Source organism: Silurus meridionalis, chromosome 24 (assembly GCF_014805685.1).
Source record: "Silurus meridionalis isolate SWU-2019-XX chromosome 24, ASM1480568v1, whole genome shotgun sequence".
Lineage (NCBI taxonomy): Eukaryota > Metazoa > Chordata > Actinopteri > Siluriformes > Siluridae > Silurus > Silurus meridionalis.
In genome coordinates, this window is record NC_060907.1 from 18,615,163 (window position 1) to 18,753,351 (window position 138,189).

The 138,189-nt window shown below is 38.9% G+C and overlaps 4 protein-coding genes, 3 long non-coding RNA genes and 2 other non-coding genes across 13 annotated transcripts; all 9 read left to right on the plus strand.

The window, feature by feature from the left end:
* Window positions 1-14,130: 14,130 nt before the first annotated feature.
* LOC124378550 lies at window positions 14,131-20,421 on the plus strand. 3 transcript variants are annotated; one of them, XR_006924272.1, is made up of 6 exons: window positions 14,131-14,166; window positions 15,488-15,624; window positions 15,848-15,924; window positions 17,293-17,403; window positions 17,754-19,462; window positions 19,941-20,421. It is a non-coding gene; the product is annotated as an uncharacterized LOC124378550 (long non-coding RNA). The 3 variants fall into 3 exon arrangements; XR_006924273.1 differs by having other exon boundaries at window positions 14,138-14,166; window positions 15,525-15,624; XR_006924271.1 differs by lacking the exon at window positions 14,131-14,166 and having other exon boundaries at window positions 14,173-15,624.
* Window positions 20,422-25,640: 5,219 nt separating this feature from the next.
* Window positions 25,641-28,581, plus strand: LOC124378102. The gene is made up of 4 exons (XR_006924159.1): window positions 25,641-25,748; window positions 26,604-26,700; window positions 26,783-26,890; window positions 26,983-28,581. It is a non-coding gene; the product is annotated as an uncharacterized LOC124378102 (long non-coding RNA).
* A 535-nt stretch (window positions 28,582-29,116) lies between these two features.
* LOC124377763 (tripartite motif-containing protein 16-like) lies at window positions 29,117-34,434 on the plus strand. Its single transcript, XM_046837016.1, is given in 8 exon segments — window positions 29,117-29,260; window positions 30,558-30,662; window positions 30,665-31,164; window positions 31,258-31,353; window positions 31,466-31,699; window positions 31,811-31,976; window positions 32,306-32,365; window positions 32,447-34,434. Coding segments are annotated over 8 exon segments (1,791 nt in total). The 5' UTR covers window positions 29,117-29,148; the 3' UTR covers window positions 32,965-34,434.
* Window positions 34,435-36,170: 1,736 nt separating this feature from the next.
* LOC124378164 (macrophage mannose receptor 1-like) lies at window positions 36,171-39,717 on the plus strand. Its single transcript, XM_046837698.1, has 6 exons — window positions 36,171-36,249; window positions 36,327-36,365; window positions 37,660-38,043; window positions 38,574-38,909; window positions 39,029-39,391; window positions 39,508-39,717. Exons 2-6 carry the CDS (start codon window positions 36,329-36,331, stop codon window positions 39,513-39,515), a joined length of 1,128 nt encoding a protein of 375 aa, XP_046693654.1. The 5' UTR covers window positions 36,171-36,249; window positions 36,327-36,328; the 3' UTR covers window positions 39,516-39,717.
* A 992-nt stretch (window positions 39,718-40,709) lies between these two features.
* Window positions 40,710-42,069, plus strand: LOC124378138. The gene is made up of 5 exons (XR_006924160.1): window positions 40,710-40,844; window positions 41,057-41,203; window positions 41,397-41,471; window positions 41,703-41,739; window positions 41,949-42,069. It is a non-coding gene; the product is annotated as an uncharacterized LOC124378138 (long non-coding RNA).
* On the plus strand, window positions 41,242-41,330 carry LOC124378695. Its single transcript, XR_006924284.1, has one exon. It is a non-coding gene; the product is annotated as a small nucleolar RNA SNORD60 (small nucleolar RNA).
* On the plus strand, window positions 41,780-41,865 carry LOC124378694. The gene has a single exon (XR_006924283.1). It is a non-coding gene; the product is annotated as a small nucleolar RNA SNORD60 (small nucleolar RNA).
* A 914-nt stretch (window positions 42,070-42,983) lies between the features above and the next one.
* LOC124378100 (monocyte to macrophage differentiation factor 2-like) lies at window positions 42,984-50,018 on the plus strand. Its single transcript, XM_046837615.1, has 7 exons — window positions 42,984-43,163; window positions 47,714-47,795; window positions 48,614-48,774; window positions 48,926-49,000; window positions 49,186-49,287; window positions 49,463-49,532; window positions 49,619-50,018. The coding sequence occupies exons 1-7, from the start codon at window positions 43,150-43,152 to the stop codon at window positions 49,820-49,822; spliced, it is 708 nt and encodes a 235-aa protein (XP_046693571.1). The 5' UTR covers window positions 42,984-43,149; the 3' UTR covers window positions 49,823-50,018.
* An 8,695-nt stretch (window positions 50,019-58,713) lies between these two features.
* On the plus strand, window positions 58,714-87,931 carry radil (Ras association and DIL domains). Of its 3 annotated transcripts, none has more exons than XM_046837809.1 (16): window positions 58,714-58,965; window positions 64,439-65,006; window positions 68,564-68,683; window positions 70,958-71,217; window positions 71,487-72,161; window positions 74,126-74,163; window positions 74,546-74,703; window positions 75,046-75,161; window positions 76,412-76,682; window positions 80,201-80,373; window positions 82,188-82,338; window positions 82,622-82,803; window positions 85,994-86,294; window positions 86,454-86,596; window positions 86,827-86,966; window positions 87,245-87,931. In XM_046837809.1, exons 2-16 carry the CDS (start codon window positions 64,472-64,474, stop codon window positions 87,342-87,344), a joined length of 3,363 nt encoding a protein of 1,120 aa, XP_046693765.1. In that variant the 5' UTR covers window positions 58,714-58,965; window positions 64,439-64,471; the 3' UTR covers window positions 87,345-87,931. The 3 variants fall into 3 exon arrangements, with proteins under 3 accessions (XP_046693765.1, XP_046693766.1, XP_046693767.1); XM_046837810.1 differs by having other exon boundaries at window positions 58,715-58,965; window positions 86,544-86,596; XM_046837811.1 differs by lacking the exon at window positions 68,564-68,683 and having other exon boundaries at window positions 58,716-58,965.
* The last annotated feature ends 50,258 nt before the right edge of the window (window positions 87,932-138,189 follow it).

A 138,189-nucleotide genomic window follows, 5' to 3' on the forward strand; every position in this document is an offset into this window, starting at 1 on the left:
GTGTGTGTGTGTGTGTGTGTGTGTGTGTGTGTGTGTGTGTGTGTGTGTGTGTGTGTGTAGAGCTGCAACGTGTCAGGCCTGACCCGGGTGTCAAAGCGAATGATTTTACATTATCATTTTTTTTTTTTAGAATAATATTTGTGCTGTAATGATGTTTTGTCACATCCCGAAAAAGTCTGGGAAAAATGCCAGCGATTCCCTGGTAACAAACACACACACACACACACACACACACACACACACACACACACACAGCCAAAAAAAAAGGATTTCTACAAACGATTTCGACAAATGCCTATTTAACGACACACACACCTCTCACAATGAACACATCTGTCCTGTGTCAATAGCATTAAAGTAGCACACTCATCTCATGACACATTCTGTAGACATACACTATAATAAAGCTTGTTGTACTGTAATTAAGTTGTTATAATCTCTGCTATTAAACTGTTATACAGTGTAATAAGCGGTTATGATGGACCAAAGTGCTGGGAAAATAAAATCAGTTGTTATACCGCATGTCATCATTATAATCATGATGGACAAATGTTTGTGGGCATTTGATCATATGATTTTTATGTGCTTTTTAAATATACAATTTCACAATTACTGTTCCATCACTCTTCATTGTTCTAGGAAGATGTTCCACTTAATTTTCGAGAGATTTGTGCTCATTTATTAGTAAAGCCCAGTACTGATGTAGGTGAGGTGATGTAGGTGATCTATCTATCTATCTATCTATCTATCTATCTATCTATCTATCTATCTATCTATCTATCTATCTATCTATCTATCTATCTATCTATCTATCTAATTCAGAGTCTTGAACATTAATCCGTCTCTAGATCTAGACAAAATCAACCCGTGCAGTGCTGCATCAGATTCAGTTTCGCATCTAATGCAGTTCCTAAACGCCGAAAGTGTGGACACGAGACATAATAATTAGTAGAATAAGAAATATATAAATAAAGATTTTTATGTGTGTAATTAGGCGCAGTTTCGGTATTAAAGACGACGTGCTGTGTCACTGACCTGATGGCTCAGGAGGTACGGGTCACGATCCTGTCTGAGTGTTTTAGGCTGGACGTGTGAGCACCTGCTGTGTGTGTGTGTGTGTGTATCTGTGTGTGAGAGAAAGCTGATAAACAGAATCAGTAGGATGGGATAAGCAGGATGGAGAAAGGCTAAAGGTGAGAAAAATACAATAAAAAAACCTGACAGTAGGTCATAAGTGCAAACAAATCAAAAATGTGTGTGTGTGTGTGTGTGTGTTGTGTGTGTGTGTGTGTGTGTGTGTGTGTGTGTGTGTGTGTGTGTGTGTGTGTGTGTAACACTTGGGAGTCCCTGTGGTTTTGATATAGAGTTGCACCGAAGAAGTGTATGGACCCCCATATGAAACTGATGAGGTGCAAAAGAACTGTGTGTGTGGGGGGCTGAGGGGGGCTTTCCAACAGACATATTGCACAGACTAGGACACAAAAGTCAACATGCCCCTTACACCAAGGATGCAGCAATGAGAAGCAAGAAATTATAAAATATACATATTGTGTATATGTGTGACCTGTTTGTTAATATCCAACAAACACATATACACACAATTACATACACAAAAAAAGGATGAAATTGGACAAGAGAGAATGAATGTTGGAGGAGGATGAAAAGGTTCTGGGAAGGTTTATGTTTCTGGAAATTTGGATTAAGAGGAGAAAGAAAAAGAGACTGCCTGGTCTTGGATATTCCACCAGATGGTCTTCTGCCAAGTAACTCACCTCACCCAGGTCCCACTCGGGTCCCATTTTGTTGTTCCTGCCAGGAATCGAAGCGAACTGCATAGTTTATGATGCTGTTGATGTCGTGCCCTGAAGCAAGCAGCCACCTGTGACACTCATCCTGGAGTCGCTTGTAAACACAAAGGGGCTGCCACTCTGGTTTTGTTCAGCTGCCTTTTTTACAATCCACATTTTATGGCATTTGGCAGATGCCTGAGCAGAACTGATTAGGGTTAAGGGCTTTGCTCAAGGGCCCTGAAGCAGCTTGGTGGTTCTGGTATTTCATCTCACAACCTTATATTTATGGTATTTGGCAGACACCTTCATCCAGATTGACTTACAACTGAGCAGGTAATAGATACAGCCCTTGCTCAAGGACCCAGCAAGTGTCAGCTTGGTGGTGCAGGGATTTGAACTTATGACCGTCCGATCCAAAGTCCATTGCCTTAAAGAACTGAACTACCACCACCACCTACTTCTGATCAGATTTCCAATATCTATAAGCGGCCAATAGAGGCAGGGAGTCAAACTTGAGTCCTCAGACCCATGAACCATCCTGAGGAATAGTTGAATGTGTCCCTTGAGCATATTGGGCAGCCGCACCTCTGGTAGACTGAGTCCCCCTCAGTCTTTGGCCTGCATTGCCCCAAGTTCTTGAAGTATTGCTCTTTCTTGGCTTGCGGAAGGGCATATAGATTTTATCTTCTTTTCTATAGTTGGCCCTCAAATCACCCAAGTTTCGGCACCACTGTACCACCTCGCTTGGTGTGAGGACAAACAAGGACGCGGCGGGGGCAGATGTTTGAAAGAACCATGCTGTGTTTATTTTGGGTTTTCTTCTCTTTCGGGTTTCTCCTTACCATTTTCAGCACAGTGGTTGTCTCAACAAAAGTAACTTCAATAAAAAAAAATACACTTCCCACACAAAAGCTCAGCAGGTTGCTGTCATATTGGGTTGTATGTTGTTATCTCGGCAACGTTGGCCGGCTCGCTCGTCTTCAAACGGCGCAGTGTACACGATGCATAGTGACACGTCACAAACACGGCACATTAGTTCACCACCCCTCGCATTTGCCCTCCTGGACTCCTCCCACTATTCGCTTCCTGCCATCCGTAAATGACTAATTAATCCCTACATGCCATCACTTGTTGTTCGCGACACCTCATAACATATTAAATGCGTCGTCAAGTGCAGATTAAACATGCGATTCGTATTCATTATTCACATCCACGTGAAGTGCACGTCACTTTTTTGTAAGGTCTACAAGCCATGGTTATGATGAATTCCCTGCTGTTCGGCTCATATCCCCAGTGCTAGTGAGAAGGATCAAGTGACTCAACAGGATGAAAAACAATTCCCACTGTGCTCTGCGTTGGAGACGAGAACCCCCGGCTTGTATCAGGGAGACTGAGGAAGGAGAATCTGACAGTTAAGGTGAAGTCTGACAATGACAACAACAACCAAAGCAAGTCAATGCTCAGGAACTAAAAGAAGACAAAAGTTGGTGATGAGCTTTCTTGTTAGAATGCAAATGAGCTTATTAGCTTCAACGTATTATTGTGATGTAATATCAAGGGTTTTATATCAGTTTCTTGTTCTATACTACAGGAATATTTGGACACCTGGCTTTTCCAGCCATAATTGGTTCTTCCTCAAACTGTTACCACAGCGTTGTATAGGACATGAAATTTCCACTTCAGTTGAAATCGGAGACCTAAAGCTGATCCAGCATGACAATGTCCCTGTGCACAAAGCCAGTCATGAGTTGCAAATGTATGGAAGATCTGATGTAAAGCTTCAAACCTATTGAACACTTTCAGGACAAATTGAAACGCCATCCCAGGCCTTCTCACCTTACCTTACACATCTGAATACCAGAACACTTGACTCTGAATGAATCTCACACAAATCTCCAAGAAATCTAGTGGAACAGCTTCCCAGAAGAATAGAGGCAACAGCAATTGGGGACTCAATGTGGAATGAGATGTTCAAAAAAAGCACAGACCAAACCTATAGCGTACAAAATAGGTTTACAGTGTGAGTGTGTGTGTGTGTGTGTGTGTGTGTGTGTGTGTGTGTGTGTGTGAGTGTGTTGTTTCTTGTGTTTTAATCTGAATTTTACAACTGTTTACTTGCTTTGTGTTGTTTCCTTGTCAGTTTTCGCAGCTCACACAGCTTTTCAACACCCTGCTTATGTGACTCACATGAGAGAGAATGTTTTTGACAAACCATATTCGAACATTTCTACATGCACACATGCGCTACTTCTTTCTCTGTACATTTCGAGACGTGTTGACTTTAAATGTCGTCTGCATTTCGTGCAATAACCGTTTATGTCTCGAGGTGTTCCCATCCGCAGCGGTGTGCTTTTCAAATGTCTACAAATGCCTCATTGCTCCCCGCCTTTAATTTATTACACCTCTGTTTGTGTTTTTCACACGCCGTTAATTTTACAGCGTTAATTTTAGTCCCAGAGTCGTTCCGGAGCGGCCTTCAGTGTTCAAGGACGAACAACTCTGCTGTGTGTGTATGCGCATGAGTGTGTTTGTGTGGAAACGTGTATGTGCATGCTTCATGTGCGGAGGCTTTGATTTATATTTTTTACGATCACAATTACAAAATAAGGACGCAGTAAAGAACTGTTTAAAAATACACACATACACACACATACACACACACATACACACACACATACAGATATATATATATATATATATATATATATATATATATATAGTCTGTGTGATTGTGGTAAAGACTATACTAATGAACGATTATGAGTGTAAAATCTGGCTAATTAACATCACACTCTTTTAGTCATCTTGCACTTAATAGCACAGCTCTCATCTGTTATACAGTTCACGTCTTTCCTCTATGGTAAACTTAACACCCTCTTTGGCCCTCAGTTATCACATTAACCTCTACTTGACACCCACTCTACTACACTCTCACCTAACACATAACACTCTCACCTGCACCCCTTAAACAACACTTAAATCTCCCCTTGACACTTAAGGCCATGTCCACGCTCCTATGTTTTCTTTTGAAAACAAATTTTTTTTTTTTTGCATTTTAGCCTTCTGTCCACATTGAGATGCCATTTTCATTATACAAAAACACCTTTTTAAAGAAGCTCTCCAAAATGGATAAATTTGAAAGCACCGTGTTCACAGTGTGGGGCGTGAAAATGAAGGCTTTCGGAAAAAATAAAGATAAAGAAATGGTGCAGGTCAAATCGTCGTATGATATGGTCATGCGCGGTACACGCTTTTAGACGTTTCCGTCTGGATGATGGGAAACGATTGAGACTGAAGTGTAGACGGTGCGTTTTTTGACAAAAACGGTGTTTGTGAATTTATCCAGATTGGTGTAGACGTAGCCTAACACTCACACCTAACAACCTCAATCAACACCTAATCATATAACTTAATGCCTAACCCTCTCACCTGCACCCTTAATCAATACCCAACCCTCTTACCTGCACCCTCAACTTACACCTAAACCCTTCACTTACCCTACCTTCTCATCTCAGTGAACATATAACACCCTCAATCAATACCCCATCTTCTCATATGCCCCCTTAATCAACATCTAACATTCACAATCAACAGCTAACCCTCTCATTTGCACTCCCACTTAACACCCAACACTTTCACCTGCCCCACACTCAACTCTTTTCCGTCCCCCACACTCTCTAAATAATGTCTCATACTTGACACCGCCTCCTCCTCCCCCACCACCACCAACACTGCAGCACTATTGGTTAAAAATGATTGCCACGTCTGCTTGTATAAAGTTTGCAGTACGGCCGCTCACATCCGAATTCTCGCCAGTCTAAGAACGAGTGACATTTAAATCGAAAAGCGAGAACATAAATCTGTGCCAGAGGTTCTGCGTATCCCATCATGCACTTCGTGTTTGATAAGTGGAACTGGGGAACCCCCTCGAGGCTTCACATTCTCTTTACTTAATGAAAACTAAAAACGATATTTTAATGAAAATGAAAATAGCTGGCGGCTTGTATGGCGTAAAAAAAAAAAAAAAAAAACCTTTCTCTCTCTCATTGACACACACACACACACACACGGAAGCAGCAGTTCATCGTGTAATCATCGTAAATCAGTTCATTGTTGTGACATCACCACGACGTGCAGACGTTTTGCGTTCAACCGGTTGTAGTGTGATCACACACCTCTGCCCACCTCTCAGCGCTCCTGTTTTCTCGCTTCACTCTCGCTCTCATGCTCTTTCGTCTCTGACTGAGTGAATGATGATCGATGTGACAGGTGAGTCTGACAAATCGAGTCGGCGTATGTCTGATATCTCGGGCAAACTTTGACGTCTGACCTTCGGAATATCGGGCCGTCTCTAATCGGCTGCGGAAACAAAAAAAGAGCCGTCTACGAGGACTTATGTGAGGACAAGCATTAGGACGAGCACTTCCCGAGAATCCATGGATCCATGAAACGTCTCTCACTGAAGAAGAACAAAGAACGAGTGAGGGGCAGGGAAAAAATAGCGAGGATACAATGAGCGAGGATATGAAGAAGGGAGGAGAAGGGCAAAAAAAATTCTAATAGCAGAAACAGCAAAAGAAAAACGGCAGACGAAAGAGTAGAGTGAAAGGAGAAGTGCAAGAAAGACCAGAGAGGAGGAGTGAAGAGATTAAGCGAATAGTGAAGAGCAAGAAGTGAGAGGAGGCCGAGTTGAAAAAGTGAAGGATGACAGGCAGATAGTGTGAAAAGCAAAGAGAATGAGAGGAGGCAATTAGAGTCAGGAGAAAAAGAAAGAGGGAGAACCTGAAGAACATGATGAGCAGGGAAACAATGAATAAAGTAGGACTAGAGGAAAGGTGTGATGTTGAGAGAAATGAGGAGAGCTGAGAAAATGATAGTGAAGGAGGAATGTGGAAATAATAACGGTAAGACATTTTCTGATTTAAAGTGTTCTGAAGAGTTCCTTATCTGAGATGTACAGACTCCTGATCTGAGATGTTCAGACTCCTTATCTGAGATGTTCAGATTCCTGCTTTGAAAATACAGTGTTTGGAATCCTTCTCCTATCCTTCAAATGGTCAGACTCCTGATCTAAAATGTTTAGACTTCTAAAACACAATGTTTACATTCTTGATTTGAGATGTTCATGGGTCTCCTGATTTGAGCTGTTTAGACTTTCTTTCTGAGTTGGAGTGCTCAGATTACCTTATCTGACCTAAAGTGTTCAGATTTTCAAGATGCAATGTTTGGACTCATGATTTAAAATACTCAGACACATGATCTCTGAATTTCCAGACTATTTCTGATCTGACATGTTCAGATCTCAGTTCATGAGATGAATTCAGACTCATGGTCTGATCTGAAGAGTTCCTAAGTTTCAGTATTTCAACTTAGTCTGAGTTCTAGTTGTCGGATTCAAAGTCATTTTGCTCCACGATCTGGAGAAGTTCTGACTCCTGACTATGTTTCTCTCTATCTCAGTCTGTCTTTGTGGCAGAGGGAGCTGTCTATGGTGCTGAACTGGGAACAGCATTTTTTCTTGCATCGGTGTGTTTAACCGATAATTAACATCTTTTTTTTTTCTTTCAAAATAAAATCTAAATTATTTCAGCAAAGCTGATAATGTAGAACGACAATCTTGCTGTAGGGGGGATTTATTTTTACACAGTCGAATGTGTTTCATTTGGAGAACAGAGGCGCCCTACTGTGTAGTGTAAGCTAGAAAGGGGATGATGGAGAGTCCTGCTGTTTTCAGTCACAACCCACAGCCTCTCGCTAAACAGGATGTGTGTGTCTGTTTGCCCTTGTTATGTGCGCTATTCACACTTTAAGCTTTTTTCCGTTTTTTTTTAACCACTCCACACAGAAATCTTGTCTTGCAGTGATCCTTCCATCAGTTCCGTGATGCCGTTGTTGTTACTAAGTGGATGACGCTTTGTTTTCTTTAATGCCATCTATCGGGCTGATTGTTGAAAATTGCTGATAGTTCGCTCCCTTTCTCTGCTGACTTTCTTGTTGGAGAGCAATTTGTTTGCACACATAGATGCCTGTCTTTTAAAAAACTCCAAAATATATACAATAGATAGATAGATAGATAGATAGATAGATAGATAGATAGATAGATAGATAGATAGATAGATAGATAGATAGATAGATAGATAGATAGATAGATAGATTATAATATCCTTCACTAGATTTTGTGGACATTTGTGCTCAAGTCAGGTCCTGATGGAGGTGTCATGAGGAAAAGCATATCTTCAAGGTGGAACAGGTTTGGGTCTCCATTTTCAAGTGAAAGAGCCCTTAATTCCTGCAAAATTATTTAAAGACTCAAAAAACAATTGTGTCCATCCAACACTGTGCTAACAATTTGGGGAAGAACCTCGTATGTCTGGAAAAGTCAGGTGTCCCAATACATTTGCTCTTTATTTCCTTTCTCAAATGTAACCACAGTTCCAGTGAGACTATTGGAGAAAATCATCCAAGACTAAATGGCTAAAATATATGAACGGTTATGTGTGTGTGATGATTGTGTGCAGGATTGTAGCTACAAAAACACCTGAAGATATAAATATATACAGTATAAACACACACACACACACACACACACACACACACACACACACACACACAACAATCTGTCTGTTATTAGCCATAGAGGAGTTTGTGCCTTGTAAGCCGCAGTGTATGAGCTGTTCCTTGTGTTGAAGTACTTGAGACGGGGGTGATCTTCAGCCTGATCTTGAGGTGACAAATCAGTGCTCTCTTGTTATGAACTCAGGTGAAGCTTCATTTGAAGTAGAAAGCTTTTTCTGATGCCAACTGAGACCATATTTAGCATGATTATATATTTGTTTTACAGGGAAAAAAAATGGTGTGGATTTAAACATTTTAAATAACTATATATATTGACAAAAGTATTGGGACACCTGGTTTCTCTAGCCATATGATAGAGTTCCAACCCTATTGAACACCTCTAAGATGATTTTTTTTCTGCCAAATGCACCCCAGGCTTTCTCCATTATCTCTGAATGAGCATAAACCTCTGTAGAATCTAGTGGAACATCTTCCCAGAAGAGTGATGGTTATTTATAACAGGAAATAGGCACTCAATGTGAAATGAGATGTTCACAAGCATATTAAAGCAAATATCTCGAATAACTGCATTACCTGAAATACACAATGGGGAAAGACTATCATACAGAAAATCATATCAGATCTGTCGGATCTTGTTGTCTGTCAGTGTGTGACGCACAAACGTACCTTGAACCCTGGATGGCTTAACAACAGCTTGTGTGTTTCTGTGTGTGTGTGATCAAGAAACAGCTGTGTGTGACTGTAATTAATTCTTTCTTTGAAGTGAATCTGCGCTGCTGATCTAATTTAGTCCTTTCCACTGCTGCTTATGGTGTGTGTGTGTGTGTTTGTGTGTATGTGTGTGTGTAAGGCAGGTACAAAAACACCAGACGAAACGGTTCAGTGTTCCAGAAACTTCTGTATGATTCGCTGCTCTAAATAAAGAATAAAGCTAATTACATCAGCGATGCCCTTTACTGCCTCTATTTTAGGTGCGCCAAAGCGACACATCGGCCCTTTTTTAGAATTTTTTTCACTGTAAGGTTATCTTACTTTCTTTCTCACTCTTTTTCTCTCTATTTCTCTTTCTCCCACTCGTTGGCATACACCCGATGTCGGATTTTCATTAATGAGAAACGTACATTCAATAAATTTTCATCAGATTTTCACGTTCGCCAAGTTATTCAAACAAGCGAAATTAAAAACCAACAATTTCTCCTCACCTTCCAGATACTTCATACTAGGTCTATAAATTTCAGTGCCCCAAGTGAAAAAGTGAACGTCTTTTCAGTGACCTTTTAATTCGTTCCAGCCTTAAAACATAAAAATAACAATTATTCTTTTTTTTGTTTGTTTTGTGTTTTTTTTTTTTCAATTTAACATTAAAAATGTATTTGGTTTTAAAAAGGTTTCTCAGACTGCAAATTATTAAAATTATCTTAAACAAATACCAGCTTTTTTTTGTTGCTATACAGGTTTATATTTTTTAACAATGCTTAAAAAATCTAACAATTATACGAAAAAAAAAATTATAATAATTTATTTGGTTAAAAAACATTTAAAATATTAAAATAAAATTTTTTATTTTTGCCCAGACTGCAGATCTATATTTGTCTATAATCTATTCTTTTTTTATAAATAAATAAATTAATTAATTAATGACAAAAAAATGTATTCCTAACTGAAAATTAATCTACAATTATGAAAAATCTAATGAATTATTATTATTTTTTTAACATTAAAATTATTCCCAATCTTGTAAATGTTTGTGCCAGAGTGAAAAATATATATTTACAATTATTATTATTATCTAAAGAAAAGAAATTATTTGTTTAAAATATTTAAAAAATGTAAAATACTACAAAAAAAAGGCATGCATCAGTAATTAACTATAATAAAAAATAATTGTATGTGCCCGTGTAAGATGAGTTCATTAGTTTTTGTAAATGTGAAAAAAAAAAACCCATTATTTAAACTACAAAAAAACAATGTGGAAAAAAAAATCTTTTTAATTTAATACTGAAAGTTGAACTGTTAACTGTTCCTCGGCACACACCAAAAATAGAAAACGACTTATTTATTCATTTTTCTCTCGTTATTTATTCACACAAAATGTAGTAATCATTAAAATCTCACAAGAACAAATATGATCACAGCCCTAAAGTGCATAGTATTTCCAATCTAACATCCAATTTAATATCCAATCCTAACCTGGAAGATAAATGAAATTTAATTGGTGCTCTTTTCTTTTTTATTTCAACTAATTCTACCATTTTTTCTCTGTGGACATGTCATCCTTCCTTATTGTCTCTCTCGTGTTGCTTCTGCCATATGAACTTCTCAGAGTGAAGCCAGAATGTCAGATGAAGCCACTGATGGATTCTGGACTGATGGTTGATCAGATAATTTACATTCTGGTTCTTGAAGAATCTCGCAAACACAAATAACAGACCAATAAAACAATACGATAAGGAAAATAAAGCGTAATTTATATATGTAACATTTTGAGCAAGGAATTGTTTTTAAATATAATAATTTCACCTTTTTTTTACTTCCAAAACAAAGAATTAATGAACACAAAGTACACATAACTATTTGGTTTTCAAATGGGGGAAAATATATATAGATTTTGCTCCTGGTAGAATATGCATCTCGAATAAAATAGAATAGATTAGATTAAGCATATGCAATATAAATATGACCAAAACAACACCTCTATTAGGATAATCCTGGTCCGACCCCATTTATATTTATTTGCACACTAATTCCAGAACACCGATGAAAACCAAGCGCCATTTGAATGAACAGACGAAATGAAATGGCAGCCATCTGGATGGATTTTACGATTAATGATGGCAGTCAAAGCAAAGAAAATACCAACTGAGATCCCACCCTAAGAAATGAGCCTGAGGCGCAGTACAGTGAATGACAAGAGCTGAGAAGTGAAGTGACCTATGACAACTTTATAATGAATAATAATGAGAAGATTTCGGTTACTTTTTATATCAGTATCCATAATAATAAGGAAACGTTACGAAACGTTATGACATCCAAATTAACTATTCAGATAAAGTGTATTTGAACACCTGGCTTTCCAATTCATATGTGCTTTTTCCCCAAACTGTTCCCACCAAGCTGGAGGGACATAACTAGATAATATCTGTATACAAAGCCAGATCATTGAAGATATGCTTCACATGGTTTGGAGTGGAAGAGCATCTATTAAACACCTATTGAACACCTTCAGGATGAATCTTATGGTTTCTTAGATTATATACGGCAAAAAAAAGGTCACACACTCAAAAATCTGCAGGACTAAAAGACTTCATGGGTTTTTTTACCCCGAGGAGTTAAAAGGTCTTACACACACACACACACACACACACACACACACACACACACACACACACACACACGGTGTTAAACAGTCTAAAATCCGTAAGGCTTCGTGGTTTTTTTTTTGCAAAAATGGATGTCGTTTGTTCATTTCAGGAAGAGAACACACCTGACCTTTCGGATACAAAATCAACACCATTAAATTGGCTTGATCTCGTCTTCACTGAATGATCAGTGTCCTTTAAAAGCCTGTTTCCACTGAACATTTGCATTTCCACCATATTACTAATTAAACTTATTCTCAGTCGAGTTTCAGTATTACCTTTCTCATATTTGATTTGCCCATCTTCAATTCAATTCAATTCATTTCTATTTGTATAGCCCTTTTAACAATGGACATTGTTCAGGAGCAGCTTGCCAGATGTATAAATTAGTCCCTATATGTTTAACCCTAATAAGCGAGCCAGTGGTGACATTGCAAAGGACAAACTTCATGAGAAAGCATGTGGGAGGAACCTTAAGAGGAACCAGGGTCAAAAAGGAATTTAGATCTATGGTACTCCTTTACCTAAGAAAGAGCTGTTCCAGGTCAAATATGGCTCCTTTATAAACCAATAATCTCCATTCTGAATGATTATAAACAAGAAATTTGCAGTTTCTTTCATTTGTTTGTCTTTTATAGATTTTACATGATGCTCCAGCAAATGTGAGAGGACATTACTTAGAGAAGCACCACTCAACACTATACTACCACCACCATGTTTCACAGAGTGAGGTGTAGAGTGTAGTTTATGGTTTTATCTGAGATGAGAGGATGAAGGGTCAGATGAGTTGATATGTGGACAAAAGAGTGAATAAATGGGCAGATATGTGGATGGAGGGGCAGATGAATGGATGAAGAGTCAGATAAGGAGATTGTGGGGCAGATGAATGAATAGATAGCTGGTGAGTGGATATATGGGCAGACGAGTGGATAAATAGGGAGATAAGTGGATGGAGAAGCAAATGAGTGGATATATGGGCAGATGTGTAGATAAATTGGCAGAAAAGTAGTAGAGGGAGGGGTAGATATATGTGTAGATGAAGAGATGGTGGGACAGATGAAGAGCCAGATGAATGGAGAGAAAGGCAGATAATTGGAAGGAAAGACAGATGAGTGGATATATGTGCAGATGAGTGGATAGAGGAGTAGATGAGAGAATGGAGGAGCATATGACTGGATAGAGGAGTAAATAAATGGAAGGATGGGGGAGTAAAAATGTATAGATAGATTGGTGGATATTTTAAAATATGGGTGGGTTGCTTAAAACAATAATAGACTGATGGATGATTATAGCATGGATTAATGAATAATACATGGATAGGATATATAGATGGATGGATATCTAGGATTTTGTTAAGATGTGTGCAAATCCACAGGTAGTATTATAGTGCTGCTGACTTCATTTTCTCCTCCTTTCTGTCGTGTAAAAGGTGTTTTTCCGGCTCTGCACTGCCCGGCCTTTTCCCTGCATGTATTAATTTCATGCTCTGAAATCAACACGCTCGTATTATTTTCAATTTTAATTTAATTTGCGAGCCTATACAAGTCCACTGTTGTTCGGATTCCTGTTAATAATGATGTCATCAGCATAAATCGACCGTCTAATTCCCGCAGTGCTGCCGAGGCCCCGTATTTATTGCTTTCACTTAGGGAAAGTCACATTTTAATTAATAACTGGGTTTTATGAGTGAGCAGTCAGTTTCATTTCTCTTCTCTCTCTCTTTTCACACACACACACACACACACACACACACACACACACACACACACACACACACACACAATCACACACACGGTTACTGTACAAATTAGTATTTGCTCATATAACTGCTATATTGCAGGCTTTAGCAGCCTCTAGTGGTTAGAAGAAGAATTACATCCTGAAGGTAATCTATGCAATGTACTCATCTATATCTGTTTGGATATTCATAAAAATTCAGGAAAATCTCCCAGCATTACAAATCAAATGTGTGTGTACCGACTAATCAGATACTGAGCTTAATTATAGTTTCAATTAATCACTTTCTTAAATTATTATTATTATTTTTTTTTTATACGTCAATCAATCCGATGATCACTAGATTGATCCCTGTCATGTAGAGTGAGAAAACTCTGAGCTGGATCAGGCTCTTAGTTCATGCATGAAAATGTCATGCTATCGCATCCAAAGACTTCCTTTAACATTGCATGCCTCCAAATTTGTGCCAATAGTTTGAAGAAAACGTGCATATGGCTGAATAATTCTAGGTGTCCCAATACTTTTGTTCTTATAGAGAATATCTGGGTATTGAAAGACTTTTTTCAATGATGAATTCTCGATGTATGTCTTTAAAGTGAAATAAACCTTTTCAGATTCACAGGGGATTTCCGAGGATCTGGCAGTGTTTACGTGTAAAAGAAGCGAAAGTGAAATCAATAAAATAAGAAAACAAGCAACATCTGGTAAGTGACGCACTGTAAATTGCGTTATCAAGCAATATCTCTTTACATGAGGCAAATATCTCAAGTGGAAATATTTAAGTGCATTTTCGACTTGATTTTATTTAAATCAATTTTTAAGGACTGTTTGTTCAGAACAATGAATAATGCTAGTGTTTATTAGGTCTAGGTTGTAATTACATTGTAAAAAAAAAAAAGGGAGGCTATGTTATGGAATATACTTCTCATTACTTTAACAGAGGTTCATTGTTGCCTTTAAAGGTGAAAGGAAATGTAATGATGAAGCAAAGATAAAAAAGTGCAGACGAGCAAGAGGCAGTAGGATTCGTAGTTTACAAAAAAAACCTGATAGAAATACTGACTGATGTAATAGAACCTCAGGTACACTATATAGATAAAAGTATTGGGACACCAGTGTTTTCAAGCCATATCAAGTTCACAGTTGTTCCAGCATCACAATGTCACTGTGCACAAAACCAGCTCTATGAAGATATGCTTTACATAGGCTGGAGCACAAGATAATGATTGTCCTTCTATAAACCTTGTCCTTCTATTTACCTTTGAGATGAACTGAAACACATGGATGGACTGCACCCCAGGCCTCCTCAGTTCACCTTTACCTGACTTCCTGACTTTCATAACGCTATTGTAACCGCAAATAAAGTCAGAAAGTAAATTTCATGCTCTAGTGTCCACAAACATTTGCAAAGTATATAAATAAAAGTGTAGAATACTCGTTATTCATCACATATACATTACAGCACAGTGTAATTTTTACTCCACATATCCCAGCTTCTTTGGAAGCTGAGGTCAGAGCACGGGGTCTGCCATGATACGGCGCCCCTGGACCACAGATGGTTAAGGACCTTGCTCAAGGGCCCAAGAATGACAGCTTGGTGATACGTGGGCTTGAACCCCTGACCATCTGAACAGCAACCCAACACCTTTACCACTGACCTTTTTTTCCCATGCATGCATTAATTAAGCATGCATGACTAATATTTGAACCATATTAAAGCTGAAATTAAACTTCTGGCACTTCTGCTGTCATTAAATGTACAAAATTCTGCAAGCACAAAGGTCAATGAGTCAAACAATATCTGGAACTCAACTTTTCAACTGACAGTCATCAACTGACAGATCTAAACATGAGTAACAAGTAATAATAATCCCAGATTTTGGATTTGGGTGAACATAATTGCCAAAAATTTGCATATCCAGAATCTATGATTTAGCTGAGGGGGCAAAAAGTTTTGCATAAAACTGTACCTTATGCTCATGTTTTTGTTGCTTTTTTTTCCTGCAATTAACTTTACACTTATAGTCACAAGTTTTGACCTGATACTAAGACCTAAATATAGGATTTTGTGGAACTTCCGTTGTATCAGCATCAATATTGCTGCTAATCCAGGGACTTCTTGAAAATATTCTAATAAGAGGAGCAGAGTCGAGTGGCATATGGTGAGTATTATATCCTTAAGCATCACACTTAATGAGTCCAGACGCCATCATCTGTTCATCATCTGTGCATTATTTATTTACTGGTTAATTGAGGTCCTGCAGTAATTCAGGATGACGCCATCACCATAAAACACAGCTTTTCTGTTGATTTCTTAATATGTTGACTCATAGATTGAATTTCTTTCTTTTTAACTGAAGGAATTGTTGTTTTTGATTATTTTAGAAAAGAAAAATGAAGTTTATCAAGTCCATAATCAGACCCATTACCATCTCAAGAGATGTTCAGACACAAAAGTTACTGTGAGTTGCTGTACTTCAGTTTCCACCATGTGACATTTTTTCCCATTGTTTGAGCTTCTACTGATGATGAGAAATGGTATCTCAGAGGCCTTCTGATTAAAAGATTGAGAGTTCAAGATGTCTCTGGTGGGCCCCTGATTGAGGCACATATTGCAAGCTGCTCTGAATAAGGGCAAATGCTGTAGAGTTGTCCTGTCTGAGCTTTAGCAGCTGTCATAACACCTTGAAAGGAATTGTGGTGTTGTAAACATCAAGGCATGTGTCTAAAATGACTTTTACAGTCAGGAAGAACTGAGCCTGTTGGTAACTTGGAATTCGGAGAGCACCTGAATACAGTAGTACTTGCTAAAATATAGAAACTAAATATCAACTGTCCAGTTTTTATATTTGTGAAATAACCTTAGAGGGGACCTCTATGTTTGGTGGGTTATTAAAAAAAACTCTGCTGGTCACCAAGGCATCCAGTTTTCAGACCCTTTTCTAAGGTCTTTGCTAATAAAATTGAATCTTATACAATCCCCATTGAAGATCAATATCTTGTATGGATTTATACGAAGAGGTTTTAAGGGGCTCTTTGGGAAACTATGCAAATCAAAAAACATGCCAAGCTCCTTTCAGAAATGCTGTTTCTGTCTCTGTGAGCCCCCAGCAAGGTGCCACCACAAACACCTTCAGCATATCGATACTGTTTTTTCAGCTCCTGTATGAAGGTTACTTAAGGCTTTAGACAGTGTACCAGGATTAAATTATGGGGTACACAACATCAAAACAGTTCCACCTATATAAAAGCTTTCAGGACCATCAGTCTAAGGCACCAGAGTTTGGAGACAGTCCGGGGGAGCTCCCAGACTCATCGTGACTGCTGTTTGACTCTGCTAGAGAGAGCAACGTTTGACACTGAGTTGATGTACCAGCTGGCTTACACTTGCTAATAAGCACTGTGAAGTCTTACCACACACTGTGAATCAATGGTGGCTATGTAATGTAATGTATGCATAGCGCTGATTTACCAGGCTTGTGGCAGATTGGGAAATTTGATTGGATTGAGCAGCCATCCAAATGCTATATGGATGTGTAGGATGTGTGGTGATATCATATGCTTTCATCAATTTTTTAGTATTCTGCAAGTACTAGGGCACTGTCCCCTAAGGTGTAATGCTTCACATGGAAAAACCAGGCAATGCGGGTCCAGATTTATTCTTTGGAATACTCTCCGCAGATCATACAAGGGGGTCTTGGCATGTAACTGATGGCCACTGATTTATTGCAATAAACCAAAGGCGACCTCAAACCTCATTCTCCTTATTCAGAGCCAACCTTTACATTTACTAAAACACTAAATCTCTCAATTCTGCATGATACTTTCAGACTAATTCAACCAAGTACAGATTCTCCACTGCCTATGCAACAGCGACTCAGAAGTGACACTGCTCTCTCTCATCCTACTCTCTTCAGTGGATCCCAGTACTCTCCACTAAGGTGGGTTATAATCTTTCACTAGATCTTTGATTGATAGGTTTGCTAGGGATTGTTTCCATCCAAATTGTTAAGTTCCACCAAGCATTGTTCTTTTATTTTATCAGCTCAAAAGACTTTTATTAGTCTACAGCTCTGCAGTTTATTAGTCAGCAGCTTTATTAGCCTACGGTTCCAGTCCTGAAGTATATCTGCCCCATAATTATGAGGTTCCTACACACTTCTGAGTTTCATTACTATTCAGTTTTAAAGAGTATTTGCTAGTAGTTATGCTGCTTATATTTTAGTGACTTTCATATATATTTTACTACATTTTTCTGTATGTAATAATGACTAAAAAAGGATGGTTTCAGATTTGAGGAATTGATCCCAGCACCTCCACTGGCCATGCATCTGAAATTCAAAAGCCATTTGCCCTCTACTTTGTCAGGCGGAGTCGGACCTTGGAGGACACGGCAAGTTATTTCCCTTCAGAGTGTTATTAATGACTAGTGAAGCTAAACATTATGGGCATATGTGAGACTTTTGGTAAGGAAGCTTGAGCAATTTGTGCAAGGATTTTAATGTTGAAGAGAGCCTGTAAAGCTATCACAGGGGGAGGCTACGTATATGCTGCCAAGGTTTAATGAGAGTGCGCATCCTGGCAGAGTTTAAATTTATTACCTAGTTGGAGATTAGTCAGTGATAGAGGGATGAGGATGTGATATGTATGGAAAGAAAATAGCAGACGTGATAACAAATTTAATGTGTAGTTGTACAGAGTTGACTCCAATATGACATTCAACTTTCTAACTTCTGAGGCCAGCCATCAATGAAGAGTACAGTTCAATCCAGTTTTATTCCTATAGTGCTTCTAGCAATGGACATTGTCCCAAAGAAGCTTTGCTAATTTAAATGCATTGTGAATGTACGTTAGCATTGTAAATGAGTCTCTATATAGTTTATACCAAAGAGTGAGCCAATGGACTGTTATTAATATCAACAGTTAAAATTGATTAGGACCACAATTTGCCTGAACAGTTTAACCACCCATCACTTAACAGTATAATGGAACTTTAAAGAATTGATATTCGGTGACACCCAGATGATGACGGGTTCCCTTTTTGACTCTGGTTCCTTTCAGGGTTTCTTCCTTATGATGTCTCAGGGAGTTTTCTTTTTGCCACTGGCTCGCCACTTTAGTGCTTATACAATACGCACTAAACTTATACATTCCCACTTTATAACCTCTTTATCCCTGTAAAGCTGATTTGGGAAAATTTCCATTGTTAAAAGTGCTCTACAAATAAAATTTATATGAATGTATCTGAATTGAACTTGGATGCAAAACTGTTCATTGTAATTGCAGCTTTAAGGCATTGTAACAAACTGCTTATATTGATTACACCATCCGAAAATCCCAATTCACACAACTCTCTAACCCCGATTACTCCTGACCCGTTCCTTTCCCTCTGAAAAACCTATTTACAAAAGGCTTAACCAAACAAATAAGTTTTCACCTCATCAACTATCGAATTGTGTAGTGAGCTTTATAGATACAGCCTTTCTTGTGATGGAGATAAGAAGTGGGGTTGAAAAATGGAAAGAAAGCCAATGATGAGAAAGTATGAGAGTGAAACCGAGTGTCATCAACATACAAGTGAAAATGAAGGAGAAGAAAATTGTCTGTTGAGGAAGTGGCACTAGCATTACAGTAGAAATAGGCTACACCAAGAACTAGCCTTATAGCCAAACATAATAATCCCGAAAGTAGCATTAAATTAGACTCCATATAAGTACTTTTTAAGAGAGCTTCATGGATAGTATATATTCTCTGAGGCTAAAATAATGTTGTAATACATGTAGAACTTGGGCTCACATATAAAACAGTTTATTCAAGCAGACAAGTGTAAGGAAATGCAAATCAGACTTCTATAATAGATATCCATCTGTTCATGTGTATATGATGCTTGTAGATCACCTAGCATGAGGTCTATCCCCTCAGAATCCTGGTATTTGAAGCATCCTCATGTACATGATTTCAGAAATTGTGACAGTTGAAGCGGAGCAATTTTTCCCCAAAGTAAGTGATTTTTACCTTCAGTGTGAAAGTAATGGTTATTTAGGTATTTATATATTTTTGTTTCCATGACTGGTAGATCAATATAATCAACTACATCTTTTCACTATGTTAATAATTACAACTCTGTATAGTCCTACAGTATAAGAACAAAAGTATTGGGACACCTGATTATTCCAGCCATATTTTGTTCTTCTCCAAACTATTACTGCAAAATTGGAGGCGCACAATTGGACTGGGACACAAATGGTACTGGATGTGAAATGGGGTGTTAAGAAAGCACCAATCTTTTGGTCAGGTGTCCACAAACTTTTTCCGTATAATTTATGGTTTATCTCGCGCCAATGTCTAATTTAATATGTGATTTATTTTCAGTACATGATAGTTAAAATTAAAGTGAAGTGCATGTTGGATTTTATTTGTATGTTTGCATGTATATACATATATAGTATATATATTGAGACTTTGAATCTTCTTCCAGATCCATCACCCTAAACTGCACATCACACTGTAAAAAGCTTCATGCTGATCTGACGTTTCAGCGAGAAAACAGTAACTTCATAAGAAAGAATTTTATTCCTTTTTCTCTTTTTTTTCCCCCTCCTTCAGCAACAGCTAAGATCAGCTTTCATATTAATGGGTTGGGAATCAATTTAGAACCCAAACAACCTCCAGAACTCGTTTCTCTGTAGCTCTGTAACTCCTATTTCTCAAAACAAGTATGCAGTATATATTGCACTTTTTACATAGATCCATAATCTATCATTTTTAATATATATTACATAGAAAACGTGCACTATTGTTTTGGATGCCTTTTTACTGTATATAATTAAACACATTATTGTATAAATATATCATTTTTAATGCTGTTTTTCTTTTCACCAAACTTGTTAACTTTGTGCTATTGTTATGATCTTGAACAGGTACGAAAGAACAGCTCTATAATAAAAAAGCAAACTGTTTATTTGATTCTAATCTTCATTCATATAATTTTATTTAAAGTCTTAGGAAAAAGGCATTAATGATTTTGGGCCGTGTTACATTATTTACTAAACTGCTTCCTTATAAAATCAATAGTCAGCTATAGAAGAATCTGCCAACCTCGTGATTGTGAGCAACCTCACACAGATAACCTAAAATTTTCCCCATTTTACTTTACAAATACATAATATAGCCAAAGGTCTGACCTGACCATAACATTTGTATGTACATTTTGAACATCCTACTCTGTGTTTAATCCCCATTTCCTGTTATAGTAACCTTCAATCTTCTGGCAAGATGTCCACTAGATTTTGTTGAGATTTTTGAGATTTCATTCAGCCACTTGGAGGTGTTATTAGGTGAGGTGAGGAGTCCTAATAACAGTCAGGGGTGCAGTCAGCGTGATAAATTCATCCCAAAGTTGTGCAATAGGGTCAGAGCTTTATAGGAGGCCACTCTAGATTCAATTAAATATAATTCAGCTTTATGTGTAGAGCACATTCAACAATTGTCCCAAAGCAGCTTTACAGGGATAAATAGGTTATACAATTTTTATTAATATGTTAATATCTTTAAGTTTATCTCTAATAATTAAGGAAAAACTCCAGAGATGCAATAAGGAAGAGAGAAACCAGAATCAAATAGAGAACCCGTTCATGATGAGTCCTTAAACACAGGACTTAGGTGGAGGGGTAATTTATTGGTTAAGGTGTGGGTTACTGTTTAGAAGGTCAGGGGTTCAAGCCCCCATATCGCCAAGCTGCTGCTCTTACGCCCTTGAGCAAGGACCTTAACTCGAGAGATGCTGTAACATGGCTGAACCTGCGGTCTGACCCCAGCTTTCAAGTAAGTTGGGATATGCGAAGAAAGAATTTCACTGTGCTGTAATGTATATAATATATAAAAATAAAGGCTTTTCTTTCTTTTCTGTTCATACAAACTGCAGTCCTGAGCCTTTGTAGCAGACTGTTCATATGTATTATATAGTCCAAATCCATCCTCAAAGTTAATTTCCTTACAATTCTGTTTAATTTGTATCGTGATTTTAACAGTGTACATCGTCTCAGAACAGTTTACAGAAATTCAAGTGCTCAGTAATAAAGAATGTATACGTTTGTTCCTTAATTGTAATTGTAATTGTAAGTTTGTCCCTAATGAGCAAGCCAATGGGCGACTGCGGCGGGAAAAACCTCGAGAGGAACCAGACTCAAAAGGAAACCAACCCTCAACTAGGTGGCACCGAATGTCCATATATTACAGTTTATCATTGTTGAGGTGTGAAATGAGGCGTGATTAAATGCAACTTGTGGTCCTGAGCCATTGGTGCAGAACTTCAACATTAAGTACAGTCCAAGTTGATCATTAACTTGATTAAAATCTTCCACTCCAACCTATGTAAACCAGATATTCATGCAGCTGGCTTCGTGCAACAAGTTTGGGTCTCCTAAATCCCCAAATCCTAAAAAAAAAAAGGGAAATTTTCATACTTCAGCGTCTAAAGACTTTCTATACAATCGTGTGCCTGAAACTTTGGAGTAGCAGTTTGGGAAAGAACCCCATATGACACAAATTCTGTCCATATAGTAGACTTTTATAATTGTTTAGATTTAATTATAGTCAATTAATAAGTTTTTTATCTTCTAACAGCTGTAACTGTCAGACTGCGAATAAACAAATCAGTCATAAAAAAATCATTAAATGGGAGCATTTCATGGCTGTTGACTCATTTCTCCTAATCATTCTGACACAATAACAGATGAGTGTCAGGTCTCTGGTGGTCTCCTTCTTATCAAGTGTGTAGGTGTGGATTATTTCTGTCACTGAGATCAGTGGGATGGAAAAAGCTCTGGGACAAGTGTTTATTAGTAAATGTTGTGACAGGATTTGTGTTCACACTCCACACTTTAATCTCAGTGTGTGGCTGAATTTACACTGACACGAAAATATCCTCCACAGAACGAATCCTCTTCAGACTGCATACATACTACAGAGAAATCATGCATACTGTATACACACACACACACACACACTCACATTTCCTGTCATAACATTTAATAGTGACACGTGTTGTTTACTTTACGAAAAGTCCAGATTTTATGCAATGTAATGATCTTATGTTGAGGAAAATTAAGAGTAAATCTTTAACATTAGCAAACACTTCTGGCCGACTTATGAAACCTAATTAATAAAATGTAATTAAATATTCAACACTGTGCGTGATAAGTTTGATCTGAAATGTTTGATTCTGCCTTCAGAAATGAAGCAAATCAATTCTGATGAAAATGGTCTGCTTTTCTTTCCTGTCTTAATGGAATTTTGAATGGATGATAAAATAGATGGATTTTAAGGAGGACTGGACTGATTTATTGAAGGATGAATGACTATGCAGATCGGTGGATGGATGAATAGATGATGGATGTATGGATGGCTATGTAGATGTATAGATGGATGGATTAATGACTATGCAGGTGGATGGATGGATGGATGGATGGATGGATGGATGGATGGATGGATGGATGGATGGATGAATGGATGAATGGATGATAGATTGATGGACTGATGGATTAATGACTATGCAGATGGATGTATAGATAGATTAATGACTGTGGATGGATGGGTGGATGAATAGATTGATGGATGGAAGGATGGATTAATGTCTATGCAGATGGATGGATGAATGGATGGATGGATGGATGGACGGATGGATAAATGGATGGATGGATGGATGGATGGATGGATGGTTGGATGGATGGATTAATGACTATGTAGATGGATGGATAAATAAATAAATATTCAAATGGATAAATATATTTTCTTTCAACAGTGTATTCCTCCAATTTCACAGCATTTTGAGTAGGATTTCTAATAACATGAAATGTGCAATTTCAATAAAATAAGAAAGAGCGAAAGACTGAGGACCATATAAATGACTTGATAAATGATTACAGACAATTGCACTATTTCTTTCAATTTATAAATAGTTTTTAACCCTTTGTATTCATCTAGCCTGAACACTACTATTTTGGACCACTAGAGGGCTCTCTACCCACCCACAACAATTTTTTTAATTTTTTGCTATTACCTTGCTTGCCTTGCTTTGTTTTTGTCTTCATAGTCCTTTAATGTTTACAGAAGATCCTATCACTGATATTTTGATCTTACTCTGTATTTTGACTATAGTCTGGATTATGTTTATCATTTCTCAGTGTTTTTGGTCCTGTTCCTGGATTGTTTTGACTTTAGTCTGCCTGTTAGAAGATCCTCTTAGAAATGTACCTTGTTGGTTTTTTAGTTTCGTTTTTAGGGAAATTTTCATGCTACTGCAGACAAAGTCAATCATACAATTGTGTACATCCAGTTTTGTGGGAACAATAAAATCTTTTCAAGTTATTTAGTGTTTCATTTCTTTTAGTTACTTACTTTCACTTTCATTGTCTCTATTTAAAGCAGTATTTTCACTTTCCACCAGTTTTGTCATTTTGCTTTAATTCTTTCCCCCAATGCATTGTTACAGGTACCTGACACCTAAACACAGCGTAGATCATGTATGCCAACTTGTTAAACTGGTTTCATCCATCACTGTGTGTGGATTTGGAACTGAACCAAAATACAGAGCTTTCAGTGCGAGTCGAATGTCGAACTGAGAAATCCAATGAACCGCAATGAATTTTTTTTTTTACACAATTTATTTTCCCTCAATGATGTGTTTCTTTTCCCAAGGCAGTCATTTTAAATGCTCATTTCATTCATTTTCACAGACAATTCATTTATATTTCTGATTCACGTTCACATGTAGTTAATTTCCGAACAATTCGTTCATTTTTTCTTTTTGAAAAACATTAATTTATACTGAAGCATGTTACATTTTTAAGATAATCATTATTTTTTATCTGGTTGATTAATTTAGTTTCATACGTGATTTATTTATGTTCACATAGGATTAATTTTCAAACGATTCATTTATTTTACAGATAAAATTAATTTATTTTTATTATGACAGACGATCCATCTATTTTTCACACACAGTTCATTCACTCTGACTCACAGTTCCATAGGGAAGTTGTAAATCAATGGGTAAGATGTTGTACTTCTTATTAAAAGGTTGTGAGTTCAAATCCCAGGCCTTCTAAGCTTTTTTTTTCCTGGGCTCTTGCTCAAGACCCTCAACTGCTCACTGGTATAAATGATATGGGTGGCTGCTGAACACCAAAACTGTCAAATAAAAACTCTTTAAACATGTTCCAGTACTCTGTACACAGTTCATTCATTTTTATACCTGACCAATTTCTTAAAGTTCTTCTCAATCTGGCAACCTCCACAGAATTCGCATTCTTATATTGTACAGTTTGTACAATGGCAGTTTTTGTTTGCACCAAAAAGCAGTCAGGTTCGATTTAAAAGATTTCATTTGGAAAACAAAATGTATGTTGAATAGAAACTCCTAAGCAGAATATTTATACTTAAACAGAAACATGTCTATAATTTACAAAAGCTAGCTAAATTTCTAGAAAAAATAAATCATTGTAAATGAAGGAAATGAAGAAAACTAAAGATTCTCCAGGTTGTGAAGTGTTTCATGTAACTGGGTTCAGTGAGATTAGTAATTAGTATTCATGACCACAAATGTGGGACTTCTTCATAGTCTAAATGCCAATAAGGAGGTGTGCATGCATGTGCCTGCTGATGTGAGACTGATTTGACAGAAGTCTCATGCAGGTTGTTGCTACACAAACTGGATTCTCAGGTTTTTAACTTATTCATGGCAAATGTGTGACAGTATATAAAAACGACTCTGCTGTCATAGCAATCTCAGTTCACATCAACGGGCACATGCACCCACGCTTCCATACATTACATTACATTTCTTTTTCTGTGACTACTTTCATACATGATTTCTTCATATTTAATGTGATTCATCAAATATGTTTTCATAGGCAGGACGTTTGTATTAATTCAGCACCTAATAGTCACACATAATTTGCCATTTTCATGGTATATCCAGTGCACATTCCACATACAGTAACTCTCATAAAGTATACACACACATATATATATATAAGACTTTCTTCAACATTTGTTGATTGACAATGAATTCGTTTGATTTATGAAAGAACAATCATCATGAATGAAGGAGTAAAGAACATCATGCTGAGTCATGCTCATGCAATGCCAATCACATGACTAAAGAATGTAACCAGGAAGAGATTATCAGTTACTTCACTTCATGTTTGTTGTTAAGACACAAAGTTTTAATCTTCTGAGAAAACAAAGAGAGAAAAACAAAAAAAAAAGAGCTGCGAATCACTTGGTAAGTACATGAATACCTAATATACCTCTTTCTACTTGAATACTATATTCCCTATTCCCTATATTGGGTCACCTGGTCACGGTATGTAGTTTTTGAGCATTGCATTCCACTGTAAATGCTCTTACACAAAGCCGATGTGTTGTTTGCTTAGCTTAGGAGCATAAGCTCTTGTGAGAGTCACCTGTTAGCATTTTTAGCCTATGCGGTCCCGGGGAAGCTATGGCTATGGCCCCTGAGGGGGCACAGTTTCTAGCGGCTGGTCCACGAGTTGGACCCAGTCAACTGCCCGGTTGGGTCAGTTCTGGAGTTCTTACACGAACAGTTTGCGAAAGGGTTGGCCCCGTCCACCTTGAAGATTTACGTGTGTCCGCTTCTCGACTTATTGTATCTTATTGTATTGTTAAGACCGTCTTCCTTTTGACGATATCCTCCCTTAAGAGGATCAGGGACATACAGGCCCTGTCTGTGGCCCCGTCTCTCTTGGAGTTTACCCCTGGCATGGCCAGGAGCTGGACCCTCTACCTTAGAGCTGGGTATGTACCTAAGATCCCTAGGGCTCCCACACAACAGGTCGTGTGGTAGCCTACTCCCTTCCTAGTTCCAGACCAGGAGAAGCAGAATCAACTGATTTTACACGTGATTCAGATCGTGGCCAACGCGGGGCATTCCCAAAGCGTTTCAATGCAGCGTCTCGTTCCCTCAGGGAACATGGGTTAAATCCGTAACCTAGAGACGAAGTTTCAGAATTTTAGACAGGCTCTCAATACAGAAGATTGTGTCTGAAGACATTAGAAAAGATTTAAATAATTGTATTATATTAGTGTATCTTTACTAGTGTCTGCCTCTATTTTTTAGAAACTAGGTACCCCTCCAGCCGTGCCTGTGTGACGAATGAGATCTGCATGATGGGGAAGCAGATGTCAGTGCACGAGAAGAAATTGCCCACCTCAATGTGAGTTACTTTGCATGAAGACACCACAGTTATTATAAGTGTAATGAAGGTTGTGATATAAATGTGTATAAACTTCACACAGGTCAGAGGCAGGAATTTGCGAGGCATTCAATGGAACTGACCTGAACATGGGTCATCCTGCTTCTGCTCATCCTCCACACTGTGACTTCACCATCTTCACTAATAAAAGGTGACTCATGCATCATCCCAATACAAATCCTACCAGATTTTTGACTTGAATTGAATTACTTACTTTTACCCAATTTTTCTTATTGTTTTCAGATTGCTGGCCTTGTTTACAGACTATCAAGATCCCCACTTTAACCAGTGTAGTATTCAAAGATTTGAGGATTTTTAAGTCTTCTGTCCTTGTATTTTTACAAGAATGTCAGGATTTTGGTGCCCTGTCAAGACTTGTGTTATATTGTTTGTTGTCTACCACATGTCCCCATTGTTCCTCCCCTACTTAATAGCTAGTTGTCATCACCTAGTTTTTTACTTGTCACATGTACATAAGAGCACAGTGAAATTCTTCGCATAGCCCAGTGGGTCAGAAACAGGGGTCAAAGTGTCGGATACAGCACCTTTGGAGCGTAGAGGGTTAAGGCCTCTGTGAACCCCTGACCTTCTGAGCAGTAACTCAACCCACTGTGTCTCAGTTCTGTAATTTGGTTTTTCATACTTATCTAAAGTCAATCCTTTTTTGTCTTGGCTCTTGGGTTCCCCCATTCTCCTGTAACTTGTTCCAAGGGGGTCTGGCAATAATGCTGTTGACCTTAGTTCAAGTCTTAGTCATGACATTGAGTTGAGTAGTCATTTCAGAAGCATGAATGTTATTTATTCTGACTTTTTTCTTTCAAAATATGTTTTGTTCTCTTATCCAGAGTGACTTACAAATAGGCTTTATAAGTCTATAACAGTAAATACATCCTAATGCTGGTTAATTATGATACAATCTAGAAATGCTATGTATTTTTTTTTTGAAGATGTGCTAATTTTTAAACCTCTCAAAGAGGTAGGTTGTTACATGTTCTTTGAAGAATGACTGTTCAGACGTCATGTGAAAGTTCGTTCCACCACTTTGTTGCCAGAACAGAGAAGATTCTGGAAGCTTGTCTTCCTTGTATGCTAACAGATGGTGGGACCATTTGGGTTGATGATTAGAGGAAGCATGGTGCATTATGGGGTGAGAGAAAAGCTGAGGAGTCGAGGATTAGCTGGTCCATCTTTGGTTTTGCAGGCAAGTGTCAGTATTTTATCCGGGCAGTATATTATATTGGGTGAAACGTTGAAAACAAGTCATGTGGCTGCATTCTGGATTAGTTGTAGAGGTCGAATGTCTTTCATAGGCAAAGCTGCAGGAGCAAGTTACAGTAATCCAGTTTTGACATAACAATGGGAACAGAAATGTTCTGTGGACAGAAATAGATGATTTTTCCTGATGTTGTAAAGGAGAAATCAGCATGAGCTTGTTTAAAAACATTTGATTGCCAATGGTTACCGCAAGGTTGCATGCAGTGACCGAGGGTGAGACCAGAACCATTAATACACATTAAAATGCAGTCAGTCTGTGGTCTTTATTGTGTCCAGCTGTCACACATCCTTAGCTGTATAGTAGACTCAAACCCGAACTATTCATTTTTATTAAAAAAAACCCTCTGCATCTGTGATTTCTCCACAGCTGCTCACAGGAACAAAAAAAATACTGCACCATCACTTTAATTCTTTTGATGTTTACTTTTGATGTTTTCTATAATTGTATTTAATTTCTTCATATTAATCATGTACATATTACTGATGACTCTACACTTTGAATGACGTAAAACAGATTTTTTGTGATCTCTGTAATTGTCTTAGAAAATCGATCAATAAAATAATTTAACATTGATATTTCATTTTTTAAGGTAATTATTGTCATTTTATGCATCTTCACTGTTTATTAAAGGTCCACTGTACATTCCCAAAAAGAAGGAAGGTTACCCAAATGTTAACACCAAAACTCCTATCCTTTAATGCCAAGACAGATAAAATCCTGTTTGACTAACACAAGCATCCCTTTGCATGGTAGCTATATGTTGAAGTTAGGAAGGTCATAAGGTCATGAGGTTCATGCCCAATTTTAAATGTAAAAAAATATTTTGCTTGGATCAGAGATGTGAAACAAAAGCAGTCTTCAGGTTGTAAGTGTTTCATGTAACAGGGTTTCCTGAGGTTAGTAATTAGTAATCATTTGATTCACAATTTCATGGTATTGTTATTTTTATTGTTGTAAGGTACAGTTGTGGGCTTTTTCATAGTTTAAATAACATGTTAAGTAACATCAACAACAAGACGTCCCACAGGAAACTGGTGTCTCACTGTATGAGTAAGTTCTAGAAAACGAGCGAGTCAGTTTCCTGTTCCTGAATGAAGATTGGTGAAACAGCAGAGTCATCTTGGCTGTTGTTTATGCAGTCAGTCACAAAACCCAGGACTGCACCAGGAAACCACATTCTTATTTACCTTTGCTTCACGTTTGTTGTTGGGTGCAAAAAGCCGAAAAAGAGTTCTGAATCACTCGGTAAGTACATAAATACCTAATATATAATATGAACATGTGGCTCCATTGTGCTGATCATGTGCACAGCTACCATACAACAATAAAAAAGGGCAGATTTGGACAAATTAATTATAGTTAAACTTGTGTGTACAAATGTACTGTATATATACAGTCCTGATTGAAGAGAGAGATGTCACTTTAAATAATTAAAAATCGTTAGTCTAGAAATATTTGATTTTATTAATATATGCATATGCAATGAGCAGGCATAACATTATTCACGTGTCACCCCACGTGTCACCCTGTTGCTGGTTCACCACTGTTCCTTCTTTGGAGTTCTTTTGATAGATACTGAGTACTGCAGAGCTGGAAAGATGTTTGGGAGATGCTCTAAAGCCATCACAAGCAGTCAAATTAGCTCAAATCTGTACGCGTGCCCATTTTTCCTGCTTTTAACACATTAACTTTTAGAAACACTGCCTGATCAGTGTATAGCATATTTTTTTGGCTGGTCTCTCGTAGCATCCGGAAATGGGTAAGGGGTCCGTGCTTTATGTGGTTGCCAGATTGTATAGTTTTCTATGATTTATTTAAATGGCTCAGGGCTGCTTAATAAATTCCATTCTTTAATAGATTGTGCTTTTCCAAATTATATATTGAGATTAGTGCAAACAAACAAATAAATAAATAAATAAATAAATAAATAAATAGGTAATTTATAGGTATGAAGATTGACTTTGACCAAACAAAAATATATACAGTACAGACCAAAAGTTTGGACACACCTTCTCATTCAAAGAGTTTTCTTTATTTTCATGACTATGAAAATTGTAGATTCACACTGAAGGCATTAAAACTATGTGAATTAACACATGTGGAATTATATACATAACAAAAAAGTGAACTGAAAATATGTCATATTGTAGGTTCTTCAAAGTAGCCACCTTTTCCTTAGATTACTGCTTTGCACACTCTTGGCATTCTCTTGATGCCTACTTTGATGAAGAACATGACTATAAAAAATCTAATGACATAATTATAGGAATAACAGAAAGTTGTCAGTTTATGATTTTATAGTATATAGCAATATGTACCTAAAAAAGTTACGTCTTTGTAATAAAATACTTTTTATTGTTATTATATGAATTTTGAACTCTCTCTCTCTCGCTCTCTCTCTCTCTTTTTCTTTGCCTCTATCCCTCCCCCTTCCCCTATCTACTAACGGAACCAGGAAGTCATGGTCTTTGTTTTCAGGGAAACCAAAACGAAATCTCAAGTGCCCCCATCTCTCTCCCTCTTTTTTCTTTCTATCGCTCAGTGTGTGAGTGCATGAAAATGGCTGAGGCTTTTATTCCAGTAGCTCAGGATCAGTTCACCTGTCTAGTGTGTCTGGATCTCCTGAAGGATCCGGTGACTATCCACTGTGCCACAGTTACTGTCAGGTGTGTATTAATGGCTGCTGGGATCAAGAGGACAAAAAGGGTGTCTACAGCTGTCCTCAGTGCAGAGACACTTTCAGTCCGAGGCCTGTTCTGCGCAGAAACAACATGCTGGCTGAAGTGGTTGAGGAACTGAAGAAGACTGATCCCCGAGCTGCTTCTCCTGCTCGCCGTTACGCCGGACCCGGAGATGTGGAGTGTGATTTTTGCACTGGGAGAAAACACAAAGCCGTCAAGTCCTGTCTGGTGTGTCTGACGTCCTTTTGTAAAATTCATCTGGAACCTCATCTTGAACTTCCTGCTTTGAAGAAGCACATTTTAATCGAAGCCTCCTCGAAACTCCAAGAAAAGATCTGCACTCAGCATGACAAAGTGTTTGAGATCTACTGCCATACTGACCAAAGGTGCATTTGTTCTTTGTGCATGTTGGAGGATCACAAACAGCACGATGTTGCATCACTTTCAACAGCGAGAGCCGAGAAACAGGTGAGAACTAGATATCTTCTGACCATTTAGACGCCACTAATATTCACTCACATATCATGTGTAACCAGCAGAATATAAATGCTTTGTGCTCAGAGTAAATTGAAGGAGGAGAAGCTGAAATTCCTGCAGAGAATCCAGGAGAAGAAGAAGAAGGTCCATGAGCTAAAAGAGGTTGTGAACATAACTAAGGTGAGCAGTGAGCACACAACATCAACAACTATTCATCCAGAGTCACAGTACGAGAGATGTGTGTGTGTGTGTGTGTGTGTGTGTGTGTGTGCGTGTGTGTGTGTTTTAACAGACCCGTGCTCAGACAGCATTGGAGGAAAATGAGATTATGTTTACTGAGATGATCAGCTTCATGGAGCACAAGCGATCTGAGATAAATAAGCTGATCAAAGCTCGGGAGAAGGTTCAACTAATTCAAGCTGAACAACTCCTGGATCAACTGGAGCAGGAGATCACTGATATTCAGAGGACAGTCACTGAAATCCAGCAGCTTTCACACACAAATGATCACATCGAGTTCCTCCAGGTAACACTCGCAGCAATGATGAGTCGCCTTTACAGCTCAGCCAACAAACATATTACTCCAAACTTTCTTCAGGTTCCTCTCACGTTCCTCACCTACCCCTTCGCTCACTAGAAATTCCAGTCTCTGAGTATCTCTTCTGAGAGTGAGGATTCACCCAGCATCCCTGTTCATCAACAGCTCTCATTCGCAGGCGTGAGAAATTCTCTCTCAGACCTAAAAAAGCAACTGGAGGAGTTCTGTGAGGAACCAGTGGTATTCTACAAAATCCCTCCACACGGTAAGAGGAGCTGTTCCTGCTGGAGAACCACAACGATGGAAGGCTTTACTCGCTCGGAAAAATTTTCGTATATACACAAAAACAACTCACGCGTTTATCTAAAGCACGTAAGGTCAAATCCCAGCATTAACAAGTTGCAACTGCTGGGCCCTTTTGTGAGGCCCTTAACCCTGAAATGCTAAATCAAATGCTAAATCAAATGCTAAATAGTTGTAAGTTGCTGTGGATGAGGGAAAATTGTCGGCCAAATGTTGTTAACGTTTCCGTCTTTTTTAAAGTAGCTGATGATTCATCTTCGCTTTGTCTGCATCTCTGTTTTGTCTCCACAGTTGCAGCAGTTCAGAAGATTTCAGCCTCAGAGCCAACAAGCAGAAAAGGTTTTCTCAAATGTATGTCTAAAACCCAAACACACACACAACACACACACACAGCATGCACATATTTTTCAGCGTATCTCTCTCTTTTATTAGATTTACGTTATTTTACTCTGGATCCCAAAACGGTGCATCACAAACTCCATCTCTCTGAGAAGAACAGATCAGTCACCAGCAGTCTGTTGAACTGGCCAGACTCGGATAATCCGGAGAGATTTGACTCCTGTTTGCAGGTGCTGTGTAAGGAGAGTGTGTGTGGACGCTGTTACTGGGAGCTGGAGTATTGCGGTGACGTCTACGTCTCAGTCTCTTACAAAGAGATCAGTAGGAAAGGACCTGGTAAAGAGTGCGAGTTTGGACGCAACAGTCAGTCCTGGAGTCTGTGGTCTACTTCGTCTCTCTCGTTCTTCCACGACGACATTAAAACCGAGCTCGGAGTTCCATCGCCGTCCAGGATAGGAGTGTATGTGGATCACAGCGCAGGAAGTCTGTCCTTTTACGCCGTCTCTGACACCATAAGGCTCATCCACAGAGTCCACACTACATTCACTCAGCCTCTTTATGCTGGGTTTGGGGTCTATGGAGGAACTGTGAGGTTGTGTGACCCGAAATAACCAAACATTTTTGCTCTTATTGTTCCTTAATCGTAGTAGAACGTTGCTTAAAACACTAGCGACCTTTCCCAATTCCGAGTCTATCGTCTCAAATCACAGATGTTTATTTTTTACATTTGCAATTGCATTGAGGCCGCTTTTATAAATCAAAGTGGAGGGACCCATCTCGCTTATTTTATTTTTTCACACTGAAATGCTGCAACATTCTCTTGTTTGTTATATGAGTAATAGCAACAGACCACAAGGTGGCAGTAAAGCATTAAAAAAATTTATATCTTTATTCTTAATACAGTGGAACCCTGGTGTACGAGATTAATTCGTTCCTGAAAACCTGAATTCCTAAGAACTCATGTAAAAGCAAATCAGTTCCCAGACCTCAGATTTAAGCCTAATTTAACACACAAATATACTTGTAACAAAGAATAAACATAAAAGTGATAAATGATAAAGAAATAAATAACTTTTTGTTGAACTAGACATGCCATATTGCAGACAAAGGTCTCGTGTGCGTACGCCATGTTCATGTTTTTCTACAATTTCTTTCTGTATTTCAATGGTTATTCTTCTTACAACCTCCTTTCCAGTGCTCTCACTTCTTGGGACCCATGATGCTACATTTAAAGTGAAATACAACCAAAACAATATAAAACAGACAAAAAGCACAATATTCGCACAAGAGAACGAAGAGAATGCACTCAGAACAATGTCTATGAAGCGACAGAGCATGAATAATGTAAAACATCTGGGCATTTATATATTTGTTTGGTCAAATTAAATCTTCATACCGTTACATGGATAGACACAAAAAGAACATGCACGTGTCTCTTAAAAACCATAAAACACGAGGTGTCGCCAAACTTTTCACAGGCCCTCTACATATTTCCCATGTGTTCCCAAGGATTTGTGATGTCATTGTGTAAAAAATTAGTTCTCGTATTTTGTCTTTTGAGAAAATCTCAGGTTTCCCTGACAATTAAAAAAAAACATTGATTATTATGTTTGTGTTCCTGCACTTCCATCAGACATTTCTTTTTGTATTCAAATTTTGATATGTGTACCACTCCGTATAATCAAAGAAAAGTGCAATAATTATATTCACAAGTAAGTCTTAATGTCAGTCTCATTCATGGTCAGTAGTTCCTTTGCCATCCTTATAGGGAGAACGGCTTCCAACACAATGAGTTTCGGTTCTGGACGATACAGGCCTGATTATTTCAAAAAATAAAACTGAAATGGCTTTGCCACCATTGGATCATTGGAAGGAGAAAGTACCATACCTTCTGGAAATAATGGTGGCAGATGACCTACCTGTTGTCAAATAAAACATTTAGGATGAGGGAACCATTAATGAATAAGAATAATTGCTGTGAAATGAGTATAAAAAGGCTGCTTGTGCTGTAACTTTGAACACTTTCATGGAACGGTTTGACTTTGTTTTCTGTGAGAATAAATCCTGAAACCTTGACATCACTACACTGTAGTCTTCTGTTTCTGGTTGAAGTCTTTGTTCTGTTACTGAATTTCCTTGTTCTTATCTCAATTAGCCATGACAATATCCATGTCCATGTTTTGACAGATAGAATATCAAGGCAAATGATTTAACTTTGTTTGTAACCCTTACAAAAGAACATACATTATTTGCACAAATAATGTATGTTCCTCAAACAGTTGCTTCATGTTTAGCTATTGTGTTGTAGCTGTAGCTTGGCTATTTAAAGTAATAGCCTGTAGCAGGGTTAGCAAGGCCTGCTATCAGAATCACTGACTTTAATTCTGGTATATTTTTCCAGTAATATATATCCAATTATTCCCAATATTCTCTTCATTTCATAGCTTTTCTCTAAGCTGTACTATTCAAATTGTCTATTGTTGTTAGAGTTTGTATCCAATCATATTTTAGCCGACACGTCACGTGTTGCCGTGGCCAAAGGAATCAATGAAATGTGGGCACCAGGTAGCACTAATTTACCTGTTCTTTGAAGCTGTTTCTTAAACTAAGGCCATCTTGCAGGTGTACAGTAACATCTGCATTTTCACGTCCTTGGATTGAATGGTCAGAGAGTGCACTAGTTAGAGCTCGCAAACTACCTCTGTAGCAAACTGCACACGCTTATATCCATTAGCATGGATTTATTCGCTGTTTTTTCTATTCCACGATGACTGACAGAGGAGAAATAACACAGATACACTTAAAGGGACATTTACAAGACGGACCGTTTATAATTTGTGTTTTCTTTCCTGTAGAATTTGCACATAAAAGGTGAATATCGTTGCTTCTGCTGGAGATGATGTAAGCGGGAGGTCCAGCTGTGGCTACAGTAAAAGGAGACGTGTTGAATTGTGTCCATTGTGTTTCTTACTTTAGTGATAACATTCATTCTCACTGTAGTGTGAGATTCCTGTGTGTGATGCGGGGCTCTGTTCTACTGGGTTTCTCTATAATATTGATGGTTTCTATAGACGTGGAAACCATAATGATGGTTCAGGTAGAACACCACTGAAGGTCTATGGGTGAAATGCACGCCCTGACACTGATATGATATATGATATATATGATATCTGATATATGATATCTTACAGCACTCATTGTCTTTTGTTCTATGTCATCTGGTACATTTGCAATGATGAATAGACTTTCTGTACTCTCTGCTTGTTATTTTATGTTAAGAACTTATTTACATGCACTTTAAATGCACCTTTATTCCCCCATCTAATGATATGCACAAATTATAGCTGTGCTGTATTCAAACCTGGTTTCATCTGAAATGCACAAAACAGTCATGAATTGGTCAGCTGATGTTCCAACTGATAACAGCACCTGACACAGAGATAAGATATGGGTCTATAACAGTATTCAAAGAGCTGTCAAGAAATACATTAGAATGCAAATTTGGATGCATGAATCTCCCTTTAGAGACTGTAGTTGAGAGGAGCAATATATAAACTACAAAATGTCAAAATGATGAATTCAAAACTATTCCCCCTTTAAACTCCAGAGTAACATTGATTACAATGCAACTGTTTACTATCAGAAATTGGAAGGTTGGTTAAAATGAGTTGTGCAATTAGAGTGCAATATTACGGAAATCAATATCTATAGTCATTGGTCACGTTTTACCTGCCAAGTAGATTCCTGTGTATTTCCTGTTCATCAAACAGCTGACAGTGATGCCAAAGATAGTTGGGAGGCATTAAAATGAGGTTTTCTGGGTCATGAATAGAAGGTGAAAAGACACCTAGAATCAGACACATTACCGCAAGCTTTTAATGACTGCCCTGGTGCAGGTATGAATATCTACCTATCTAAACATTAATATATCATAATGTTGCATGTCTTAGAAGATTATTCATGTTTCTTACAGATATGTCCGGTCTCATTTCCATCACCCTGCTCCTCTCAGGTCAGCATATATGAATTCTGTGTGTGTTTGGGTTTGGGTTCATAAGGGATTTATAATAATATTAGGGTCATCTTCCCAGTTTGTTTGGATCGAAGACATTTTTCTATTCAAAACTGTATAGAATTTTCATAGGCATTAAAGTTTTTCTCAGTTGCTTTGGAGCATTTCTCAAATCATCCTTATTTTCATTGTTCACTAACAAGATCATCAGAATGTTTATTCGTGTTGCCAGTATGACGGCACACAGTTTCAGTATTTCCTCGAATAAACTACGGTTTGGATTCAAATGATGAAAGACTGAATTTCTTCTGTATTTCATCTATGAATCTCAACAGCACAAATGTGTTTATTTGATTGCATATTTGATTTATATTGTTTGCCAGAGATCGGAAAGAATTCACACTTTTATAGTGTTTCCTGGTTCATAGAGATCTAGTTGATTATTGGTTGATCTGATACTATGCAAGATTCATCTGCACAATTAATCAATTCGAGGCGCGTTTACAAAAAAAAATAAAAATGTAAGCTTGACATATCATAACATCAGGTTTAACCATTTTGTATTCAATGGCTTTTGCAATGAACTGATGCCGAGAGGTTTTCGGGGTTAAAACTATTCAGCTGAGAACCCGTATAATATATTTTGATCAACATGACATAAACAATTGATAATGTCAAGTGTTGAACAGCTGACAATTGCAAAAAATCAATGAAATGAATGTACCAAAACATTGGCAATTTATTTAAAGCAACAACAAAAAAAGTGATTATATGATATGCACAAGTGACGACATGATGTGGAGGTAGAAGTAGTTTTGAGAATTTTATTTCTGATTTGAAAAACGCTCCAGAGCAATTCTGAGAAACTGCAATACAATGTTCAAACACTAGAGAGCGTTGTATGCAAAAAATTATTTTAATTAAAAACAGCAGTATATCAGCTAATAACTAATATTTAAAGACCCTGAGACCCTTTTTTACAATTCGGATGTGTGATGATTGGCTAAGTGTAAACCCTTTAAACATCTCAACATATACTGATTTAAATAGTTTTTTGATATTTTGACTGGCAATAAATTGTGTCATTTTTATAGGAGATTTTTTTTGTTTATAGGTGTAATTATTTGGGAAAACTATATCTTACATATAAAGTGAGATTTAGTATTTCCTGACCTGCAGTCGGTGTCTCATCGTAGTCATAACTGCATGAATAAAAACAAAGAAGAACTTGTTCATTGGTAATAGTGCAAATGTTATTGCTGACTAATACACCATCTTCGTGTGTTTGTCACAGTCTTTGGTATAGAGGCATATATCCCTCATCGCTATTTTTTTGTGAATGAGAATAAAACTTGGATTGAAGCTCAGGCGTACTGCCGACAAACATACACTGATCTGGCCACCATCAACACCATGAAAGAAATGAACCACCTAAAAGACATCCTGAAGAAGGAAAAAGCAGGTCGAGCATGGTTCGGTTTGCAGCGTGGAGCCACAGAGAAATGGCAGTGGTCTCATTCAGACCAACCTTTTTACAAAGATGGAGATGCTTTCAGAAACTGGAATACCAGGGAACCGAACAATGGACATGGTCCATTCTGTGCTGAGATGAATACTGACCCTGGCTTCTGGAATGATGACCACTGTGAGAAATTAAAGCCCTTTGTGTGTTATGAAGGTAAGAACTCCCACGCAGATGACGGTAGATGCAGCTGGATCTCTGGATACGTGTTTTTTGTCGTTTAAATGTTCTGTTTTTCAGATTCGTGTATTAAGCAAATATTTTTTCAACATTCTATTGAAGCAGTGAATTTATTTAAACAATTCAAGTTATGGAAACAGAGGACGACGGCTGGCACGCTGGTAAAGTTCCATCAGTGGGATTTCAAAACCCGTCTCGTAAATATCTTTGTCGAAAGAAAGCGAATTATTGTATTACTGGAATAGTTCAACTTTTCTTCTACCTTATACAGTATATTTCTATATTAAGTATCTGTTTATTCCTCACAGATTTTTTCCTCTAAGATGCATCTTGCATGCAATATAAAATAGAAATACATTTCTTGATCTATTGAAATTTTAAGGTGGAAAAGAAAAGCCCAGTATTCTATACATCTATTGAGTCTATTATTTGCTGTCCTTTATTTAATTTGGCTGAAAATGCCCAAAAATTGTTACTAAAATAAATAATATGAATTTGTCTTCCAGAAAAGGAGCAGAATGTTAATGAATACATCTGGATTAATGATTCGAAGGCCTGGTATGATGCTCAAAGCTACTGCAGAGATCACTACATTGACCTTGTCAATGTGAGGAGCCAAACTGAGAACCAGAAGCTCTGGAATTTGACAAAATTTTATATCTGGATTGGTTTGTTTAAAGACTCTTGGACCTGGTCAGACGAGAGTAATTCCTCATTCCGATACTGGAGGTCTGCGAGTCCGACAGGAAATTTGAACTGCTCTGTTATGAAAATGAATGATCCGTGCGACTGCTGGAATGTTGCAGACTGCAACGAGAAACTTCCATTTGTCTGCCATGACAGTGAGTTAAAATATTCACTTGATTGGTTTATGAATTGTGCACTTTAGTGTTTGTAATGTTTTGTTGTATTCGTTGTATTAACGCTTAAATACTTCAACTAAAATGTACTTTCTGTTTAGACAAACTGATCCTGATCAAGCAGAATCTGACCTGGTGGGAAGCTCTGAAGTACTGCCGCAGCCATCACCATGACCTGGTCTCAGTGAGCTCTGAGGAGATGCAGCTTTGGGTGAAGAAAACGGCTCAGAAAGCCGACACTGCACACGTCTGGCTCGGGCTGCGTCATGACTGCGTCCAGCGTATCTGGTTCTGGGTTTTTGGGACAATGCTCTGCTATCAGGACTGGGCGCCAGGGAACGGGACCTGGAATGAAGACTGCAGCCAGGAGAGGAGAAGTGGAGCAGTTCAGGCTGGAGGCACGCAGCAGTGGATCGAGTTGCATGAGAGCTACAAACTCAACTTCATCTGCTCTACATATGATGGTGAGTCATAGTGGGGGTGGGGGGGTGGGGGTTATTGCTTTTTTCATGCATGTTGTTTGATTCTCTTTGACCTGTGTTGCATTAAAAATGGTTTTATTTGTCCTTTTTGCATCCAGATGTTTGATTAAACTTGAAGACTGAAGACAAGCTGTGGTCCATTATCTGTATTCAGCATCAGCAGATCTACAGTTCTGTCGCCTCTAGATTTATTCTAGATTTATCGACATTTTATATTTTATATTCATATATTTTTCACCATGTTAATATTTTCCTACATTTAACACAAGCAAAAAAAATGTGTTTGTGTTCTTTTTGTTTTTGTTTACTTTTTTGAGAAAGAAATCATTTGTCTGAGTGTCAATATCTTTATTGTATCTTAAATTATAGCTGTAAATTATTATACAAGAAAATTAAAAAAAAATTTAAGAAAAAGCAATCCTTGCATGCTTCTTTCTAAAATTGTTGCACATATAAGGACATTTACAAGACGGACAAGAAAAGCTGGACATCGAAAGGAAACGTCGGCCCAAACAGTTCAAAACATGTACAAAAAATGTACAAAAATGTAATTTAATGAGTTTAATATTGATTCTTCTGTTAGAGATGATGTGTGCGGGTGGTGGACCTGTGGCTACAGTGAAAGGAGACGTGTTGAATTGTATTCATAGGGTTTCTTGCTTTGGTAATGGCATTCATTCTCACTGTATGAGATTCCAGTCTCCTAAGCAGCACTCTGTTCTTCTTTATATAATAGTGATGGTTTTTATAACGCTGGCATCAAAATGATGGCATTAAGAGATGGATTGGTTCAGGTAGGACACCACTGAAGTAAATCTTTATACCATTATGACCCAGTTTGTTGCACAGAAACTAAAGGAACATGCATGCATATTTTAAAAACCATAAACTCTAGATGTTTCCATACTTTTACAGCCACTGGATATTATAGTACTAATTTGATTGTATTACGCTCGTAGTGTCCAGCAGGTGGCGGTGTTGAGCCGCCGGAGATCACGTGTTATGCAATTGGTTCATGCTAGAAATGTACAGCAGGTGGCAATGCTGAGCCGCCGGACACCACGTGTTATGTATTTCACTTATGCTAGAAATGTCCAGCAGATGGCGGTGCTGAGCAGAAGCCTTTAGTTTACAGTCAAACAACATGCATGCTCGTGGGATATGCGTGGCTCACTCTCAAAATGTCCAGCAGATGGCGGTGCTGAGCAGAAAGCCTTTAGTTTACAGTCAAACAACATGCATGCTCGTGGGATATGCGTGGCTCACTCTCAAAATGTCCAGCAGGTGGCGGTGCTGATCCGCCATGACATATTCGATATCACGAAGAAGAGGAAGTATAAAAGGCAGCCCAGCGTGGGTTTCCGTCTCTTTATTTCTCAGTTCCTCGATATGTGCATCTTCAGCGTCCCTTCTCTATTCAGTCCCAGAACTTCATGTAAGTAAAAGAAATGCTCTTCGTTTCCTTAATAACGGTTTCATTAGGCGTCTTTCTAGTGCGCTTTGTTTTGTTTTTTTTATAAATTTATTTGCCTCACTGCACGTGATGTTTATAATTTAATTTCATTGTAATGTTAGAGAATATTTACCTCTTTATTTATTATAATTAAAATGTTTCCGTATTTATTTATGTATTTTTCATTCATGTAGGCTCACATGGCCCGGAGCGTTGGAGTAACACGTGAGCCCGCCTTCTGCGTTCTGATTGGTTCCCCCTGAACATGATTCAGCGCTCTGATTGGACGTTGCGTCTGTGCAGTTTCTGGACTGTAATGAGTGAAGACTGCAGGACTGCAGGTACTTCTGATTTTAAATATATATTCATCTTCTTCCTGAACCACTGATGACTCCTTAATTTAATTTCTGACACCTCGTATGAGCTCTGCACAGCAGTGCCTGATTTATAAATTACACTCTGAGGTTCATTTACTTCCTTTTTATCTGTAGTGTTTTCTCTTGCTGTCCAATTCAAGTTTTCTTCTTTCACCAGGATAAGTCGCATGAGTGTCCGGTGCTCCACCTCCCCCATGTAGGTTAATACGTCCCTGGATTGCACACGTGCCCAGTGAGTGTGTTTACCAATAACCTGAATATTAATCTATGATTTGCTGAGTGTGTAATTTTTTATGGTGTACCTTCATGGCTGTGGAACTCAATGATGAGAACTTGTTTATCTTACCCTAAAGGGATCTGATGATAAACTCTCTCCCTGATTGCTTTAACAGCTGTTATTTTTCATAAATTACCTTTTTTGCATTTTTGTTGCTTTATCCTAAATGTAGTCTTTTGTTCACAGGATTGACTGGGATTGGGACGAGGCCTGTAAGTGAAAGGTAAGTCTGAGTTTAGGATCCCAGACGATCTTTTTCCTCGAGCCGCTGATGACTCTCAACATTTTTCTGACACCTTCTATGAGCGCTGCGCTGCAGTCGTTGATTATAAATTTAACTCTGAGGCTTTTTATATGCATATGAGTTTTTTTTTTTTTTTTTTTTATCACGTGTCTGGAATTCAACTCGTGATGGTTTTTGTGTTTATGCAGATGGAGTCCGAGTGCTTCGCCATCGAGGGGGTCCCTGCAATGCTTGCGAGATTATTGCAAGAATGTGTTTATTTCTTGAATTGTTGCATCTGATGGAATTGGAAATAAAAAATTTAATGTATTCCCCTTATTCTCTATTGGTTTTTCCTGATGTCCAGAAGTTAATTTATTGGATTTCTTTTATTTTTTTACTATTATCACGTGTGTGGAGAAAAGCTGCATATTTAAAATGTTTATTCTTGTTAGTTTGTGTAGAAATTATAGCGCCCTCTAGTGTTGCTGTGAGTTGTGACTTTAATGTAATGTAACTTTATTGCAAAGTTCACACCAAGAACATGCAGTTTAGTGTCAAATGTGCAAATGCGTTTGTGAACTGAAGTGCAAATATTTTTATAAATATAAAGCCTCGAGTTCAAAATGTGCGATAGATGGAATTAGAGCATGATGTGTTTGATGCAGAATATGTACAGATGTTGAATTTATAAATGTATATTATGTACAGCTGTGAAAGTTTGCAGTGTATATATGATGCAGAGAGAATCTGTTATACTCTAACTGTAATTACAGGATTCCTGTTTGTTCTCTGGAAGCAGCACCCATTTTATTTCACCATTGGGGTTATATACGTGGAAATCCTTTTGTTTGCTTGTTAGTGTGGAAACGGTTACAGCGCCCTCTGGCGCCGTAGAGGTTGTAATGACGCATTGGGTTTTTTTTCCCTCATTACTTTAGTACTTTCATTAGTCCTGTACGTCGTTTTTTCTCCCCCCCCCCCACCCCCCCCCGTGTTAGCAAACTTTCATGAAACAAAACGCTGTTCATTTCGTTTTTTCTCTCAACCACAGCCTCCTCTTTCTCTCCACCCTCCTGTTCTGTGTGGTTTTGCCCGGTCGTGTCTCAATATGCGTCTGCTCGACGCTTCAAGTGCGCTAACGTAGTGCACGCGCTCCGTCACTTCCTGTACTATGGAGTGCACAAGAATTCCGAGTGGACACCGGATTGAGATGCTGCCCGTATTTCCGGCTCCTGCGTGTTTATTAATAGTGATGCTCAGGCGCTGAGCTGCGGCGGGGCGGTATATCAATCAATGTGTATCAGAAGGGGATTAATCGAAGCTGAATCGATTTTTTTGCACAATATCTCGTCTGGACCACAACATATACCTGTATTATATTTTGGATCTCCGTGTAACAGTGTTTAAATGAATCTTATAAGGTAAGATGATGGAGTCGCGCCCTGAGTGTTTCCTTCACATCTGTTCTCTATTTATCCACATAAAGTCGTTAAAGAGACCATTTCTTTTAGTAAAGTTAGCTATAGATGCATGAGGCACTGTCTTTTTTTTCTTTTGTATAATAAAAGCTTATCTGTGAATTTATACAGATGTGGCTCGATGTGCATTGTTACCTTCTATCCACGCTGCACATCTGGATTACATAACTTGTACAAAACCAGGAATCGTCCAGACTCGCTTTTTTGTCCTGTAGATTTATAAGTCAGTTCATTCATTTATAAATGTATTCCACAGATATTTGTTTCTGCATCTGTGCACATCTGGATTCGTTCATACAAATCGTTTGTGGTTTGTTATGTCTGTATATTTAGTTGAATTAAAGGTAAAATGCATGTAATATGTGTTTCTAGATGTAGAACGTTGTAACCAAAGCCGACATGTCTGGTTTGTATGATCTGATTTATTTATCCACATGCTGTTTACATCGAACCTATTCCTCACACAGCTGGTTTTCTTTGGTATATATTTGATCTGCTATAATTGTTTGTGGATCCAAACATCGCTTGATGCATTGGCTTCGTCCCCACAGATCTGCATTTCTTTCACCCATCTGAGTCCATGTAATCCGAATATTTTGCTCCGTACACATCTGGATGGAATTATTCACTCGTATTTTTAGACTCCTTTATCTAAAGCCTACTTCTCTGGATCTCTTTATGCTTACACATCTGGATTACTTTCACCCACATATCGAAATCTCCTTATCGTTAATGTTTAGGTCTACGCATCTGGATTGGCCAGCTATTATTTTTTTTCACTGCATGCAAACAAAAAGAGACTATGGTTTATCCAGACACATGGACCTCTTTAAGTGCACATCTGGATTCACATAGCTCTGGACCTAGTTCATCCTCTAGCTGCAAACACCTGGATTTGTTAGTCTATTAAACTCATCCTTTTATCTATAACATTGTGTAAATACATGGACCTTTTAACTCTAAGCAACACCTGGATCGCACACATCTGGATTGTGTTATTTCTTCAATACTTTTGCCTGTACATTTGCATGTGTGTGTGTATTTATCTTATTTGTTTTCAGTTGTGAGTAAAGTGTGTGTCAGGTTTACTGTAACTCAATTCAATTCAATTCATTTTTATTTGTATAGCACTTTTAACAATGAACATTGTCTCAAAGCAGCTTTACACAGATAATGTGGTGATTAAACATAAATATGTTCTGTGTAAGTATGTTTGTCCCTGATGAGCAACTGTGGCAAGGAAAAACTCCCCGAGATGGCATAAGGAAGAAACCTTGAGAGGAACCAGACTCAAGAGGGAACCCATCCTCATCTGGGTTGCACCAAATGTCCATTTGAAGCAGATATACAATGTTGTGGGGTACAGTGATGATGATCAGAAGCAAACTGCACTCCCGAGTCAGTGCAGCAGACCGCCGACACCAACTACAGTCCAATCCGTCCTCAAAGCACCCGTTCTACTCCGGAATTAAGAGACCGTCCCGAGCTGCACAGAAGTGTGAAGATCCAAGGAGGGAGAGGGGCAGGAACACTGGTCACTGGAGCCTCAGGAGCATGTTTAACTCGACCGAAGAGAGAGAGAGAGAGAGAGAGAGAGAGAGAGAGAGGGTGACGGAAGAGAAGGATATGGATTATTAAGTGTAACTATTGGTGTACGAAAGTTAATGTCACTGTGCAGTTTGGACTCCGGCAAGACTCGCTATGGCAGCATAACTAAAAGGGAGAACCAGAAGGTAACACAGACATGAGGGATCTCTGGGATAAGAGACGACCCACCACACCACCGTCAACAAACCTGAGTGAGCGTGTGAATGTGAGGGGCGACAGCATACAAATATACCAGTTCACCAAACACTCTATATCCATGTTCCCTCCAGATCTGTGCCTTTACCTAAGAGAAATCTACTGATAAAAGGCTTGACTAAATAAATACGTTTTCAACCTCGACTTGAACACTGAGACTGTGTCTGAGTCCCGAACACTGATTGGAAGGCTGTTCCATAACTGTGGGGCTTTATAAGAGAAAGATCTGCCCCCTGCTGTAGTCTTCATTATTTGAGGAACCAACAGATAGCCAGCACCTTTGATCTAAGTAGGCGTGGAGGATCATACTGGTACAGAAGTTCACTCAGATACTGCGTGCGAGACCATTGAGTGCTTTATCGTCAGTAGTAATATTTTATAGTCAATGCGAGATTTGATTGGGAGCCAGTGTAGACTGATTAAAACAGGGGTGATGTGGTCATATTTCCTAGATCTAGTGAGGACCCTTGCTGCTGCATTCTGGACTAACTGAAGCTTATTGATGCACTTACCGCACACCCAGACAGTAAAGCGTTACAGTAGTCTAATCTAGAAGTAACAAAAGCCGACATGTCTGGTTTGTATGATCTGATTTATTTATCCACATGCTGTTTACATCGAACCTATTCCTCACACAGCTGGTTTTCTTTGGTATATATTTGATCTGCTATAATTGTTTGTGGATCCAAACATCGCTTGATGCATTGGCTTCATCCCCACAGATCTGCATTTCTTTCACCCATCTGAGTCCATGTAATCCGAATATTTTGCTCCGTACACATCTGGATGGAATTATTCACTCGTATTTTTAGACTCCTTTATCTAAAGCCTACTTCTCTGGATCTCTTTATGCTTACACATCTGGATTACTTTCACCCACATATTGAAATCTCCTTATCGTTAATGTTTAGGTCTACGCATCTGGATTGGCCAGCTATTTTTTTTTTTCACTGCATGCAAACAAAAAGAGACTATGGTTTATCCAGACACACATGGACCTCTTTAAGTGCACATCTGGATTCACATAGCTCTGGACCTAGTTCATCCTCTAGCTGCAAACACCTGGATTTGTTAGTCTATTAAACTCATCCTTTTATCTATAACATTGTGTAAATACATGGACCTTTTAACTCTAAGCAACACCTGGATCGCACACATCTGGATTGTGTTATTTCTTCAATACTTTTGCCTGTACATTTGCATGTGTGTGTGTATTTATCTTATTTGTTTTCAGTTGTGAGTAAAGTGTGTGTCAGGTTTACTGTAACGCCACCTTCAGGTTCGCTTTGCCAGGACATTTATTTAGGTTGCTGTATTGGGTCACTAAGAATAGAAATTAGAGCGTGGGTGTGATGTCGGAGCTGCTCGGAGTCTGGAAGGGCTGAGCACTTCCGAACTACACTTTCACACCTATTACAGTTAACGGAGGTCTCGTCGTAACCGAACAAGGACCCCACAAGCGATTCTGATTCCGCATGAAATCGACTTCAAGCCGAGGTCAGAGGTCGTGGTCTTTTTGAGGATCACATTTGAGAAGCAAAACGGTGTGCAGATGTAGTGTGCTGGTGATGTATTGCGATGCCACTTGGTCTGTCTGCATCACTGCTTCAAGTTTATCTCCGTTTACCTGCATGGGGTTTACCCGGAAGTAGGTGTGGCCTAAACCTGTGGTTTAAAGTTCGTTCTTATCACCTGTTATTTTCTCTGTCGTTTAAAAAAGGGAAGCTCATCGTGTTAGTAAGAACCGTTGCTGAAAAACTTCCATCCATAATGTCTCATAGAAAACCCTCAACAACAATTTATTGTTTTAATTGAGCGTGCTACAATATTGCATTACATAGATACACCTTCTGACCAATCAGAATCGAGAATTCCAGCAAAACAATGGAATTTCACCTCGATTCAGATGAAGTCTGTGCTTCACTCGTCACTCTGCTGTCATGTACAGTAAAAAGGATTATGGGATACATTGTGCATTCCCCCATTTCCCTGCACGCCCTTTTTCGTGCTGCCTCTGTGTCTGCACGTACAACGTTTCCATGGCGACGCTGACATCATGCCTATATATATATAAAAAAAACGACAGAAATCCTCGGCCATCCTTCTCCATGGTTACCAGCTGTTGCCAAGCAACTGTCAGGGAGTGAGGAACAGTTCAGCGTAATTTAATTAGAGATCAGTCATGTGACCAACTGGGTACCGTGATCACATGCTGTGCATGCGCGCGCACACACACACACACACACACACACGAGATTTCACAGAAGAGTGAGGAAGCACTTCATTTTTATCGCATCAGACCATCATTTCATCTTTAAGACTACTTTCTACTGATGTCCAGTGATGTTATTTCTTGATTTTGATTAGTCAGCGGGTTAAAACGTTGGGAGTTCAATTAAAGGGGAAAATTTCATGCTCCTGCATCTAAAGACCTCTGATACGATTGTGTGGACCAACTATGTGGGGAAGAATCTTATAAGGCTGGAAAAGTCAGTTGGCCCAATACTTTTGTCCATACAGCACATGTTTGAATTTCTCTGTAAACCTGCATTTCGATTTGTCTTTAAGCCAGAATAAGTGATATCAAAGGAAGAAAGCATGTTGTTGTTGAAAAGGAGAAAACTTTGCAGCATTTTTTAAAGCGTTTTGGTGTAAAAGTTACCTCGCACTTGACATTGTTGTTTTTTTAGATATATGAACAGCCGGGCACCAGCTAATAAAAGGTATCAGCCGACAGAATATGAGCACGCTGCTAACTGCGCTACACACGCGGTAAGATATGTGCATGTGCTCTTAATTTTATACATACGTTTTACACATTCACATACATCACAACATCGAAAACGATCCACCTCTTAATGCCATCGTTATGACACTATACTATCTCATACAGTGAAGAACGAATGCCAATAATTAGAAAGAAACCCAATAAACACAATTCAACTCCTTTCACTGTAGCCACAGCTGCACCTCCCGCATACATCGTCTCTAGCAGAAGCATCCATAATAACTTAATCACTTGAGCTCGGGTTTTCCCTGCATTTGTTTAGCGAATTCTACAGAAACACTAAAGTATAAATGATTTATAAAAAAAGCTTCACGACGTCCAGCTTTTCTCGATAAGTCCATCTTGTAAATGTTCTTTGTAAGTGTATCTCCAGCCAAATCAATTTCTTCTCCACTTTCAGTCATTCTGGAATAAAAAAAAACAGGAATGCATTAGAGCTTTTGCAGTTTATTATAGATGCGGTTTGCGAGCTCTGACTAGCACGTGACGTGATCGGATTCCTGCTAGGTGAAGGTAAAAAAAAATCTCATGCTTCATCACATCCAAAGACTCATGAACAATTGCACCTTTAGCGTTTTGGGGAAGAACCACATATGGGTGAAAAAGTCATACTTTTGTCCATACATTATGATAGCTTTGAGATTATTGCTTTGTTTGCCCCCTAGTGGAACAACAGAGAGCTTTTTCTTCAACATTTTCAACTCGGTCGAGGATGTAGGACACAGATTCACAAATCCATTAACTGCATGTTTGACATTCCTGATCTATGTCCCTAACTCTCACCATATCCTTGTTTTCCCAGCTCTGGATCATTCCCAGCATTGTGGGTGGACTTCTTTTATACTTCCTTTCGGATGACCACTGGGAGGAGATCTCAGCGTGGCTCTATGGCGCCGGCTTGTCGAGCCTTTTTATTATTTCCACTGCCTTCCACACCATCACCTGGAAGAAGAGCCATATGCGGTATGTAGAAAATATTGGTCACAATACCACGGCTTGGTACTGGGTTGCATCCTCAAATTCACACAACCCCCCTAATTTCTTTACTCTTTTTATTGAAGAAAAAAAAAAAAACAAGGTTTATTGGTCCTTTATTGCACATTTTTCTTTCCAGATCGGTTGAGCAGTGTTTCCACATGTGTGACAGGATGGTGATCTACTTCTTCATTGCCGCATCCTACACACCCTGGTGAGAGTTTTATATACGATCTTGACACTGATTTTCTTTTGTGGTTTTCTACGTACAAATCCTACTGGGGTTGATGTTTAAAAAAATAGTTGTGTATATTTGACAGGATAAAAAATAAGCCTGTGTGTGTGTGTGTGTGTGTGTGTGTGTGTGTGTGTGTGTGTGTGTGTGTGTGTGTTTCTAAGGCTGACTTTACGAGAACTCGGCCCATGGGCTGCTCACATGCGCTGGGTTGTCTGGGTGATGGCCTCAGGAGGAACAGCATACGTCTTCTTCTTTCATGAGAGGTGTGAGTGTGTATGTGTGTGTGTGAGAGGAAGACAGTTAAAAAAAAGAAAGAGAGAGAATGTTCTTGTTCAATCATTAGGTACAGTCTGTAGTGTGGAAATTTTTGATGGTGTTCAAGCACATCACATTACTGGAAATCACATCAGCGTCACTTCTTCTTGGACTGCGTTGCAGGTATAAAGTGGTCGAGTTGGTCTGTTACACAGCAATGGGAGTGTTTCCAGCGATGGTCATTCTCTCGATGGTAAGAAAGGGTACGGTCACATGACTGAAACACGTCCTAAACTTGTATTGTCTCTCACGCTGGTATTCTCTCTTTGTCTCTCTCAGGCCGACAGGTCGGGTGTGTGCGAGCTGTTGGTTGGTGGCGGGTGTTACGTGTTGGGGATGGTGTTCTTTAAAAGTGATGGAGTGGTGCCCTTTGCGCACGCCATATGGCACCTGTTGGTTGCCATGGGGGCGGGCATCCATTACTACGCCATCTGGAAGTACTTGTACACACCTGGCAATCAACAGACTAGCACCGCTCGGTGACACACAAACACACACATTTCTACACACACAAATGCTGTTCCAACACTGTAATATAAACAAATAATTTGATTGAGGGAAGGAAAAATATTTCATTCCAAATTAGTTTACATTCTGCTTATGGGAAGCACAGCTACACATACTGTCCTTATTAAACGATCAGGGGCTAATCCCTGGTGGCGCTATACATATATATAAAATATTATATTATATATATATATATATATATATATATATATATATATATATATATATATATATATATATATATATATATATATATATATATATATATATCAGACGTTGTCTGATAATGTCTTTAGTAAAACCTTTATACATTTTACTATTTGCTGGGAAAGAAGCAGCAGACAGGACATTTAATACCAGGGATGCCATGGTTGGATATTTTCCTGCAAGTTGTGTCTATGATGCACACAATCATGTCTGTTTTAAAAATTTTAAAGGAGGGTACTGGATAAACCCATACATTAAAAACAAGGCAACAGCTAAAAAAAAAAAAAAGTCCTCACATTTCAGGTCTTTTCCCTGGAAATTCTGCTTAAACCTGGCAACCCTGGTTAATACTATTACCCCTCTGTATGCGTCTTGTTAATGACTAGAAATGACCTGCTCTATGAAACAAACCACTCGAAATGAACTACAAGCTGGATATCTCTATGTGGTCGACACTCTGCCTTTTACAGGGATAAAAATTCATTATAGAGTAACCTCAAGTGTCATAGCCCCTTGATTTTATTTTGTCAAACGATATTATTATGAATCTACACTGTTGAGACTGACGTGCGTGCTATAAAGTGCAATCGGTGTCAAGAAAAATGACACTTGTTAGGCTAGTAACAGAAAAAATAACGTTGATTTTGGATGTTTCAGTACTGTTTTTTTGATCACGCCCTTGCTGATTTCCACTTGGCTGGAATGTACTCAGGGGAACCACAGCCAGACGGGCTAGACAATAGATTTCATGAATGTAAGCATTTGGACATTAAGATATAAGTTTCCCAGTCACGATCTGTATCTGTATAAAGCTTCAAATAGCAATAATTTGTTTTGAAATTGATCAACTATATTAATAAAAAAAAAGCTCAGAATTTCTTACTTCTGATTAAAAAAATAGACAGAAATCACTTCCTCGAGTTGCAGCTAGTAATATGAGCTAGCTTGTTTCTAACAAAACACACGCTTTCATGGTGGCCATGTTTACAACCTACTTCATAGCTCGATCATACTGCCCAAAGAAAAAAAATCACCTCATTCAGAGTGTACACTTAAAACTAGAATGAAGTGTTCACATGTGATTACATTCGTATTTTAAATATTAATGTAACTCGGGTGCTAGGCGGCCAAGAACCTCTCTAGTAACGTCTATTCAGGCGTATGGCTAATATGTTAGCGGACATGACAAGGGCGTGATCAAATTTGTTACGTAAAATATCAGCGTACACTGCATTAAAACCGCTACGGGAACGTAAGCCAGTGCAGCCTGCAGTAAAATACACGTTTTCAGCCTTCACCAAACATGAATTTCATGTATTCATCTTACAGTATTGCTGTATTTATCCAAATGTTTACATGATGAGGTCTTTACAGAAGGTAGACTATATGAAAACATTTTAGTTGTTTTTTTTTGTTTGTTTGTTTTTTTTACTTGTGGCCAGTATTAGCATTAATTGCTGTGGATCGTCATCTTTTAAGTATATAATCGAAAAAGTAACAATTCGTTCCTGATATGATCCAATAAGATTTACAACGAGTCCAGGGGAAGCCCAATAGGTCGGTCGTGATGATCTACCAATCAATCGTGAGGCAATGCTGGGAGATCGCTCGCCGTTTTATAATTGAATAAATTGCTACATTACTGATAATCAATAATAATGAATAGTAAAAACTCAACTAACAATTCACGAGAAGAACACACTTATGCCTACCTCAGGCTGAGGACAATTTTCAACAGAACACAGCTCCCAGCAGAACCTACTGTATTTATAGTGCCTGTCAAAAATGTGGAAACACCTGGTCTTTTATTTGTCATTTCTGGCTCTAAGAGAAGAACTTGTTAAAGATGGAGGGTTTTTTTTGGAGCAGGATAGGCTGGAGACTTAAATAAATCCAGAACCAACATGGCTCCCATTACATTCCATACTTCAACACCATCCAATTTCATCTGGACTGCGGCTCATTGGAACCGACTTCACAATACAACAAGACAACAAGCCGACGTGTACGTAGCTTTATTGAGAGCAAACAATCGTCTGGAGTGTAATCTATCATGGAATTACCTGCCCAGTCACCGCACCTAAATCCTATTGAACTGCTCTGGGATGAACTGGATCGTAAGGAAATTTCCGATAACTGAAGAACAACAAGTTTTCCAAGAGCCACGGCAAAGTATTTCAGCTGAATGTTGGGAAAAACAACTGTCAGGATACCAAGAGTGTGCAAAGCTGTTATTCATAAAAGGAGGATGTTACAAGGAGAATAAAGTGGAACATCTGGACATTTATAGATTTGTTTGGTCAAAGTAAATCTTTATACCTTTACACAACCGAGTTTTTTTGCATACAAAAAAGACAAAAACAATTTTTTAATTTTTTTTGCAAACAAAAAGAACACTTGCATTTCTCTGAAGAACCATAAATGACGAGGTGTTTCCAAACTTTTCACAGGTGATTTCACAAATCTTTTTCGCGTAGATCGTCACTCACGTGGGCACCCACTTTTGCATTTTTGAAGCAAATGAAGATCTAAAGGATCTAAAGAATGGAAACTCCCCACCATTTTAGTTACATCTTTTCCTCTTTTAGACTCAAAACTGAATCTTTCTTTTTTCCCCAGACCGCCACAAAAATGTAAAATATGCCATAGGTTTTTAATGTGCCATTTCCAAATGTTTAAAAAACAAAAGAGCGAGGGATTTCTTTTGTATGATCGTTTACTCCAGGCTGTTTGCAGTAACAGCTGTATTAATAGCATCACTCGTCTGGGTGGATTCTTTCATTTCAGTGTGGTGTCTGTGGGACCTGCCAAAAGTGCTTTGAGCTTCAGTCTAATACAGAAAAAGTCAGAGTTTCGTCTCTCTCTTTATTTTTCTCCAATCTGTCCTCTCTGCCCCATTTAGTGTTGATTAACAAGGGTCTAATACTTAACAGGCAACTTCTCAGGACCCCCAGTGATTACAATGATTAGTCAGACCACATGAAGTTTTTTGATTGGCTGAAGTGGCCAAAACATTGTTCTCAGGGTTTAACGCGTTGTCCGTTGCTATCACCATTTCTCTAAACATTCCACTGCCGTGCAGATACAAATAACAGTATGATTACAAATACAAAAATGTTAATAGATCAACTATGTATGTGACTGAACAGCTTTTTATCATTTGTTATATTACTATTATTATTGGTACAATTTCAAATGAATCTGTCGTGAATGTATTCGTTAAATAGCTAACAATTGCACATTTAGACTGAAATCGTCAAAATGTCAGGGAACTTTTGGGAGAAAAAAGTGAAGCATTTCTCAGAAAATGTCTCATTAATGTCGATATTGGCATTTTATGTCAATCAATAGGCCAGGGGTTAAAACAAAAAACAAACCAAGCTTTTGTTTAAGGCATATACACAATACAGGCAAAGTTTGTGGACACCAGAGCATTAGATTGATCTGTGCTTTTTTTTTAAAGATTCAATTCCACTTTATTTGGGAAGGTGTTTCACAAGATTTGACGAGGAAGCCTGGGGTGCAGTCAGCATTCAATTCATCCCAGATGTGTTAAATAGGGTTGGAGCTTTATAGCAGGAGATCTTCCATTCCAACCCATGTAAAGCATATCTACATGGAGCTCACTTTGGTTTTGGTCTCCTAGTTCAAGTGAAGTGAAAATCCAAAGCATCCAAAGGCATCCTGTACAAATGTGTGCCTCCAATTTTGTGGTAACAGTTTGGAGAAGTAACTGCGTATGAGTGGAATTGGAAGGTGTCCCAATACTTTTGTCATTTCAGTGTAGTATAGATTAGGCTTGTGTAATATTGTTTTTCTTTCCTGCAGCTGTGTAGTCAGGAACAGCTTGATGGTAGGGCCAAGTGCACACACAAACATCACTGGATCTGTTGTATACCAGTGTAATATTGTGTAGGAACAATGAAATTGCATTGCACAAGCCTAATATATATAATATAATACTGTCTGTCTTTTCGAAATATATTTGCTATATTTACTTTTTTTAATTGGGGGTCACATAAAACGCTCCAAATGTGATTATCTAAGCTCATTCTTTTTAAATAACAAAAGAAAATATGTGCTTAAAAATAAGATGTTGAAACAGTACAGTGTCATGGCCAATATTAATGGAAAATACTGCCATTGAAGTCCCAATGTAAACATAGTGTTACTCATTGTGTTTCCACCACTGTTGCCTCCTGCTCAAGTTTGTATAAAATGACACTTTATATGAATGTTTATTGTTCCCTTACAACTTTACTGATCTAAAATCTCACAATCTTTTCATTTTATTTCCTTTTGTTAGTTCTAGAAGTAGTTTTCATAGCTATACCAGTGTTCAGTTCATACATATACAGTTCCTGACAGAAGTTTGAAAACACCGAGTGTTTTAGGGTTTCTGAGACACAAGCATGTTCCTTTTGTTTCTATGCAACAATCTAGGATGCAGACAACTGGAAGAAAGTTCTGGTCATAATTACATGACCAAGGGTCATGTGGCATAGAAACAAAAGGAACATGCATTTGTCTCTCAAAACCGATGAAAGACTAGGTGTTTCCAAACTTTTTTACAGGCTCTGTATATTAGAGCTATAAATCCAGATATCATCCAAAAAGTGGCATTGTTAGTAAAGAGGTTTTTTTTACAGAAATGCTGTGCAGTTTGCTGAGCTTTACAACAGTTATTTATCATGTATGAAAATATAATATAAAAAAAATCTTAAAATCTTTACCTAAAGAAACACTCTGACCTCAGTTTATAATATATATATATATATATATATATATATATATATATATATATATATATATATATATATATATATATATATCAGTGGCAGGCGGTCAGGTCCAGCAAATCCTTCTCTGCTGGTCTAAACACTATCAGAAGCGCTGACCTACATTTACAACCTAAATTCTAATATTTATTCCAGGAAATTGTATTAATTTATTTCCAACAATTTCTTCTCTTCGCTGCACTGCTTCCAGTACATGTATGTGGATGTCAGATTATTTGTCCAATCAGATTTCAGCCTCTATGTGCTGTCATGTCAATCTAATCTGCCCAGAGCCTTCAGAGTCAGTACTGCAGGCCTTTTTACTATTGTCTTCTTAAGAAAAAGCTCAATTTCTTTAAATAATCAGATTTCAGATTCGCCTCGCAGGGCAGCTCGCTGGCCCAGAAAGCATTTTTCCGTCCTCTTATTTGTTGGTCAGAGGGAAACTGTGTGTAGCTCTGCACACATTAATACATCTGAGTTTGACTTTTTATGCATACGGAGAAAGAGAAATTAATTTGGTCTTGGACATACTTAACAATACATTTTGAAGAAAAGCTAGACATGGTGAGGAGGTCGTCCAACCCTGAAGCTAGCTAGCGTGTCTCAGCCTGGGAAGGGTTTGTTCTCCACTTCCAGACCACTGAATACGAACGGTACCACTGGATTACAGCCTCTGGGGGGCGCTGCACATTATGAGTCTGCATCTCTGATGAGTAGGCTGGATTTTATTTGCATTTGAATGTTTTTGTCATGTTATTAGACAAATATTGATTCTGAACTGCTCCAGATGTTGTAGGTGCACAGTTGTGGTTGTAGTGTAGAGGTTTGGAGTCTTAACTGGGTTTCTTGCTTTAGTTAAATGGTTTTCACCCTCTATATGTATCTCTCTCTCTCTCTCTCTCTCTCTCTCTCTTTCTGTAATGCCACACGTTGTTATATTGCGTTCTTGTACAGTATTGATGGTTTCTATAATTGCGACGTGATAATAGTGGTATTAAGAGTTGGAGTTAAGTTCCCACTGAAGACCCAGGTACCAAATGCATAGCCTGCCACTGATATATATATATATATATATATATATATATATATATATATATATATATATATATATATATATATATAATAATTTTATATAGAATAAGTCAGTTTGACTAGGCTTTATAATTTGTTTATCAAAAAAAATGTTTGTTCACCAACAGTGTATCAGAAAACCATAAAGTGGTATTGTACTGTTTATTATTTATGTATTTATTTATTTAAATGGTGTTGTTGTTGTTGTTGTTGTTGTTTTAATTAGCATTTTTGATTTTGATACTTTTATCTTAATTATAGATCGTCTTTTAATTCTGGTTAGACAAGATAAACCAGAGACAAAATTCTTACACTAACAAACAACAGCTTTCACTGCCACACATATTGAAATGTCCGACTTAAAATAAAAAAGGAAGTGTTTTAATTGGACCTATTTTGGTTTTTCATTTGGTAATTGTGATTTTATTATTAGAAAAAAAGACACAGAAGAATTTCAGTAAATAAATATTGACCCCTATTGTACATGCCTTATCACTTAATCCTAATCCAGGCCTTAATAGAAATCTGGATCATTTCTGTATAAATCTGTGAGATTGTTAAACCTTGGATTTGTGTTGAGACATATATCGTGGAGGTCATTGTAAATATCATTTGTGCCTTTTTCTGCTTTTAGCTCTTTATAGAGCAGGGTTTGTTGGATTCGTTTTTATTTTTTGGAGGTATTCTAAGCATTGTAAAGTCGGTCATCCTGCCAAATCTGCACATTATAAACATAACGAACATGATTTTCCGATTCGATTTGTGATTGTTACTTTACTGCAATGTTTGTATTTCTATTTCTGTGTGGACATTTTTATAAATCTTGTCATTGAGCAAAAATGCATTTCATGATGAAAACAAAAATGCCTCCTGTCATTATTTCTTCATTATCACCAAAAACACTGATTATTTCCCCATAATAGCACATCCAGAAGCATGTTTATGCTGCAGTGTTCACATAATAAATGACATGAGTTTTTTTTTTTATGCATTTAAAAAAAATTATTAAGCTACAATATGATGTAAATGCAGCAAATGCTATTGAACTTAAATAAAAAACTTCTGACCAATCAGATTTAAGAATTGAACATCGCTGCGGTATATTCCAGGAAAGCTGAATATTTAATACCTATTTTAAGCCAGCAGGGGGCACAAATTATTTTTACACTTGGGTAAAAAGACAGTAATAATATGAAAAAAGATCGTTTGAACCGTAAATACGGCAAATTTGTGAATGTTTACACAAATACAAAAATGTGTACTCATGGTCAAATGCTAGACGTTTTATTGATCCACAGGAAATCTCCATGTTTATATGAACAAAATGGTAATTTTCCCGCCCTGTGAGAAGATCTGTTCGTACACAAAAACTGATCATGTCGTTTTTTTTTAAGTTATTTTACGGATTTCGTAGGCCATAGAAAAGCAGGATAAACGGAACAAAACTGGGAATTAAAAGAAATCAAGGGGGAATTCGGTTCTGTTCTATTTTTGGATTGAAGGGTTTAATTGCTGTGCTGTTAAATTTGAGCTGCTGTTATATTCTCTCTTTATGATTCTCTCTTTCTTGCTCCATCTCTCTCTCGTTCTCTCTTTCTCTCACACACACTTTCGGTATATTTCAATTTTTTTCTATCTGAAGTGAGGCCTGTGTTTTTTCCATTCAGCACTCTCTCTGTCTCTCTTTCTATTTGTTTATTGCTGTTTCACTTTTCTGCTCGTTCTCTTCTCTCTATCCGTTTCTGTTTGTTCCTCCTTATTTTGTGTCTTTTTTATTCTGCCTGTCTCCTACTTTCTATTTGTAATTCACTCTATTACACTGTCTTTTTCTCTCTCTCTCTCTCTCTCTCTACTCTTTCTGCCTCTTTCTGTCCACACTGACACTGTGTGTGTGTTTAGGTTTGGTACGTGCGGGTTCAGTTTCAATAAGGTTAGGGGGAAGAAATGCAAATCCTAAAATTGGTTTTATTAATGCAGAGTTTATTATTATAAAAATGTGTAAACATCAACAGTTTACATTTTTACAACAATCAATAAAACTGGCACAAATACAATTTTAAACATTTGTTAGATCAAAATAGGTAATGTGGGTAATACTGAGTGTGTGTGTGTGTGTGTGTGTGTGTGTGTGTGTGTTTGTGTTTGATTTCTAAAGATATGTTCTACTTTACTCTTCTACTTATTTCCGAATACTTTAACAAATATCTCCAATCCTTCATTCATTTACCCATTCGATAAGTCAGCATTTTCTCCTTTTAAGAGAAAAATGTCGTAAAAATGCAGGAAGCGGCAGAAGTTTCACGTCTACGCAACACAAAGAATCTGAGTTTTACACTACAAACCGTATTTCTGGTCGCCACAATGACACTGTGCTAACTCTAGTTTCTTTTTCATACCTCTGCCATTGTTGTGTATGTTCTTAATAAAAATAATAATAATAATAATAATAATAATAATAATAATAACTTGCACTTGATACGTTAGTGAGGGAACTTTTTAAGGGAAGAGGGAAGATTTTTAACGATGTTGCACTCGGTGCACGTGTTTGGTATGTACCGTTACACCCCTGATTTATGACTAGAAATATACATTTTGTTATAAATATTGCAAAAGAAATAAATATCTACTGATTAAAAACAAGCGTACACAAAATCAACCCCAATCGTCCCCAAGGACTCCCTATACCCCCCCTCCCTCCCTCTTCGTCACTCCTCGGCTCTTTCCGTACACACTCGGCTCTTTCCGTACACACTCGGCTCTTTCCGTACACACTCGGCGCTCTGCCTCTCGGTCCTCACACTCGGCGCTCTGCCTCTCGGTCCTCACACGGCGGCGGCTGCCCCTGTGGAAACGGCGACTATAATACGGCGCTGTAATAAAAATTAAATATTAAAAAGGAGAAAATGAAGCGATAAAATGGTCGCCACGGTGCTTCTGGAGGACGGACCTAATTCCACAGAGCTCTAAAATGACACAGGCTGGAGAGAGTCCCACACCGCCGGAGCTCCAGCACCTCACCCGGCGGAGCGCATCGGAATGAAGCCGGCTACCGCAGTCAGTGTGAGTATTCACCGTGGTAAAGATTTACAGGGTCCCCTCAGGAACATCTTCACATTCAGGGAGTTTTGACTGAAGAGAAATAGACGAGTGAAGTCCAGTTAGCGCGGTGGCTACAAACTTTGTGTGTGTGGTAGAATATTAGCGCTTTCTTCCCAACACAGGACAGGTACAGCACACCAGACGCTGTCGCATTCCCTGACCTGGAACCGGACTCAGTTAGTGCTGGATTTTACACATTTTTCTTCAGTATTTTGTTTTAATTTTATGACATTTACAGACACAGTGTTTGGTCAGGGATCAGACTCTGACCCTTATTAACACACAAAGCCGATTACGGCTCACGAGCACGCGCAGGTCTTTTTTTTCTCTCTCTCTCTCGCCCCACGCGCTGCGTTGCCAATAGCGACAAGACCGCAGTGTGGAAGTGAATCCCCCTCGCGCGCACGCGCACGCACGTGCCCGTCATTTTCAAATATATATATAAATAAAATAAAAAGATGAACGGTCAAATTGTTTCATTTTGTTCCTCACGAGACTAAACGAAATGAGCAGATGATGCAGAAGATGAAGGTGATGCAGGCGAATCAGATGAAGCAGGTGATGCAGGGGAAACAGGTGATGCAGATGAATGTGAAGCAGGTGATGCAGATGAAGCAGGTGGAGCAGTTGACCTTGAAAGATTTTTATCTCTTGCACCAAACGTTTTATCAAAGTATTGTTAGAGTTACATCAAAAGGATGTTGATGTAGTTAATGCAGTTAAAACGGGTAATGCAGTTAATGCAGATGAGGAGGGTGATGCAGATGCAGCAGGTGATGCATTTGAAGCAGGTGATGCAGGTGATGCAGACAAAGCAGGTGATGCAGATGATGCATTTGAAGCAGGTAATGCAGACGAAGCAGGTGATGCAGTTGAAACAGGTGATGCAGACGAAGCAGGTGATGCAGTTGAAACAGGTGATGCAGATGAAGCAGGTGATGCAGATGAAGCAGGTGATGCAGATGAAGCAGCAAAATCAGGTGATGGGGATGATGGAAGTTAATCCAGTTGAGAGAGAGAGAGAGGGGTTTAGGGCAGTGTCCAAAATACAAGTTGCAGTAAATTCACGGCTGCTGTGTTCTTTTACCCTACAAATTAGTGCACTAGTGTAAGATTTTGGACAAACCGGCTTCCAACTCAGGAGCAGATGGTCACTGCGCAAAAAATCTATCTATCTATCTATCTATCTATCTATCTATCTATCTATCTATCTATCTATCTATCTATCTATCTATCTATCTATCTATCTATCTATCTATCTGACTGTCTGTTTTTATCTATCTATCTATCTATCTATCTATCTATCTATCTATCTATCTATCTATCTATCTATCTATCTATCTATCTATCTATCTGACTGTTTGTTTTTATCTATCTATCTATCTATCTATCTATCTATCTATCTATCTATCTATCTATCTATCTATCTATCTATCTATCTATCTATCAGGCATCTATCTATCTGTCTATCTATCTATCTATCTATCTATCTATCTATCTATCTATCTATCTATCTATCTATCTATCTATCTATATCTATCTATCTATCTATCAGGCATCTATCTGACTGTTTGTTTTATCTATCTATCTATCTATCTATCTATCTATCTATCTATCTATCTATCTATCTATCTATCTATCTATCTATCTGACTGGTTGTTTTATCTATCTATCTATCTATCTATCTATCTATCTATCTATCTATCTATCTATCTATCTATCTATCTATCTATCTATCTATCTGACTTTGTTTTATCTATCTATCTATCTATCTATCTATCTATCTACTCTGTCTGTCTGTCTGTCTATCTATCTATCTATCTATCTATCTATCTATCTATCTATCTATCTATCTATCTATCTATCTATCTACTCTGTCTGTCTGTATGTCTGTCTGTCTATCTATCTATCAGGCATCTATCTATCTGACTGTTTGTTTTATCTATCTATCTATCTATCTATCTATCTATATCTATCTATCTATCTATCTATCTATCTATCTATCTGACTTTGTTTTATCTATCTATCTATCTATCTTATCTATCTATCTATCTATCTATCTATCTATCTATCTATCTACTCTGTCTGTCTGTCTGTCTGTCTGTCTATCTATCTATCTACTCTGTCTATCTATCTATCTATCTATCTATCTATCTATCTATCTATCTATCTATCTATCTATCTATCTATCTACTCTGTCTATCTATCTATCTATCTATCTATCTATCTATCTATCTATCTATCTATCTATCTATCTATCTACTCTGTCTGTCTGTCTGTCTGTCTGTCTGTCTATCTATCTATCTATCTATCTATCTATCTACTCTGTCTATCTATCTATCTATCTATCTATCTATCTATCTATCTATCTATCTATCTACTCTGTCTGTCTGTCTGTCTGTCTGTCTGTCTGTCTACTCTGTCTATCTATCTATCTATCTATCTATCTATCTATCTATCTATCTATCTATCTATCTATCTATCTATCTACTCTGTCTGTCTGTATGTCTGTCTGTCTATCTATCTATCAGGCATCTATCTATCTGACTGTTTGTTTTATCTATCTATCTATCTATCTATCTATCTATATCTATCTATCTATCTATCTATCTATCTATCTATCTGACTTTGTTTTATCTATCTATCTATCTATCTTATCTATCTATCTATCTATCTATCTATCTATCTATCTATCTACTCTGTCTGTCTGTCTGTCTGTCTGTCTATCTATCTATCTACTCTGTCTATCTATCTATCTATCTATCTATCTATCTATCTATCTATCTATCTATCTATCTATCTATCTATCTACTCTGTCTATCTATCTATCTATCTATCTATCTATCTATCTATCTATCTATCTATCTATCTATCTATCTACTCTGTCTGTCTGTCTGTCTGTCTGTCTGTCTATCTATCTATCTATCTATCTATCTATCTACTCTGTCTATCTATCTATCTATCTATCTATCTATCTATCTATCTATCTATCTATCTACTCTGTCTGTCTGTCTGTCTGTCTGTCTGTCTGTCTACTCTGTCTATCTATCTATCTATCTATCTATCTATCTATCTATCTATCTATCTATCTATCTATCTATCTATCTATTTACTCTGTCTGCCTGTCTGTCTGTTTTGATGGTTCAGGTTATTATGGCAGTTATAAAATGCAGATAAACTCCCAGACAATTATTTGTAGTGGATTTGATTTGATTTGTTATTTCTGTTCATTGCTCACACATCAGTATAAGACGGTTTGTGAGTTATGTTATAGGTTGTGGGTTTGTTATGTATGATTCATTAAGAAAATAAAAACACGTGTGTGTTTCTTGCTACACTTCAGACAGAATAAACATTTAGAATGAATGATAAAAATCTCATTTTCTGCTGATGTGTGATTTAAAAAAACACTACTATAATATCTTGTTTGAATGAATTAAATAATAAATCGTGTTTAATATTGGTGTGTCTGTTCTTTTTTTTTTGTCCTTATCACACATGTGCATGTTTTCTTCTATCAGACAAGAAGCTGAGAGAAATGTATGTAAGAGAGTGAAGTGAATTCTGTGTCCAACGGCTCTATTATCCTCAAACACGTAGTTTCCATTAGACAGTTTTCCATCAAATACTTGGCAATATCTCTGTTTGCTTTTAGACAGGCCCATCCTGTCTCCTGGTGGTGTGTGTGTGTGTGTGTGTGTGTGTGTGTGTGTGTGTGTGTGTGTGTGTGTGTGTGTCTATAAACACATGTAAGTCATTTATTTTTATATATCAATGAATGACACTCATCTCCCACTCTGTGAGATCTATCTATCTATCCATCTATCTGAATGGATGAAACAGTTGTTTGAAAACTCACTGATATATGCAGTTAATCTGTCATTTATTAAATTTTGTTTTAAACTATATTTTAAAAGAGTTATTAGTCACCATGTGTATAATGTGTTTACAGTTTTTTCTCAGTTGCTTTGGTGTGTTTCTCAGATATAAGATTTTCAAAACTACTTATTTAACCTCCACATCATTTAGTCACTTGTGCACATCATAAAAACATTTCTTGTTGCTTTGAATCAAATTGCAAATACTTTTGTACATTCTTTAAATTGATTGTGTACAAGTGTCTGCTGTTTCCTACATTATCAGTTGTTTATATCATGTTGATCAAAATATATTATACTGGTTTCACCTAAATAGTCTTAACCTCCAAAACAAGGATCAGTTCATTGCGCAAGTCAAACGGTTAAACCAGTTGTCATCATCTGTCAAGCTTAAATTTATATTAAACTTTTTTTTGTAAATGTGCCTTGGATTGATGAATTGTGCAGATGAATCTTGAATTTCACTAATGAAGGCAAGTGTATGGCATCAGATCAATAATCAACTAGATTTCTGAAACAGTTCAAAGGTGAATCTCGTGAACTTTCAAATGGCAACAGATTTACATTTCCTGAAAATGGATGAACAACCAGGAAACACTATTACAGTACAGTAAAAAGTGTGAATCCTGTCAGGTCTTTTCCAATCAATATAAATCAAATATGCATTTAAATAAAATAATTTATGCTGCTGAAATTCATAGCTGCCAAACAGAAGGAAGTACAATTTTGTGTATTTTCAATCACTGTAATTTAAACCATAGTTTATATCAAGAAATACTGCAACTGTGCGCCGTCATACTGACAACACGACTAAACATTTTGATGATCGCGTTCGTAAACAATGACAAAAGGACTTTTCATTCTGATGAGAATGTCATGTTCATTGACACAAATACTTAATTTCGAGAGATGAACTAAGGATTTTGAGCAAAGTACAGGATTTTGCAAGAAATCCAATGTATTGTGCTACTTGTACAAATTGTATACACTTACTGGTTTGCAAATATTAAGGATGATTTGAGAAACGCTACAAAGAAAAACTAATAATAATAATATCCAGCCACCATTAAATCAAATGAGCCATACATAAGGCAGTACTAGCTGTTAGTCTTTAATGTTCATTGTTCTTGCAGCTAGCTTCGTGATTCACATCCGAGTCATACATTGTCACCTCTAATGAATCTGTAATGTTTTGGAAGTAAAGCCAAAGTAAAGACAATGTAGAACAGTGGTTCCCAGTCCTAGTCCTGACTAATCCCTAACCTTCACTACTACCACTACCACTGACCTTTCAAAATACTTGTTCATTGCAATATGAGTTGTTTTAAGATGGACAGAGACCTTCCGAGCTAGCAACTTTGCTTCCAACACACTTGGCTCTAATACCCAGTTTTTTTAAGACCTTGCTTCAGGTGTGTAGGATTAGGGCTGAAAACAAGATCTGCAAGACCTTAAGTATTTTTGAGCAAGGGCTAAGATCTATAAGACTGCAATTGAAAACCGCTCTTGATGATTGCTTCCTTGTTTAACCTTCATGTATCCTGTGGTTCTCTCAGTCCTAGTCTTTCTATCTGGAACGTTTTGGCACCATGTTCTACGGCTCCTCTTCAGCCAGCATGTCACTGCCCTCAAAGAGTCGCCTGAAGCGCCAGAGCCGCACCATCACACAGGTCCTGTACCGAACTCTGAGCTATCGGGACCGTCGCTCAGTCACCGACCTGCCCGAGCAAGTGCGGGATGATCCGGCAGAGCTATCCACACAGACCTCAGCTCCAGGTGTGCTCAAGATCTTCGGGGACGAAATCAGCGCTGGGGCTAACTACAAGAGTGTTTTGGCCACTCCGCGTTCCAGTGCGCAAGAACTTATTAAGGAGGCACTGGAGCGCTACTCTCTAAACAAAGGTTCAGCCAGCAGCTTTGTGCTCTGCGATGTGATCGGGAGGTTCGAGGGTGCCGAGCGGCACTGGAGGACAGAGTGCTTGCGGGCTCTGGGCAGCAACGAGAAGCCTCTCCTCCTGCAGGAGCTGTGGAAGCCAAGGGAAGGATTCGCGAGGCGCTTTGAGCTCAGGCGCAGGGCCGAAGTGGAGGAGCTGGCAGCTAAAGAGAAAGACACGGTAACTGCAGGTAACTGATATGTGTTAACAATATTAAAGCGCAGAGCATCTACAGGGCATTTTGCAAGAACAATCCAACAAATATTTCACTGCTTAAAAAGTTTCTAACTGCTATCTTCCTATTATATCCTGCAATTGGTGGGCTTTAGAGAAGCATTTAGCTCTTACTGTGAGATTATAATCCGCAATTTGGTGGCTGTCTTTGGTTGCAGTGGGGAAAAAAGTGTGAATGTGCCTATCTACCAGCATTAAAGCTCCTTGATTGAGCAGAGTCCATTGTACTTAATATTGTGTGAGACACCTATAAGGTGGTATCAAAAAGTTTTCAGACTAGTGTGACAAAGTTCCAGTCGCTTTCTACGAATGTCCTTCCTCAAACGCTTAAAAACCCAGTAGTATAACTCACTATTGACAGTCTGGCCCCTTGGGATGAATTATCAATGCACAATGCCGTGAATGTCGAAAAAGATGATGCGCATGCGCTTAGTCAAGCTGCGGACCTGCCTCGTCTTTTTTGGTCGTGGACAAAATTTGCTCTTGCACATAGAACACTATTGCTTTGTCTCAGGGTCGTACCCATACACCCAAGTTCGTCACCGGTAATGATCCTCGTCATGGCATTGTGACAGAATTCTTGGCAGTCTTTGACGCAGTGTTCCTTTTGCTACTGGGACAGCAGCCTGGGGACGAACTTAGTAGCCGACAATCATCATGCACAAGTTGCTAAATGGTTTTGACATTTTCGTTGGGTTAACTAGTTCAAGGTCTTTCTGATATCTCGTTGTGTTCCGGTGATGTTCTTCCACTCTTGAAGCTTGAAACTACTCATTGCAGCATCACCATAAACTTTCCAAATCATATCAAATGTCTCTGTGGCAGATTTGCCCAGTTGCATGCAGTATTTCACGTTTCCTCTTTGTTTTAACTTGCTATCCATGATGGTGGACGATGTCTTTTAGCACACTGACTTATGAAGGTCGGTGCTCCCTGTGAGGGTGCGTTCAGCCTTGTGCTGCCATCTGTTGGCATGTTTCAAAACTAGTCTCGACACTTTTTGATACCACCTTATATAAGACTATTTCTTCTTTATTCCGAATGAAGTTCACTGAATAGTGAAGGCGCAGAATATTAAAAGGCCAGATTGTTTCCTGTTGCTTATTTATATAGATGACGCAAACAAGTGTCATGGCCAAGGTGGCGCTTACGACTAAACTTTTTCCATGTATATTTTTTTACTCTTGCATGACTCAAGTGTTCGCACCTCCAATCTTTTGCACCATCCTTTTGTGCTTTATGCTCCAAGTCAAGAACGTAAAGATGGATCTGATATAATATAATCAAGTAAACATCAATTACATTGCAAGGATTAAATATCGCACAATCCTAATGCGATAAAGGATTCCAGTTTTTAAGCTTTCCATATGTGATATTACGAGATTCCTTTTATGTTTGCCAATATAACAGACACTTACTATATAAGTCATTCAACCACCAATTTAAGTTGATAATCATGTGATTACTTAACTGGCGTTTTGTCCCCCTTTTTTATTTTACTATTGTTTTTGCTCAAGGTGTCAAGGAACTATCGAAATTATCTATATGGTTTTTGCCCTCTCCTCTATCCGTTTATTCCTCTCCTTCCCCCCTCTCTCTCTCTCTCTCTCTCTCTGTCTTTGTCTGTCTCCTCAGCTGTATTGTCTGCCTCAGCATTCATTAAAGACAACGGCGAATCTCCAGAGACTCGTTTGCACTCGGGCAGGAAGAAAAGAAGCAGCGTAGCCCTCAGTCTTCATTTCCCTGCACTCCTGCCACCACATGCACCAGGCAGATACCCACATACCCCGATAACTAATGCTTCACCGTTATTGTAGTAATAATAATAAAAAAATTATATAATTTTAATAATAATAATATGATACCAATTAAGAGTTATTTTTAAAATATTCAATGTTTTTATCCCGATGAAGAATTCAAATATTCAGAGAAGGCCCAAATGAATAATTCACTATTTTCATACCGAAATTTTAAAATAAGCAGTTTTGTATTTCTCGCTCCCGTCTCTTCTTTCATTGTTTGCCATAGCGCTAAATTAGGAATTTATCAAGGTGTTCATTGAGCCAAAACACAAAGCGGAGGTCAGAATCAATATCCGCAAAATTACTCAAGATAATTTATCCTCGGCTTTTTCTCCAGGCATATATGCGGACGAAAGACTGTGGCTAGGCTGCTGAACTGATAAAAGTAGAATTACGCATGAGCAACCAGACGAGCTGCGTGTAACCGGACGCTGTCAGACTCGTAACCCCTTGTTTGGTGCTACAAAGAACACAGGTTCATTCAAAAATGTTCCAGAATGTTATGTGGTTTAGCGAAGATGAGCAGGCAGAGAGATTACATTTGCCGATACTAATCATAATCCGCATTACACCCTCTCACACACACACACACACACACACACACACACACACACACACACACACACACACATTGTGTAACAGAAGCCAGGTGGCAGGGATGCACAGTGCTGAACTATTTAACAACACATACACTGACACCACGTCTCATCAATAACATATGAACTGCAATTATATGGGGCCCAGCGCTGTTAAAGTCTCAATTCCTATTGGTTGATTGCTTTTTACATTAAATAATACAGGTACACATTTAAGGCTAACAATTTAATTAAACATTTTTATTTTTACTTGAAAAATAATAATTGAAATAGAATGGTTTTCTTTAATAAGTCTCCAGTTTCACTTTCTGTTTCAATATAAGTGAAAACCATATATCAATTCTATAGCAAGCAGAAGAGTCTTGCACCTCACCCAGTTGACTTTCCGTCCTCGGACAAGCAGCAACGCAAGGAAATCTGTCCTGGATGGACTTTGTCACAGTATCAAAAGTTAAGACTGCCAGAGGACATTGTGCCAAATTGAGGACCTTGGTTCACATGCCAGTAGAGGCTTTATGAAATCGCTGAGTGTCACATTTAGAGGCAGAACACATGCACTTCAGCATTTTTTTCCCCTAGAGCTATTCATTAATTATTATCTGTAGCAAAAACAAAGGCAGCCAAGTTCACAGAAGGAAATTCTATAATCAGGAAAACGAGGTCAGATAGGTTCACAAACGATGAAACAGGAACTAATGAGAGGAAACAAGGTTGGTGTAAAGATATGAACACTAACCACAAACGAGGGTAGGAACAGGGCTGAAACAAAAAGGGAGTCCCTCAATCACTCCCCTGAAGGACACTTGGAAAAGTTTGCATTTTGTACCCGGGAATTAGCATCATGTCTTTGACTTGTTTCTCTAGACTCAAAGTCTGTAGCTTATGTGTCAGTGGCAATCATTAAGATCTTACAGGACAACTTCATGATTTTAGACATGGTGACTGAAGGCGAGGCACCAAGAAATCTCAGGCGAAAATTAACCTAGAGACTTCTGTAAATACCAACGTGCAAATAACTCCTGCTTATTAAGTGCATAAGTCAATGAGTTCATGTGTTTTTTTGTATTGTTCGATTAATGGTATTCTACTTTGCTGTGTTGTGCACCTGCCTCCAGGAGCTCACACACACTCCCCTGTCTTAACATCTACCCTGACTAGGGGTGCACATGCTAAATGTCAACGGAGTTCCCCCCGGGGCTGGCGTGTGGTTCTGCCCAGCACTGCAAATCTTAAAGGTGGGGAATGTGCTCAGGTACGGCGTCAACCACTAGCCCTGCCTGCCAAGCCCTTCCTGCCTGATACCTCCACTGCATACTCCACCTTCACATTCCACCGCAACCATAAAAATGTCACGATTGCAGTTGTCATTGCGATCATTAAACTCATGCCATAGAAAAAGCTTAAAATCTACATGAAAATGAGTGTTCAACCATGTGTTCACTGAGCATCAAAAAGTCAAAAAGTTCTAGAGTCCTACAAAGCAAGATTATGTGATTCTTCCTCAAACTGTTAGCACAAAGTTGGAGGCACTTTCAGTTGATAAGCACTCATACATGTGGATATGTCTGCCAAGCATGCTGAGATTCGAGCAAAAACTGTGGTGTCTGTTGGAGGGAAGAAGAAGATTTGATTGTTATCAGCATGGCAGTGGGGAAAAAACCCATGTCAGAATATGACATCACCAAGAGAGTGGGTATAGAACGGAGAAATGGAGAAGAACAAGTTATGAGCCTTGTGGGATGCCAGTGGAGAGTCTATGTGGGGCAGATGTGGACCCCCTTTATGTAACCTTCTGAGGGTTGACAAGAGAGTCTTATGGTTGACCATGTCAAATGCTGCTGACAGGTCTAGGTGGATGAGGGAGGACAAATGACAGCTTGGCTGATCTTGCAGCGTGAAGTTTAGTTAGTTTAGAAGCATAGTTAAAGGGATTGGACCAAGAGGGCAGGTGGTGGGATTGCAGCACCTCTTCTTCTGCTATGGTTAAGAAATTTGAAGAAATAGGGGATACCTGGCTGTGTAGTGTAGGCATAGTTGGTAAGGAAGTGAAGGACTGACCGATTTCCTCAATCTTCTTATTGTAGAAGGAGGTAAAGTCTTCTGCAGTCAGGCAGGTGGAGCAGGAGGGTTGAGTAGAAGAGAAGATGCTGTGCAGAGACCTCAAGCTTTTCCTTATAGAAAGCCAGTCTTAGCAGAAGTCTCATCTGTAGAGAATTTGGTCAGGAGTGCACGGTAAGAGGCGAGGTCTGCATAGGTTGTAATATTTTTCCACTTTCTCCACTGATCTAAGTTCTTGGCGATAGCTGTGCAACAATTCTGACACCCAGGGGGCAGGACAAGAGGTCTACTTGGGTTTAGTAGTCAGGGAGCAGAAAAAGTCCATGGTTGAAAAAAGAGAGGGAAGTGTCAGTAGCAGAGTCCTAAAGTAGAGAGAAAAACGAGTCAGGGTCAGGAAGAAATGAAAGAGTACAGGAAGCTGTAAAGGAAGGAGAGATGAAGTGGAGGTTTTTAGGTAGGATAGGGAGAGTGATTGTAAAGGAAACCAGATGATAATCAAAAATTTGAAGTGGGGTAGCAGTTAAATGTCAAGGAGAAGAAATTTGGAAGAGTCAGAAGGCAAGATGAATGAAGTTTGTCAGATGGGAGGTTGAAGTCACCAAGAACTGTCAGAGGGGTGCTGTCAGAAGGAAAGATTACTGAGGCATTTGTCCATCTCTTCTACAAAGTCTCCAAGGGGTGGTAGATGATGATGATGAATAGATTGATTGGAGAGGTAACTTCACCTTACTAGAAGAGAATAGATTTAAAATAAAGTTAAAGCACACAAATTCTAACAGGTAATGGGAACACAATTTGGATTGGATATTCAAAAAGGAACAAACACTAATCTCATGCTCAGGTGTCCACAAATGTTTGTCAATATAGTGCACCTACAGCTAACTTACACACTCCATTTCAGAAAGGTTAATAACATCTGAGAATAATAATGACTCTTCCGCCTCCATGTCGTTCACCCACAAGAGTGTTCTCAGTCACCTTTAATTGCTGGTATCACACGATCACCTTCTAAATGCGAACTCAGAGAAAAAAACACAGTGTAAATATTTATCTGGTATATATCTCTTAATGAATATTTCATGGAGCTGTAACCATAATGCATCAAGACACACATTCAGTGCAGTGTTCTAGTGCTAGTCAATTCCGCATACAGGTTTTTAGAAAAAAGAAAAAAAAATATATATATATATATATATATATATATATATATATATATATATATATATATATATATAGGGATGGACAGGAATATGTACATCAGGATCAAGTCAGTCAAGATGAGATTCACTCATGGCACATTTTCCCTGTTCTCAAAAATATTCATTATCCACAGCCTTTTCACCAAGTCTACTCTATAGCTCTCATTCTGAACACACTCTGTATATGATCAGCAAGTTAGTCACGAATGGTTAAAATAAGACGGTAGTTTAATAACCGACTCTCTTTGTTAGATATAAACGCACAGGCGCGGAAACTACAGCGGAACCGCGCTAAAGGAACCATGACCCTGCAGCATGGCTCCGCGTTCTGCCGCAGCCTCAGCGAAACCAGTCTGAACCTGGTGGGCGTGACTGGGGAGGAACCGAAGCGCTACTCTACACTGCCCGGGTCAGGCCGAGCACACTCGGATGGACGCAGAGAGGGGGGCGGAGTCAAGCATTCCCTCTACCAATCACCACATTTGCTGCTCCTACAAGGTTTTAACCAACAAGTGAGTGATGAACTCTCAGCTAATCATAGCGATGAGTTAACATAGAAATTGTGCACATCAGTGTTCGCACCGCAGATGTAACTACAGACTTTTTTCCAATACTTAAGCTGGGGGCAGAGTTTGGTAAAGACTCATGAAGTATTTAGACCTCAAACTAATTTGTAAAAATTCAAGTTTAGGTTAAGATCGAACTGCAAACTAAGAAGTTGTGTATTTTGTTAGAAAAATTGGTTGGTGTTCCGAATCATTTATTTGTTATCAATCAACAGGACTGCCTGGTTTACCTGCTGAACAAAGAACAGCACACGGTGGGTCAGGAGACAGCAAGCACACGTCCAAACATCTGTCTGTCATCTCCGGACATTCTTCCACTCCACTGCCGCATACGCCGCCGCCGCTCTTCGTCCTCATCCTCCTCGTCCTCTTCCTCCTCCTCCTCTACTTCTGATCATCGGCTCTTACTGGAACCGGTCAGCCACGGCACCGTGCTGATCAACTTCACCCGTATCGAGCGCCCCACTTCGCTCCGTCATGGTGACCTGCTGTCATTTGGCTCCCATTACATCTTTCTATACAGAGACCCCCTGAGCGCCAAGCCACTACCAGGCCACACCCTGGCCCGCCTCCGTGCCCTCGGCGCTTTGAACGCAGAGGCGTGTCCGACGTGCGGCGCTGCCCCACGGGAGCAGGCAGGATTTCGACAAAGCTCAAAAAACGCAAAGGGCTCAAAGAAGAGGAAGTTGGCGCTGGAGTTCGAAAGAGCCCAAGAGGACGCCTTGGTGAACCGGGTTCTCACACTGATTGAGCCGAGCGGCGATGATCACAAGCTCACCCCGGCGTACCTGCTCTGCCTGTGCATCCAACACTCAGCGATTTCATTCCCGCCCGGAAGCTTTGGCAAACTGCTCCTCAAAATTTCCAAGAAGATCCAGAGCATCGCATGGGTCGGTTTTCTCTTTGACAAGCTGATAATGAATTTTCCATTCGTTTGGGCTATAAAAATGTACGATTTGGACCTGATCAACATTTCAAACTAAATATTACATTGGCTAAAGTGCTTCCTTTTGACCTAAAACTTGAATATATGCCAATTTATGTTTCTATGATACGATTACTTGTAAATTCAGCACAAATACAATGGCAGTATGAAATTTCACATCGTTGCCCCGGACTGCGCATTTTAAAATCAAATACAGGGTGATATTTTTTAACTAGGAGTTGGCGAACCTCGGACGTTGGCAATTGTTTGGAACCCGTGTGAGCTTGTTTCGAATTATAGGAATTGTAATAGTGTGAGTGCTGCACAAAGGGAATTTCAGCGTATTTACAAGCCTGAATAAAAAAAGTCCCACATAACAGAGAATATCGTGGCTGTTTGAGCTGCCTTCGTGAGGAGCTCTCCCACTCGTTTCACAACACGCATCACCGCTGTTTTGAGCTGTTTCTTCAAAATGACAAACCCATGTTGTAATCGCATGAGCAAACGAGAAACGATTAGGATGCTATTACTTTTTATTATCAATACCGGATTTAATTTTAATTACATTTTTTATTCCTCCTGTTGGGTTTCCTGGTTTTCTAGTAGTTAGGATGCGGCGCTCTCACCGCTGCGGCCCGGGTTCGATCCCCGGTCAGGAAACCGACCCCAGCCATTAAGGTTGCACAAGCCAGTGCAATCTTAGTGCCGGTCCCAAGCCCGGATAAATGGGGAGGGTTGCGTTAGGAAGGGCCATGCAGATGGAACATCTAGGAAGGAACTTGCAGATCATGAATACGGATGATCCGCTGTGGCGACCCCCTAATGGGAGAAGCCGAAAGAAAGTTGTCCATGGCGGACATTCCCTCAGTGTACCATATTTGAGCAGCAGGAGCACAACAGAATGTAATAGAAAATTCAGAAATTTCCAGAAAATAACAAGCATTAGCTTCTAATTCCCTATTAACATCGAAGTATATGGAGATAAATTAACGCACATATTGTTCGTCCTGAAGTTTATTGGTAGTTTGGTATTGCCTAATTCTGTAGGGTCCAAAAAATACAGATACCCATCCCTAGTCCTAACTGGTGATGATGCCAAAATTCCCTTTGTGCAGCACTCACCCTTTCATCATTCTTTACAGTGAACTGCTCCATGGGGTTCTAAACAAGCTTACACTGGTTCCAAACAATTGCCGATGCCCCAGGGTAGCCAACTTCTAGTTCAAAGATTTCCCCGTGCCACCCTGTATCATTTTATGGTCCTGTAAAAATCCACCAGAAACAATTACAATTACAAATACAATTCTAGTGTAGTTTAAAGCGCACCATTTTGGCCTGTTTTTCACTGTTTAATAAAACACAAAATTTATTAATTTTTTTTTAACAAATTTAACACTCGTGTTGATTTTGTGCTATTTTCACTTTTAATTGAACATTTTTGGTAAATATAAAATGTGTCCCAATCGAACTAAATGAACCACAAGAGAAAAAAAAGTTTGTTCAGCGGGGACAGATTCTCCTCTGTGAAGGTCAAGGAAGCGTCTTATTCGCCGTCTCGTCTTCGTTCCCCGTCGGCTTAACATTTACCTCAGCCGCCGGTCAGCATGTAGAGCGCACAAGGGAGGGTGTCATGTAATTTGGGATTCGACCGAAATGCCTGTGAAAGCATGCCAAGGCGTTTAACGACCGCTCCGAAACACCGCCCCCTCCCCACACACACACACACACACACACACACTGATTAATTATTAAAATCCAATTACAAAAGGTCAGTGTCATTCAGGCTGAATATTAAGCGAAGAGACAGGCAAATAAAACAGCGATGCAATGAGATTGCTCCAAGGTGTATTGTTCCTCCCACATGAAACTCAATTCACATTTTAATGGCACTAATTGTTGTGTGCGTGTGCGTGTGTGTGTGTGTTACAGGAGAAGACAAAGGAATTGGCACAGAAGCAAGCTCAGCAGTGGGTATCATATTCCACCTTGTAGCAGTGTTTATATAGGTGTGTGTGTGTGTGCGTGTGTGTATGCGTGTGTGTATGCGTGTGTGTATGCGTGTGTGTATGCGTGTGTATGCGTGTGTGTGTGTATGCGTGTGTGTGTATGCGTGTGTGTATGCGTGTGTGTGTATGCGTGTGTGTGTGTGTGTGTGTGTGTGTGTGCGTGTGTGTGTGTGTGTGTGTGTGTGTGTGTGTGTGTGTGCACTTTCACAGTTTTGTATTGCTATTTAAACTTCTAGTCCAGCATTGCCTAATTGTATTATTTGCTTCTTTTTTTTTTTCTCCCTGAAGCAATCATGTTTACTGTAAGTGTGTGTAAGTTTGTTTGTGTGTGTGTTTGGTACAGTCAGGATCCAGCCTCCCTCTCACTTCTTAGCATCTCAGACTTCGTGCCAGACCTTCAGGTCATTTTCTTTTGGATGGCGAACGCTATCGAGATCCTCTACTTCATCCAGCAGAAATCGCCTACGTACATGCAGAATATTGAAATGATGGACAGCAAAGGTACACACACACACACACACACACACACACACACACACACACAGTATATGATATAATCATACAGCACGTAAGATGACTTTCATCTGTCATTCAGCGCTCTCTAACAAATTAGAGAATCGATAAAAGCCGTGCAGCAGGGAAAAAAAGGTCACCCTCCTGCTGACTCCTGTTCTTCATTGTGACTTATTCGGAGCCTAAAGCTGGGTTGTGATGAAGCTCAATGCGTCACATTGGGCGACTCAGCATATTAAAAAGCATCGTTTCCCGCCTCCGATAATCAGTAACCCTTATTCAACTTATACATTGGTCACTCTGTCCATTTATACTCTGTTTTCCTCTCAGCTGGATCGAAGGAGTCGCTCCTGTCAGCGACGATATCAGCCAGCGAAGAGGTGATGAGCATTCTGGAGGAAGTGATCATGTACACGTTTCAGCAGTGCGTCTACTACATCACGAAGGTAAAAAATAAGGCTCCGGCATCGTCAACATTTTTACGTCATTCTAATGATATTCTTTTTAAAAGGAGAAACTCCTGACAATTCCGCATATCAAGGAAGTGAATAAATGAACGAAGGATGAAAGGAATGAATTCATTTATGAATAAATAATGAATAAATAAAAAACTATTTTGTGTGTTTCTTTAATGCAGACATTTGTTAAAGTATGCTGAAATAAGTGGAACAGTTAATTGGAACAAATATTTTAAATAATTTGATATTTAATGTAAACTATTTAATTTTTCTATTTATTTTTTGGATTTGATCCATTTAATTTGTGCCTATTTATTCATTTACTACATTTAATTAGTTATTATTATATTATATTTTTTAAATTAGTATTAATTAGAATTATTCTAATTTATTTTAATATAAATATTTTTTTAATTTTATACCAAGCAGGTATTATATTTAAAATTGGTTTAAAAAATTTTAACTGTTGATGTTGACAAATATTAATAATAAAAAACAACATCAATAAAATACGACAAACCAATTTTAGGTTTTGCATTTCTTACCCCTAACTGCCCCGAAATTGAACCGAATCGTTACTTAAAAACCGAGGTACATACAGAACCGTGAATTCTGTATAGTGTTACACCATAAGTACAAGGGCATGCTCCATTCACAAATGTTATACCCTGGATTTATTCTAGATGTCGTTGAAATACTAAATACCTTTGTGACTTTACAGATGTTTGCTTTTTTCCACATTTTTCCACATACTGCACTCTTTGCCTGATTTAGCACCATTGAGTTATTATTGCACCTGGTGGTCAATAAACAAGAACCTGAACAAGCATTAACTAAAGCCTGATGGGGCAGGGATCATGCTGCCCCATGCTCAGGTGGGAAGCAGCTTATTGGAATGTCAATGACACTGTTGACAAAATCATCCCACCACTTTGGGCTTGTTTAAAGATTTGTGCACCCACTAGAATAAATGTTATACGTTTTAACACACAAAGACAAAGAGGAAGTGCAGATGTTGTACAGAAAGTGCACTATGTATAGGACCAAATGTGAAATTTCACTAATTTTTTTCATCACTTATTTCTTCTCATCCTCCTTCATTTGTCTATGTATTGGGTCTATGCATATGGTGTCCCCAAAGCTGTTTGGATTTGTGAGTGTGTGTGTGTGTGTGTGTGTGTGTGTGTGTGTGTGTGTGTGTGTGTGTTGTGTTGTTTCTCTGTGTTATTTTTCTGCAGTCCTTGTACGTGGTGTTCCCAGCCTTGTTGGACTGCAGCCCGTTTAGAGGCGAGACGTCATCGGAGGCATGTCGGCGGGTTACGGGTGCACGGGCGTGTGCCTGCAGCTTGTGTGTCATGCCCGAGGCAGTACGTCGGGCTCTGTGTGTGTTTCAGACCACAGCTGAACTCATGCAGCAGTATCAAGTTCATGCCGAGATCCAGAGCCAAATGTTTGCCTACCTCTTCTTCTTCACCAATGCCTCGCTCTTCAATCTACTCATTGATAAAGGTGATGGATGGATGGATGGATGGATGGATGGATGGATGGATGGATGGATGGATGGATGGATGAATGGATGAATGAATGAATGAATGAATGAATAGATGATGGATTTACATTAACATTTATGGCTTTGGCAGATGCTTTTGTCCTGATTGACTTATCACAGTTGAACCAAGCTGCCACTCCAGACAAAGGTGGCAGCTTGGTGTGGCTGGGATCTGAACTGACAACCTTGAGATCCAAAGTCCAATGCCTTAAACACTTAACTTTGGATGGATGGATGGATGGATGGATGGATGGATGGATGGATGGATGGATGGGTGGTTAACTAGCTAGGTATTCTCTCTGTATGATTGTTAAACAGATGCCACCCTGGTTTGATGGATGGATGGATGGATGGATGGATGGATGGATGGATGGATGGATGGATGGATGGATAAATGGATGGATGGATGGATGGATGGATGGATGGATGGATGGATGGATGGATGGATGGATTGATAAATAGTCAGATATTCTGTCTATATGATTGTTAAACAGATGTCTCCCCAGTCTTATGAATGGATGGATGGATGAGATTGATAAATAAATGGATGGATGGATGGATGGATGGATGGATGGATAGATGGATAGCTAGCCAGATATTCAGTCTGTCGGATTGTAAAAAACATTACTTTTACCTCTGACTATTACACACTACTGACACTAGAGACTCCTTTTATTATGTAAATGACATCACAATGTCATTGATTGCCTTTTTTTTTTACTGCTTTTCTTCTTCATTTTTTATAATATATTAAAGTCTACACTCATTCAGGCTGCCTGCTCACTAACACACACTAATGTGCTTGCTAGGCCATATCTGCGCCATCATATGTCTTCATTAAGCATGTAGACAACATCTGCTCCCAGTGATAATAGAGAAAGAGAGGCGACGGAAGCAGTAGGGCAGGTAGCATGAAGGTGAAAGGGATGGACGGGATTAGAATGGGAAAGTGGACATACAGGAGAGAATGCAGACTGATAAACTGTGCTGGGGGTTTAGTATGACCTCTAGTGTCATGTGCTAGTAAACTACACAAACACGCACACATACACACACTGCCCGGGGATCCACGGTTCAGATGCGAATTCAGCAAAATTTTTCATTCGACCAAATTGAATACCATAGCAGAGATGATCAATGTGGCAGCTCTGCAATTTCAGAAACTGCTGAGGTCCTAAGACTTTTCACACACAATCGTCTCTGGAGTTTTGACAGAATGGTGCAAAAAACAAAAAACATCCAGCAAAAGAAAGGGCAAAATCATCTTGTTGATAACTTTAGAGCCGAAAAGGTAAGCAGGATGGATGGACTACACCAGTATAGGACCACCTCAAGTTCTACTTAAGAACTTTAATGGGCATGGACTTACGGAAACAGAAAACCACTTTTTAGTTTTCTAATAAAAAGTGTAAAAATTAACAGATACTTTTTCTGGTCTGGGATTTAGAGTGAAGAAGAGCCACATTAGGAGCTTGGTTGAGATGGACAAAACAATCCATGCATCAATTCATTCAAATAATTGATTATGGTTACAGTTTTGGCAGATATCCAGCAGAAATCCCTGATTCATACATTTTAGTCAGTCCCCACCAGTACTAGAACACAATTTTCATTGCAGCTAGCTGAAAGTGATGTGGTGTGGAAGACAATAACTATAAACAGGCAAGCAGTCACAACCGTACCCCCAATTAGCAAGATGAAGCAACTGTTGTTTATGTAGTAAGGGTCGCAACTGCAAGCAAAAGAGTCTGAGTTCTCTCAGTGATAGAAGGTCTGAGTCACAGAGACAGGTAATTATGTTTGGACTGACTGTTCTTTGGGGAAAAATAAATTGAGGAAGTCTCAGAGTGCTACAGAGCAAGAGAATTTTGCCGACTCGGTGGTCCTTCCTTTGAAGTGCTGTAAGGTCTGCAGTGTCTTGAACAGGGGTATCAAACTCACTTGATGTAATGAGCCACATTCCCACATTTAGGATTTATCTGATTTATTTAGCAAGGATTACATGGTTACAATTTCTTTTAAGGAATTAGAACATTTTCTGACCCTTTTCACTACAAAATCAGAGGGTCACAGGGTAATTGACCTCTTCTTAACACTAAAGCTTAGCTCTAAATTCCACCCCAAAATCCTAACTCATTTGATGCTGTACAACATGGAACAACAAAAAAAAAAATGTGAGGATCAAGATTAGGGTTACCTCCATCCCCCAAACCTTTGGTTTGATTTGGTCCAGATTGGAGGATCTAGATCATGTTTATCTTCATCCCACAATCACTTGGTTTGACTCTAACCAGGTTGTAGGATCATGATCAGGTTCACAGAGATCCCCTGAACCTTAGTTTCGTCGCTGACTGGGTTTTAGGATTTAGATCAGGTCCAACAACACCCTCTGGACCTTTTTCGTTTGACTGCACCCAGGTTGGAAGATCTAGATCAGGTTCACCGAGATCCCCTGAGCTTTTGGTTCATCGCTGCCTGGGTTGAAGGATTTAGTTTAGGTTCAGCTTCCCTCCCTGGACCTTTGGTTTAACTTTAACCAGGTTGGAGGATCTAGATCAGGTTCACCTCCATCCCTTAAACCTTTGGTCTGACTGGGTTGTAAGATTTACATCATGTTTAGCTCCTCCCCCAGAACTTTGGTTTGACTTTCTCCAGGTTAGAGGATCTAAATCAGGTTCACCTCCATCCTATGAACCTTTGTTTCATCGTGGACCAGGTAAAAGAATGTAGCAATATTTACATTTACCATGTGGCAATATTTAATTTGGACAAGGTTTCTAAATGTATTTGGTGGCCTGGATTCGAGCCTGTATCAGGTCAGTCCCTGCTGTATGTCTGCCATCCCTGTTCTAGAATCTTCTTTTATTTCCACCTTTTTTTCCTATAATGAATTCGTTGTTGATTTATACTCACTAGCACAGCTAGTGCAACAGCAACAGCTGCAAGACAGCTACAGTCAAATACAGTATTAATGGAGCCCTTTACAGAATAAGAAATATTGTTGTATAAATGGGTATATTTTAAGAGTAATATAACAATATTTAAGGACATTCAAGGACCTGCAAAACATTTGTGTTAATCAACCTCCCACATTAAATACTGCACATTGTGTCATGTGGAATTACATCACGCATTTCTTTTTTTTAAAAGATAGCTGGGTGGCATATGTTCCGTGAAAGGGCACTGTAAGGTTGCAGTTATTTTTCTATACGCCCATAATCCTCTTTGTGTTGTAACAGACAGGACGGTTAAATACTTATCTTAAACACACACTCACACACAGATGTTAAAAACGGATAACACAGCAGGATAAGGATTTATATTGTCATTTTAATAGGAGGTGTCAGGCACAACTGTGTATTTATTCAAAGCCAGGAACAAAAGGGAAAATGTGCTACTGTTTTTATATATATATATAATATATATATATATATGTGTGTGTGTGTGTGTGTGTGTGTGTGTGTGTGTGTGTGTGTAGGTCCAGTGAGGGGCTGGTTTCACCGCTCCCAAGCGTTGCAGATACAAGCATGTTTGCGTATGCTCCTCGACTGGGCCAAAGGAGCAGGACGGGCCCAGATTGCTCAGAGGTTTTTCGCCAGACTGTGCAGCATGGTCACCATCCTCATCACTCCCGCCTCGCAGCTCTCACAGGTTACACTTAAATCTGTGTGTCGTAGATGATGAAGTGTTGGCCTTGATGTGAAGTGCAGTGTTTAAAGACACTGCTTCAGCATTTCTGTCATTTCTCAACTCAAACCCTGTAGATAATGGGTTTTGGTGTAAATAATACACTGGTTATGCATAACACTATGACCACTGACAGTCAATAATTTAATTCAAGCCGGTGGTGACTGTGGCAAGGAAAAACTCCCTGAGATGGTATAAGGTAGAAACCTTGAGAGGAACCAGACTCAAGAGGAAACCCATCCTTATCTGGGTTGCATTGAATGTCCATTTATTACAGATAAACAATGTTGCAGGGTACAGTGATGGTGATCAGAAGAAAACTGTAGTCCTGAGTCAGTGTAGCAGACTTTTGACATTAACTACAGTCCAAATCCATCCTCAAAGCTCCCGTTCTTACTCCGTAATTTTATGGAACCACCCAAGGCATTGATGAGAAACCGTCCCCAGCTGCACATAATGGCCTTTAATCGAAGAGGACACCATCCAGAAGCAGGCCTAGACAAAGTGGTAAGATCCGAGGAGGGAAAAGGGACAGGAACAGTGGTCACTGGAACCTCAGGAGCATGTTTAGCTTGACCGGGAGAAAGAGAAAGAGAGAGAGAGAGAGAGAGAGAGAGAGAGAGAGAAAAGCGGGGTGACAGGAAGAGAAGGATAACACTGTCTATGTCTTCATCATGGCACGTGTTAGTGGGTGGGATATATTCGTCAGCAAGTGTACATTATTTCCTCAAAGTTAAAGTGTTAAGAGCCAGAAAAATGTGCAAGTGTAAGGATTAAAGTGAGTTTGACAAGTGAAAAATTGTGTTGGCTAAACGCGCATCTCCAAAACTGCAGCTCTTGTTGTTCCCTATTTGTAGTGGTCAGTATCTATCAAAAGTTGTCCAAGAAAGGAACAGCAGTGAGCCAACGACATGGTCATGGGCGGCCGAGGCTCATTGATGCACATGGGGATCGACGGCTGGCCTGTGTGATCCGATCCAACAGCTGAAATAGCTGAAGAAGTTAATGCTGGTTCTGATAGAAAGGTGCCAAATTCCACAGTGCATCGTAGTTTGTTACGTATTGAGCTGCATAGACACCGACCAGTCAGGGTGTCCATGCTGACCCCTAACCTCCGCTGAAAGCACCAACAATGGGCGTGTGAGCATTAGAACTGAGCCTGCCCTGATCTGATAAATCATGTTTTCTTTTACACCACATGGATGACCTTACCTGGGGAACAAATGGCACCCGGCAGAGGCAGTGTGATGCTTTGGGCTATGTTCTGCTGGGAAACCTTGGGTCCGGCCATCCATGTGGATTTTACTTTGACATGTACCACCTATCTACGCAGACCATGTACACTCTTTCATGGAGATGGTATTCCATCATGGCTGTGGCCTCTTTCAGCAGGATAATGAACCCTGCCACAATGCAAAAATGGATCAGGAATGGTTTGAGCAGCTCAATCCAGTCGAGCATCTGTGGGACGTGCTGGACATCAAGTCGGATCAATGGAGGCCCCACCTCGCAACTTACATGCTTACTTAAAGGATCTGTTGCTAACATCTTAGTGCCAGATACCACAGCACACCTTCAGGGGTCTAGTGGAGTCCATGCCTCAATAGGTCAGAGCTGTTTTGGTGGCAAAATTGGGGGCCAAAACAATATTAGGCAGGTGGTCATAATGTTATGCCTGATCAGTGTATATTTTAAATCCAGATGATGGACTATGTATTCTTGAGGCGTGTCTCTCTGTTGTAGTGTAGTAATAGTGTTGCTTTTTTTGCCATGTGAAGATGAGTTGGAAAGTTTTGCGGGCCGAACATCCGTGTCTGAAACCTGTCCAGCTTCACCGAATCCTTACACAATACCAACTGACCAGCGAAGTGGGTTCCGTTTCAATCTGGCAACCAAGCAGTGAAGACGAAGCCTACGTTTACAGAACTGGTGAGGGATTGTCCAGTGTGATCTTTGCTTCCATAAAAAACTGTTATCATAGCACATTATAACTGATTTTTTATTTTTTTTTTAAATGGCCACCCTAAAAGATTTAAACAGGATTTAAGGTGGCCAGGGTATAGTATTTTCTCTGAATTATGATAAATAATGTCTAACTGGTGTTATGTAATATTATACTATATATATATATGTGTGTGTGTGTGTGTGTGTGTGTGTGTGTGTGTGTGTGTGTGTGTGTGTGTGTGTGTGTGTGTGTGTGTGTGTGGTACAGTTGATCTGTTGGAGAGCTTTGATAACCACCCTCCCATCGTGCTACCCAGCGCTGGGTTTAAGGTGGACCTGGAGAGTGAGTGTGTCGACGACAGCATCTACAGACAGCTGCTTTACATCCGCCATTTTCTGTGGGGTCTCCGCACCAAGACCCATAGCAGCGCAGACAGACAGGACATTCAGGTGCGTTTACCTCACGTGTCTAGGTTCACGTTACCTGTTTCAATATCAAATTAAAAATCTTTTGATATGGTCAAGAGAATTTTCTTTGCATGCTGACATCCATTGGTGACTTTTTTTTATCACAGCTTAGAATTAATGTGTGTCTTTTCAAAACCTATACATAATATTACTATTGAAGTTACATGATGTTGCTGATGTTTATTTTCCAAATGTAATTCACCCTCAAATTGCATATGTATCTAAGGCTTAATTTCTACCTTTCCTTTTCATCCAGCAGATCATCATGAACACGAAAATGCGTCTCAGTATCGCAGTTCTTTATAATTCCGCTGTGATGAACTAAAAACAAGCAATGATTTGTTGCATAAATACTCATTTGTCCAAGTCGACTAGGTTCAGGTATGACGTTTACAGCTTCTGTGCACTTTTTTCTGTTAAAGTGGTAATATTGCTATTTATGACGGCGTTTTAGTGCCACGTAAAAACAAAACATGCAAAAGTCGAAGATTACGAGAATAAAGTCGAAATATTTTGAGAATTAAGTAAAACAAATACGAGGATAAACTTGAAATCAGTAAACACTGATGGAACCCTAATAAGTGATGAGGAAAAAGTTGGGTTCCTCTCAAGGTTTCTTCCTCATGAAGTCACAGGGAGTTTTTCCTCGCTCGTTAGGGATCAACTAAATTTATAGGGACAGATTTCTGACACTAAAATATACAGTATTGTTCAAAATAATAGCAGTACAATGTGACTAACCAGAATAATCCAGGTTTTTAGTATATTTTTTATTGCTACGTGGCAACGAGTTACCAGTTGGTGCAGTAGATTCTCAGAAAACAAACAAGACCCAGCATTCATGATATGCACGCTCTTAAGGCTGTGCAATTGGGCAATTAGTTGAAAGGGGTGTGTTCAAAAAAATAGCAGTGTATGCCGTTGACTGTACAAACTCAAAACTATTTTGTACAAACATTTTTGTTTCTAGGATTTAGCAATCCTGTGAATCACTAAACTAATATTTAGTTGTATGACCACAGTTTTTTAAAACTGCTTCACATCTGTGTGGCATGGAGTCAACCAACTTGTGGCACCTCTCAGCTGTTATTCCACTCCATGATTCTTTAACAACATTCCACAATTCATTTACATTTCTTGGTTTTGCTTCAGAAACAGCATTTTGATATCACCCCACAAGTTCTCGATTGGATTAAGGTCCGGGATTGGGCTGGCCACTCCATAACATTCATTTTGTTGGTTTGGAACCAAGACTTTGCTCGTTTACTAGTGTGTTGGGGGTCATTGTCTTGTTGCAACAACCATTTCAAGGGCATGTCCTCTTCAGCATAAGGCAGCATGACCTCTTCAAGTATTTTGACATATGCAAACTGATCCATGATCCCTGGTATGCGATAAATAGGCCCAACACCATAGTAGGAGAAACATGCCCATATCATGATGCTTGCACCACCATGCTTCACTGTGTTCACTGTGTACTGTGGCTTGAATTCAGAGTTTGGGGGTCGTCTCACAAACTGTCTGTGGCCCTTGGACCCAAAAAGAACAATTTTACTCTCATCAGTCCACAAAATGTTCCTCCATTTTTCTTTAGGCCAGTTGATGTGTTCTTTGGCAAATTGTAACCTCTTCTGCACATGCCTTTTTTTTAACAGAGGGACTTTTCGGGGGATTCTTGAAATTAGATTAGCTTCACACAGACGTCTTCTAACTGTCAAAGTACTTACAGGTAACTCCAGACTGTCTTTGATCATCCTGGAGCTGATCATTGGCTGAGCCTTGGAGATCATTTTAGCTGAACAGCCTATAATTTTTTGCACCTCTTTATAGGTTTTCCCCTCTCCAATCAACTTTTTAATCAAAGTATGCTGTTCTTCTGAACAATGTCTTGAACGACCCATTTTCCTCAGGCTTTCAAATGCATGTTCAACAAGTGCTGGCTTCATCCTTAAATAGGGGCCACCTGATTCACACCAGTTTTTTCACAAAATTGATGACCTCAGTGATTGAATGCCACACTGCTATTTTTTTGAACACACCCCTTAATTGCCCAATTGCACACCCTTATGAGCGTGCATATCATGAATGCTATATATATATATAAAATCTGTTTTCTGAATGTTGATCTAATTGTATAATCTAATCTAAATGCTGAATTGAATTGAATTTGAACTATATATACAGTACATTAATGTGGATGAGGAATTGAAACGCTGAACATGCAGCATATAAACTCCTTCTTTTTTTTGTTGGTTTTCGATTGTAAAAACTTGCAATCAAAGCAGAACCTAAGGTGTACCATGGTTTAGTTATTTGCATACAGCTGTCTGTTTGGTACAAACCGCTAGACAGAAGATTGATAAATCTGATTAAAGGATTAAAGCTGTAATGCTGTGCCTATCTGATAGAAGGATTATGGATAGTGTGTGTCTGTTAATCTCTTCTAGAAGAACACTCTGCAGTACTTTATAGAGAGACTATGCAAAGCACAATGTGTTTGCTCGATTGTTTATATAGGAGTAAGTTCATAATTTGTACCTCTGGCTTCTTCCATGAACGTTATACGACTTGGATCAAATACGGTGGTATCACAAAGTTTCGAGACTCGCTCTGTTTACAAGGAAGTTCATTTACACACTATCCTTGTAATTAACCTTCAAATTATTCCCCTTGCTCCAATCTTTGCTGCCACTTCTGGAATGTGTCCTGGAAGTCTTCTTTTCGAACCGGATCTCCTCAATGGTGTCAAACGGCGACCTTGATCTTCATCTTCAGGAAGGGGGTGACGTCCGCAGTAGCCAAATCTGGCGAGTAGGGTGGGTGCAGATGCGAGATCATGTGGATTGTTTTCCGACGATCATCGTGCACAAATTGCCGTATGGTTTCGACATTTGCGGGGGTTGAGCTTGTCGAAGGGATTCCTTGATCTCTCGTCATCTTCTAGTGATGTTTTCTCGCTCTTGATGCTCACAAGCCACTCAAAACACCTCGATCAACTCAATTTGCCGTATGTCATGTCAGACTCCTCTGCAGCAGTTTTTCCAGTTTCACAAAGAATTTCCCGTTTGCACTTTTTTCTAAGTTGCTGTCCATGATGAAATCGCAGACGTGGGTAACACACATGGTCAGAATAGCACTTTTCTAGAATGATGTGGTGATATCGTATTTGCAGCGTGGAGAGGGAGAAGGAGAAGTCCACGTTCCTTCCGTTGGAGGACGAGGAGAGGGCTCGGGAGCCGAGGAACGGCCTAGAGAACGAGCACGCGCATCTCATCACAAAAATGGAACAGGCTCACGGCACGCCCCGGATTTGTCCTGCCTGCTCACGCCACCTAACACACCTCTGTTCCCGGAATTCACACACAATCCATACGCCAAACACTCGCAGAAGGAACATATTCTGGCCAATGGGTGTACACGCTCCACTCCTGAGCACAAGATCATCAATGGATACATCAGTAACGGTACTGAAGGTTAGTCGCAGACTGTGTGTGTGTGTGTGTGTGTGTGTGTGTGTGTGTGTGTGTGTTTCACTTATTTCAAGTAAATTTTGTATTTGTGTATATGTTCCTATATGTTTGTGCATAAATACACTATAAACACTGCATGTGTGTGTGTGTCCCCCTCTCCAGGCCCTCCTAATGGGTGTGGCTTTCCTTTCCCCATCCCTCTGGCCCAGTCGCTTGGCAATAACTCTGATCCTGTGTGTTCCGTCTTTGTAGTGGACTTGGACAAAGGACCCTATGGCCTGGGAATGGGACTCATCGATGGACTTGTAAGTGCTGCGGCTGTTTTATATAGCCTCTATTTTATTATTTATTATATATCAAATACATTCATACATTCTCAATCAGTCACCTGATTAGTTAGATCTAGTTAGATTAGTTAGATTTTTGACCACTAGGTGCAGTAATTAGTAAGATCTATCTTTTTATTGCATTCTTTGTGATGATAATGTCGATCCTGAAAACTTCACGCTCTGCTCCAAAACCTCTGTGTGTAAAGCACACTCCGCTGAATACCCCGGGAATCTACATCCGCACACTGATCCCTGACGGACCGGCCGCTTCAGACGGACGTCTGCACATCGGAGACCGGATCCTGGCTGTAAACGGGAAAAGCCTCATCGGAGCCGATTACCAGAGGTTTCACACGCGTATCTCGTGCATATTCACACATCACCATTCACAATGTAACAAATCGCTATGTAGAAATTTCTGATTCTTCAACTCAAAATTGTAGCTATGAATAAGTAAAATACTCGCTCGAAGACGTTGTTGTTTCTATAGCAACAACTGAAGTTAGAGTTAGTTTAGCAGATGTTAAACGTAACTACAAATGGATAAAAATGCCCACACTTGTGGTGTTGTTTTATTCTTTTTTTTCTCTATTTGTCTCTTCATCTGTTTCCGTTCCTCCTCAGCGCCGTGGATCTGATCCGTCTAGGCGGAAGACGGCTTCGCTTTCTCGTGGCGAAATCAGATCCTGAAGTGTCTGAGAAGATCAGTGCTTCTTCCTGCTGAGAGAGAGAACGAGGGTCCAGATTGGAGCGCACTCTTCTGGAAACAAATGGAGTCGAATGCTAAGCGTCCTCTCCATGGTGAGGATAAAGAGAATAAGCACATGGATAAGATCTCTCAGAGACTTCTCTCCTTCACCTCACACCACACTCAGGAGAGAGACTTAGCACAGACCACAACAGCGTCATCTTCTCTTCTTTTTCTCTTCTGCTCTTTGCCCTGGAGTCTTACGCAATTCCTTCAGAAAACGTTAACACAAATGTATCGAAATTCAACTCAAGACACAATATATCCTGTTTACAAACATTTCCATGATATCAATTTAGACAGTAAACAAATCATCTGATCTTCTAAATGTACAGGAGCGTAAGAATAATGGAACAGTAAACTGATAAACGAGTGGAGGAATTAAGAAACAGCTTCATTCAGCTTGTGTATGTATTGTCAAATATTGCACTGGATGAACATTCTTCTTCTTCACTCCTCTTCTTCACTCCTCTCTTCTTCATTACTTTCTTCTTCACTCCTCTCTTCTTCACGCCTCTCTTCTTCACTCCTCTTCTTCACTCCTCTCTTCTTCACTCCTTTTCTTCATTCCTCTCTTTTTCACTCCTCTTCTTCATTCCTCTCTTCTTCATTTCTCGTCTTCACTCCTCTTCTTCACTCTCTCTTCTTCACTCCTCTCTTCTTCATTCTCATCTTCACTCTCTCTTCTTCACTCCTCTTCTTCATTCCTCATCTTCACTCCTCTCTTCTTCACTCCTCTTCTTCATTCCTCGTCTTTACTCCTCTCTTCTTCACGCCTCTTTTCTTCACTCCTCTTCTTCACTCCTCTCTTCTTCACTCCTTTTCTTCATTCCTCTCTTTTCACTCCTCTTCTTCATTCCTCTCTTCTTCATTTCTCGTCTTCACTCCTCTCTTCTTCATTCCTCGTCTTCACTCTCTCTTCTTCACTCCTCTCTTCTTCATTTCTCGTCTTCACTCCTCTCTTCTTCATTCCTCATCTTCACCTCTCTTCTTCACTCCTCTCTTCATTCCTCATCTTCACTCCTCTCATCTTCACCTCTCTTCTTCACTCTCTTCTTCATTCCTTGTCTTTACTCCTCTTCTTCACTCCTCTCTTCTTCATTCCTCTTCTTCACTCCTCTCTTCTTCACTCCTCTCTTCTTCACTCCTCATCTTCACTCCTCTCTTCTGCTCTCCTCTTCTTTATTCCTCTTCTTCATTCCTCTTTTCACTCCTCTCTTCTTTACTCCTCTCTTCTCCTCTTACCTCCTTTCAACTCAACTCCTCTCAACTTTTCTCCTCCCTCTTTCTCTCCTCTCCTCTCTCTCTCCTCACAATTCCTCTCTTCTCCACTCCTCTTTTCTCCTCTTATCTCCTCTCAATGTCTCTCCTCTCTCTCTCTCACAATTCTCTTTTCTTCACTCCTCTCTCCTCTTACCACCTCTCCACCCAAATTCTTTTAACTTCTTTCTTCTCAATTCCTCTCTTCTTCTCTAAAATCCTCTGATCTTCAACTCCTCTCCTTTTTGTCTGTTTTCTTTATTTAGTTTTGTTTGGTTTCTCCATTGTTCAATTTTACTGTGTTTAGTCTTCTTTTTACTATAAATGTTTCCATTGTTTTCCTTCTGTTTTCTCCTTTTTTTTATTTAGTTTCATCTGTTTCCTTTAATCTTCTCTTCTGTTTTTTTGGTAATTGTTGTTTTCTCTATCGCTTTGATTTTATTTATTTTATCTGCTCTATCTTCTTTGCTGATGTTTTTGTTATGCACTTCATTCTTATTTCATGCTCGAATAATTGATTTCACATCTTAACAGCAATACGATTTTGATTTGTGCTGAAGCGCGTCTCAGGGATGTTTAAACACTGGCCTCAGGAGTCAACAGGAGTAGTGCTGATTTTACCATCCACCAGCTCTCACTACTGTTCTTCTCTCTCTGACTGAGTGAAAGTGGCCTTCTGTGTCCTGGTTCCTGATCGGCGCTTTCAATTCAGACCCATCACGCTCACGACTGTAAACGAAAACACGCAAAAAGAACATCTTCATGACGTCTTTAATTGTATTGGGGAGGAAAATGCACAAGTTTTACAATTTATGCTAAAATATATAAATATAAATATATATATACTTTTAATTACTTTCACTTTAATTCATGTTTGTATGTTATCTGTACTGGTATATTGCATAAAAGCGTTTTTTTCTTCTTCTTAAACTTCTGCATTTAGAAAATTTATATATGACAATATGCATTAAAGAGAATTCTAAGAAAGTCGTGTTCTTTAATACGTAAAAAAAAAGTAATAGAAAAAGAGAAAAGTATATATTGTAAGAAGGTTGTGGATACAAATCTCTCCAGTAGATGGCGCTCCAGGTCTAGAGTGATAGAAAAAAATAAACGGGAAAATATTTTTGAAATCGATCTTGTTTAGGGAAAATTAATTCATCAATAATTTGCATAGTTGTATGCAAATTTCTGTTCTTTTTTCTCTTTAGAACATCTCAACATTGGAAATGATTATTAAAAAGCGCTAGGGCTAAAAAATGATTTGTCATCATTAATGTTTTTACATTCATTCTTTTTATAATTATAATGATTTATAATTCTGGATTCTGATTTGGGTGAACGCTCTGACAGCAGCTCTGATTTCCTTCGTTCTAATATCCTGGAAGGAGTCTCCAGCATGAGAAACATAACAGCTGCTATTATTAGCTTTGGCGACATGAGACAGAGAATAAATCTTTATTGCTACTACAATATATATTGCAATACAATACAAAAATCATATACTGTTTCATAATAAATGGCAGGAGACAAATGCGCTGTTACAGGAAAATAATATCGATTTCAGACTTTCCACCATGTCGATAATAACGCTTTACTGTCCTCTTGTTCAGAAAATGCACGTGAAGAGAGAGGAGTGCACCACCTACGCAGGAAGTGATGAGGAGTCTTAGGAGTTTTAGTAGACAAACAGGAAGACAGAGAGGACAGGGGTCTTGAGGTATGAGAACAGGTATGTGCTTTTCAGGGACGTTTTTGAGAGTTCAGTAAGTGTTTGAACAGGCATGTTGAAATGAAAACTATCTTCTTAATTATATAGTGATTGCAGATGATCTACCTAAAGTAGACACAGCTCACACAAAATACTGACGTGAAGCAATATGCTAGATCAAGGTGAATCACATGAGCATCAAATTTTGAACCTCAACCACGACCTACTACAACTTCTTCAAGAAGAGTCACATCGGCATCAAACTTTAACTTTGGCCATGACCAACCACAACTTCCTGAAAATAAAAGTCACATGGGCCAACCTAATCCTTCAACCCTTGGAGTCACATGGGCATCAACATTTAACCTTGAACATGACCACTTTTAACCTTAACCACAACTTTCTCAATGAATCACATGGGCATCAACTTTTAACCTCGAACAAAACCAACCACAACTTCCTTAAAATAAGTCACATGAGGATCAACCTTTGACCTTGACCATGATCAACCACGACGTTCCCAAGATAAGTCACATGGGCATAAAACTTTAGCATCTTGACTAAATCACCACATAAATATGTATAAGTGACACTTTTTTTTTTTTAGTGAAAACGTAATAAGCAAAAAAAAACAAAAAAAAATTTTGCATCAAAATGTAACACTGTACACTTTAACATCACTTCATCTGATTCGTGTCTGTTGAAATTGTTTAATTAGAATTTTTAATTTCCCATTGATATATCTCTCTGGGTAAAAAAGTATCGTGACATCGTTTATCATGATATAAAAAATTAATATCATTATATCGCCCAGCCTTTTACAAACTTGCTCATGAGAAAATATAATGCTGCTGAACAAACAATTGCATTAGAGAAAATTCCTACTCTAGAGCACGAGAGGACTTCCTGGCTCACTCGTGTTAATCCCAGTTATAATAAATCCAACAATATTATTATACAAAAATCACATACTGTATACGAACGTTCTATATTATTAAATATGGGGTGGTAATTTTTGCACAGAAATAAACACATCCATTTTTCCACCAGGGGGCAGCATTGGCCTAGAAATGGTGCTGTATAACCTGTGTATTAAATTGACCTTCCTGCCTGTTTACATGCTAAGCGAAGGCAGTTGTGCACGTTGTACGTGTTTTATCTGTTCATGCGGATAAAAAAAGCACAGTAGGCTTCAGAAGTATAAATAACACAAAATAAATGATGAATTTACTTTATAGAATGATCTATCTATCTATCTATCTATCTATCTATCTATCTATCTATCTATCTATCTATCTATCTATCTATCTATATGACTGGGCAGGTGATAGTTACATGGTTAAGGCATTGGACTTTGGACCTCAAGGTTTTGAGTTCAGATCCCAGCCACACCAAGCTGCCGCTTCTGGGCCCCTAAACAAGGCCCTTAACCCCATAGATGCTCAGTTTTATCAATGAGTAGTATCAAAACTATCTATCTATATATGAATGAATGAATGAATGAATAAATGAATGAATAGAGTTGTTTGATTTGTGCTGCAGTCCCATCACTATCCCCCCCGTCTAAAACGATAAAACACACAGGTGCGAGGTGAGCTCGGTCTTGGCAACCCGTGCGAATTTCAATTGCAGCTCAGCCCGAGTCGCTAAAAAGGCTCCCTACCTTGGCTCCTGGCTGACAGGTGTAAGATTAACTTTGTTAGGCGCGGGGGCTCGTCCGTGCGCGACAAATTAAATTAATGGAACAAATTTCCCCCGTAATTAAGATAAAAATTCGTGTCAGCTATAACCTTGCTGAGCGCTAATTATGTACAAATGATTTATCATCTGTTTCGGCCGGAATATTAATCTTCGCCTCTTCTCCCGGTGTTAAGAGATGAGGCTTGATTAACACTGACAGTTTTCGGTAAAGGGAAGAAGGCAGCAGCACAGCCAGGCTGCTGGAGGAGCGCCTCCTTAGTTCAAGCCTCACTCAATTAGCAGCAAGCGCATGTGCAGGCAAGCAGAACCTTTCCGCGGTGACTAAATACCCGAGCTTTCACACATAGGCACTTTACAAAATCGTTGTCGGTCGCCGGGGCTCGCACACGCAAACGCGGTGGAAGAAAGCGAAGAAGTTAATAAATATTTTTTCAAAACCGCTGAAATTTTGGCGATCAGGGTGGGATGCAAAAATAATGGGAACTCAGAATGGAACACTGTAAGTCATGTTTTCGGTTACAGGAAATGAGCCCACAATGGCGCATTAACACCAGAAACACAACTTTCAAATCATCCGACACACTATCCTTTTTGCTTCCAAGCTATAAAATCTTTAGTCCTGAATGTTACAAAGCTGTGACACTGGAGACCTTTCCTCAAATTATTTCATCAACCAATTTTAAGTTTTTTTAAATTGTTTGCCTTTAAAAGTACCTAACTAAACAGGGATACTGAGTACTGGTTTTAAACCTTGCAGCTGGAACTATACGGTGCTGCCATTGCACCTTCTGACCAATAGAATTGAGTATTCAATAACGCTTACTACACATTGTTAGCTTCCGAAGTACACCAACAAGGATGGTGGCATTTATGCGACACCAGAGTGTCCTGAAACCTTATTTTTTGGAAACTGATTTCTGGTAAATTTGGGCAAAATTTGAAAGCTGTATTTGAGTCAAAGAACTAATCCCCCTGGTCCTCTTGGAAAAGGTAATCTCTGTCTGGCAACTAGGTGTCAAAGCTCTCCTAGTAATGGGATCAGTTCAACTTGCTTTCTGTTTCAAGTTGTAATGGCCAACGGAGGAGATGGAACACCTTGACTGATCTATAAACCCAGAATTTAGTGCTGTAACTTCACCCCAGTGGTGCTAAATCTGGTTCACAGGTCTTCCTGCATGAAAACATGCCAAGCATCTAAAATGCATTGTTCCTTAACACATGCATGGTGCCAGTGAGTTCCATTTTGCAAGCCTGCATGAGCAAAAGTGACATAAAGAATTGCTAAATCAGTCCACAGTTCCGGAAGGCATCCTAGCGAACACAAACCCTTGCTCAAGTATACCAAGCAAGATGTTTTGTAGGTTTATACGAGCAGGATCAGTCTGAACGATGTCCCGAGCATACCTGTCGGTGTGCAATATTAGCAAAGAAATCAGCGAATCACTAAACTGTATAGGCCGAGAAACTGGTTCAGTGATTTTGGACTCACTTCCTTTGAAATACCTTCTTTTTTTTCTGCCAGCAAGAAGCAGGAACTTCAAACATAGGTGCTCATTCCCTTCCCAAACGGGAGTTCTTTTTTTTTTCTTTTTTTGACGTGATGATCAGGCAGCACCAAGGCCTAATGGCGGATCAGTTTGAGGCAGAAGGAGATTTATTCAGGGCTGCTGACACTCGCTCTATATACCGCTGATAACAGCGGAGACCCTGGATACTGCACTCAGCAGAGGATGATGAATGGACTGCCGAGCTGTAATTACTTATCGTTTCAGCCTTTTCTTCTCCTCCCTTCCCCATCCCTCCTCCTCTTCCTCCTCTTCTCTGCGACGGAAACACCATCTTTTTTTTTTCTCTCTCTCACCACCTCTTACCCCCCTTACAAATCTTTAGCAGTAAGACTTTGGGAATACGTGATTAGAGCACATTGTCTTGAGGCACAAATTAATTTATGGCGGTCCAGTGAAAATGCTGGCGTATTGTACGTGTTGTATTCACGACTTGTCACCAGGCTTAGGAATAGGGTAATTGTTAGGGAATGAAGGAAGGAACTTAACTTTGGGTTTGATTTGCCCCCTCGGTGCGGCGCATTTTTGGCTGGAATTCCAAACATTTTGGAAATGTTACCGCAAATGGCTGGCGTTTTTTTCAAGCTGGTTACGATCAGTGCTTTGTCTGGCGTGACCTTTCGTCGAGAACGTTGGAAGCTCATTGGCATGTGTTTCGAGCAGGAATCCAATAAAAATGACAAAATTCCCAAGAGGAAACCCTGTGTTGATGTTCGTTAGTTTGCTTTTTGATTTACATTCCAGTTGCCTCTCATACACTGGACAATTAGCGTTACTGTAAACAAGGCAGAAAGGTGTGTGGACTTGAAGGTTTTATGATCAATAGTGCCAGTTTGATGTGAAGAAAGTCTTGGTAGACCCTCAACAAAGGTTGCTCAGTCAAGTTTAAGAAATAGGTGAGTTATTAAGGTCACGGCAAGACCTTTTTGAGGGGGGAATCTGATTTTGAGTCACGTCAACAGAAAAGCCATCGCCACTTTGGTCCTCATTACCGCAAGTTTTGAAGCCATGGAAATCTTTCACCATTCCTATATATATGTGTGTGTGTGTGTGTGTGTGTGTGTGTGTGTGTGTGTGTGTGTGTGTGTGTGTATATATATATATATATATATATATATATATATATATATATATATATATATATATGTAAAAAAAAGAATTTTATATATTATTATTATTATTATTATTATTATTATTATTATTTTTTTTTTTTTTTTTTTTTTTTGGTGTCCTCACATTCTGGGAACAGAAGAATTCACATTTTGTGGTTCCTCGGTGCTGTTGTGGACAAGCTGTGTTTGCACATCATTTAGAGAGATAACCTACGGGCTAGCGAGGAAACAAACGTTTGTAGCTGCTATAGCATAAGTGAAAACAGGTACTGTATACCATTTAACAGAAAACAAAACGCAAAAGAACATGCCACGATTTATGAGTGTGTTTGGGATTGTGTGAGTGTGTGTGCATGTGTGTACACGTGTCATAGGGTGAGGGCGCACACACAATCAGGAGGGCGACTCGTCTCCTGCCGAGGGTGAATAAATCCATTTTTAATGACAGTTGCTTGTACTAATAATCCTCCCTGCAGCAGGTAGACTACAGCATATGGGATGATGAGGACAATCTCTCCAGTAACTGTGTGTGTGTGTGTGTGTGTGTGTGTGTGTGTGTGTGTGTGTGTGTGTGTGTGTGTGTGTGTGGGCCAAGGTCCAGCACCTGCCATGTAGGCTGTCCTTGGGAAAAAAAAAAAAATGTGCATACACACACACACCACACACACAAATCCACCATGACAGCATTGTGATGCCTTTCACTGAAGTTTAATTGAGCACCAGTTTTATACATTTTTACAACACAGAGCTGTTCTGGATCGTGATTGGTCAGAATGTGTTGATTGCTTTTCCATAACAGCACCTCCAACAGTAGTGCAGTCACGGTTTACATTAGTGCACAACATCGTTTCCATAGTAACAGCTCGTTGCCATGGATACGGGCTAATAATAAACGGATTAGGAAACACGCTGCTATTTAACAGACAAACATGGAATCCTTCATCTGGTGACAGTTTCTGTAAGGAGACATTTGCTTCCCATTAATGGAAGGAGTCTCCAGTGTCATTGTAGAGTTTTTAGCTGTTGTTTTTTTGACAATATAACAAGAAACAATCAAAATATTATTAAATGTTTTAAAGGAATAATAATTAAACAATTCCAAGATATATAATTATTATTTATATAAAATGTAACTGTTTTGAAAAACAACAAAGTGGTGGTAAAAAGAACCAAATAAAATACATATACAAAATTACAAAATTGTAAAAAAAAAAAAAAAAAAATTTTTATAAGTTTCAAAATCGTAATAACAGTAAATAATAAAGGACAGACAGACAGACAGACAGACAGACAGACAGACAGACAGACAGACAGACAGACAGATAGATAGATAGATAGATAGATAGATAGATAGATAGATAGATATTTTTTTATATTTTTAGGTAACAACTTTTTAGGATGGTGGTGTGTGTGTGTGTGTGTGTGTGTGTGTGTTTATGTTTTTTATTTTTTTAATGGGACAGATTGTCAAGTTCTTTATTGTTTGTACATCAGTACATAAAAGTGAATTTTAATGTAAATCACTGATCTGAAAAAGTGTGTTTAAGAAAGAAGGGGATGTTTTGAGGCTGTGGCTCGCAAGATAAGGAAAGGAAGAAAAAAAACGAAACCCTAATTGTTGCAAAAGCAATAATTCCTGCAGGTCAGATTTATGTTATAAATGTATAATGGCAGATTTTGCATGTCAGGCATGTGGCTTGGCCTCAAAGCATGTTTGTCCTCGCTCAAAAGGATTTTCACACTCCACTACACCCCAAATCTCTATAGATACCCTTTATTGAAACTACAGCCTGGTGCTCTTTGTTCGTTTTCTTTCTCTCTCTCTCTCTCTCTCTCTCTCTCTCTCTCTCTCTCTCTCTCTCTGAAGGATGGCAACGACTCATGGTTTTGAGATGAAATGAAAGAAGAACCTCGACATGGTCCGGTTTAATGGGGTGACAAAATGAATCACGGCTCCTCCAGGTATCCATCACGACCAACACACAAAAAAAAAAGGTGACCACAAATGATTTGTGGAGCAGTATATATTGATTACTCGTGTAGTACAAGTGTCAGCTTTAATGTTTGCCAAAAAAAAAAAATAGAAAGAATGAAAAAAAGAAGAAGAAGGGGGCTGGCTCGGACAGCTGCACCACTAACTCTCCTCTGATGGATTTTAATGGTGAAATATTGATTTCTGTCTGCCCAAGGTAACCAGTATGGGCCAGAGTCATTTTTGTAAAAAACCTGGACACCCAGTTTGCGGGTCACAATCAATCATCCTGGGATGGTATGCTGAGAAAAAGTGTGTGGGGGGCGAGTATTTTTTTTTAGTTTGAGAGCAAGTCCAATTCCCTCCTCGTGGAATCTCACAGTGGTTCATGAAAGGAAATATAAGAGCAAGGCCGGTTTATTGAGTGGAGAGACGCGAGCAAATTGCACGTGACGTGTGAGATAGGTGTTGAGAGAGAGAGAAAGAGAGGGAATAAGAAAGAGAGAGAGAGGGAAGAAAGCGACTATGTTTTATTTAAACATCCTTCGGGAGACTGGAGGCTCAGGTAATCTGTTGTGTTACAACTCAGTGCTCCTCGGTTCCCCCCTCCGTCCGCCGCCGCAGCCTAATAGGAAGCCATCAATCACAATAAGCTTCCAATTTCGCCCGGTGTCTCCTCGCTCTTGTCTGCTGTTTAACGCGCTCTAATAACGCCGATAACGTCCTCCTAGGGCAGCAGATAGCGACGTTCACGTGAGAGCCCAGCTCCCCGACTTACACGATTTCGGCATCGCGCCGCCGCCGCCCGAGGAAATCTCACGTCATCTCAACTGTTTTCCGCTTTATTATTTCACTTCGCAGGATGAGACGAAGAAGAGTGAAGCACCAGGTCACTTGATCTTTAAAGAACAAACAGGGTTCAACTTCCAGACTTTTTTGCTGGTCTGTTCCTCACCCGAATAAACGTGAAATATATCACTCTATAAATAATGTATAAAAAAATCTAAAGCAGTTAGAGATATAAATTCTGATTTATTTATTTAAAAAAAATAATAATGTTGTTTTGAATTTGCTTTCATAGTTAAATGTAGATCATAATTTTTAACAGCTATAAATGTTTTTTTTAGATTTTCCTACTTTCTTCTTTAAAAAATCGTCCCTTTATTATGAATTCTTTATTTAAAACAGTAAATAAATACAAATCCGTATATCCACACTGTAAACAAACATTATGGGGTGGTACATTAACGCACCGACCATGAAATGATACTTTATAAAAAAAAAAAAAAAAAAAGCAATATTGGTTTATATACTTTTAAAAAGAAATGTTCAATTATTTCTTTTATATTCCTTTCAAAAAAAATATTTCTTATAAACCACAAAGCACAAATTATTGAAATACTTAATATTTCCTATTGAAAAAATTGAATATTGCATGATGTGACAATAGATTTTGGATTAAGAGAAAATTATATTTCTAATGATTTTGCATGGACAACAAAAATAAATTATTGTCGATTTGAAAATACTTTTCTTTAAAGGATAATATTATACATTATTAATCAATATCGTAAAAAAATTAGAACTAAAAAAAAACTTTTTGAAGCTGTCCATCAGCAAAATAAAACAATTTAATTTATGTTTTAAAAACATAATTGAAAACAAACTAATAAATAAATGCATAGATAAATAAGTAAGTAAATAAATAAACAAAGCAGCTATAGGTTTGCTGAATACCGCTGTGTCCTAACAACATTATGGAGAAAAAAGAAGGGTTCTGGAGATTCTTGGAGATGTAGAGATGGAGTCATGAGACGTGACATTGGGATTGGAGCACGGTGTTGATGATGAGGCTTCAGTGTCGGTGAAGGTCGTGAGTGAGACGCTGTATTAGCATGTCAAGGCTTCGCGCAGGTTTTCTTCTCCTCTCTCGCCTTTAAACAATGCCGGAGCGCTGAGCTGCCTGGCGGACACACACCGCACTCGACGCGGAGATAAATGTTAAGTGGCTGGCTTCGTGGCGCGGTAATGAACACGCCACGTCTGGGAGGCCGACACACTCACAGCGCACTAATTACAATTCTTTATCAACCTGAGCCCACGCCACGCGCGCTGCAAGAAAAGCAGGCCTTGTTTTTTTTTTCCTTTTCTTCTTTTTCTTTTTTTTCCCTTATACGCGTAATTACCCTTGTCCTGTTTAACCACACAACAAATCTGTAGCCTGCAGGGTGTTAATTACTTGTAGCTTTTATTTTTCTCAAACTCGTTTTTTAGCAATCCGACGATTAATAACGAGCCAATGACGGCTTTAAACAAACTTTCACAATATTGGAACAAACACAACAGCAGGAGAAAAAAGCAGCAATTTTTTTGAAACACACAAAAAAGTGATAATGGGATCTTTTTTTTTTTTTTTTTGCTGATATATTCCGAATAAAAGCTTTCTAAATCAATAAAAAAAAGATTAAAGATGTAAAAAATGAAAGGTAAAATGACTTCATTAACGCACAGTTGAAATAACAAAAAAAAAAAAAAAAATTATATCAATTTGAGGAAGTTAATAAATAAATTTGACATTGAAAATACATCTTCAGCAGATTTACTGCAATTTATTAAGAGCGAAATAATGGCTTTCATATTTACATTAAAAACACGTCATCATTTATAGTATTTCAGGCTGTATTTAAAGAAAAAGTCATACATTTCAAATGTTTCTAAAGATGAATCTCTGTGATTTACTTTTAGAAATAAAGAGCAATGTCTAGACCTCTTTTTTTAATTATTTAGGGGGAAAAAACAACAATCCAAAAAATAAAGAAATTAATAAAATAATTGAAAAATGTAAAAAGAACGTGTAAGAAAATTCCAGTTCAGATATTTATAAAACCTATATACCTATATAAACCTTTATTCATATACGGAAATAATTTTAATTAATCAATGTAATAATTCTTTATTATATAAGTATAAATCTGTCTTTGTTTAGATGACACCTTTTTCACCTTTTTGCTAACCAATTTAAAAATTTACAAAAAACAATAAATACAAGATTTCCAGCAGGTGGCGCCAAATCACCTGATCACTGCATCAACATCTGCAGTGATTTTTTTTTTTTTTTTTTTTTTGCTCAAAACAAACAAACAAATAAAAAAAAAATATTTTTTTTCAAATCTGGCAACTATACTGTTCACATGAGTCCATTAAGACACAATGGCCGCTGTTATTAAATCCTGATAACACAGAGAACGTGTTATAATGGCTGCAGTGATGTAAGAATACAAGCAGAATTGTGGTGGAAACTTGATCGGCATTTATTTCAGAGCAAACATATTTAATATTTAAAGATTTATTATAAGATATTATTAATAATATTATATTTTCAAACTGCAATGCAGGTTTATTAGCTCATCATGCAGTAGTGTAAAAAAAAATGCCTTTTAAAACATTGTGTGTTATTAGTGTTCATTATGTCTGTAATACAGACTTTGTATTTTTGTGGCGTAAATTTTGGCCCCTGTTCACAAGACATTCCTTCAGATGACCTTCAGTGTCTTCAGACAAACCTGTAAAAAAATTACATCATACAAAAATGTATTTATTTGTTTGTTTATTGTTTTGCAAAAAAAAAAAGTCCCTTTTTTTCCATTTCATTCTTATAACTTAAAAAAAAACGATAATTCAGACAAAAAAAACTAATTCTGAATGATCAACTTACTATACCAATGAAAAATGAAACAATTTTTAAAGATTGATTTGTATCATGTAACTAAATTACAAATCGTATTGCAAAACAACATATATTTGTAAATCAGGGAAATAAAAATCAAAGACTTTGCGATTAACGCAGGTATTGTGCTTAAAAGCGACTTTTTGCTCCGGTTTTTTCCGAGCTTTGAGCCTGACAATAAAAGGGTCGTGACCCGACAGAGGATTTCACAGCGGCACTGAAAAGACACTCTTCCTTTAACCTGTCTTGTTCTGTTCACTACTTAGGCATGTCATTGTCCCTGGGCTTTTCTTCGCCTTTTTGCAGTACAATATGCAAAATATAAACCACAGCAAGATATCTACATCAGATATCTACATAATTACTGCCTGCCTGATTTAATTTAATGTTTTATCCATGAAAAAGTTTTGGAATGGGGTGAGATGTTGAGTGAAAGTGTTCATACGATTTAAAAAAATATCATATAATCTTTAACTATACTTAATGTTATAACTGCACTATTTTGGACGAAAGTATTGGGACACCCGACTTTTCCAGCCACATGTGATTTTTGACCAAACTGTTACATGCAGTTGGAGGCACACAGGACTTCTTCAGACCTCTTCGGTAGCATGAAAATTTCCCTTTCACTTGGAACTAGAAGATTCAAACCTGTTCCAGCATGACAATGTCCCTGTGAACATACCATCCCATATGTAGTCCCCAATTTGTAAGTTGTTCCACTAGAATTTGTGGAGATTGTGCTCAGTCAGCCACAAGGGTATTAGTAAAGTCAGGTACTGATGTAGGTGAGAAGGCGAGGAGGCCTGGGGTGCATGCAGCGTTTACATTCATTGTTCAAAAGGATTGAAGCTCTACAGCAGGAGATCTTCCACTTTAACTTATAGAAAGCATATCTTCATGGAGCTGGCTTTCTGCACAGGGACTTTGTAATGCTGGAACAGGTTTTCCTAGTTCAAGTGAACAGAAAATATAATTCCATCGCATCCAAAGACAGTTTGAGAAAGAGAAAAAGAAAATATGGTGTCCGAATACATACCGATACTAATGCTTCATTAAAATCAAGCAAATTCACGATGAGGTTTGTTTCGATTTGTCAAGTCGCCTGGTAAGAAGTGAAACCGTAGATCGAAATCGTCGCTTAGGTTTTAACGAACACAACAAAACGCTCCTTTCTGAAGCTCGAAACTGGAAAGTAAACGACGTGTGAGCGTGCGTTTGGCAGAACAATGCTCCCGGTCACACACGAGGAAGCTGAGCAGTGTAGCATGGCCACTCCAGGAGGCCCAGTGGCCCACAGAATCACTGATTTATCACACAAACAGATGCCATGCAAAAAAAAAAAAAAAAAAAAAAAAAAAAACCCACAGACACCCCAGACAAAAAAAAGATGTTGTTTCTTTTTGCTTTGTTTTTTATTTTGTATGAAACCCTAAAAAGGCAACAAAAACAAAAATTCCAATTGGACTGAAATTCAGGGTTTTTTTTTTTTTTTTGTTAGAAAGTAATTTTTCTGTAACTATAAACAAATATGATATTTTAAAATAACTGTTTATATAATCGTAATATAATAATTCCAATTAATAATATATTTAGCACTTTATAATAAAAAAAAATCATGTTGGAAATTATGTGAAAATATGAACAAATTATTCATAACTATTATATCTACAATTATTATTATTATATCTTCAAATTATTACAAAAATGTCCTGAATTTTTTAATTTTTTTTTACCAGTACTGTGTATTTGTAGGATTAGGATAGCAAAGCCGAACAGCTGCAGCAAGTCGATCAAACACAGAGCGTATCTTCTCTACACTACACCACACTACACCACACCACGCTACACTACACAGGACGGGCGAGACGGGAATGAGACGGCTACGAGACAATGACTGGATTCAGGCTTGGAACATATGGCTTTGTCATTAGAATGTGATTTGCAGCATTGACATCCATATAACCTTCATGATGCCACAGTCGTGGAGGTCCAACAAAGGACGGATCAAAAAAAAAAAAAATCCAGAAGTCTAGTAGAACATCTAGGCAAGAACTGAAGATAATGCAAACCACCCCTGATTCCAGACCTCCTAGATTCTCATTAAAGCCTTTAGTGTACAAGCCGAATCTGCTATAACCTGATGGCAAGTTACGTTCAGTAAACGTGTCCACTCTGTAGGGAGCAGTCTCATCTCGTAAACCGTCTATTAGGGGGTGAAGAAAACTTGATACACCAAAGCCAACGCTGGAGGTGCTAAGCTGTTCGATTGATACTGCGCATATTATACCCATTTCTACCAATAGAGTCCAGGCTACTGGTTTCTTATTAGCAAATCAAACCCTGTCACGGTTGCCAGGTTTAGAAAAAATTCATACACTGGAAAAGGAAGATGCATGCATTTGTTCTTTATCTCAGCACCCTTTCGTGCAGGTGTATGGAATTTGCGCCATCTGCAGCGTGCAACTTAATCATTTTTCAATGCCTGATCCATGCATTAGAAGTGATTTGCACTTACAGCTTGGACTGATTTCAACATAGTTAAGCAATGGTGACCAAGGTTGCCAGGTCTTTATCCACCCATACCTGAAACTATAGCAAAAATTTGGAAGTTGGAAACACAGTTCACTGTGGTGCGCACGCATTTCTAAACCATGCAGTATTCTTTTCCTCTATTCTATACAGTATACAATCCATGTTCCCGTATCTAGTCTTTACATTAGAAATGCTTCTGTACATCTACTGTACATCTGCATTTACGCATTGTTCGCTGGAGAGTACCACGTACCAACCCCGGTGCCACCCCAGAAAAAAGAAAACCCCACCAGCGTTTTTTCTTTTCCCCCTGCAATCTTGAAACCCTGGCAACCCTGACCAGCATATTGTCAACATTGAGGGTTCCTGAACTTGTTCCTGAGTAGTCGAGGAAGTAGTTCAGCAGTGGCATTTTAAGAGGGCCGAGATTTGAACTCGTGACCTTCCGAGCAGAATTCCAACATCTTAACCACTGTGCCACCGCTTCCTGCATCCCAATTACATTTTTATTGATTGAAAAAGGAGTTTTTATCTGTTTCTAGTTACACCGAGAAATGTCTATGAGGCAAGGAGGTTTCTCTTTTCTCTTTTGATTCTTTGCCTCATCAGCTGATTGGGTTCCTCTGACAATGGACACTTTTTTTACGACTTGACTGTAATTGTGAATTTTTTTCCCTGTTGTTAATGTGGGTGAAGATTTTTTGATGTAAACTCCATCATAATTATTTCTCGGTCTAACCAAAGAAAGGCCTTGTGCAGGCGTGGGTGTCCTCACAATGCAGGTTGATGTAAAGTGTGTGTGTGTGTGTGTGTGTGTGTGTGTCATAGAGGGTTATCTCTGTAATGCCACCACCCACGGATGCAAGTCCTCGACAAGCAGAGCTGTTTAACCCTTTAACCTGTTTCCCGGGAGCAAATTAGAATGAAACCAAACACTTCTGTTAAAAAAAAAAAAAAGAAAAAGAAAAAAAACAGGTTTGTGTAATTAATAATAAAATGCCGTCTTGTGCTTTTAAACAATTTATCATCCTCGTAATGACTGAACAATGTTTGAAAAAAAATGGACGAAAGAACAAAACGAGCGAGTTTGTCCCTTAGACGTTCAACGATGTTATGAGTAACTGTTAACATATTAAAATAAAAAAGTTGACGGATGAAAAATAGTAAAAATGGTGAATTTTTAACCTGTAGATTTCGAAGAATAAAACAGTCTACACAATTACTCCTCTACCTCCACAACACAATTGTGTAACCCTACACAATATACATAGCTGGAAAAGGATAAAAAATTGCGATCGTAAATGTTGCAATTATATTTGCAGTGTACGAAAAATGCAAACTAAAGTTTGGTTATAAAAAAATTCCTAACAGTTCAATAATTTTTTATTTATATCAATTTATTTATTATTTAATTTAAGAAGGTTAATTTAACAAAGGTAATTGTTTTTAATTTATTTTATTTTTTTAAAGAATGTACATGATGATGTCAAAAGTATTGGGACACTCAACCGGTTTTTCAGCCATACGTAGTTTTACATTTTGGGAGGCACACAATTGTATAAGATGTCTTTAAATGCGGTAGATTTAAATATTCCCTGCTCCAAGAAGATATGCTTTCCATGGGTTGGAAAATCATGGAAGATCTCCTTCTCTGGACCTCTATCCCTGTTGAACACCTTTTAGAGGAATGTAAACCGCAGCCCAGACCTCCTCTTTACTATACTCTTTACTTTATTAAGGCTGAAGGAGCACAAATCTCCACAAAATCTAGTGGAACATCTTCCCAGAAGAGTGGAGCTTCCTATACTAGTGTAAAGTGTGAATTGGGATGTTCAAAAGGAGCAATCTTATGGTCCAAAAGCTCAAAGGGTGCCAATTCATTGCTGTGTATGCTTATGTTGTGTCTTAGTATATAAATAAAAATGTTTTTGTAGCAAAAGCGACTCAGGTCACACTCTCTAGGCTTTTTTTTTTTATATTGTTTTGCGATCAGCCGCCATTTTATTAAATGCATATCATTAAGTAGTTTATTTGCTGATGGCCAACGGTGAAGAAACGATTCCCAAGCGCATGAATGTTTAATGCGTGTAATATCTACGCCATAAAATAATTGCCGGCTTATTACGTCTCGGCGACAAATTAATTCTGTATGCATTGTGTGTGTAAATAAATTAAATAAATGGACTGGTGTGTGTGTGTGAGTGTGTGTGCATGTGTGTGTGTGTGTGTGTGTGTGTGTGTGTGTGTTCCTCTCCATGGGGTTTTATCTCTAAGCCAGTGATCAGAGAGTTTATCTGTCTAATTACATCGCAGGTCTAGCCTTAAGAGGCCCGAGCTCTGGAGAGGGAAAATGAGTGTGTGTGTGTGTGTGTGTGTGTGTGTGTGTGTGTGTGTGCTCCCACACCCATGCCAAAAGCCATCCTTTTCACCTTCGTATCAGGACCCCTGTGTAAGGGAAATTGGGGCCCCGTTTCACATGTACACAGCGAGATAAAATTCAAAACGAAGAAATGAATAAAAGAACGAAAGAAAGAAAAGGATTATCGGTTCATTCCCGAACTGCGGTTCAATTTCTGTCTCGGTTGCGGCGACTCGTACGCCCTTATTTTGATATTCATTAGATTGTGGCTTCATTTCTTTTCTTTTTTTTTCTTCAGAGCTCGGATTATAACATAACTGCTTATAGACACCTAAAATAAGATTGTGCTTCTTTTTGAACCATTTCACATTGAGTTCCCGTTGCCTGTTATGGTAAACTCCACTCTTCTAGGAAGATGTTCCACTAGATCTTTGCTTCAAATTTGTGATGTAGGTGAGGAGATCTGAGGTGCACTCAGCATGCGCATTGATCCCAGTACGGTTGGAGCTCTCAGTAGCGGGAGATCTTTCACTCCAAACCATGGAAAGTATATCTTCACAGAGCTGGCTTTGTGCATTGTCATGCTGAAACAGGTTTGGGTCTCCTAGTTGATGTAAAGGGAAAATTTCATGCTACCAAAAAAATTTAAAAAACTTGAAGACGTCCTATACAACTGTTTGCCTCCTACTTTGTGGTAAAGGTTACTGGAGGAACCACATATGGCTGGAAAAGGCAGGTGTCCCAAAACCTTTGGCCAGATAATGTGTGTGTGTGTATGTGTATGTGTGTGTGTGTGTGTGTGTATATTATATATATATACAGTACAGACCAAAAGTTTGGACACACCTTCTCATTCAAAAAGTTTTCTTTATTTTCATGACTATGAAAATTGTAGATTCACACTGAAGGCATCAAAACTATGAATTAACACATGTGGAATTATATATGGAATTATATACATAACAAAAAAGTGTGAAACAACTGAAAAATGTCATATTCTAGGTTCTTCAAAGTAGCCACCTTTTGCTTTGATTACTGCTTTGCACACTCTTGGCATTCTCTTGATGAGCTTCAAGAGGTAGTCACCTGAAATGGTCTTCCAACAGTCTTGAAGGAGTTCCCCGAGAGATGCTTGGCACTTGTTGGCCCTTTTGCCTTCACTCTGCGGTCCTGCTCACCCTTAAACCATCTCGATTGGGTTCAGGTCCGGTGACTGTGGAGGTCAGGTCATCTGGCGCAGCACCCCATCACTCTCCTTCTTGGTCAAATAGCCCTTGATGCCTTCAGTGTGACTCTACAATTTTCATAGTCATGAAAATAAAGAAAACTATTTGAATGAGAAGGTGTGTCCAAACTTTTGGTCTGTACTGTATATATATATAATATACACACACACACACACATACACACTTTGGACAAAAGTATTGGGACACTGACATTTCCTGCCATCTGTGGTTCTTCTCCAAAATGTGACCCGAAAACTGGAGGCACACAATTGTATTGGACGTCTTTGGCTGTGGTATAATCAAATTTTGCGTTCACTTGAACTTGGAAACCCAAACCTACTCCAGCATGGCAATGCCCCCATGCACAAAGTGAGCTCCTTGAAGATCTGCTTTACATGGTTTGGAGAGGAAGATCTTGCTGCTATACAGCTCTGATTTTAAACCTACTGAACACCTTTGGCATAAATGTGAATGCTGACTGCACCCCAGGTCTCCTCACCTACATCAGTTCCTGCCTTTACTACCAGCCTTGTGGCTGACAAACACAAATGTCCACAACCACACTCCAAAATCTTGTGGAATATCTTCCCAGAAGAGTGGAGCGAATTATAAGAGCAAATTGGGTCTAAATGTAGAATGCGATGCTCAAAAAGCACATACCAAACAGATGACCAGGTGTCCGCAAACTTTTGGTTATATAGTGTGTGTGTGTCAAATCCTTCAGTCAGAGTTTATCTGCAGTAGTGCGCTCTCTCTCACACACATACACATACACACACACACACACACACACACACACACACACACACACACACACACACACAGTCCTTGCTCTAATACCGTGACCCTAACTGTATTGAAAAGTTCATGGAGAGATACAATGATAACAATAAAGGCATCTCTCTCTCTCTCTCTCTCTTTCTCTCTCTCTTTCTCTCTTTCTCTCTCTCTCTATCACATGAATTCCCTCGCTCTTTACAGCCACAGATATAATGGATTTGTGCAGTCTCATAGAAAATGGCTTTGAAAACGCACAATTATGAGAGGCTCCAAACATCAGCATAATCAAGAATGGATTAAAAAATATTTATTTATTAATTAATTTATATTTTATTTATTCACGTGAGGCCCCAATCATCAGCATATTTGAGTGTATAAAAATATATATTATGTATTTTATTATTTTAAAATATTGGTAAAAAAAAATATTTTTCGGTAAATTAAAAGATTAACTTTGATTAACTTATAAAAAAAAAGCCCAGATATATCTAATCTATATACACACTATTTTTATTTAGTTTGTTTTAAATGAAAATTTTTCCTTAAAAAGAAGAAAAAAAGAGATCCTTTCCACTGCTATGTACATGCTTTTATTTATGTATTTGTTTGTTTGTTTAATGTTTGTGCATTTTATAAAAGAAAAGAGCACTTATAGACAATACAAGATTTCAAGCTAAAGGGAAAAAAAAAGACGAGAAAAGAATACAGGATGTCGTTCACACATGCCATTTCATAGTCATGTTCCGAATTATTGCCAGGCCTTGCTTTGAAAGTGCAAACTCAGCCGTGAATATTGCATTCCTGATAATACCCTGCACACACACACACACACACACACACACACACACACACACACGCACGCGTAGCACGAAGATACACACCGAATCCGACATACTTTGCAGTTTTATTGCTCGATGCATAATCTCTTATTTACTGGCCCATCGAGGCATGACCTCCACAGGCCGACGCTCTCTGACTGACAGGCTGCAGCGCCTTTTACCCACAATGCACCGGGCCGATCGAGAGCGTACAGCTGTCTCCACTGTTAACTTCTCACTTTCAGCTCTGAGCTGCGACTCAACACTTTACACCTTTATAACACTCCGAGCCCATCGAGTTCACCTGCAGGAGGGAATATATATATACTCCACACACACACACACACACACACACACACACACACACACACACACACACACACACAGTTTGCTCACATCTCATTTTATAGTTTCATTCTTTGTTTTTTTTTAATGATAAATGATGTCCTTGGTTTATAAGAAGAACAAGAACAGCAACAACAACAAACTGTTAATGCTAATAATGATTATTATTATTATTATTATTATTATTATTATTATTATTATTATTATTCATTATTATTTTGTTTTTGTTGTTGCAGTTATTGTTATTTTTCTAGTAGTAAAAGTTGTTGATGTTATTGTTGATGATAGTAGTAGTGTGGCGAGTATTCTTCTTCTCTTCTTCTTCTCTTCTTCTTCTTTGTAGTAGTAGTATGAGGAGGTAGAGGGGTATTTTTTTACTTTTCTTCTTATTTTTTTCTTCTTTATAATAATAGTAGTCGGAGGGGGCGGCTGGGGAAAGGGGGAGAATTCTTTATCTTTTTATTGTTACTGGTTACTAGTAGGACGAACATTTTTCTTTTACTTCTTCTTCTTCTTCTTTTTATTAGGAGTATTCGCCTTCTTCTTCTCTTCTTTTTCTTCTTCTTCTTCTTCTTCCTTTTAGTGGTAGCAGTATTAGGAGGAGGAGGAGTAACTTTTACTGCTTATTATTAATATTAGTAGCAGAAGTAGTATGAGGGAGAAATTATCAGTCTCTTTTTTACTTTTTTATTCTAGGGTAATTTTTTCTTCTCAGTAGTAGTAGGAGGGGGAGGAGTAATGAGCTTATTATGATTATTATTAGTTGTAGTAGTTATAGTGGTAGATTTAGTAGTAGTTTTTATTATTTTTGTATTAGTAATAAATGTAATGTGTATTAGTAGTAGCAATAGTAGAAGTTGTATGAGAAAAAATTATTGTTGTTAGTAGTAATATTAGTAGTATGAGTATAGGAAGATGGGCATATTTCCTCTTTTTCTTCTTTTTATTATTATTATTATTATTATTATTATTATTATTATTATTATTATAGTAGGATGAGAAGAGCAGAGAAGTAGTATTTTTATGAGAAGTATTATTATTATTATTAGTAGTAGTATTAGTAGGGTGGAAGAGGAGGAGGATTTTTATCTTTGTTTTTCTTCTATTTCTTCTTTTTCTTACATGATTATTATTGTTATTATAAGTAGTATTATTATACTTAGTGGCACTAATTGTTGTTGATATATTTTATTTTTTTTGCCCGCAATTATTATAATGATTATTTCTTCCATACCGTCTTTAAAACTAACACACATTTCTCGCCGGAACGTGACCGTCGTTCTCACAAAATATCCCGCGCGTTTCGTTTTTTCTCCACGTATCAGTTTGCACGTTTTTTTTTAATTTTTTTATTTTTTTTCCTCCGCCGCTCTCCAAGAGCCATTATATGCTCTCAGAAGTGTCCGAACGAGACGCTGCACTTCCTGATACAGAAATGTGAAATTGATTTAGTCTCAGGGCGTGATACAGGAACATAGCCTTCCTCTGTTCAGTGTACTCAATGAGATTATACACACACACACACACACACACACACACACACACACAGACGTTATCTGACCTCTCGCATCACGGCTAATCCGGCTCAGCTTCACCTAATGATGCCACTTGTGCCGTGCCCAAGTCCATAAATCGCATCCCATTAAAATGCAAATCCACCCTCCTCTTTGCCTGGAGTGCACCGACACACACACACACACACACACACACACACACACAAAACCAGGAGTCAAACCTATCCTCCATCTCCCCCTCCCCTTCTCCCAACCATGCCATCTCTCTTTCTCTCTCTTTCTGTCTCTGTCTCCTCCTCGCCCCCTCCTCACCTCCTTCCCTGATAACCGATGCTCTGATTATCATTCCGCTGCCACATTGCGGATGAAATAAGGCCCGAATGAAGAAGGGATGAAAGGAGTCACGTTGGAGGGAGGGAGGGAGGGCGAAAGAGAGAAAGAGAAAATCATTTTCAGCAGACGTATACATTTTTTTCTGTTGTTGTCAGGAAATGAACAAACGCTTATCAACGTAACGAGAGAGAGAGAGAGAGAGAGAGAGAGAGAGAGAGAGAGAGGGATCTGTGCAATCTGCGCTCCAGCTTTCTCCATGTTGATACACGAACTCTCTTCTTTTTTCAGCAGGAAATTAATTTCTCCCTCCAACACCAACACCGGCATGAACACGTCCTCTTCCAAACCTCCACCCCCCTCGTTCTTTATTCAGTCTGTTCTCAGGCTTAAAAGTATATACCCCTCTGTGTATGAGTCGCATCCCTGATCTCTATAAACCCCGGCTGCAAGATTCATTTCTCTGATCGCTTTCTCGCTTCTCTCGTCACACACTTCATTTGAGCTTCTGGACAACCGAGGTGAAAAAAAAATCCCAACAAGCAGTGAGGATTTAATTTTTTTAATTTTTTTTTAACGATGTAATAAAGTTGTACATTTCTGCAGTTCACAAGGGAAGAAACACACAGTGTGTTGTGCAGTTTTAGGGAAATAATCAACGACTCTAGATTAAAGTATTTTTGTTTCTTCCATGAGAGTGATTTGTGAAACCATTTCAAGGATTTGTTGAGTGAAGAATGCAGTGTGGTGGTTTTTTATCCATTTATAGCTACATCAAGTAATTATTCCATAATGTATCAGTGTGGAGATTTACTTTGATCGAACTAATATATAAATGTACAAATGTTCCACTTTTTCATTGCAAAATCCTCCCTTACCCATAGATAGATAGATAGATAGATAGATAGATAGATAGATAGATAGATAGATAGATAGATAGATAGATAGATAGATAGATAGATAGATAGATAGAACTTTATTGCATAGTACAGGTACACAGCAACAAAATGCAGTTTGGCATCTACCAGAAGTGCAAAATGTAGCAATAGTGCAGATAAATAAGTAGCATATTTACAGCATGTGATATATATGTAAGCATATGTACAGTGAATAAATATAAAGGCTGTAGCAGTGCACAGACGTGTGGACATCATTAAGAAGTACAGATAAATGGTTCTAAGGCGATGGCATTTAAGAGGAAATGTGCAGAAGTGGAAAGTTATAAGATTACGGCATTTAAGAAGTGTGCAAGGTGAATAAACGAGTCTATGGTGGAGTCGGGTTTCAATGAGCCGCAGTCCAGATGGATTTGCTAAGTTTCGAAGTACCTTTAATATGTCTCAAACATTCCCTGCTCCAAAATAACCCTAAACCATTACACTTCCACCTCCATTTTTGACTGTGAGGGTGAGGCAGTCTGCTAACAACTTCTCTCTTGTCCTTAGACACAAATGTCACATTTGGACTCCAGAGAACTTTTATTCCACTCATTCACTGTTTAATTCCTGTATGTTTTTATATAGAAACAAAAAGAACATGCATGTGTCTGAAAAAACATAGACTTTTAACAGGCTCTGTATTTAAAAATAGTGTCGAACTCCAAACTAACACAACTGGGTTTTTTCCTCTTGTACCTCAGTGATTCGACGATATTTTAAAACATCTGGCATACTTTAAATAAAGGCACGTTTTAAATTCCGCAAAACTACTAGCAGCTCTCATCATCTAGAAACAAAGCGCTGACACTGAAGACTCCTTCGAATCCTAACACGTTACACACGTACGTTTATCTGCTGTCCAGTAGGCAAATTCCACTATAACACTAACACCTTAAATCCTTTTGACCAATCAGACATGAGTATTCGATGGCAGTTTGCTAGCAATAGATAGCAATTTCATTTATATAATGAATATTATATACAGTATAATAGTATATGCTAGCAACATAAACAAAAAAAACAACAAATGATGTGGGTGTCGCTCCATTCGAAAGAAAACGGTTGGTTTTTGTTTATTTCCCTGGCCAAAGACGATAAGGCCGTCTCGGAACACCACGTCAAAGCGGGAAGATGCATCGGAAAGCAATGTAGGGTTTGACGGAAAAAAAGCTACAGACAAAACCTTTCCAACTGTCAGCCTCGTCCCGACGCAGGGAAGAAGGATGAGGAAACGATGGCAGAGGAATAGGAAGCGATAGAGGGATGAGGAAATGATAGCGTGGGGGGGGGTCCCGAGCTTATGCACGAGGTCGAAGGTCAAGGCGATTGGATTCGGAGTGTTAAATGTGACCTCGCTGATAAGGCAGGCTTCCCATCGGATTTTCATACGTGTCCCTTTTGATGGATTTTTTATATCACGGAGAAGCGATGAGTGTGTTTAATGTTTATTCATTTTACTCCCAGTTCACACAGGGGGGGGGGTATCTACACCTTACTTCCTGCTTCATACACATTTTAATGGAAGGAGTCTTCAGTGCTTTGCGACAGTCTTTGAAAACATACGTTTACAGTACATTTTTTAGCAGACGCCCTCATACAAAGCAACTACCAATTGTCACCTTTAATACAACTGAGCGGGTGAGGGTTAGGCGTTTAACGCCTGGGTCCCTGGGAGGTGCTGGGATTTGAACACGCAACCTTTCGTTCAGTATACCAACATCTTAACCGCTGAACCCATTTGCGTGAAAATTGTTCCATAAAGCGAACGTGTTGTACGAAACATAACTGGTGTAGTTGGGGTTGGAGCGGTTCCATGGTGTTGGCTTTCTGGGATTCAATTCTCCTGAGTGGTTCATTGCAAACATCGGTTCTGCTTCTTATATTCAGATATTTCTCGTTCCAACTGTTTGATCGTTAATGTTCTTGGTTTTTGAGAAGTTTTTGAAACGGTTCTATATTGAATTGATTTGAATTGAAAAGTGAAAAAAAAAAAAAGACGTATATTTAAAAAAAAAAAGTGATGGTTCTTAGCTATTTGTGTTTGTAGTATTGAGCCATTCAGAACACAACCATGACCACAATCCTGATACATGTGGTTTAAGGGCTACAGTGCAGCTTTTTAGTATAGTATAGTATAGTATAATGTAGTATAGTATAGAAGTTGAAATTCAAATGTGTGCTACAGAACCTCAAGTTAGTGGATCCATTATCTTGTTTGGTTCACTTCGGATCTTTCAACATAGCGTAAAGGTTTCATTTAAAAGTTCTATTATTAACAGTCATACACATGGACTACAGGTCTTTTGTAAAAACCTGACCATAAGATTGCTGTTTTTTTAAACATCTTATTCCACATTTAGTCTCCATAATAATTTCCACTTTTTTGGGAAGATGTTCCACTAGATTTTGTGGGGATTTGTGCTCATTCAAAGACAACAGTGTTAGTAAAGGCAGGGACTGATGTCAGTGAGGTGAGGAGGCCTGGGGTGCTGTTCACAGTCATTTCAAATGTCAATAGGGCTGAGATCAGAGCTCTGCAGCAAGCCACTCAAGATCTTAAGTTCTTGGAGTACAATCTTAGCAATACCTTATTGTCATTGTTGGGTCCTTGAGCAAGTATCTTAACTCTCAACTTAAAAAGGAAAAAAAAGGAGATACTTGTAAGATGCTATAAATGGAAGATCTCCCACTCTAAGCCATTTAAAGCATATCTTCACAGAGCTCGTACACAAGGGTTATTGTGATGCTGGAACAGGTTCAGGTCTCCTACTTCAAGTGAAAGGGAGAAATTCCATGCTGCCGAAGACTTCCAAAGGCATACTATAGAACTGTATGTCTTCAATGTCGTAGTATTAATTAGATTTTAGAACCATATATGCGTTTGACCACATTGTGCACTTAGTGATGTCATGCACAATGGTGTGTGTGAGATCTTCGTGATAATTGTTATAATACACAAACATCACTGGTGGTATAGAATAGAATAAAAGAACGTGTGGCCTTTCAGCAGCTCGTCCTCACACGCACCCTGATCCTCCCATGTATGCGTTTGTCACCTTGGCAGTTTTTCGAGGTTCACAGCGTCGTGGTGCGCCCGCCAGCCACCGAGACGACAAAAGGCAAATTGTTGCCAGGCCGATGCCAAGCCGGTGCCACGCCGTGACCTAATAAATCCGGCGCCGCGGCGGGTTGCGACCTGGAAACAAGCGTGAAGCCTAGACAGATTGGCAGAGCAGCAGTGGGTCGAGATGGTGCTGATATTTCCACTGACAGACACCTCCTGGATTTGTGAGTCTTACCACTAATATGCGTCCAACCCGCCTACACACTGGAGAAAAGAAAACAAAAATGTTGCTGTTTATAGCTAAGGCTAAGCTAAGCTGATATAAAATTAATAACGTCTCGCTATATTACTTTAACAGACGCTAGCTCTGAAGCTCCTCGCCCTCTGTAGCTCGTTAATCCACGTGGAGTTCGAAACAAACGCATTACTTTGCCATTGTATTTATTGTACATCTGATCAGATAGCTAGGTTGAACGCTAGTCTTGCTAGCTGTAACTTGTCCAGTTTGAAGTTCGTCCACATCGAGTCTTATTGGATTCATAGTCCAGGGGTCGCATTTGCATGCACATTTTCTTAGTAACTCTCTGGGTTGCGAAATCTTTCATTATAATTTTTTTTAGTCCATTAAATGAACAAACGGAAAAAGACAATTAGCAAGATTTTTTTAACTGAAGTACAGACTCAAACCTTATGTATGTATTCCACGTCCTGGGCCCTCATTGTGCAGAATTCCTTTCTCGTCCGAAATCGAAAGAGTTTCAGGTGGATTTTTTTTTAATTCTCTCTCTCTTTTTTTTTTTTCCACGTTCCTCAGCATTAATTAAAAGTAATTATGAGAGCGTGGAGGGCAGAGATAACTCTGGAGATAAAGAGGGTATTATGTCTTGGTTTTTGGCTTTATCAAAGTACATAATTTCCCCTCTCATTTGAATTAATTGGAATTAATTGTATGCTACGCTGCTCTCAATACAGGCGAGTAATCTTTGTGGGCCCCCACCAACCGAAAAAAAAAGCGGGAGATAAAAACCCGACCCCTCTTCCTTTATTCGGGTTAATTACGTTTCATTTCATTATTCCACCCCATCCCCCAAAACAACTCCCCACCTTTCCATGTTCCCTTCACATCGTTACGGAAATAAGAGAAGAAGCGCAAACGAAAAGTCAACTACCCTCTAGACTACCCCCTCCTCCACTCAGATACCCCTCCTCCAACCGCCCCGCCGATCTCGCACCCGGAATAAGTGAACTGTCAGCAAATTCCAGAGCAAAAATTAATTATTTCAGCTTGATAAACCTTTTCAACCACTTGACTCCGTGTGCAGAAAAGCCAATTAATAATGTCAAACATGCGCTCTCTGGTGGGACGAAGCCTTGGTTAATGAGTGTATTTACTTCACCAGCTGAATGAAGAGAGCGGAGAGAGCGAAACTTTGTCCACATCACGACACAACGCGACACACCTGTCAGACGAGCTCTCGTGTCACTGCCTCGAGCTAAAGGGGGGTAGAACCTCGTTCCAGGTTGTTTTGCTCTCGGCTGCACTTTCATCCTTGAATAATTGACGTCTGCCTACATGGTATGGAGAAAAGTTTGTGGACTCCTGACCATCAGCTTCTTTTTTGAACATCCCATTCCACTTTTAGTACCGCCACTCTTCTGGGAAGATGTTCCACTAAATTTTGTGAAGATTTTGTGTTCTCATCCAGGTACTGATGTAGGTCAGGAGGCCAATTCATCCCAATGGTGTTCACTAGGGTCGAGGTCAGAAATCTAAAGCAGGCCGCTCAAGCTCTTGCACGCCCAAGGGCTCTTGAGCAAGCGCTTCAACCCTCAGTGAAAAAAAATGAAATATTTCAGAGTTCCTGTGAATGAAATGCTTTTAATGTAAATGGAAGATCTTCTACCACAATCCATGTAAAGCATATTTTAATGGAGCTTGTGCACAGGAGCATTGCCATCCTGGAACAGGTTTGGGTCTCCAAGTCTATGTATGCTACCGCATCGAAAGACTGTGGAAACATTTTGGGGAAACATTTTGTTGAAGAACCACAAATGGCTGGAAAAGTCTGGTGTATTGGTGTTATCTGATATTCTTTTAAAAAAATAATGAGGGAACCAATGTTTGCAAACACAGTGCTTTCGTTGCATTTCGTCACATTACGCTGTCGCAATGAGGTGTTTAATGTTTTTTTTAACTCAGTTACAATCATGCCTGCGAGAAGGAAACAAAACAAATGGGTGAAATCAGAAGACTTAAACCGGATCGAAGAGGGTTGTAGCTGCTATAAAGTGAATCCTGCATTCTGGTGTACCTGATGGTGACTGAAGCTGCTGAAACGAACATGCAACCGTTACACGGTAGGATTTGTTTAGCAATAGATACTCCTTTGTTTTTTACTATATAGAACAGAAAATTTCACAAATTCCAGGCAACCAGGCAAGAAACCGTGAGAGGAACCAGACTCGAAAAGGAACCCGTCCTCATCTTCAATGCCGAATGTTCATTCATTTTAGTTCCATAACTGTTGAGGTTATCAACTGTTCTCTGATGGACACTCTCCATGCCAATCACAGCCCATAGTCATTGTTGCAGCCTGTATATGTTCATGACGGTCCAAATCCATCTTCATGGTTCTTGAAAACCACTTGACGAGAGGTGTACACTAACACTCAGGCTAGGTGTGTGGCTTCCAGTTTGGTCCTGCATAAATGACATGACTGACATTTTCTTTTCCTCCCCGACACGACGTCAAATGCCATCACGCCAACAATGAAAGGCATCCGGGAGGACACGAAGGCCAGCGGTGAGCACAGTGTCGTAGCAGTTGTTGAGTTTAAATGGACAATTTAGGCAGCCGTTACCACCCGAAAGTGTTTTTATTCTACTTCCTTTTTCTACTTTCAAATTCCACGGCCTTTCCTTCATTTCCTCTGAATCACCATTTAAAAAAAAATCTTATTTAGCTTTTGAATCTTTTTCTTTTCTTGTTTCTGTTTTTTTTTCTTTTCTGATTTCTTTTTAGATGATTTTTTTATGTTTATATTTATTCATCTCCTAAATTTTTTTGATCCATTTAATTTTATTACATAAAATTAATTACATTATTTTTATGTAATTGGTTTTACTTTCATTTCTTTATTTTTTTTTTATCTAAATTTTTTTGTAGTATTTTTTGATGATTTGTCTTAATAATTTCTTGTTTTAATTTTATTTATTTATTTTTATTGACTTTCTGTTAGGATTTGCAGTTTTCTTTATGATTTTATAGTTTATTTTTATTTATATATTTTATTAGATTTATTCTGTTAGATTTTACTTTGATTATATATATATATATATATATATATATATATATATATATATATATATATATATATATATATATATATAATCTTTGTTATTAATGTATTTATGTAAAAGTTTAAATTAAATTAAAGTTTATTAACATTTCATTTATTCTTGGAATATCTTTTTTTTGTCTTTCTAAAAATAATTTCAGATTAATTTGTGTTCTTATATATATATATATATATATATATATATATATATATATATATATATATATATATATATATATATATAATTATATATATATTTTTTATCTCATTCTTGCTTTTATTTCATATCCTGTTTAACTTTTTGGACTTTATTATTTTATTTGCTTTCTTTTCTTTTCTTTTCTTTTCTTTTCTTTCAAATAGTTTTGTTTTATTTTCTGGATTTTTATGATTTTTTTTTTGTTTTGTTTTTGATCTTTTGATATCTGCTCATATTATCTGTACTTGATTGCTATTTTCATTCTTCATGTTTCTTATTACTGAAGAATTGGGAACATTCTTAGACTTTTTCCTTCTTGCATGTCTGTCTTCTGTAGTCAACTGTCGTCCTCATGCTAGCTTCTCACACGATCCTCTTTACGTCTTCTTCCTGAGAAAAAAACCTCAGGATTGACCCAACCCTTGGTTGTGGTGTCTCAGTCAAGGAGACATCCTCGTTCCTTGAACCTAAAAAGATGAGTCGTGACCTCTAAAGTTTGGGTTCCTCAGAACCGAGACACACTTAAATGCTAATCCTCCTCACGCAGGAGCGGAGCTCTGAACCCAAACATATCATGATGCCAGTGTATTTTCATTTTCTTCTCAGCATGCGGCGAAGGTCTGACATTCCTCTGTCTCCGAAAAAGGCGGTGCAAGGGATCTCCAGACGAACCAAATGAAAAGAGCATGTTAGTAACCCGAGCCTGCTTTTTATAATGACATCTAAATCAGCTGCCCTGGAACCCACACGACCCTGGAGCCTGGAATGTTCCACCACAGTGCAGGACGGCTTCACACGAACCTCATGCCATCCTGCGATGTGCTTTAGAACCTTACAGAACCTCTGTAAGGAACCTCTGGTCTGACCACCGCTCCAGATGATCACCTTTTTTCACTGTGCAGGTGCAGAGTCAAAGGTCAAAGGTCAGCGTCCAGCACATGACTCAGGCTCTCCCACGGTGGGCTTCAGCGTTCCTGTGGGAGTGAGCACCTGTTCCGCATGTGGGAGGTAGCGGAAAGAAGACCCAAGGGATGCGTTCACAGTACAGAGATGTGGAATTCTGGGAATTCTGGACATCATGATGATGATGATGTATGGGAGTAGACAGGACACCTTGCGCGTTGCACCTGTAGCGACGGCTCACGTTACGAGAGCAAGGAAAGCGAGGAGGAATGCGCCGAGCTTCTGAAGAGACCCCACACCAGTGGACAACGGCAGATGGGCCCACGCAGGCCTGGCTCAAATTAGACACACTCCCACACACACACACACACACACACACATGCTCTCTCACAAACAGAGGCATGTGTGTGTGTGTGTGTGTGTGTGTGTGTGTGTGTGTGTGTGTGTGTGTGTGTGCACTTATAGCCCTGGATATTTGCATACACTTTTACGGGCACCCTCATCCACCTGCTCACACGTCATCAAGTTCGGATGATGTGTGTGCAGGTGAAGTGTGTTCCTGCGTTACACATAAACACACACAGGCCGCGCGATTAGCAATGCTAATAAATAACCTCATTTTTAATCATTCAGGAAAATTCTTTATTTTCTCGTCTTTCTTTAAAATCTCTACTTTCAGTGCATCCTCTGGTTTATTTAAAAAAAATTAAAAGTAATCATGTGAACTGAAATTCCTCAAGCAAACACGGGAAAAGCAAACAACTTTGCACATAAACAGTTCTAAACATAAACGTATAGAACACAAAATCATGTGAATGCAATCAAAAGTTTCATAACTGTTTTTAACCATATTGAATAAAAAATTTAAACAAACGAAAGTATATTGTTAATAAATAAATAAATAAATAAATAAATAAATATTTTTTTAAAAGTCAGAAATGTTTTTTTATGGCAAAATGAGTGTTTCATTTTAGAAAAAAAAACAAAAAACAAAGAAGAAAATGAAAAAGAAAAAAACTTATAAATAAATATTTCCGAATAATCAGATGAAAAGAAATCACCTGGAAATAAATTAATAATTTGCAAATATGTTGCATAATACAAATGTTTAGGAAAAATACACATAATCACGAGGGAAAATAACTTGTGGAAATAAATGAATCATGGAAAAAAAATGAGGGTTAGGGTTAAAGGGTGGAAGAAAAGAAATCGGAAATTAGGAAATCATGTATACAAATCACTTAATAAAACCAATTGAAAATATGTTTTTAAAAATGTTTTAAAAAGCACATGGAAATAAAAGATTTGTTTGTGCACCGAGTCAGCAAGTAAATGAATCATATAAAAATGTATTGCTGTTAAAAAATATATATAAATAAAAAAAAACATTGCGAGGAAAACAAATCACGATCACGGCATAAGAGCGTTTTTTGTACATAATATATTGGTTTTTCTGTTTTTATATTATGTAAAAAAATAAATAAAAACAAACTTGTGTGTGTGTGTGTGTGTGTGTGTGTGTGTGTGTGTGCACGCACGTTTGTGTGTACAGGAAGCAGTAAGGCGGCGTTCTCTTTTGTTTCAGCAGTTTGTGTAGAAACTATAGTTAAGTGTGAACACAAACAGAGGTGTGTATTACATCCTCGGTGCGAATTAATGTGACGGGAACATTCCCGAAAAAAAAAAACCCAATGAAAAAACAAAAGCGCTCCAAAAAAAGAGGGGAAAACCCCTGGAGGTAACATAATTGAATTATAATCAGTACGGGATTAATTAATCTATAATATTTATTCCTCTGTTTGGAAGAGGAGGCAGCGTAATAAAGGGTGTGTGTGTGTGTGTGTGTGTAGGGTTTTTTGTAGCTCCGCATCGCATTGTCTTAATAAAAACGCAGCGAGCTCAACATTGCCCCTTGACGCCTCTGCCAGAAGGTTATTGCAGATACGGCGCGCGCTGAAAGCACTTATCACGTGCGACAAATAATTAAAGCGTCCGATAATAAGGAAATTAACACGGGCTTTGTGTGCGTTCGGGCTTTTTTTTCTGTCCTTTTTTCTTCTTCTACTTTTTTCGCGCAGGACTCGGTTTATTGTGACGGAGCCTCTTAGGCGAGCCGGGGAATAAATTACGCAAAGAAAAGATGTAGTCATTAGGGGCGCTGATAAGGTGACAGAGAAAAGGAGAGAAGGCGCGCTCTCTCTCCCTCTCTTTCTGTCTCTTCCTCTCTCCGTCCGCCCTTTCATCAGGAAATATTGGAAGCCAAGGTCGCAGATGAAACGATTTGGTCTTTAGGGAGCCGCAAAATAAGTAAATATAGAAATAATAAGAGATGAAAAAACAAATATCCTGCGCCAATATTTGGCAAAGACGAGTTGCTTCTATTCATCAACTTTCTCAAAGTAACACTGCGGTATGGCAAGAAAATGACACCACCTTCTACTGCATCACAAACCGACCACACCACACGTGTTCCGCACACACGCGTGTTTGACACGCACTGCGGATTTATTTACACCGCCGATCCGTTCTGGATTCGTTTTGACACCCGATTTTTTTTCCCCCACTCGATTATTTTAGTTTGACACGGCACATTTCCACATCTGGATTTGACCTCACGTGAGATTCTTCACGTGATTTTTGACACTCTTAACGTTCAAATGACCTTTGTCTGGTTACATGACTCATTTTTCTTCACATGACTCCTTTTAACATCTGCTCACGTGACTCCTTTTAGCATTTGGTTAAGTCACCCATTTTTCTTCACATGATTCCTTTTAACATCTGTTTACATGACTCCTTTATTTCCTTTATACTCCTTGATTCATGTTCATGTGATTTTTATTCACGATTTATGACTCCTTTTAGCATGTGGTTACATGACTTATTTTTCTTCACATGACTCCTTTTAACATCTGGTAACATGACTCATTTTTCTTTACATGACTCCTTTCAACATCTGGTTACATGATTAATTTGTCTCCACATGACTCCTTTTGACATCTGGATACATGACTCATGTATTTGATTCATTCGATTTGATTCACACATCATTTTCACTCCTAAATCCTTTCTTCTCACTCAATTCTTTAACTTAGACATGATTCAATCTCACATCTGGATTTGATGAGATTAGTTTCCAGACCTGAATTTAATATGATTTTTTTTGACGTGATTGATTTCCACATTTGTATTTGACATGATTCGTTTACACACCTGGATTTTGACATGATTCATTTCCACATCTGGATTTGGTGTGATTCGATTTTACACCTGGATTTGACATGATTCATTTCCACATCTGGATTTGACATGAGTCATTTCCACATCTGGATTTGATGTGATCAGATTCCACATCTGGATTTGACATGCTTTGCGTTCACATCTGCATTTGACATTCATTTCCACATCTGGATTTGACATGATTCTTTTATTCTTTTTCCCACGTGATTTATTTATTTTCAACTTACTGATCTTTCACGTGAGTTATTTATGCCTAAATGTGATTTTTGTTTTACACGTGATTTGCTTGTGATTTTTTGATGATTAATTTTTGATGATTTTTTATTCACTGTACGTCTCCGTATATATATATATATATCACAAGTTACATGTGTTTCATTAGATCTTATTTATTGAAGCAGCACTCGATTATTTTCTTAATAATTTTTCAAAAGATTTTAAAATATTCCTTTCACATCACCTTTTTTTTTTATTACTCGGAATTTATTTGTTTTGATGCTTTTTTTTTATAGATTTCCTTTATTTTTTCTTTTAAATTTTACACATTATTTATTTATTTATTTATTTATTTATTCATTCATTCATTCATTCATTCATTTGTAAAATGTTTCATCTGGGTAATTTCTCTTTTTTCTCTCTTTTTTTTACGCAATTAAAAAGATTTCTTTTTTCATTATTTTTTTTCCGAGGCCCACATTTTACATTTCCTCAATTGCTGCTAGCTAACACATACAGGAAGTAGCAGCAGCACTCGTTACATGCATCATCACGATAGCCTTGTATAGTACTCACGGTAGTCTTCCGTGGCGATGCCCCCTATTGTCCCTCGCTGGCTTATTTTTGACGTTTGACCTCGGCTTGATTGGCACGGCCACTGCTCACGCCAGGAGGAAGCGCCACGGCCTTACAAGTTTAGGAAGCATCGGTGACAGCACATTGTCCTCCAACAAAGACGGCCAACATGATCTGAGGGGGGTGAGGAACAATGGCGGAGGAAGAGACATGCATGAACGCTCGCCGCCTCTTTTATTCTTGCGGGCCGTCTAGACACTGATGTTCCACACCGAAAGGTTTTTTATTTTTTATTTTTTTGCCCTGCAAAACAAATGAAGGAATGATCCTCCATGCTAAGGGTCAAAATGGTGGCGTCCACTTAAAGAGTGCTAATGAATACTCGTATTGATGTGCGTTACCCAAATCAAACCCAACCTGTGTGTAAGGACATTTTTTTGTGTGTACGCAGCCTGCGAGCTGTACTGAAGGACAGGTGGTCCGACAAGCGAGAGACATGCACATGTACACTCGCTCATACGGGACCAGGCGTGAAAAAGAGCATAAACTTCACACCCAGCGCGAAGAAACAGCTCCGGAAGCTTTACATGGGACCTGCATGGAGCATGGCGACTTGATTTACATCACATTACACCATGTCTGGCGCTGTTGCAGACATCTACGCTTATAGATTACTGTAACGTGAGAAGAGCACGTTGAAGCTACTTCACTCGTCTCAACAGCTGGATCCTTGGAATCCGACTGGTCTGAAGACGGACTCACAAACAGTTTACCAGGTCGTCAAGGAGACAGTTATTTATCTTGGTAAGGAGTCTCCATTTTCAGTGTTTCAGCAGACCGAAGGGAACAGTTTTACACCACAGGAAAGTCTTTAGGAAACATGGCATTCTTTTGTTTTGTAGGTGCAAAAGGTTTTGGGACACCGGACTTTTCCCGCCATGTGATACTTCCCCAAATTGCACAAACCTCAAGGCACATAATTGTATACAAAGTCTGCTTCTGTGCACAAAGCTAGCTCCATGAAGATAGGGTGTACATGGGTTGGAGTGGAAGATCTGATGCTATAGAATTTTGGCTTGAACCCTATTAAAGACCGTTGGGACAAATGTGAACTCTGACTGCACCCCTGGATGAATAAAATCTCACAAATCTCCACAATATCTAGTGCACTATCTTCCCAGAAGAATGGAGGTTGTTATAAAAGTTGATCTGAAATGGGATTCTAAAAAAGGCACATACCAATTTTATTCTCAGGTCATATAATAGATACACAAGGTGGTATAAAAAATGTTGAGACTAGTTTTGTAACACGCCAACAGTTGGCAGCAAAGACTGCATGCGCAGTCACAGGGAGCACTGTCCTTCATATGTCGATATGCGATGTGCGTTACCATGTCTGCTATTTCATCATGAAAATCAAAGTTAGAACACCCTGGCACCAAGCTTTCCTCATATATAAGTTTTTCCCCGGAAACAACGCGATCGCACTTCCACTCCCACTCTACTCACCATATTTGGCGAGTATGAAGATGCAGCTCAAAGGTCGCCGTTTTGAAGTTGGTTGACACGATTGAAAAAGAAGACTTCCAGGACACATTTCAGAAGTGCAAGGAACACATTGCTGTGCAAGGGGACTATTTTAATGGTGATCGTGTGTAAACATACATAAATGAAGTACTTTCTTGTAAACAGAGCGAGTTTCGAACGTTTTTGATACCACCATTGATATCACCATTTTTTTAACTAGAGTTAATCATTTTCATGTTCTAAAACAGCCACAACACCTACTTATGCTTTAGCAGGTATTAACGCAAGTCCCTTACAAGGCTCTCATTTCTCTCATTGATTTGAAAACGCAATGATTTAATCTGACCGTTGAAAATGCAGCGCTGACACTGGGGACTCCTTCCATGTAATCACGACTCGTTAAATAAACATAAGAAGTCTTGAGGTGTTCCTATAAACTCGTTAGCTTATTATATTAGAATTGACGTTACAGGTGAAGCGCTGGGATAGAAAGCGGGCAAGAATTCGACAGCGTCATGGTGTCATGGAAAACAATGCACTTTCGTGGGTGGTAACAGTAACTCGGCTTCATCTCGCACACATCAACACCCCGTCGTGTTTTATTCCATACTTAACAGCAGAGGGCTAGGGTTTCTCGTATTTATGCTAACTAGTGCGTCGTAGCAAAACCCCCCTCTGCAGCGACGGGCTGTAAATCAGGCAGCAACTGCGCTGGACTCGATGCCACCCACTGCGCTGCTGCAGCATGCAGAGAATGGGCATGTCGCATGCCAGCGGGGCTGGAACTCAATAGGCCTGTATGTTTCAACCCCCCCCTTGTCCCAGCAGGTCAGCTGTGTGTGTGTGTGTGTGTGTGTGTGTGCGTGTGTTAGAGCAATGATACTGAAAGGAATCATAGTCAACCCTCCCTCTGCGGGCTCAGAGGCCACTGCTCCGCCACTGTAACCCAATATTGCCGTCTGAGCGTGAACGCATTCGGTGTAGCCAGACGCCATTTTGAACCCGAAAAAGACGAAGGAGAGCGGCACGAAACGCCCCACTTGCTGTTTCCATACCAGACCGAGAGCGGGGCGGCTTCGCTTGCCAGCAGGGGGTCTGTGGCCATGGCAACGCCTAAGTGATGCCTGCATAATGAGGGAGGTTAAACGGTAGCAGAGGCACGTCCTGACTCTTATTGGACAGCCTGAGGACCATATTTACATTCGGATGTTCAAAGTCCTTTAAAACACACACTCCCACACATATACACACAGTGGAAATATTATTATTATGCATTATTAGTTCAGCAACCCCCAGCAAGCAAAAGCAACAAAATAAAATCAAAATTAATCAAACAATCTTGCAGGGTTTAGTGATGAAAAAACACCAGAGACACCACCAACCACCCAATGTAGCTGTAAATCTATTAATTAAAGTCATTGTTTGATGTTGGCTTCTTTTGTGTCCACCATTGTTGATTGTTTTCTTCTAATGCCACATCCTCTAGGGTTTTGTTCCTCACTTTGTTCCTCACATAGTCTCATACCAAATTCAAGTACCCTCGACTTTGGAGCCCTACTAACCTCAATAAACTGAAATAAATAAAAACAGATTGAGTTTTTATTTGTAACCGGAAGCCTATTCTTCAAGCAAAACTCCTCGCTGAATCCTTAAAACCAAAATATTTTGGACCTCATTTTTTTTTTTGTGGTCTTTCACTTTGAAAATAGATATTGCCCTCGTGCATTGAGCCAACAATACCCCCGCCATCTTAGTTCCTGTTTGGATCAGTTCATGCCTTTCAGTGGCTCCATATGATCCCAGCTTGCATTAGCATAAGAAAGTGTTTGGTCCTGCCTGGTGGCCGGGGAGCCACAACAGACATCCAGCTGTCCATTCAGTCCGATTTCTCCTCCTGTTTTTTTTTTCCCCTTTCTGCGACAGCCTCAGCTAGAATCAATCATGTTTACCCAGCCCCGGTTTACCACCCTCCTCCTTTTTCCCCTCCATCCTCAGTACACCTCCTTGAGTTCGACCACATCGCACACAGTCACCCAATCCGAGTCGTCCCGCTGGCACCATGTGACTCGGCCTGCCATCCGTCAGCTCCCTGACAGCTCTTCGAGTGCTGATTTATCTAATTAGCAATCAATTAGCTTGTTACAACTGGATGCAATTACCTTTTTACAGAGAGGGCAGCTGGTGGAGGTAATAAATCGCCCCGTAAGTGGTACCCCCTCCGTCCTTTCTCCCTCTCCCCCCCTTTTTTCTCCCACTCCGCTCTTCACACGAGTGTCGGACGGAATTACAGGGCCGCCGCTGAAACGCAAACACCGTCTCCAGGGACTACTTCGCTCCCCCTGTGCTAATGTGCTGAAATCCCACTTTAATGAATATTGGACAAGTGAAAAGAAAGGGAAAATGGGGAAGGCTCTTTCATAATAAGGCCAGATTTCCGCCTGGTCTAATCCTCTGACAAAAAGCCGGGGTTGTTTTACAGCTGCCCCACACGCCGAGGTGCGCGAAGGGTCAGCGAATAATTTTCTGCATGGTTTGAAGCCATTACGAGTGACCGGTGGCCCAGTGCACAGCCTTCCACGCGTTGGTTTTTTCGGTGGTTGTGAAACGAAACCCCACCGAATTGTTTGGTACTTGAAAGAAGAGCGTAAACCGAGAGCTCTCGGTTCTTTGAAGGTCATGACCGGCTCAGAAGGGGTTTAGGAAATTACACCCAGATTATTTTTAGAATGAGTCTGGTAGCTGGGTTGATAGATTGTGTCTTGGCTTAAAGTGAAAAAATGTTTTTAATGAATTCAAACAACTATTTGAAAGTATCAGAAATCGGGTAATATCAGCTTGAAAGGAATGATTGCTGAGCTCATGGGCTGGGTTGCCAGCCAACTACATTTCAACAATTTGACGCTAGCACAAATCATTTTAGGTATTAAGCAAAAATAGATGCTTCTTTTTTATCAGCTTTTGCATAAGAAAGAAATCTTTACAGTGGTCCTTGCATATTTTTTATTTATTTATACAGTCGCTGCAGCATATGCCAACTTACATGCTTTCCAATCGTTTTTTTTTATCTAATTTTTGCTTGATTTTTACCCTGATCAAATATTATTAGGTAGCATTTGCTAACATAAAACAACAATTCCCTGATTTAGGAGACACTGTCATGAAGCACAGCTAGTCATATGGATCAGGAATAGAAAACTGTTCTAGGTTGTCAGCTAGCTTTTGTAGCTAATTTGAAAAGAATCGTAACTTAATGTAGCATCTTGTAAGAGAATATTTACAGTTAGCGCATCCGTTTAAAAAGAATGAGTGAAAATTGACTACATTTACATTATAACATCTTAGAGTCTGATTTTCCTTGTTGCTAATGATTTCCAACCATAATCCTATACGATGCTGTGGTTGCTAGCAGGAATCCGGCACTCGCTGATCATCATAAATTCTGAATTACGACCCGAGATTTAATCTGGTGTCTTTGTTTCAGTTTGAAGTTCCTAGGATTCGTTCACAGCAGACTTTCATTCATTTTCTTAATGAAGATTCGGCCTTTGGGATGAGCGGAAAAGGTCCTTAACCTTGGTGAAGGTGTACAACAGAGGATAGAGCGGGTTTTTCCAGAGGTGAAGGTAAAGTATTAACACAGAGTCAATAATCTTACACCTTTTCATCTTAACTCAAAACATCAACTTTGACATTTTGGAATTACTGTATATCAAATTCCACTACAACACTGAAAAATTCAATTCTGATTGGTCGGAAATTGTCGAGAATTTTTTCCCAAAAAAAAGCCTTCGTTAGTAATATGATGTTGTTTCTATAGTAACAACGCATCACATACGATCTCCGCTACGCTGAAACTTCGTGTATATATTTTTAATTTTTCAGGTTTATTTTTTTATAAAACTATAAAAGAATATATATATATATATATATATATATATATATATATATATATATATATATATATATATAAATAAAAATAAAAAATCATCATCAGAATAATCCACTGTATTATTTCGCTTATTATATTTATTCCCATGTAATTTCATTAGGAATAAAGCAGAAGAACACAATTTAAGACTTGATTCTAATTTGCACTCCATCTGTACGGAGCGTAGCGATGGAATGCTGAGTTTTCCACTAGGTTTCGGGTGTGTGTTGCAACATTAAGAAGTTTGCGGTTTATTTTTTGATTCAGTTATTCTGTTGAAATGTCAGTCTCGCATAAAAACGTGTGAGTAGAAACCACAATAGAGACGGTCATGACTCCTAGTGGTATGAATACTATTGTAAAAAAAAAAAACTTTTCTTTTTTTTTTTAATCCATTGGTTCCATTCAGCTTGCAAGAAGTTTCCAGGAATTTGGTTTCTTTAGAAGCATTAATAATAGATCTTTACAATTCCTTCCGTGTGTATTCTGGGCTCCCAAAGCGTGCCGTCTTTGCCTAATCCTTCTCTAGAGCTTAACCGAGGCCAGTGAGATGAAACTCAAATCCAGGTACGTCTGAATATCTCTTTTCACCTGCTTGCGGGGTCGGTGGCACGACAATGCCGGCACCCGACAAGGCAAGGTTAATCCAATACGCCAGCGTATTGTGTGGGGTCAAACTCCAGATCGTGCGTTTAGCGTATCATTAATTTCCAAACCTGCGGCCTGGGGTCCCTAGGCACACAATGACTCGCTACATTAGCTAAATGGCCGGCAGGCTGTAGTCTGTAATGAGATGAGTCGCTGGCGTGGCCGCTCGTTCATCATCCTGCTCGCTCCAATACAGGCCTTCTTTTATCTAGTCCCTCTCGGAGCTGATGTCATCACGGCCGACATTAATCAGCTGTCATGGGAGCTGGGGACTCCCATAATGCCCTATTAGCGTCCCTGTTCCAAAATCATTAGCCGCAAATGAATGGCCGGAGATTGGCCACTGTGACCAGGTCTATCAAAGGAACTCCAGGGTCTCTAGCTGAGAAAGCAACACGACCAACATTCCTGCTAAACTGCTAACTGACCAGGCTACTCTGATCCCCGAATTAGCTTGACTATGAACCAATCGTGAACCGTGTCCCCGTTCTCATAAATTCCCTTTCAAACTCATTCCAAGGTTAGCAGTGTCATTTCCTGTCTTTTTTTTTTAAATAACAAGCAATGCAATTTGGGAATTGCTTTATTACTACAAATAGGATTCAAAGAACCGTTTCCCATGGAAGCCTAAATAATAGTACACTCTGTCAGATATATCTCCCTTGGGACGCCATAAACGCTGGGCCTTGCTAGGATTAGGGTTTTTTTTTTTTTGCCTCCCACTTTGAGCATCTATTTCAATAAGGTAGCCATATGTCATGGTCCTACAACACACGAGACACCAGGAGAAAGTGATTACTGGCGCTTAATAGGTGTCACCACTCCATTGTGAGGAACGGGATTATGGGGGTCAAGTATCATATTAATCAAACGCCAATTTGCCAATTCATTCAGCGTTGTTTAGCCCCGCTCGCCTCGAACACGTCCTCGTCGTTCACCCCTCGCGTGTATTTCAATTACTCCTTCTGACAGACGAGCTTGTGGACATTAGTCACTAATAAGCAATGAAAGACAAAAGCTAAGACTGATGGATTGTTGTCCTGCTTAGCATTCAGAAAATAAAAAAACTGGGAAATTTACACTAAAAAACAACAACTTTTTTTACAAGCGTTTTTTTTTCTTTCTTAATAATTTCATATAATTTAACAAACAAATCATAAATTCTTGTTTTTTATAATTATTCAAGAAAATTATTCCTGAATTTTCCTTTTTTTACCTTTTTTTTTTTTTTACATTTGCCAATTTTTTAAACACATTTTTCCATATTTTTCAGGGAAATAATTTTTTACATATGATTTTAACCAGATTTATTGCTGTATCCTTGCACGTGTTTTTTTCCCATGCAAGGCTGTGATTTCATTTTGCAGTATTAAAATCTAGCACGCATCCAAATCGCTAATTGGGTAATTTATATATCAGCGCTACAGCACGGGTCATGTCGCTCCTTCCTACTCTTTCTCCACTCCGGTCTTTTTTTTTTTTTTTTTTTTTTTACAATAAACGCGTTCGCCGTTTAAGGGGCTCATATCAAATTAATGCCCTCATTAAGTGAATGAGGGAACCATTTGCAGGGGTGGGGATGAATATGCAGATAAGCCTGGGCCGGCCTTGTTAATGTAGGGGGTGGGGAACGGAAGGAGGCTAGCAGTTTAGCGCTACGAGGCTATTCATCAACCTGGGGAAAGGAGCCGTCAGTCCGTCAGTAGGCAGAGTGTATGTAGCGAATGTAGATTGTTGTTTTTTTTTCCTGTGGGAAACCCCTGTCAGATTTCGATATGTCTGAAAACTACTGTTGACTACTTCATCGATTCTGTTCATCCCATTTCATTCAGTCTTGTACAACCTCAAATTAAATGTTTCTCGAGATGTGGAAGAAAGAAAATTCAGCTTGAAGCGAGGTAGTAGCTCTTTGAACCGTTGGTAGCTAGTTTTTTTTTACCACACGAGCTACTCCTCACCTTTTTAGCTAGTTAGCTGGAGAAGCTATGGATTGCTATTTAAACAGTCTTGACATAATCGCTGACTCAAATGATAAATACGATTTCCCACGTTTGACTACTAGCTACTGTAGCTAGAAAGCTAACCACTAGCATGCTACACCAGTGATGATTAATTAGGGGGCCAAGCCCCTTGTTTTTCTTCTCATAATTATGACTACAGTACCCCACTTCTACTGTGGAATCGTATTTACACGGATCAGGGATAACATTGTTACATTATAAGATTATGAGTGGTGAAGTGAAAACACTGATGATCTCTTCATCATGGCACCTGTTAGCGGGTGGATTTATTTATCAGGCAGCAGGCAAACATTTTGTCCTCAAAGTTGACGTGTCAGAAGCAGGATAAGCGGGCGAGTGTAAAGATTTGAGCGAGTTTGGCAAATCGTGACGTCTAGACGTCTGGGTCGGAGCGTCTCCAAAACTGCAGCTCTTGTGCGATGTTCCTGGTCTGCAGTGGTCAGAATTTATCAAAAGTGCTTCAAGGAAGGAACAATGGTGAACCGGCGACAGGGCCACGTGCGGCCGAGGCTCATCGATGCACGTGAGGAAAGAAGGCTGGTCCGTGTGGTCCGATCCAACAGCTAGCTCCTGTAGCTCCTGTAGCTTGATGCTTCACATGGTCACGACTGTTTTAGCAGCAAAAGAGGGACAAACACTATAATAGGGAGGTGGTCAATGTTTAGCCAGTTTGGTGCACATACTGTACGTTTCTACATTCCTCTGATACTCGGGGTCACTTCCGAGTTCACCGTATCCCCCGATGGTAATTTCTACTCTCAAGGATTTTCTGACATTTTCATTTGTTTTGTTGTTCCGCTCCAATCTCTTCAATCGTGACGAAACTTAGCCGATAACAAACCTAAACAGAACGGCGCATCCGTTACACTCGGAGCAAATCGGACACATTTGTTAAAACTTGTTATGAAAAGGCAATTCGTAGCTAATTATTAGCCCGAGTGTTCAAACTCCAGCTTTTTTTTGTTGGTTTTATTAAAATGCCTGTGAGCACAGCGCTGGTTAGCATGACCACGTATTTCATAATTAGACCCATTAGAGGGCGAGACTACACACCGTATGAATATTCAGATTTGCACCTTCGTAGGACACGTTCCGTTTTATCCGAAATGAGAAAACATTCGGCTCTTTTTCTTTCGCAACGCGGATAGGGCCGCGTTCCCAATGCAAATCATTGTTTATGATAACCCCGGGCTGCGAGGAGCAATTACGGCACATTCATAAACAGAAGGGTGGCAGGACAAGTTGCTCGAATTATTGCCTTTTCTTTTAGCTTTTTTTTTTTTTTACGCCCGATATTTATTCATTTATTCTGGTGTGTGCCGGAGTTAAAGGAATGTCATCAGCAGGGGTTCCGATTTAATTTTGTCTCAGTTTGTCCACACTCACGCCGGTCACTGTATTGTGGACGAGGCAGTCACATAGCTGGTGGTGTAAAGCAGCGCAGGAAATATTCATGTTCATCAAAGCGGAGAAGAAAACGTTCGGTTGTAGATTTCAGAATGCAGCTGATCTCCTGGGATTTTTCCCAGCCCTCATTAGAGAAGGCGAGCAGAGGAGAAAGGCCAGAGAGGTTCAAGCTGACAAGAAGGCGACATGAACTACTCTTTACAACCACGCTGAGCAGAAAAGCATCTCAATATATGACGCTGTCTCACCCAGTGTCCTGAATTCTCTGACAAAACCTTGCTTGTGGTGTTTCAGGCTGGTGGTGTTGGTGGTGCCGGTGGTGTGAATGTTCTCGAGTAACCTTCCTTCGCTGCCAATGAATCTTGATGCTGCATCTCTGGAAGGATCATAGAATGTGAGATGTCACCAGGTGGAATCAAAGACCCAGTTAGTGTTAGCATGATGATGCTAATAAATAAAATGGCTGCCAAGTGTGTCCCTTACCTCTGTACTCCCATAATAAAGCAAACAGGTGAAGAAAGAAAGAAAAACAAACTAAAGAAAGAAAGAAAGAAAGAAAAATGATCCAGCTGGCTGGAGAAACGCCAAGTACATGCTGACGGCATACACACACTCGCACACTCAACACCTGCCTGTACCACCTGGCTGACCCAACCTGCGTGTCAGCAGGAGCCAGAATTGTGGTTATGTGTGAGAAAGGTGTGTGTGTGTGTGTGTGTGTGTGTGTGTGTGTGTGTGTGTGTGTGTGTGTGTGTGAGAGGGAGAGGGAGAATGGAGTATTGACATCAATAGTGTCTATGTATGTATGTATGTGCCCATGAATGCATTCTTGGCACTTTTGTATTTGTGTGTGTGTGTGTGTGTGTGTGTGTGTGTGTGTGTGTGTGTGTGTGTGTGTGTGTGTGTGTGTTGCCTGATAAAGCCAGGGCTATCAGCAGCCCTACACTCCCCTTTTCATGCAGTCCACCGTCATTTGCATGCTATAATTGGATCTCGTCGAGTGCCAGATCGGAAGCATTTGGCAAAGAACTGCATTTTTATGTTTTTGTTGATTATCATCATTATTATTATTATTATTATCATTATTATTATTATTATTATTATTATTATTATTATTATTATTATTATAGTCCCTAAAAGCCGCTGCAGATCATCAGGCCAGATTTCAGATTTTGCAGTCAATAATCCGGAGACCTCAAACTAAACTGTGTGTGTTTAGACGCAGGTAGACACTAAGATTACTGTAGAGTTTTGTATAATGCTGTAATTAGGGGGCCAAGCAACAGAGGTTTTTCTCATGATGATCATGACGATAAAGAATATTATCAATCATTATTATTATATGCTGAGGCGACATTAATGGTTGTTATTTAAGTGTCTCGAAATTTTTTTTTTTCTTTGTTCCTGTGGAGAAGTGAGGCTTTCTGATTCCCTGATTTAATGATTTTGTGACTCACCGTGCCTCTGACTCTATGACTTTCAAATCCCTGGTTCTGACTCCCTGATTGTCAGACTCCATGACTCTCGGACTCCCTGACCGTATGACTTCCTGACCCCCTGACTCTTTGTTTTCTTGACTCTCTAAATCTCTGATTCCCCGACTCTCTGACACTCTGACTCCCTGACTCTATAAATAACTAAAAGTAAGACTCACAGACTCTTTGATTCCCTAGTCTTAGACCATATAACTCTCCAACTCTCAGACTCCCTGACTCTCAGACTCCTCAACTTTTTGACTCCCTGACTCTCCAATTTCCTGAATATCTGACTCTCAGACTCCCTGACTCTTGGACTCCTCAACTTTTTGACTCCTTGACTCTCCAATTTCCTAAGTATCTAACCCTCAGACTCCCTGACTCATTGATTCCCTGTCTGTTTGACCCTGCTTCCCTGAGTCTCAGGCTCTCTGATTCCCTGACTCTCTAAATTCCTGACTCTCAGACTCACTAACTCTCTAATTTCATGACTCCCTAATTCCCTGATTCCCTAATTCGTTGACTCGCTGACTGATGATTCACCTGATCGAAAAAGATTCATCTTGACGTCTCAGTGTTTCTGAAGGTGAGATCAGACCGCGTGGAATATGTTTGCTTTACATTAGTATCGATAATATAATATATTTGTTTTGATAATATTCTTACGCTGTAAATTGTCTCATCTTGTGGTTATTGATTATTTACAATTGAAATATATTCAAATGAATTGTTATAAACACATTTTAATTGATTTTCTGCCCGTCAGTGTTTCAGCATCATTCCTATCTGTAAAACTGGGTAAAGAGCATAAAATGCAAGCCACATGTTCAGGCATACTGGAGGATTCTACACGTTTGAGCGCTTTGTTTCCTGGACTCGTAACTTTGCATGATTTGGAGAAGAACAGGTGCGGTGTGTGTGTCGCCGTGCGCTGTTTATTGATCTGTAGTGCTGTTGTGAGTAACAGTTGGCTGAGCAGATTGGGACGTTGAGCACCGAGGAGAGACGCTGGCACGTCGCCCAGGTGTCTCTGAGAGGAGGAGACGCACGTGTGGTACAACAGATTGCTAACACGCTCCGCCATATTGCGAGGACAGCAACCTCTTGACATCGTTTTTCACAAGATCTTGAAAACTGCCGCATCTTTTTACCGGGTTGCACTTTTTTGTTTGTTTATATTACCTACCACCTCATTACACCAACAGGCAGTATTTCTGTTTGTTTGTTTATTTGTTACCATCACCTCATTACACCAACAGGCACTATTACCGTTTGTTTGTTTGTTTATTACCCACTCTTAAAATTGACAGGTTACTGTATTATTTATTTGTTTGTTCGTTTATTTTTTAATTCTTTTTTGTTTGTCAGTTTTTGTTTGTTTGCTGCCACACCCAATTACACCAACAGACAATATTCAAATTGTTTGTTTGTTACTCGCTATCTCATTCCAGCAACAGTCACTATTTATGTTTGTTTGTTTGCTTGTTTATCACTCCTTCATTACACCAACAAATTGCAAAACAATTCTTAATTTGTTTGCCATGTTTTCTGTTTGTTTGCTGCCACACCCAATTATGCCAAAAGACAATATTCAATTATCCATGTATTTGTTTTTATTTGTTTGTTACCCATCACCTCATTACACCAACAGGCACTATTTCGGTTTGTTTGTTTGTTTATTACCCACCACATCTCTTAAAATTGACAGCTTACTGTATTATTTATTTGTTTGTTTGTTTATTACCCACTTCCATTACGCCAACAGATTGCAAAGTAATCCTTTTTTTGTTTGTCAGTTTTTGTTTGTTTGCTGCCACACCCAATTACACCAACAGACAATATTCAAATGGTTTGTTTGTTTGTTACTCGCTATCTCATTCCAGCAACAGGCACTATTTATGTTTGTTTGTTTCCTTTTTTATTACTCACCGCTTCATTACAGCAACAAATTGCAAAACAATTCTTTATTTGTTTGCTATTTTTTTTGTTTGTTTGCTGCCACCCCCAATTATGCCAACAGACAATATTCAATTATCCATGTATTTGTTTTTATTTTTGTTACCTACCACCTCATTACACCAACAGACACAATTTATTTTTTTGGTTTTTTGTTTGTTTATTACCACCACATCTCTTAAAATCATCAGCTTACTGCATAGTTTATTTGTGTTTGTTTGTTTGTTTGTTTGTTTGTTTGTTTGTTTGATTGCTGGTTTATTAGCCACAACTCCATTAGACTGCAAAATAGATTATTTGTTTTTTGTCCATTTTTGTTTGTTTGCTGCCACACCCAATTATGTCATCAGACACTATTCTATTAATTTTTTTTGTTGGTTGGTTATTTGGTTGTTACCCACCACATCTCAAAATATACAGTATTGTAAAATTATAGTGTCACTATTGGTGGAAAAAAAAGAAACCGAAAGCTGTCTAGGCTTCGGCTCGGTTGTGGAGTTTCTTTTCCTCGTCTGTTCGGTAGATAACATTTTTAGCCGGATCTAAATATGACTTGACTGAACTGGGCCAGCAGTTTGACGCTGTGTGCTGAAGGGCTTCAGAGCATTAAATATACTTTTCAGCAGACGGAAAAGCAGCGTGTTTCGTTTCCCTCCCACAATCACAGCCTGCGCGGTCCACCGAGATGCCGCGATGTGACTTATATAGCTGTCTGTACGCCTCAAATACACTTTACTGCCACTGAATCAGCACAGTGCCAAATTAGCCTGCTCACCTTCGTCCTGCTAATAAACGTTTCACCAGGAAAGTAAACGTATGCGCAAAACTACTTGGACACCTGACTTTTCCAGCCGTATGTTGTTTTTTTCTCCGAACTGTCACCTCAAAGTCTGAGGTAAACAATTGTATAGGATGTCTTTTGAAATTTTTAACTAAAAGACCCAGCATGACAAGGCATCTGTGCACAAAGCTAGCTCCATTAAGATGTCAAGTCAAGTCAAGTCAAGTTTATTTGTATAGCGCTTTTCACAACAGACATTGTCTCAAAGCAGCTTTACACAAATCAACAGTGATGGTGAATGGTGTGAATTTGTCCCTGATGAGCAAGCCGTGGCGACTGTGGCAAGGAAAAACTCCCTTAGATGTTATGAGGAAGAAACCTTGAGAGGAACCAGACTCAAAAGGGGAACCCATCCTCATCTGGGTGACATCAAGAGTTTGATCATAAATCTTTCAACAATACAGAACACTGGAGAGTGAGAACTAACATGATTACTGGAGTATAAGATTATAAGTAATGTTCTTTCTGCAGTCTTAAACAGTCTATATGGTTAGTAGCTCCGAGTTTTATAAGCTCAGCATTTGTGATCACCACAGATCCAGCATCAGCTTCTCCATGCCAGAGCCTTTAAACACTCCAGGAGGTCCAATGTCAAAACTCCACACATGTAGCGGGATCCAAATGGCACTGGTACGTCTCTAGATGGTTCAGGATGTTTGTGAGTTCGGCATCTACTTCTTTAAAGGTCCGTAATCATCACGAGGTGGGAGGTGACTGGAGCTGGAGCAACCTCAGGATGCCTCGGGATGGGGAGAGAAAGAGAAGCAGTGGAGAGGAATTAGCGTAGCTGCTGTTCATGATATTAACAGCACAAGTTGATAATGTGCATGTGATCAGATGTTCTGGAGCACAAGGTTATGATGTGATGTGTGTTATGTGTAGGCTTTGCTAAAAGATACGTTTTAATCTACACTTAAATTGGGTGAGTGTGTCTGAGCCCCGAACACCGTCAGGAAGACTATTCCAGAGTTTAGGAGCTAAATGTGAAAATGCTCTACCACCTTTAGTGGACTTTGCTATTCTAGGAACTACTAGAAGCCCAGAGTTTTGAGATCTCAGGGGCGTGGCGGATTGTAGCGTGTTAAAAGACTGGATAGATACACGGAGCCAAACCATTTAGTGCTTTATAAGTGAGAAGTAATAGTTTGTAGTCTATTCGAAACTTAACAGGAAGCCAATGTAGGGACGATAAGATCGGGGTTATGTGATCATATTTTTTGACCTTGTAAGAACTCTGGCTGCTGCATTCTGGACTAACTGAAGCTTGTTTATTAATGAAGCAGGACATCCACCTAGTAACGCATTACAGTAGTCTATTCTGGAGGTCATAAACGCATGGACGAGCTTCTCTGCATCGGATATAGACAACATATTTCTTAGCTTAGAAATATTTCTAAGGTGAAAGAAGGCTGTTTTGTAACCTGATTGATGTGATTTTTGAAAGACAAGTCGCTGTCTAAAATAACACCCAGGTCTTTTACCGTTGAACTAGTGGTTACAGAACATCCGTCTAAATGCAGGTTGAGATGCTGGAGCGTCTGTATACCAGTTTTTGGGCCGATGAGCAAAATCTCAGTCTTATCAGAAT

What these genes read in the sequence shown, in the direction of transcription:
- LOC124378164 (XM_046837698.1), top strand. Translation starts at nt 36,329, where the DNA reads ATGTCCGGTCTCATTTCCATCACCCTGCTCCTCTCAG. An exon ending in GCCCTTTGTGTGTTATGAAG is followed by an intron (nt 38,044 to 38,573) that starts GTAAGAACTCCC and finishes TTTGTCTTCCAG; the next exon opens with AAAAGGAGCAGAATGTTAAT. An exon ending in TCCATTTGTCTGCCATGACA is followed by an intron (nt 38,910 to 39,028) that starts GTGAGTTAAAAT and finishes CTTTCTGTTTAG; the next exon opens with ACAAACTGATCCTGATCAAG.
- LOC124378100 (XM_046837615.1), top strand. An exon ending in CTAACTGCGCTACACACGCG is followed by an intron (nt 47,796 to 48,613) that starts GTAAGATATGTG and finishes TTGTTTTCCCAG; the next exon opens with CTCTGGATCATTCCCAGCAT. An exon ending in GTCTTCTTCTTTCATGAGAG is followed by an intron (nt 49,288 to 49,462) that starts GTGTGAGTGTGT and finishes ACTGCGTTGCAG; the next exon opens with GTATAAAGTGGTCGAGTTGG.
- radil (XM_046837809.1), top strand. Translation starts at nt 64,472, where the DNA reads ATGTTCTACGGCTCCTCTTCAGCCAGCATGTCACTGCCCTCAAAGAGT. An exon ending in AGATCCAGAGCATCGCATGG is followed by an intron (nt 72,162 to 74,125) that starts GTCGGTTTTCTC and finishes TGTGTGTTACAG; the next exon opens with GAGAAGACAAAGGAATTGGC. An exon ending in CAATCTACTCATTGATAAAG is followed by an intron (nt 76,683 to 80,200) that starts GTGATGGATGGA and finishes GTGTGTGTGTAG; the next exon opens with GTCCAGTGAGGGGCTGGTTT.